The sequence below is a fragment of the Strix aluco genome, chromosome 2 (genome assembly GCF_031877795.1).
Source record: "Strix aluco isolate bStrAlu1 chromosome 2, bStrAlu1.hap1, whole genome shotgun sequence".
NCBI lineage: Eukaryota > Metazoa > Chordata > Aves > Strigiformes > Strigidae > Strix > Strix aluco.
In genome coordinates this window covers 120503371-120647549 of record NC_133932.1, presented here as the reverse complement: position 1 = coordinate 120647549, position 144179 = coordinate 120503371, and the positions used below count along the sequence as shown (strand labels likewise).

Genomic DNA, 144179 nt, shown 5'->3' with positions numbered 1-144179 from the left:
CCATAGCCACACTTAGATGAATGCTCAATGTAAGCACACTTACTAACCGTGTTTCCTAAGTCAGGAGCTCAGGTATGAGCTAACAGATTGCTTGTAAAAGACATGTACAAGTCTTGAGGTAATTAAAGTTAGGAGTGGGCAATGACATCAAACCTTTGACACTTCTCATGAGTACACCCAAATTTCTATTTCACCCCATTTAGCTCTCATATTGATCAGTTTCTCTTTGGTCAGAAAACTCAAGTAGACTCACATTAATACGTATTCTTCCCTGTCTGTCATGTCAACAGGTCAAATATTCTTTCAAACAAGGGAAAAAAGGACAGAGCAAACCTGAAAGAAACTCACCAATCAGAGGAAAAATGTTGAGAAATCTGTTTCTCAGCTCTGAGCAATTGTCAGAGATTGGGCATTTTCACAGTGATTTACCAGCAGTTACATGATGTGATGATTCTTGTGAACATAGTACACTTCAGTAACTATGAGAACCTATGCTAACATAGTAGTGGCTGTAAAGGACATCATCATCTAAGGCATTGGCCAGTATTGCAAGATGGAAGCAGTCAAAATGTCACAGGCATGTCCCAGTATAAAGCTGAAACTAAGCTTTACTGATGTTTCATTTGGTGTGGGATATGACATGTGTAGGCAGTGATGAAAATGGAGCAAGTGCTCATTTACAGCAGAAGAACTTCACATTGTTGAGTGTTGTGGCATCCTAAAGCCCCTGTGGAGGCGCTACCTTGGTCTGGCCACCCAGCTGGAAAGCAGCTTGGAAGAAAAGAACCTGGAGATCCTGGTGGACACCAGGTGGACACCATTGAGCCACCAATGCACATTTGTGGCAAAGAAGGCAAATGGAATCCTGGGCTGCATCAGGCAAAGCCTTGCCAGCAGGGCAGGGCAGGCATTCCTTCCCAATTTACTCAGCCTTGGTGAGGCAACACCTGAAGTACTGTGTCTAGTTCTGGGACCTTCAGTCCAAAAGACACATGGACAAACTAGAGAGAGTCCAGTGAAGGGTCATGAAGATGATTAAGAAGAGACTAGAACATCTCTTCTATGAAGAAAGCCCAAGAGAGCTGGGGCTGTTTAGCCTGGAGAAGAGAAGGCCCAGAGGGGATCTTATCAATGTCTATAAATACCTGAAGGAAGGGTGCAAAGAGGGCACAGAGCCAGGCTCTTTTCAGTGGTGCCCAGAGACAGGACCAGAGGCAATGGGCACAAACTGAAGCACAGGATGTTCCCTCTGAACATCAGGAAATGCTTTTTTGTAGTAAGGATGACTGAACACTGGCATGGTTTCCCAGAGAGGTTGTGGAGTCTCCATCCCTGAAGATATTCAAAAGCCATCTAGACAGAGCAATGAGCTCTAGGTGGCCCTGCTTGAGCAAGCGGTTGGACCAGATGATCTCCAGAGGTCCCTTCAACCTCAAACTCTGGCTCTGTGATTCTGTGAACTGGAAGAGACAAGTCGACAGGAGAAACAAGGCAAGATAAATTCCCATGAAGATAATCTCAGTGATGTGTTTTGAGTGAGCTGTGGGAAAGGTTGGAGGCAACAAGTGCCCAGGAACTCAATAAAAGAGTGGATGTAGACCGCATCCACCAAAGAAGAAGTCAGTAAGTACAGAGGGATGGTTTTAGCTGAATGACTGTGTGTTTCTCTGTGCTCTGGGCTGTTTTATACTCCTCCCACTCTGTTACCAAGATACTGGTTGTCATCCATCAGCTCTCAGTAGCCATGTCCATCAGCAGCTCTAATGTCCAAAGTGGCCAATATAATTAGGTATAAATCAGGTGCAAATCACACACTCTGGCTTTGTCAAACCTCCCTCACATGCATCTTGGGGTGAAGATGAGACACTCCACAGGTAACTGCATCCTGCAAAAGAACACACTACCCCATGGGAAGAGTACATCAACAAACCCAGAAATCACACTTATTGCCAAAGAAACATGAAAGGGCAATAAAGAATCTATTCTATTCTATGAAAGTACAAATAAGCAAACGGTTGCATTATTTAGAAATAAGAGCTGGGATTCTGAATTAACAAAGACATCTACAGTGCAGATGTCTCCATCTGAAATAATCACCATGGGCTCCCTTTATAGCTGCTGAGACAATATGACGACAATAGAGAGAAACAGATACCTTCACATGAACTTCTCCCTAAAAATACCCATTCATCTCTGCTGACTACAGAGAGGCTTGATCCCCATCTGGACTAGTCTTATAACCTCAGTCTCTTTTTAGGATTTGGTAGGCTAAAACCAGTAGTGCTGAATTAGAATTAGTTTTCGGTAATATGGGCAAATGTTTAAGAGGACATGAGTAATCAAATTATGTGCTGTCTGGTCTCATTTTCTCATTTGCTAAATTGATTCAGATTAATAGAAAATAGAATAGCAGGAAAAATGCAAGTGAGAGACGTCAGAAGTGAGACAAGAGCCAGATTTTCTAGATGCATGAGCAGAGAAAGAAGCTTTACAGCAAACAACAGACTAAGTATAGCTATTTCTCAGATGTAGAAGGAGACAGCTTTGCATTAGTGATGGGATGCAAAGACCTCCATTCCGAGGTGGTGTTCCTTTTGTGAGCTTGTTTTCTGGCAGTTTCACACCCACCCATGAACTCCAGATTTCATATAAAACTTTTTCCTTGGAAACTTAGACAATTTAGTTATCTTCTAGACTGAGCATCCATTAGTGTTTTTGAACACAGAAATTACAATCTTTGCAGTTTCTCACATTATTATTTCTGTATTATCAATAGTACTAACTTCCTTCATCAATCCAATCAATTATGTGTGTCTTCTTTCTATAGCCTTATTCTTTATTTGCTCATTGTAATTTTTGTTTACAATGACTAATACTGTTTTAACACATTCTTGTGAAAGCCTAATTGTCCTGCAGTGGGAGTTCTCAATTTCTTTTGGTTCCTGATTTCTGTCTGGGAGCCAGCATGCCAAAACTGTTTATTTTTGCCATAGAGTGCAACAGAACAATCCTCTCTATAAATGAATCCAAGATAGAGAACCTGAAAAAACGTAACAAGACAGCTCATCCATGTCTGCAGCCCTGAGGCAGGATCAGTTCACACCTAAGTGATCCCAAAGGATGAAGGACATTTGTCCAACCCGTGCTTAAAAACTTTCAGTGATAAACACGCAGCAGATCCCTTAAGCAAGACAGTCTAGTTCTCAGGTGTCCTTACTGTTGGACTGACTCTGATAATGTCTGCTGAAATGTAAGACTACTGTTTTTTCTTGTTCATAATAGCAAGTTTATTTGATTCTTCTCGTCACAAACATTTACACACATGAAGACTATTTTCACATCCCTCTTCAGTCTTGTCTTCCTACTAAATAATCTGTTATTTCAGTCTTATTTTTTTATATAATTTTCTAGATCTGATGTTCGTGGGGTTGGTTTGGGGATTTTTTTTTTTTTTTGCTCTCGTCTATTGACAGGTCTACAGCTTTCTTAAATTTCATCATCCAGAACTGTACCCAATATCCCAGCCAAGATGAATCAAAATTCCAAGGATTATTCAGCATGGTTGGAAGGTTGCACTTTTGTTTAAACATTCTAATATAATTCCTGTTATTTTCACAGCAGTGTGATATTGTTGTCTCATGTTCAGGTTATGATCCACCACACTCAGAATTGCTACAGAGGATCCCTGCCCTTTTCCTTCATACTAAATTAATTTCAGTACTACTTGCTGTCTATCATGCCCACACAAGAACAGAAAACACATAAAGGGCCCACTTGTCATTGAGATCTCATTATGATTTCCACCTGCATAGGATGGCCAGCAAGCAAATCAGATATCCTTAAGAAACCTGTTGAGTAGGAAGAATGGAGAGACCATGGCCAGTAATGAAGAAATTCTATTGCTCATGTCTCATGGCTGTTTACACTTTTTGCACTGGGACATTCACTTCTTCTTCTCAAGGCTGTGTTAGGGACCAGAATTGTCAGGAAAGGAGGTTTACAAATAAGGACCAGAGAATAATGGCTAAAAAACAGTAGGAGTGTATGCTCAGTTAGGATTGTATAATGGCAGCCAAGGATGGAGAGGGGTGTTCTCTGACTGCAGCCTGGGTGTGCTGGAAGGATGTGGAAGTAAGCTGCGAAGAAAACAGCTGGGACCTGGAGATAAAGCCAGAGCAGAAAACTCAGTCCATCTCTACCCATAGTAGAGGACACCATCGACTGACAGCAGAAACAAAGGCTTGTTTTTTGTTTGGTACTGACACTTGAATCTTTCTGAAGTTTTAATCCTGCATACACTGTTTTCTAGACCTCTCATCATTTTTGCTGAACTCTTCTGGACTGTACTCAGCTGCTCATACTGATTTTGAACAGCATTTCAACAGAGACCTTGCCATTGTAGCATGATACTTGAAAGGTAGAAGCTTTCTACTTGCTTATTTAGTTAAAATGCCTAATTATATGGCAAGGGTGGAACCAACACCTCTCTTCCTCTAGAACTTCTGGCCCACCAGTCACTCTCTCTCAACTCTATTTGAATGTGGCTATTCTCATGTCAGTGTAATACTTTGCACCTGTGCTTATTTTGAATTCTGTCCCCATACTCTTGTGTCTTCAGCACCTCCCAGGATGATGCCATCTATAAATTTAATAAGCAAACTCTCTATTCTACCATGCGAGTCATTAATAAAAATACCGAGTAATTCCAGGCCCAGAACAGTCTCCCATGGAACATGGCTCAATATATGTTTCTACAATTGGATGAGGCTTTTGACATATTTTACCATTGATTCAAATTGCTAATTAACAAAAAAAGACAGACCCTCCTGTAGTGCAGATTTACTGACAGCCAGAGACCAAATGTCAATTTACACCCACTACAAATCTATGACTATATCTTCAACTAAAGATCTCTTCACATATGAAAACTCTAGCAACTTATTCTGATAATGTAATGGGAAAAGTTCTAAGGATTAGCCTTAACTACAGCTGCAAGGGTGTTCAGTCCCCTGAAAATGAGTGCTGTGGTGTATCTAATATGTTCAAAGGGATCCATCCCCTGGCTCCATGTCAGGGTCCTACTCCCCTGGCTTTATATACTGTGTATATGCTAGCATGGGTTTTCTTCTCCAGTAAACCAAATGGTTCCCTTGGTGGAAACAGGCTGCCACCAGCTACAGCACATTCTGCGTTGGAATGCAGATTGATCAGCACTATGGAGGCAAGCCAGTCCCTGCCACTTGGCTGTGGAAAGCTGTCTGGTGCTAACAGCAATTGTCAGTAAGGGTACTTCAGTCCCAGAGTGTCCCCTGCAGAGAGCTGGGACCTCCAAACTGCTCTTGTCACTGATGTCACCTTCCCCAAGCTCCTACTGGTGGATCTTGACCATTCCCCTCGATTTCTTTCCTCCCCCTTTAACCGCCCTGTGGATAAAGGCAGCATGTGCTGTGGCTGGGTTTTGGCCATGCAGTGGCAGGATGGCTATACATGCTAGCTTGGTAATGCCAAGCCAAAAAGAGCAGATTGAGGTCTGCTCAGGGTTGGGGGAGGGAGGGAGGAGGAACGGAAAGAAAGAAACTGTGCACAAAGCTCTTAAAAGAAAATTGAAAATTTATAGATTATTTTGATAAATACCAGATCATTCAAAGTATAGCTTTATTTAAAAAAAGGACTTTATTAGCAGATCCTAACACAGGTTAAGGGGCGGAGGAAAAGAAAAGAGAGGGCATGTCCTTGACATCAAAGTGTCTAAAAGTGTTTAATATATGTAGAGACCTTTTTCTTATATCAGAATTTTGTATCTCCTAAGGTGATTCCGGTGTTAGTTGAAAATACTTTACCCACCACTCTGAGATGCATGCTCATAAACAGAGCAGCCTGCACCCTGAACTATGCCCAGAGCCAGGCAATGCAATGGTCTCTACTATACTGCATGTTTTGACAAAGAGCCTTGAGGCCATCACCCTAAGGTGAAGACTCATGGGAGAGAGTCCATGTTCTTACAGGAAACCCACATGTGGAATTACAGTCCCCTTCCACTCTGGAGCAGGGCAGAAATACTTCATGGTCATTTGGAATTACCATGGGCAATTACTGCTGGCCACTGCAGTGTGAACACTTGCCCTGATGGGACAACTCAAACAAAAGTCTTCTTTCTCTCAAGAGCTCTTCACGGGCAGCCATGCTGATCCAGAGAATTTACTGTGAAATAGACCCTGTCCTCTACAGTTAACCATCCACCTCTGGAATTGATGCTGCAAGGTATATTGATCCAGCAAAGCCTTTAAGCACAACATTAATCTTCTGGACTTCATTTATATTCATCAAGTTCAGCAAGTGTTAAAGAGTTTTGCTGTACTTGAGCTTGCAGCACCTTAAAAGCTTGGTCCTTCAATTAGCAGCCTTCAAACGCAGGTCCCAAATCGCAAATCAATGACCAGTGGACCGTTGATCCGGGAGCCAGCCCTGATCCTGACACTGCTTCAGTTCTCTTTCATGATGAAATGGCGTCAACCGCAATGGTCTGGACCCAACAGCTTTGCTTGGGGATCTGGACTCACATCATGTGGGAGCCTCTGGACTAACCAGAAGGTAAATCATGCATGATCAGCAACTGTGCTGATGAGTTACTCTGGGGCCTCTGTCAGGAACAGATGACTATAGGAGAAATGCTGGTTAGGCAGATTAACCCAAAATATCCTATATCTGAGTGTAGTTCAGAGTGAAAACATGAAGGCTGTTCCTTCTGAGTTATGAACAGGTATTTCTTCTGTGTTTTTGACGCTGCTATCTGCTTGGCTTCAACTCCTGCAAACATATTTGATCCAAACCTCCGTCTCTTGCCTCACCTCTGTCATAAACGTCAAGAGCAAGAATTGGTCACAACCTGCAAACAATGGTAGCTGTCCAGGGCATGATCTATTTATTATTTACACTATGTTAAAACCCTGCTCTGGAAAGATCCAGTTATTTGCTTTGGGAGTTTCCATAGTGTTCTTCACTGAGGTATCCAAAGGCTCCACAAACATGAGTTTCTCTTGTGAAATGAGGGAGTGACATTTCTCCATGTATTAGTCCAGTCACCAGGGTGCATGGACTAAAGACAAAAGAACTCATTCACTCTGAGTGCCAGATTTCCTTGACTAGATTTCAAAGTTTCGGGTATTACATACAATATAATACATTCAAGGTGGAGCTACAACTGCTTGTAGAAAACTCCATTTTGCAGCTGAGATCTCCGTACAAACAACTCAGAAAACAACCAATGATTAGGAATCCATCTATGAATGACTGAAGTGATCTACTTTGAACCACCAAGGGAGGCATGACAGAAGTACCCTAGGCAGCATTCACACTCAGTCAGTGCTCAGGATCCAGTCCCCAAGCCCACTCTTGCCACCCAGTCATCCCAGACTCACTATATCCAGATTCTGGCTCCCTGCACGTGACCCTGGTGCCAAGATCCAGACCCCATTGCAACATTTGCTGCTTTGTCCCTTGCCCAAAGACTTGGAAAGGAAAGGAAAAGAGGAACAACGACCCCAGCATCATTAAAAGTGTAGCACTAAATGGGGGCATATGTGCCACATCCCACTAGTTCCTGCTGTCATGGGTGATGTTGAGAACTGCAGGGAGCAGGAAAGTCCTGAGGAAGTAGAAAGAGTAGTGGAGAGGCAAACAGAGAAGGTGAATGTCTCTCCTTGCACCTATGTACTGACCATTAACACAGACAGAAGCAAGGGGAGGCCAGCACAGCCACAGGTAGAAAGCAGGGGAGCCACTGCCAGCCTGGGAGAGGGTAGGATCCACCTGCCCACAGAGCTCTGGCAGCCACAGGACCCTCTCCCACCTCCTCCCCAACTCGTGCATTCATGTAAGCCCACCTGGAGAAGGCAATGCCAGCTGGGACAGTGGGACCAAAGCACTTGCTGGTAAGAGGAAACTTCTTTTCTGATGACTTCCTGTAGCTCCCATGTCTTCTAACCTGGGGTGCTCACTTGCAGGCAACCGTTGGGAAGGAAAGAGGATTGCTGTGGAAGAGATGTTGGACATGAAGGAATCCTGCATCCTAGAAAAGGCAATGGCTTTTCCTCACCCCAGCTCCTACCTCCAGTTTCAGACCATTTATGCCTATTTTTTCCACATTTCCCACATCTGGTTTCTGGCCCCTCTTTATTTGATTTGGGAATTTCTGATACTATGCTGTCTGTGTACTGACTTCAGGAAGAGGTGGGGCTGTGTGTCTGCTTTCTGTCCAGCAGAGATAGAATAACCAGTCCACTTAATGCAATTGCTGCCAAGACTCATCTGCATAGGTGCAAAATGCATTTTTTTGTTACATGATGGATATTTTGCCAGACTTCACATTGTTCCAACACTACATGTTGCTGAAATTCTGACTTTTTACAACAGTACAAAATGATATATTTTTTCCTAGCCTCCTTCTCAGAAATGCTTGAACCTGAAGTTTTACAGACAAGTACACAGCAGAAGTTTCACCACAAGCCTTTTTGATGCAGCAAAGCTACAGCCAACTGAAAATCATTGGAAAGGAAGACTTGAGCAACCTAGTCAGGACAGCTGTTCTTCCTCTCCTGCAGTTTCCTCTGAGTCCTCTACTGCTTCTGTAAGTTTCAGATGATCTTTCTGTTTTACCAGAAGCCACTTACCCACATCCCTACCCACTATATGTTGCACTGGACCAGTGCTGGTTTGTATCACTCTCCTCCTGGCTGAAGCCAATGGGCACAAGCTTCCTAATCCCCTCCTCTCTGGAGTCACTATAGAGCAGAGGCATGTCCCACACTGATGGAAACTGCTGGTCTCTGAATAGAATTAAATTTCTGTGTGGGTATGAATAAAAATCACCTGCCCTGAGAACATCTCACAGAGAGGCTAGGTGCATGTGAGTGACATCTCGTCTTTATATATGACTGTAAATTTATATGCATGTATTGAAAAAGGCTTAAATGCTCCAGCAGGTATAAGTTTCTTTAGTCCCCACCAAAGTCTGCCACTCTAGCTGCCAGTGAAGCATTAACAGAGAACTGGTCATCTGAACAGGGTCTTGCCCACAGCATGTCTCCTAGAGCAGCCCTACAGGAAGCCCACTTAACTCTTTCCATTTGCTGCCACATGCAGGTTTTCAGACAGCTCCAAGAGTTTCTTCTCATGAAAGACTCATCGTGACTGTGCCAGGCTCTGCTTATTTATCTCACTGCTCTAACCTGAAAGAGTCTGTCTATATGTACTTGCCAGTCACGCTGCTCTTGGCATGTCCTTGAAACCTTGACACTACTGTTTCCATTCCTTCCCCCAGTGTTCAACCCTCATAACGTACTCACACTAGACATTGGAGAGACCCTCATGTCAGTGCAGGGACAAAGGGGATACCAGGGACAGTGCCTGTAGGGTGGTCACTGCCACCATGCAGGAGCAGCCACATAGCTGTAGGGGAAAGGATCTCAGGAACAGCAGAGAGAGAGAAGAAAGCAGACACCTTTTTTCTTTTTACGGCATCACCTCCAGGTCAAAGCCCTTTCTCAGTGACTCTCTTCACTGCAGGTTTGTGTGGGCTGCAGCCAAAGGGCAGGTCTGGGTGTCCCCACCTGCCACTGTGTCATTCTGCCTGGGCAAACACACCTGGCCCTTCAGTTACTCTTGGATAAGAAATCTTGCTTGATTTCTTATTTCAGGGAAAAAAGATGAGTGCCTTGGTGAAAAATCTCCCTTTCTCAGCTATTCTCTACACTGTGGTCCCTTCTTTTTTTTTCACTCAGATAAAACTCCCATGTACCAGGTCCTTTTGGAGTGGGTCTTTGTGTCTCAGTCTTGCCACCCTTGGTCCCTTCAAAAAACATTTTCTTATACCACTTTGCTGAGTCCGTCTTGCCCTCAGTATTAAATTAATTACATAAAAACACTGAATCAAATTAATAATTGATTACTTATGCTACACTAGTTCTCGAGTTTCCAATTTACCTCTTAGAGTGTCTAATTTTCTAAGTAATTTTAAAAAGGAGCTAAAGTACCCAAGCAGTGCACACTGTGACATTGGTAGAATTGAAATTTGCAAATTCATGTCACAGAACTCCACTATCTGAGTGGGGATCACTAGTGTAGAAGCAAGTTGTCATTTTTAGTACATAAGTTTTTCTGTCCATCTCTCTTAAGCCATAGCCTTATCATCATTCCAGAAAACTGTACTGAAAAACTTTTACATTGAGTCAGGCACTGCAACCACAGATGGAAAATTTCAGCACAAATAGTTATAGACTGGAAAAGCTACAAGCAACTGAAATCAGTCTTAGAGAAGCAAACAGTAGGAAATCTCAACAGGCATTGCTAGTGAGCCTGGTAACAACACCAACGCACATAACTCTTCCTAGAAGAAAATGTTAGCATCATGCTGAGTCCAAATATCTTGCAATTCCTCTTAAAAATTGAAATTTATTTCAGGTGGAACCACAGAAGAGAATTTTGGAAAAAAAAAAAAAAAAGTAACGCGTTTAATGAGGCCTCTAACAGGCTTTATTGTGCACACAAACACTCAGGCTTTGCATGTAACAAGAGAAAAACCATGAGAAAAATAGGAAAGATAAATACACTCTATAAATGAATAACTAAAGCCCATAAGTCTTAATGTATCTTTGAGCAGCACCATTATTCTGTCCAATGGCAGAATTAGAGTGAGGTTAGGTTTAGGGTCAGGGTCCCAAGGTTGTCAGGGCTGGAAGTCCCCCAGTATGGTGGAAGAGTTCAAAAGAGATAAAACACTCTGGTCTGGATAACCGATGCCTGGAGAGAAAATGGAATAACTATCTGCAAAGATCTAATAGTGGCGAATAATTAGGAGCAATATTAGAATGGGAAGTTGAAAACTAAGAAAATATTTGCCCAGAATAAGCCTTAAGTGCCAGGCAAGATCAGAAAATTTAGCCACTGCATGTCCTCTACCAACACTAGGAGAGGTACGTCTGTGCTGGCAAAAGGTAGATATGATTTGGGAAAAAAAGTGCTGTCACAAGGACTGCTTATTTCCTCAATAGAAGAAAAATGCAGATATGCACTGCTTGCTGTGAAACTGTTTGCCCTGCCACCAGGACCTGCTTATGTGCACCACTTCAGGGTTTGCATCCACAGAGGCATTCCTTGGCAGAAGGATTCATTCACCACATACTTAATTCTCTGTTCATTTGAGGGCACCCTGGCTTTCAGTCCTCTCTTCAGAACTGCAGGAGGCCCACCCCCAGGTCTACTCACTGGGGCTGCAGGGCCGTGGGGTCAGCAGAGACAGACTGCTAATGGAAAATGCTGATATACAAACTGCCCATCCTTCCACAGCCTCGTGTCACAGTGACAGCCAGGACAGGTCACTGAAGACCTGCTCAGGCCATGTGTCAAGGAACAATGACTGTGCTGTCACCAGGCCAGAGCTAAAACCCAGATACTCACCAGGTCCCTCAGCCAGGGGCTTGGTCTCCTTTTCTCCTGCTGCTTCCAGGGAACAAGTGCAGAGCAGCACATTTTTGCCCTCCCTATTCCTAATGAGGAGGTTCTTGGGGCAACTGTGGGAATCCACACTATCGCTTTAGTGTATACGGCATTGGCTTTGCACTGAAAGTAGAAGTCTTCTCCACTCCCAGTAGTGTTCTATGCCAGCTACCTGCATGTCATTAACTCCCTCTGAAAACCCTCCTTGATCCCAGAACATGATTTTCCACAAGTACCACCATCTGCAGAGACAACAGCAGTTCAGAGTTTCCCAGGTTGCATACCAAAAACTCTCTCATATCTAGATGTCCTTCTGCATGTCCAGTTTTTCAGTAATTTTATGCAACTGGAATATGGATTTTCTCCATTTCTTGGAAATTTATGGACATTTCCCCAGAAAATCTTTCACAAAAATAGGGTAATCCTATCCATGAAGGCATGAAACCTCTTAACTTCTCATACAAATGCCCTAGTTGTTGGCCTCTCAAAAGCTCTCTTCCCCTCATCTTTACCTATTCCTCAAAGTACAGTTGCACTTGGTCTTTGAAGTGCTTTGAAGGCTACCAATGGTATCTACACAGTTCACTTGTATAACACTTGTTTTGGGGAATTTCTTCAGTGCTTTGATCCCTTTGTCCCTTCCTCACCCATTGCCAGGTATAGAAAGGCAAAGCACCTGAGTTTTTGAAATACAGGAATACAGGTCCAAAGAGCTTGGCCATATTAGCTTCACCAGTGAGGCTGAGGTCTTCATTTTAACTGTATGCCTACATGAGATGCAGTTATACAAGCCAAAAAAAAAAAAAAAAAAAAAAAAAGAGACAGTTTATTTTTCTCTCCAAACTGGGACAAGCCACTGTGGAAAAATACTCTATTAACAGCGTGTGTCTCTTCTATGGACACATCTGCACAATTTTATCATGTAATTAGACCTTGGCTTCTGCCAATGAGGGATCTATTAGCTAAAAGCTCCTCAGACAAAGGAAGCCTTAGTGCATAAATTAATGCAAATCAAGCCTGGGCTCTCCCCTCCTATGCTGCTTGGAGCTGTTATGATCTCTGTGTTACTGCAAGAAGTGAATGTACTGCTGGAGCCTGGGGAAAACAAGCTGATGAGAAGACAGACAAGGGCAAGGCAGCCCCCTCATTTTTTCCAGACAAGGTCCAGGACCTCAGCTTTACAGCCTGGATGAGAAAGAAATACTCAGGAAACAGTCGCCTTTTTGGATCAGTATTGAAACCATGTGGTGCGTCAACTTCAGTTTTAATGGAATTTTTTTAAGAGACCCTTGTAAATCAAAAGATGCACAGAATTTTACTGAACCCCTGAATAAAGCTGAGGTTTACTTTTTCTTGTCTTCCAGTCTTTTTTCCTGTCTCTAGATCTTTGCTTCCTCCCAGGTGGAGTCTGCCAAAGGTAGAGGTGATGACACAGCTCTGAATAGCACCTGTCTTTACTGCACAGGTATCAAAGTCATTGAGTCATTGCTATGAGTCGCAATTTGGTTTTTTCTCTCCTGCCATGGAGCAGCTCAAACACAGTCACTGGCACTTATAAGTAAGTGGTGCACTTTCTCTGCAAAGGTGGACAGCCCTCCCCTCTCCAGAGGAGGAATGGAGGTTGAGTTCTTCAGGGAAGCAGTGGGAGGTAAAGCAATAAGAGAGTTTACACCAGCAAAGAAGCAGACTGGGTTACCAGGAGGACAAGGAAAGCACTTGGGGAGGGTGCTATAGGAGTGCAAGAGAGAGGAACATGGGAAAAGGTACCTAGCACAGTTCTGTGCCCCTGGGGTAAGTGGTGTTTGCATGACAGTGCTGCCTCTCTTTTATTGTTTTCATCTCCAGCCCAAGAGGTTCTCACACCACCAAAATTTATCCAAGGAGGAGGTTGGTGTCTCAACATGGAAGAACACAGCTACCAATGCAGAGCTGTCAATGCACTTGGCATTGGATGGATCTCAGGGAAAACGACAGCTGAAGAGGCTCAGCAGAACACCTCTCCCAGGAGGTGAGTAACGGCTGGCTGAGACCATCTCAGGATGGCTGCAGTGCCAGAGGAGATGGGAAAGATGGAAGCAGTGACTGCAGAAAGACCTTCCCCCAGCAGTAGCCACCATCCAGCCATCCCACTCTTCCCTCTGCAACAACTACAGTGCTCCAAGCCTGGCTTTCCAGCCTGGGGTCACAGCCATTTTGCCCATCTTGGCTCTTGATAATGGCTTATTTTACTTTTGCCTGACATGTCCTGCAACCAGTTCCTGTGAAGGTAGCTGTGGGTGGCAAACTATCCTACAGTGCTCAGAGTACTAGCAGACCCCTTCTTCTTCCCTACAAGGACTGAAGAAGCTTTCCCTCATCATCTCTCTAGATTTAGAGCAGCCTCACAAAATGTACAGGTCCTTGCAGCTGGTGGCAGCAGAATAATTTCCCAGGACGATTGTTATTACTTAGTACTTATCTCACACAGTCCTAACCAGAAAATACATCACCTCTGCAGAGGAGAGCAGTGGTGATGAGTCAGTCAGCCACTGCCATGACTGCTGAAGCATTGGAGATTTGCTGCCCCTGCTCCCACATCAGGTTTTCACTGCTGCTGCACCACCAGAGACCCCAGAGTGGGGAGGCTTTCCAGTCCCACAGAAGCGTTGCACAAAAGTGAACATTTTCCAGGACATATAAACAGTTCAAGTCCCGCTCCTTCACTTAAATTACTCCAGGTTTGGCAATGGCAGAGAAACTCAGCCCAAATAAACCACTATTTCTACTCTGTTTCCTTTCCCCTCTTTGACCCCAAAATGTCCTTTTACCTCCCAACTCTACCTTAAAAAGACCTGATGCCAGTCTGAGAAGGTGTTTCTTAATCGCAGTCTAGGCCAGACCTGTGCCAGAGCTCAGGCAGTCACACTTGGGCTCACCCAGCTTCATGAACAATGCTGTAACTAGAGGGAAGTGTCAAGTATCCCCAGAAAACAGGCTCTGTGGTATTTCTTGCATGTTGCTGCTAGGCAGGATTTATTTCCTTGTTTGTTTTCTTCACTGTTGCTTGGGGGATATTTACCCTTTGCTAGGCTCAGATTACTGGTCAGGAAAAGGACTCCCCAGGTAGCAGGAATATGATGTCCAACAGTTTCTTATCTGCAACTCTAGTCCATCTTGTATTAATAAAGGATCAAGATTATTTAGTACTTCCATTCTGCTGGCCACTTGCAAAGGAGCTGGGAAATTCAGTACAGGCTCACAATCACAGTAAAACATAATGCATGTAATAATATGTGATTTAATAAATATTTTCATATACTTAATCTAATAAATGCAGCACATGCTGTAGTGTATGTATGACCCTGGTTACTTACATTCTCCATCAATGGTTTGTGTAAAGTGTTAGATCCCAGCTGTCCAACTGCCTTTGCTCATATTCTCATTTTCCCAATTTTACCCTGTAAATACAAAGAAAATAAACACATTGTAATGATGCTTTTGGCAGCAGCTTTCACCCATTTGCTCATGTGAAGCTCCTGTAAAGGCCTGTCACTTGCCATTTCACACTCCCCTCTTTGCAGCACTGACAGAGGCTTTACTGCCTGGGAGCACAGCGGTGCGGGGGCTGAGGCAAGCAGCCAGGCAAGGCCTCAGGGAAAGCTGTCCCCAGTGAGCTTACAGACATATATGACATGATTGTGCATGGCTGAGGGGGAGAAGTGACATCTCCCTCCCACCCCAATCCATTCACTCACACCTCCAGCAACTGATGCTTCAGCAAAGAGCCTCTTGCTGCAGCATCCCTGTGGCGAGCACTGACAGCAGATAGGGTCTGCGAGCAGAGCTGTGCCCATGATAGCTGCACTGCTCCCCACAAGGCTCTTCCCTCATGCTGTTCCCACCTGGGTCCCCATCAGCCCCAGGTGCAGCTACATGCCCAGTGAGTCTCCAGAGGAGAAAGTAGCTCCTGAGGGCTCTGCCCCTCCTTACCAGCTGAAGGTCAGGGTGGGCTCCTTATTTTGAGCCATTTGGCTTGCACAAAGAATCATTCAATTAGAGCAAACAGGTCTGGAAGGATGTTCAGGAGGTCTTCTAGTGCATGTCTATTCCAAAGCAATCATTGCACACTTATCACTCCTGATGCATGTCTGCTCAAACTTTGCCAAAAATCCCCCAGTGATGGAGATCTCATAACCTCCCTAGGCATACCTATTGTTATCAAGTGCACCCCAGTGTCCAATCTCAGCCTGCTGCAATGCTCACCCCTTACTCTTTGTCTCAGCCAGACAGAGACAGGGTCATTCCCTTCCTCTTTGCAGCAATATTTTGTACCGTTGCAGGCTCTTATCCTGCCACCCCGCAGCGGCCGTGAGCTGTTCATAATGCCAGGCACAGGACCTGCTGATCTTCTCATTCCCTGCAGTTCCCAGGTGACAGCACTCCTACTGTGACATGGTTTCTCAGTCTCTGAAGCAATGCCTGCCTCCCCAACGTACTCCTTACATGTCCCCCTTGAACAGGGGTTCCTGTAGAGCCACCAGATCCACCCCCTACCCCCCTCACAGACCACCTTACAGCTGCTGCCCAGCCTGGCTCTATATGGCAAGGAGGCAGCCTCATGAAGAAGGAGACAGGAAAACCTGGGGTGGATTTCCTCCCCTGTGCTCCCTGCGTTGCCCTCCTCACATCCTCCCACAGCAGCACTAGCTGCAGACCCCTAATTGAACTGCTCTTCCCATGACTCCCTTTTCCCAGTCCTCCTGCCTCTTGATTATATGGTCCTGGCTTTTCCTCACAGGTCATCTTTTCCAGATTGCTGACCATTTTTGTTGCTTTCCATTGAACTCTGTCCAACTGGGCCACATCCTTCTGGAAGTTCAGTGCCCTTAGCTGAGCAGAGCATCCCTGCCAGGGGCTCACACATGCTGAGAAGAAAAATCACTCCATTTGTCTTGCAGGCTGTAATTTGGTTCATATATCTCAGCATGGAGACAACCTGACGTCGCTGACTCATGCTTTGCCTTTGATCCGTTATGACCCCCAGACCCTTCTCTGCAGAGTGATGTTAATGCAGGCATTTTTCCTCATGCAGCTGCTTATTTCTGTGTAAGGTGGGAGCTCGCACTTGTCCCTGAAGAACTGCATCTTATTTTTCTCAAACTATTTCTCCAGTTTGACAAGACCATTTGTCAAGCTCAAGCTGTGCCCTCCAAAGTACTTGCAGGCTATTCCAGCTTGCTGTGGTCTGCAAAGTTAATAAGCTTATTATTTATTTTATAGGAAACCATTAATAATGACCTGGCCTGGCATTTCCCTGCTACTGATTTTCTCTCCAGAAGCCACCTTGTTCATTCTTCATGAAGCTTTTCTGTGGAAATTGGATTTGGTCAAGGGAGGAGGATTCATGATAAGAACAGAATACAAAGGGCCTGATAAGAAACAAGACAAAGCAAGAGATACAAAGCAATAAAGCTAAATTCAGGTTATTACCTGTTTCCCATCTGAGAACAAAAAAAAAAAAAAAAAAGTAACACACAATACACACCTTCTGCTTCATCTTAGTAGTCTTAGCCAACAGCAAGTCAGAAATGTGTGTCCTTATGCCACGGGCATGTCACATAGCCACTCAATTAAGATCACCTCCCATATGCCAGCATGTCCCAGTGAGGAGCTGAAAGATGGAAGGGGTTGGTGCATGCAGTGGCTGGGGCATAGATTATCAGGAAGCCTGGTGAGCCCACAGAAGGGGATACTGCTGACATTGGAGATCAATAGGAAAGAGATATCAGTCCTGTAAATGGAACTGTGAAAAGAGAAAAACTATCTGGCTGCACCTTTGCTTCGCCAGCTGAGGATGTACTTTACACTAACATCCACTTCTCCTATCAATGAACTTCAAGGAGTTGCTCAGCTGTCCCAGCTCACTCTCAGCAACTGTGGCCAGTTTTCCTATCTTGCTGTTGTACTGAGCAGTGGCTCTCCTCAACCTGACATCTGCTCTCAGATGACACAGGAGCAGATAGCAGCAGTGGTTATAAAGGTGGGATCACCCGATGTTGCTGGAGTATAAATTCCCCCATTTCCAAATCTGGGAGCTACCCAGGAAGTGCTCTTCCAGTAGGCTTGAGATGAATGGTCATCATGCAACCCTGCTGCAGCTGCTCTCTGCCTACCTGCTCTTTTCCTGCCATGCTCAGGACAAAAGAGCTCAAGAGCACAGCTCTGTTCCTGCTGTGCCCATGGAGGCTCCTGGGGTAACAAACTGATTATGCATTTTTCCTCCTGTGGGTATACCAAAGGATTTGCATTGACAGTAAAAAACCTCTTCTTTTCCATGATCTCCCTTCTGCCCTTGTACTTTCAATATCCAGTCTCATAAGGAGAATTTCTTTGTGCTGGAAGTATTTTCATTGTGGGTTTTTTTTTTCTTGGTTTCAAATTAGCAAACAGGCCCTTGATGTATATTACCTTAAAGAATATCTGAAACTCAGATTTGAGACTGGAGGAATTTAATTAAAGAAGAATTTAGAGTTATGGGGGTTTAACTCTTCAAATGTTGAAAGTTCCCAGACAACACAGGAAATATCAGAAGGAAGTGCAAAGGAAGAGCTCAAAAGGATAAATCTGTGTGCCTTAGAAAAGGGAAGGGATGAGATAGTGTCTGGAAATTGATGAAAGTAGAGAAGTGACTGTGTAAACTGGAAGGAAGAGCATAAATCAGGAAGGAAATGTGTTCAGAATTAACTCAGAGGACAAGTCGAGAGAAGAGTTTTGCCTACAGAGTTGTGTCAGTAACACTGTGATATATCTAGTTTTATACCAGTTCAGTCCCAAACAACATCTCAGCAGATGTGGCTTTTCACAGAACCTGAGTACCCTGCTCAAAGGAAGGCCAACTTCAAAGAATGATCATGTTTCTCAGGGTCATGTCCAGTCAAGTTTTGAAGGGTTTTTTACCCAGGAAAAATTCTTTTGTCAAATTTGTTTTCATTCTTCAAAGTAAGCAAGAGCTGGCAGCAATACGTTGTGCCAGGATAGCTATGGCTTTGCTTGGTATGAAATACCAGCAGAAGTCTGCTAGTGATAAAGTCCCCAGGGCTGACCACCTGCAAGGAATTTCTTAGCAGACTTCATACACAAAGAGAAGTACTTAATTCTCAGTGAATCTCAATTCACTTTGGCACCTCCCCTCTCTTCAGATCTTCAGAGAAACCCTCCAAGTAAACTCTCCATGGGGGCTGAGGGGCAGCATCAACCCCTCACTCCCTTTCCCAGCTGCAGCCAGGATTTCTGTTCATTGATCGGGTGGGAACAAGTCAGGCAACAGGCAGGCAAGTCCCTGGGAAAGGCTGCTGACATGTCTTCCAGCTTCCTCGGGCAACAGCTGTAATTTGTGTTATGATGTTCCTCAGTGGCATTTTATTCCTTAAAAACACTCTGACTAATCTAATAAAAAGTAGTAGAGACTGTTGTTGGCATGGAGCATGCTCACCGCTGCAGGATGCCCGTCTCTCTGTTTGCCATCTCCAACTAAGGCCCTGCTGCAGGTCTCTGTCACCAAGTCCTCAGGAGTGCTCAGAGTAGCTCCTGGCTCTCTTGCTCATAGACAAACCATGGACACAGACCCTGCAGGGGGTCATTCTCCATTCTTCCTGCCAAAAGACAGTCTGCAAAGGAAACCTTAGAGCTTGAAGGCAGACTGACAGCAGGAGCGGTCTAAAGGTTATGGTGGAAATACAGGACTAAGGCACACAACTTATTAACAAGGACATGAGAAAGGGTACAAGGAAATAGACAGTGTTAAACCATAAGGTAAGGGAAACTGAGGGGAAACAGTGAAAGCTAAAGTTGTGGTCGAATGGAAAAAATAGAAGTAATGTATCTGGTGGCAGATTGCATGTAAAAGCACAGCAGACAAAAAATGCGCTTTGAGGAACAAATGGCAAAGGGAATTAGCACTAATAATGTTCCTTCAGATCAAAGATTCAGGAGCCTGTCAGAAAATCTGTAGGACCAGCTGACAGTATAAAATATCACAACAGATATGGTTATTTTTAAATTATCTATTTGCATTAGTGCTCATAGTGAAAGAAGCTTTGTGTTCAGATGGTTCCAACCACTCTTGGGAGTTAGGGATTTTAGAAAAGATTAGGTAGAAATTAAAATTGCTTTGGAAGAGAGATGAAAAACATTCACAGAGTGAATAGCAACAAATAAATAGAACTGATAATAAGTACTCAAGAGGTCCAAGATGTCTCTAAACTGGAGCATCTAAGGTCATAGCAGTCATGAATAACGTGTAATTTAAAATTACCGGAAGGCTCTACAGGGGCAAACATGAGGTCAGTTTTTAAAAATTGTTCCAAGGGTGATCTGAGTAACTACAGACCTCTTATTCCAGCTTATATACTACAGTGGGGTCTGCCAGTGTGTACTGGATTTACAAGGCAAGGTCTTTGTAGTGAAGGGACTGCAGAGGTGGCTTCTGTCAGAAGACACCAGGAGCTGCTCCCATGTCAGACAGAGCCAGTGCCAGCGAGCTCCAAGGTGGATTCACAACTGGCCAAAACTGAGCCCATCGGGGACACTGGTGGCACCTCTGTTATCACGTATTTAAGAAAGAGCAAAAATGCTGCACAGCAGCTGAGAGACAGGAGTGAGAAAATGTGAGAGAGACAGCCCTGCAGACACCAAGGTCAGTGAAGAAGGAGGGAGAGGAGGTGCTACTGGCACTGGAGCAGAGATTCCCCTGCAGCCCGTGGTGCAGACCATGATGAGGCAGGCTGTGCCCCTGCACCCATGGAGGTCCACAGTGGAACAAATAGCCACACTGCAGCTTGTGGAGTATCCCACACCAGCACAGGTGGACGTGCCCTGAAGGAAGCTGCAGCCTGTGGAGAGCCTGTGCTGGAGCAGGCTCCTGGCAGGACCCGTGAAACCCATGCTGGAACAGGTTTTCTTTCAGGACCTATGATCCCATGGGGGACCCATGCTGGAGCAGTCTGTTCCTGAAGGACTGCACACTGTGGAAAGCACCCACACTGGAGAAGTTTGTGATGAACTGCAGCCCATGGGAAGGACCCATGCTGGAGAAGTTCATGGAGGACTGTCTCCTGTGGGTGGGACTCCACACTGAAGCAAAGGAAGTGTGTGAGGAGGAACAGAGAGACAAAGTGTTATGAACTGACCACAACCCTCATTCCCCACCCCCCTGTGCCACTTTTGGGGGAAGGAGGTAAAAAGTCAGAAGTTAAGTTGAGCTCGGAAAGAAGAGAGGGATGCAGGGAAAGTGTTTTGGGTTTTCTTATTTCTCACTATCCTACTCTGTTATTAATTGGCAATAAATTGAATTAACCTTCCTCAAGTCAAATCTGTTTTGCCCCTGACAGTAACTGGTGAGTGATCTCCCTGTTCTTATCTTGAGCCATGAACTTTTCATCTTGTTTTCTCCCTCTGTCCTGCTGAGGAGGGGGAGAGAGAGCAGCTGGGTGAGTACCTGACAGCCAGCCAAGGTTAACCCACTACACAGTGTGATAAGCTTGCTATCTATTTCACATGCAACTTTTAATAATTACTGTAACCACTGCCAACACTTCCCTATTACAGATTCTCTCCAGAAACAACCTTCTCTGTCCTCATGAAGACTCTCCATAGAAATTGGATTCAGCTGAGACAAAAAGATCCATGAGAAATTATTATCATAAAATATGAAAGACATAACCATAGGAAAAAAAAAAAAAAGTAGAGGGAAACATAGGGTAGACCCCAGTTTCTTACTACCAGGCCTAAAAAAACCTGTGCACCTTCTGGCTTGGTAAGCAGAAGCAAGATGGGATGCCCTAGGGAGTCTCCAGTGGCACTTGACACCTACCCCTGGGTAGTTGAATCAGCTCCATAAAGACTGTTCAATGGATTCAATTTCTAGACTTCACTGAGACTGTGCATCCCCACTGGCTGTAGCAACAGCTTAGACACAAACATCACAGGTGTCTTGTATAGACAAACAAATGGAGGTGTCACAACTTAGATGAATCTGAACCAAAGCTCTGGTGGCCTCACCAGTCAATAGAAAAGAGCAAGTAGCAGCAGAAATTATAAAGAAAGAAAATGCGAAGGAGGAAGATGTCTTTGCCTCTACCTTTGCCTCAGAGAGCTAATTCTCAGCATTAGCTGCTCTGCACTGAGAGTGGTGAGAAGTCATGGAATCTGCCTCAGTCTAATGACTTTGTGTTATTAAGGGTGTATCTAAGAGGGGGAAACATCACTTTTCTCATGTAGGGAGTTACAGGTGTCACACCTCACCACTGTTATGCTGTAGGCAAGTAGTGCTGTCCCTCACCCAGCTGGCAATGTGCCTGTGTATCTGGTCTAGGTGCACCAACAGTGTCAGCCACAGCCTGTTCCTTGGCCCTCAAAGAACACCATTAGTAGCATAGAAAGTTTTCAGCCTCTGCATCTGATTTTAAACCGACATGACAGCGGCAGGAGTGCTACATGCTTCAAAGGCTGACTGGCCCCTTGGCAGCACCAAAGAATGCTTGAAACTAGGTCTTTTATCCAAAAACTATCTTTAGTTTCCAGATGTGGGAACAATTTAACTGGCCTTATCTCCAACAACATTACAAAGTCTATTGTAAGAATATTTTCAGTCCACATACAGTTAAAGTAACTTTTTCTCATCTTCATCTAAGAAGGTTTATGTTGCTAGAGAAGGCAGCTATCTGAGAACACATCTCCTGTGCCTTCCCTGGAGAGCCCCACCATCTTGTACATGGGCAGTAAATAACAAAATACCTTCTGGCCCACAGAAAGTGGGATTCACCTAACCTATTCTTAAGTATCTACAATGAAAATGTATCTATGCAATGTCAACAAGGCTACTGCAAGCACTTCACTCTTTTATCTTGATATTTTGGCTCTGTGAGTACCTTTTTCTATTCTGCTGATTTCTGATTATTTTGAGCACCTGCACAGTTTTCAAAGATTTTGTTTTCGTTGTAAGTCTCAGTTCTTTTTTATCATAACAAGTAGGACTTCAGTTGTCCAAAAAATAAGAAACATTTCTTTTTGGTTTATATGTTTCTAAAAATACAGAACTGGTCTTTGTTCTACACCAGCCAGTGTCTAATTTATCCTGCCTTCCAATAATTTGGCTAAATAAAAGAAGATACGTCATATAACATGACCCTACAACTAGCTGCCAAAGCTAACCAGAAAAGAAGTTGTCAGACTCACTGAGAAGTTCAAACTCCAGCTTTCCAGTCTAACATAATGAAAAATCCATCCATCCTGGGCTTGCAAGCTGGTACATTCCCTACCTGATTGGAGGACTGCAGGTTAACAGAAGAGAAAAGGAAGCAAGGTGAGAAGAAAAAGAGTTTCCCCAGATGAGAAAATGTTCATTCGCAGGGATGTTGGAGACATCACTGGTTGCTCAGGGAAGTTTATGTATGAGCAGATTTATCCAAAAGTATTCATTGGCCCTGCACCCCAGCAGCACAAATTCAACTGTTCATACTGAACCCAGCATTTTAATTCCAGTCCATGTCTTACTCCTGGAGCTGGAAAGGTTTTCTGTAGAGGGGAAAAAGAAAAAAAAAAAAGGGTTCGTTGACTCAAGAAGGAGGTTCATCACTCTGGAAGGGTTAAAAATTAATGAGAGACAAGAGAGGGAAACATAAAGCTGAGATTAGTTCCTGGTTTGTTTTCTAGCTCCCCACTCTAAAGTTACAGAAACACACATGGTACCTGCTTTCTCCCACAGGCAGAGTTAATTACTAGTGTGAATTGTTTCCACTGCTTCCTGCTGGAATATCACAGAACCACTGACCCGGTGCCACTGCCTCTGCTGCCTCCTCCCCAGGCAGCGAAAAAGGAGCAACAAAAAAATCAGCAAAGATGTTGAACAGGGTCTTTTCCCAGCCAGGATTCCCCTCTCCTACATGCAGTGTTAGGACCACTGGGGCTGGAGCTCAGACTGATAGAGAGGAAACAGGAGTTGTGTGAAAGTGGAAGGCAAAGAAAACAGATCCTCTCAATAAGAGGAACTCAAATGGGCCAAGATTCAGCTCTGTGGATATAACTACAGACTGTAAAACATCTCTTTTGACACCTTTTTGGCGTCAGCCTGTTCGGGACCTCCTCCCCAACTAGCTCCTCTTTACTGCTTCTCTTTAAGATCCTATTACAGTTCTAGGTGCCTCTGTCACTACTCCATCCTAAAGCCATAAATTTCCACATACCCTGAAAGCCTCATCATGCAGCCAGCATGGTTAACGAAGAGGGTTGATCATATCACTTATTCACAGCTCTTTACTGGGTATGGTACCTGTCAATGGCCCATTGCTCTTGCTGTGGTTGCTGCCACTGTTATGAGGAAATCCAGTTGACACCTCAAGATCAGAAAATCCTATCTCACCAGGACTGGCGAAGTATCTATGAGCTATCCATTCTCCCAATCAGGACCCTGACCATACAGCCCTTCATCCCTGTTGTCTTCCTCCTGCTGGGTTCCTGCTGCCTATGAGATACAATGATACAATAAGATATTTTTGTCCCCACTGTCTCCCATGGGGTGCTGTGAGTAACTGAGAAAATTTACAGTTTTACCCAAGGGGTAACATCAGGGGATTTTAGCTGAAAGCAACACTTCCTCCTTCACCTGTACAAAATGGTTATTATAGAAGGAGGATATTCCATTCTTCAGTAACTGAAGCCTGGAATAACTCCTTCTCCCTATTTTGGCTGTGTTTATAGTGTAGGATATACTGCTGGTATATCCTCACAGGACAACTCTCCCAGGTGGCATCACTCTTCAATGGGACCATGAGCAGCTTATCCTCCTACTCAGCAGCTTACCTCCTACTCAGCAGCTTATCCTCTTACTCTGCAGCTACTCACAGGATACCCTTGAATACTGCTGTCAGCAGAGGTTTCTCCTCTGGCTAGTCCCTCTGAAGGAATAAGGCATGCAACAGAAACTCACATCTGAGAGTGGAACAACAGCAGAAGTAGGGTCCCCTACCCTCTCTGTATGCTCACACCTCCTACAGATACACCTGAGCAGCTGGGAGCTGTGTCTGCACAAGTCCGTGGGATGATGGGACTGCATGCAGTTTTGCTTCCATTCCCCTGCCCGCAGTACAAGACAGACATAAATAAACTGGAGTGAGTTCAGCAAAGGCCACACGAGATGGTTGGCAACTGGAGCACTTGCCCCGTGACAAAGGGTTGCCACCCTTTACACTTAATACATGTCCCAGAGAAAAATGTAATGGCTTCCAGTGCAGGTACTTCCCACAACCCCAGTGGGATAGTGAGGAGAGAAGGAAAGAAAGGAAGAGGAAGCAAGTGAGAACTTCCACAGAATGAAGGACCCTGAGACACCTCCACCTCCATTTTGCCTCAGCCCCTTCAGAGGTTTCTTCACCTTCCAGTCCAGCACTTCTCCTCCCATCTTACTCTCCAATACCCTCCTTGCATCATTGCCAGGACCCTTCTGCAAATCACAGCACCCCCGTAGGGAATGGTCCCAGCTCTGTTCCCCTTCCCTTCCCTCCCCTCACATGCACAAGTTTTCTCAGCACTGCAAGCTTCCCAGCCAGTGCATACCAGTGACAGCCCTTCTGCCTAGCAAGGGTGACCCCACCACTGAGGGAGAGGCAGTCAACAGGAGCAGTGCATAGCAACAACTAGCACTCCCCATGGGGTTTGTTGACACACCCCAAGGATTCCCACCCACTCTTCTGTCTCATAAATTCCCCCATGCCATCACCTCTGTGCAGCGAGGCACTGAGCAGGTCCCCCATGATGCAGCTGCTCACTCCAGCCATCCTCTGCCTGCTGGGCTCCTGCTGCCTCTGGGGCACGGAGGCACGGGAATATGAGTCCATCCTCATGGTTCCCAATGGAGGCCCCTGGGGCTCTTGGGGACACCAACAATTTTGCCCCAGCGGCTACGCTAAGGGATTTGAAGTGAAGGTAAGGTTTCACTCCTTCTTTGGGGTGGGAAAAACCCTGCTGTGAAATGATGTTATTTTGCTCTGGTCTCAGCATGGCTGGCCACAACACTTTGTCCCATTGCAGCAGTTTGCATTGTATCTGCATCACTCACGCACGCTTATCAATAAGAAATCTCTAGTGTAGAGTAACTCTCCGGGCTCCCTGCCAGTGAGCGATTTCTTAACAGAGGAGTCCATGGAGTAAGAAAAGACCTGGGGTTGGTACTTCAGAGCCCATTCCCAAGGGGCTGGAACAATTCCCACCTGCCAGCACTCCAGCTCTGAGTGTCACAGTACACGGCGAGAGGGTGGGCATGACCCGGGACAGCAGCCACCGAGTGTTGCTCTGTCCAGAGCCTCTCTGCGCTGCAATTTGAAGAAAAAGCAGAGGTGGGCAACAGCAAAAAGGGCTCCCTGAGAAATGCCACGGAGCTGCCTCACAGCCCTGCTCAGCAACACTACCTGTGTCTGGCTCTGTCCCTGGACCCTCCTACCACCCCTCATCATGAGGGCTCACCTCATCTCTTCTTCTAAATCGGGGATGTGCTAACCTTTCCCATTTTCTTCTCCTCTTCTAAGGTGGAGCACTACCGGGGATTTTGGATGTTTGGGGATGACACAGCTCTGAACGGCATCCGCCTGCTCTGCACGGATGGCACAGTCATTGAGTCCTCTGTGGGGTGGTGAGTAGTCCTTTCTTGTCCTCCAGGTCAGCAGCTTCTGGGGGCCATGAAGGAAAACAGCGCAGTGGTTTCTCCATTGGCAACCACACCTCCTGAGAAGGTGGCTCCCCGCCTGACTTGAGGAGGTGGGTGAGGTCCCACTGGCCATAAAGTGAAGGTCTCAAGGTAGAGATCTGGTCCCAGGGAAGGGAACAGTACTCTGAAGAGTTCAAGAAATGCAGATCTTAAACCTGTTCTTTCTACTTTTCCTCAAATACTTACTTTGAAAAGAACATTGATATCAAGTAACAGTGACAAAGCAAGCAGCTGAAATTCCCAATGGGTTCTGCAGCAACAAGGCAGCCCAGGACTGATGGTGGCAAGACATCTAGGGGGTGAAGGGGAAACAGAGTGAAACAGGTGCTCGTAGAAACCCACCATCCCTGTGTAGGTCCCTTGCCCCAGGACTACCAGGATCCCAGGCATGTTGCAGTGTTGACTGCAGCATAGCAGAGGCTGAACACATCTAGGCAAGTTGTTTCCTTCTCTGGCAGGTGGGGAAACTGGACCAAGGCCCAGATCTGCCCCAGCAACAAGCTGGTTTCCTTCTCGCTGCGTGTGGAAGAGAGGCAGCACCTGCGTGACGACACGGCAGCCAACAATGTGAGATTCACCTGCTCAGACGGGACAAAACTGGAGGGCTGGGGACTTTCAGGGGGTTACTTCGGCCCATGGAGCCGCAGCTGCACTTCTGGGGCCATCTGTGGGCTCCAGACAAAGGTGGAGGAGCCCCAGGGAAAGGGGGATGACACAGCTCTCAATGACATGAGATTCTTCTGCTGTGAATAAGTCTAACTCCCCACCCCATGTCAGCATCTGCAAAGTAGTTCACCATTAAACCTTGAACGTGTCCTTGCATAAAGAGCAGTGTGCATTTTTCTCCATCATGTTTTGTCAAGGGTACAGATCCCATGGCTACAGAACCCTGGGGGTATCCTCCTGCCCCTGTCCAGCTGATGCAAGGTTGCTGCAGCTCCTTGCTCCCAGGTCCAGCCCGCAGCAAGGCTGAAGACATGTTACCAGGAGATGCACATGTGCACATGCATGCACACACACACACATGATCAGCCACTGATGAACACAGAGAGCAGTGCCTTTACACTGTGCCTAAACCCACATAGATTCACACACACACACACACACACAGAGCTCACATACACGTGAACAGCACAGGTACCAGATATTGTTCCTCTCTGGCTGATCAATATTGATGTCCACTAATGAAATATGTACTCACACATAGGAAATGGGTCTCTCCAGTAGCTGGCATTAGCAAGTCATTCTGCCCCAGACCTGGCCTCAGGCCCCGGTTTCCCCAGGTGCTGGCACCGGCACCCTCCAGGCTCTGAGGTTCATGGTCCCGTTCTAGTTGCTGGCACTTGGATCTCATGTTGCTGCCCACTAGTCTGGCTTGAAGGTTGCTGGTGGTCCCTCACAGGGCTCAGAATAGAGGGTGTGCCCACACAGAAGGTGGATGGAAAGAATGTAAAAGTAATTAGTATTAGTAGTCGTAATAAATAATTATTCTTATTATGTAAGAATATTTAGTAAGACAGTAGGACAGACTGTGGTGATCAGGTGCAGGGCTTGGTCAGACAATCATACTGACCAGCCAGCTGTAACCCAGGGCCAGCCCCTTTTATCCCTTTTTCTCTCACACTGGTTCCCCCCACAGAACCACCTTTGACTCTTCCCCTAAATAGCCAGTAATAATTCTTGCACATTCCCACAACCCCAAACACCTCATGAGAAGTTGTACAACATCCCCAAATGCTTTTCCCCTGCAGCTCACTGTGAGTCCCATGCCCCTGTAGGTGCTCATCCCCGCCAGCCTGCAGGGCCTTCAGGGGAGGGGGTAGCCCCACTGACTCTTCAGTGGGGTTCACCAGGAACCTTGGACTGATCGCTCTCCTCCAACAATCAGAGGGAGCAGATCTGGAGCGCTGTTGGCACTGCTGAGGTAACTGGTTTCTCCACCTTGTGTCGACACTGATTCTCTCTGGGTCTTTGTGTTCATTGTGGTTAGGCTTTATAATAAATTTATAACCTAACAAATTCCTGGGAGTGAGCACAGAGCATCCCCACACCTGTAGGTATGGCAGGAGGCAGGACTATATGGGCTAGACAGTGAAGGAGGAGAAGAGGGATCATCTGCCCTGACAGAAACCATGGCAACAAAGGAGAGGAAGGGGAACTCTTCACCCTCTCTCCATTATAATGCTTAGGATGTGGAGGGATGACTATCATACATTCATTCATCCATGAACAGGTTCAAATACACCACATCTCTCCTGGCCCCAGCTCCATGCCTCTCCTTCCAGCCTGCTCAGCACAGCATCTCAACATTTCCAGGTGCCTGGTGCAAATAAGGCACCTTGAGGATTTTTGTTTCCAAGACTGCAGTAATTCACATGTAGTGAAGTCAGAAATGTGCTATCATATATGTACTTTTCCTGAAACCACCACCCTCTCCTTCCACATCAAGACCCACTGCTCAGCTCTTCTCTGGAGTTCATATTTTGTCCTGCTTTGTGGGGCTGTAGGCAATACGTGAGGACTCTGACCATAATAACAAGTATGTGACAGGGAGTAGTCACAAACCCCCACCTCACAGGGTACTACACAGGAACAAGTTGGTTGGCGAGTCACATGTGTAGGAAGGACTCAAGAAGGAAAAGAACAAGCAGCAAGGATGAGGAGAGTTCCCGAGTGAATTGCAAAGATTTCAACAACAAACCCTTTCCTCGGTACCAAGAGTACCAAGAGGAAGCAGAAATCTAAGAAATATATAGGAGGGAAGAATATCTTTAAATTTGCAAAGGTCATAGACATTTCCCACACTCACATATTTGAAATTTGCTTGCTATGGTATTCTCTCTGATAAGTAACTCTTGCTTAGAAAGATTGTGAATGGTCCTCAGTAACACCTGTGAGCTGAGACTTTCTGTGCACACGCTGTATATCAGAACACACAGACGCAGCCAATTCATTGTTACCTTTGTTTAATCCCTGCTGGGAGTCTAGATGTTCCAGACATTTCTGAAGCATTAACTATGCCATCACTTGCCCTTATACATCCAAACAGACTACCTGCCGCTTGGCATGCAGCCAGGACAAGCCTCACAACAGGTATATTTACAAGCATATTTAACCCTTTCCATCAAGTCTTTGAAAACAGGGTTTTGAAACTCATAGAATCATAGAATGGTTTGGGTTGGAAAGGACCGTAAAGATCATCTAGTTCCAACCCCCTGCCATGGGCAGGGACACCTTCCACTAGACCAGGTTGCTCAAAGCCCCGTCCAACCTGGCCTTGAACACTGCCAGGGAGGGGGAAGCCACTGCTTCTCTGGGTGACTTGTTCCAATGTCTCACCATCCTCACAGGAAAAAAATTCTTCCTTATATCTGATCTAAATCTACCCTCTTTTAGTTTAAAACTGCTATCCCTCATCCTACCACTACACTCCCTGATAAAGAGTCCCTCCCCACCGTTCCTGAAGGCCCCCTTTAAGTACTGGAAAGCTGCTCTAAGGTCTCCCCAGACTGGGGCTGGAGACTCCAAGTGGTTATATTTTTATTGCCCATTTGGTTGGTTACCACATATTTATCTTATTCCATACCTATACTGGTAAGCCCCACAGAGCCATCTATTATCTCAGGAGAGCACCACATCTAAAATCAAAAGAGAATCACTGAGTACATGAGCGGGCAGCAAGGTCACAGATCCTCATGGGTGGGTATCCAGTTTAAAGAGACAAAAGCACTCTTCAGGCAGTTCAATTTTTTGTTATGGGAATCTGTTTACAAAACAGAGAAAATTCATGTCAGCTTTTCTCCTGAAAAAGAGATTCCCCTAGGGCACTCTGAAATACTCTGAGACAAAAAGATGGGATTCTTGTCATGAATGTCTCTAGAGGTTTTTATATTATCTTTGTATTATTATATCACTTTCATATTCCTCATTCAGTTAAGCGAGTTGCTGTACACAGCACTTTACATGGCATTAAACATGAAAGAGACTTTCTGTCTACACATGTGGTTCCTGCAAGAGAACTAGTCTTAGAAGTCATTCCATGGTCTTCCCACTCAGCTCTTGGCCCTCTCCATTATAACAAAAATGCTTGATTGGGCTGAATCCAAATGCAATGGCAGGTCCTCTTGAATAATAAATATCCCATTTTCAGGGCTGAGAAGATCTAACAGTAAAATGCTGGAGGAAAAATCCACGTTCATTACCCCTTCAAATCCATTATTTGTTTAATGTCGGATTCTGTACTGTGTATGCTACTACTCTACAACAGTGAACCCCATGTCTTGCCACAGTTCACCACAAAGTGACAAGGCTCATGTTAAGCATTCACTTTCTGTCCATTCACAGCAGCATGTGGCCCCTCTCATGTCAGGAAAACCTGAATGAAATACCAGATGGAAACCCAAGGCTTTTCAATAGTGCTTCTACTTCTTGTTCAGTTATTTACCTTGATGTGCAAGGGCTGGTTGAGACGTTTAGTCTTATGCCACTCGCTTCATGCCTATTTTACCTTTAGGCACCTTTGATGTAAAATAGCCAGCAGAATCTACTCTTCCCCCATTTACTCCCCCCCATTTACTGGGCAGAACATGCACGGTTCTCAAAATTTTATGTGAAGATATTCACAGCAACACTTCCTCAAAATATGTAGGTTATGTGCCACAACCATTAATGAAGTAATGATGTCAGTTATTCACATCTATATGGTTTTGAGCATTTGGAGGATGGGGACTAGCTCTGAAATAACACCCAGGGTTCACCTTATAAATAGTTCGTTGTATCTGTGGAGGAATGATGCCCTTGTCCTACCCAAGCAACCAACTTTCCTCCTCAGAAAGTCCTAGTTACTTGCCCAGTATGGACTGATTCAGCCGAAGTGCAAGTGCCAGTGGAGTTACACTACAGTAAAGAAATGTAACGGTGGATATTCTCAAGCTAAATTTTTTGTTAAGGGAACAGGTAGTAAAGGCAATTCAATTATGTCATTTACACTCCAGTGAGTGAAGTACAAACCATGAAGGTCTCTACACAGCTTAGACATGCACCCAATGGGAACATTGCCTTGAGTGTACTGGCATGTTGTCCATAGACAGCCAGCAGTGAGTTAGCTCTGTCACTGTAATTAACAGGGCATTGAGCCTGCAGCCACAGCCATCACCTCCCAGCAGTGTTGCCAGTCCAGCACCATGCCCATCATAGCTATCCAGTACCCAGGCCAGAGCAGAGGCAGCACTATGTTCATATCTGTTCAGAACAAGTCTGCAAAGAGAGAGACCTACTTTTGTACTCAGTCCTCTCACGCCAGGGCTCAGCACTGATTTCCCACTGCTCCCACACTTCCTTCTACACCACATTTTTGTGCAGAACTTTCTGCTTGATCCTCTGTCTGTGCTAGATGCAGAGTAATGCCTACTTTCTCTCAGACCTCTCTTCTCATTCACCAAACGCAGGGCCGTGTGGAGAACAGGAGCATTGCTGTGACAGCTGCTGAGAGCAGCATTCACATTTTATTATTTGCATCTGATGATAGCCCGTGTACTATCAAGAGAAGCTCTGTCTCATTTTAACTGTCTATTCTGGTGACAGACCTAGTACGTAAAAAACCCCAGTAATGGACCAGGACCCCTGTGGCACTTGACACTGTGCAACCAAGGAGCAGAAGGATGGTCCATGCTCTAATCTTTGTTACAATTTGAGCACACACATTTACAGGCATCCTCTTCACATGCTAAGTGAGGTGACAGTGCACTTCACAGAAGTCATAGGCCTGTCCCCCAGCTGTCACAACACCTGGGACACCCTTCCTGGGGCGAGAGAATAAATATGAGTAATAAAATAAAGTAGGATGGAAAACACCTTGGAAATTTTCCTAGTGTTTCTCCCAAGAGTACTGAAGGAAGACAGAGAACATTTTGATCTTCCTCATTTTCATTCCAAGGTTTGGTTCCCCTGGTGCATTAGCAGCCTTTGGCCATTGCTGCCACTTGATGCCTGTGGTACAAGCTCCTTTGCAGACTCTGAAATGAGTGGGTTTAAATCTGCCTAAGCTTTGCAAACATGTTCATGTCAGACAACATGAACTTACCTCTAGGCACTGGGCATTTTAAATTAACTACCTCCAGCAGTCAGCCCCAGAACTGCCCCAGAAAGTTTCTTGTTTCCTCCTTAAAAGCAGCAAGTGCTGGACTCCAGTCTAAACTGGAAAATAAACTGCACTGGAAGACATTGTAGCCTAGAAGCTCTCTTGCGCTTATCAACATTCTCATGCTCTGAGCCCACCACATTCCCTTCAGAAAAAATATAATACATCTCCAGTGCTGCAAAGTTTGAACTTGGCTCACATTGAGCAAATGTCCCCAAAGTTCAGAGCTCTTCCAAGCCAGCTTATTTCCTCTGACAAGATCTTTAATGAAGTACTTATTTATATTTTCCTTGAAGTAGAAATACTGTATCTGATGTTATCTGTTATTTTTTATTTTAGTAGGAGATTTGTTTTTGCTTCCACAAGTGTGTCTTTGACCTGTAATAAAATCCATACTGAAGTAATGGCTAATTCTGAACAAGCAGGTTATTATTCCAGTAAATCCAAGGGAGGGTACAAATAGCTACATCCCTCTGACCTTTCTATGCCCCTTTTTAGAAACGAACATGTACTTTGAGCAATAGAACAGAATTTCTTTAGTTGTGGTTCTGCTGGGTCATAGCAGAGTGCTGCCTATATCCATGTAATTAGAAGGGAGGTTAATGAATTGCTAAAGCACATGTTTCCAGTGGATAAGGCAGACAGAAAGCATATTTAAGTGGGCTGAACAGTTTATTATATGAGATTTAAATAGATACTTTGCCCCTTGTCAAGTGTCGTTTCAAGACAAATTGATGTAATACTTTACCTCAGGAAAGTCCATTAGTTAAAAAAGAGCTGTAATCTCTAACAATGCAAACCAATGTCATCCCTTATTTCTTTTGGCCAGAATATTTTCTCCTTTTTTTTTTTTTTCTTCCTCTCTGTTAACCTTACATATCTTCCTCTTGATTTTCTAGCAAAAACAGAGATCAGCCTCAGCCGTGACTTCAGATACATGCTTTCTAGCACTCATCACTGTACTGGAGATTTCTTTCTTTTGTCCAGCTTCACCATAGTGTTTGCAGGGGCATTTCCTTGGAGTGCAGCTGCCTTCCCTATGCAGGATTCAGAAGCTGATTTAGGAATAATCAGTCCCTTACGTAGATTTCAGATGCTGCTGTGCCTAGGAAAGAGGAGTGGAGGGACACCACACCACCCATGCCAGTTTGCGAATACCTGGAGCAGGTTCCACTGTATGTCCATGAAGGAGCTGATCCCTCACCGAGCTCTGGAGGTGGCCTTGCTGAAGAAGAGGAAAGAACACATTTCTAGGGAGGCTACCCGCTCACTGGCCTGCAGAGGGATCAGCTGAGACACTGCTGTGTTTTACAGCCACCTGGAGCTTCCATAACTGTTTCAGTAACACACTTTAACCAGAATGTTTTAGCAAAGAAGGTTAGAGTTTTTCTGTCTAAGCTGTGATATCTATGCACTTGGTTTTCCTGGGGGAGGATGGGGTTTCCTCTTTCCGTTTCAGGGGATAAGGATATCTTTTGAAAGCTTCCCAGTATCAATCTGCAGTGGTGAAACTGTTGGGCAGGAGTCTTAATAGAACGAAATAACATCACCTCTCTGTCATGATTTTGAAATATATTTAAATACAAAAAAATAGAAAACTGGTTGTACCAAGAAAGCAGACAGCTCATTGTGCTTCCAAGCCCCAAATTTGTAGAAGTAACATGGGGTTTTACAAGAACAAGATGCCAAGAAAGTACCACAATTTCATCACCTTGCTAAAACCTGTGTCTTGTTTGCAGTTGTAGTACATATTCCAAAGTCTCATTATGCAGCTACTTTTTCTCCCAGTTCATCACAAAGGCCTGTCAAAAAACAACTACTATCTAAGCACCCAATTCCTCTTCTTCTCTAAATATTGCTTGTCTGCTTATACAGATTTGTCTAAATGCACCTCTATCATTTCTAATAAGGTAATAGGCCTAAAAATTACTTAGTGTCATCTTGCATCTTCCACTCAGGTACAGAGGATGTTTTAGACCTAAATTGATGCCTTTATTACACCTCTTTCTTTCTGCTCCTCGTAGCACTTTCAGATATCAACTGCAAACCAGTAACTGCAACAGGGAGAAAGCACATAAAACCTTTCTGATGTTAAGAGTTATTTTCTTGGGCTGAAAAATCCCAGTGCAACGTTCAAGTTCAATATCTCTACCTAATTTGTCATTTGTATTTGCTATATTAATTAAATAACCCATAGAAATTCCACACGGTGCTGTCTGGTAGGAGCTCGTGTTCAGGCTGGATTGTCTGGAGCCCAGGTAATGAAGCAGCCCTGCTGGCATGACACGTTCATTAACAGCTTGTGTGCTGAAGCTAAGTGGGGGGGGGGGGGGGGGAAACAAAACCATGGCCTGACAGGAAAGGAAAGCAGGACAAATTACCAGTATCTGTATTACTGACTCAACACTTTGCCCTGAGCAAGACAGGCAAGGTACCCTGTGCTGCTCTGGTGGGGCCAGCCAGGGTCCTCTTGCAGCTGCCCAGTGCTGACAAGCCTCTCCTGTGCTCTTCCCCCAGCACTTCTCTGCTCATATGCATTTGAATACAATATCCCTAGAGACATTTCCTTTTGCTTATCTAGAGCAACTTCCTAGCAAACTGTGAGGTTCCCTATTCCAATGCACTTATCATCTGTCCCACCTCAGACCATACTGCCAGGCTGTTTTTCATGTAAACTGACTTTGACTTACTTATGTCAGCTTTATATACATCCTAAAAGATCCAGAATGCAGACTGATTTTGCTGCCCAACAAGTGTGAAACACCAAGTCAGCTTACTAAGTGTATTTCTTATGGATAAACTCAGTTTACAGAAAAAAAACCCCCTAAACACCTGTTCACTATTCAGTTACCTCAAATTGTGCTAGCCCTGCTTAAACCTGTTAGGACAACCTATACCAAGCCTTTCTTGTCATGGGGATTAAGGACCATTAGTTCACTATTTGTACACTGACAGAATGATCACAAAAAGAAAAAAGCACCTGGATTTGCTTCAGGTTATCAAGAACAATTCTGCAGTTGGACAGAGAGGTTTTGACTGGTACCCACAAAATCCAGTTTTCCCTGACCTCTTCCATCAGTCTGTGCCTCCCTTTCTTTGGGTTGTAAAGTGTTCAGGCCAGAAACAATCATATGTATATAGGGTGTCTAGTGCAGGATGTTACCTAGAGCCTCAAACTACATTGAACAGCTGTGGAGTTTCTGCTCTTGTCTCCCTCCCCAAGGCTTTTCATGTGAACTCTGATAGATCTGAAAAATAGAAATTTTATATCTCAGGACAGCTTATGTTTGACTAAGGCATCTGCATCTTTTTTAACTCCTGGATAATTTTTCTAACCAACATCCTGAATGTTGAACGTTAGGTTGATTGAATTTTCAATGAGTGAGTTGGAAATACTTCAAAAATACAAGATTTATAATGGGAGTGAGCCAAAGACCTCAAAATGGCTGCAAAGCAGCCATTATGGAGTCATATGCCTCCAGCATTATTTTTCATGCAAAGTGAGTAATATATTTTAAGACAGTCACAACAGCTACAAGAACCTGAGTCATTCCTTTGCACAGGAGGAATATATTATGTTAGGGATCAAAATGTGCTGAGGCTTCTTAATATAAAAACATAATTGATAGATGAGCACAAGTCCTTGTTAGGTGATGCTGTCCTGAACAGCACAGAAAAAGCAAGTTAAGAGTTGGTATCGTCTATGGACTTGCCACGAAATCTTTACTGCTAGGCTGCAGCCTATGCGTTGGCCAACCCACAATGGCTTCGTTAAAAGGGTGGTACAAAAGAGGCATCTCCACCTCCTCACGTTGAACGTGTGTCAGTTATTTCTTTCTGCAGTCTTTACTGAAGTATCTAAAGAAACTCCTCTTAGTACAGTTTCACAAAGAATGATTGTCCAAATTAAGATTTAAAAAAAAAATGAGGTTTGATTTTCTTTCAGAAAATCACTTTGAAAGAAGTTAGAGTATATCCCATGCCAGGGAAAGGCAGCCTTTGTTGCACCTAACCACACTGTTAAAATCACTAATTAATGGAGAAAAAATATTTCGAGACACTATGATCTGTAATTCTGGATTAATCAGGATACCACTTTAATTATTCAGTGGTAATACATGCCACCTTTGAAACCAAAATCATCAAAAGTGGGTGTTTGCAAGCTCAGCAACTACCCCAAACACATTTCCTTCTGCTTATATTAAGGCAGCAAGTAGAATTAATGCAATTGTGATTTTCTGTGCAAGGCCTAAAGCCACCTCAGTTAGAAAGACTGACTCCCAGAAGCATATCCTGAAGAGGAGAGAGGACTCTGCAGAAGAATATTTCATCCCCAAATTAGAAGAGATGACTCAGACACGTTCAAAACTCTTTTGTCTCTACGTCTGGTTTGAGTCCAGAGGGCAACTGAGCACCACACAGCCATTCACTCACCCCTTCCCTGCCAGTGCTGGGAAGGAAAAAAATTAATCAAAAGTCTCAGGAATGGAGATAAGGACAGAGAGGGGTAGCTCACCCATTATGGTCACAGGCAAAAGACAGGCATGTCAGGGGAAATAAAAAAAGACATCACTTTAATTCAAAACACTAGCAACAACACTTAACAGACAGAATGGAACAGTGAGAAGTGTTACCAAACACTTTCCCTCACCCCTCCTTTCTTCCCAGGCTCAGTTTTGTTCCCAATATCTCTACCTCCTTCCCAGCAATGCAGGGGCAGGGGACGGGGGATGCAGTCAGTCTGCCACTTCTTCCTGCAAAGGGGAGGGAAGCACTCTTTCACATTCTTCCCCCTGCTCCATGTGGGTCCCTCTCACAGGAGACAGTCCTCCACAAACTTTCTCTGTCATGAGTCCTCCCCACAGGATGCATTCTTCTTGAGATGCTCCAGCACGGGTCACCTCCATGTGCTGCAGTGCTCCCAGCACTGAGCTACAACAGGGGGGCAGCTTCTTCCCACAGAGTCCCGGGGGTCCTCCACAGGCTGCAGGCAAATCTCTGCTCCTCCAGTGACCTTCATGGGTGGCAGGGGGGTGGCCCTGCCGTCTCACCACGGGATACAGGGAGGCTCTCTGCTCCAGTGCACCTCCCCCTCTTCCTCCTTCCTTCCACTGACCTCAATGTTCGATGTTTGCAGAGGTGTCCTTTTGGTAACGCTTCCTCACAAGTCCCCCAACCCCCTCTCCTGTTCCCCTTCTTAAATACGTTATCACAGAGGCACAGCCACCGTTGTTAATTGGCTCAGCCTTGGACCAGAGGTGGGTCTGACCTGGAGCCGGGGGAGCTTTTGAGAAACTTCTCACAGGGGACCATTGCTGTAACCCCCACCTCCACTATCAGAAACCCCACCACACAAACCCAGCACACTCTCCTAATCTTTGTGATGATCAGGGGGGAAACTAAGAGGGAAAGTGTTCACTCTCAGCCTGTTCTCTCAATTGCTCTTCCAATTTTTCCTTCTTTTTTTCAAACACCATTTTTGTACTTTCTCTGAGCAGCCTCAGCAAGTTCACAGAGCATATTTCCGGGCCATCAGAGCTCCTCCTTCATCCCCTCTAATCAAGTTTCCCTGCACTCCTAGAGCAGCTTCACCTTTTGTGCCATGCCTCTCTTTTTGGATTAGTTTCTATTCAGGTTGGCAGGACCTCCTATCACAGAAGTGATTTCACCACCAAAACTATTAATCATGGTTCTGCCACAGGTAGGAGCACACATCAGGCTGTAACTAGAGGCAATCAGAAAAACAAGGTTGTTCTATTAGCAAGTTTCAGCTACAGGCTGGACATCACTTGACTGGATAATTACAACAATTCCTTCTGACTTCCAAATTATACAGAATAAAACAGCATTATTTTCAAGAATCTGTGTCCAGTAGCACTGTGGAAAGTGCATGATGATGGAATGAATACCTGAGAGTGGTCTTTTGCTTTACGTGGTGCTGGCTGTACCACAACATACATTATCTAGTTCTGCCTTAAACCTTATGGGTTTATTGCTTCTTCTGCTTGGCACATACTGCAGTTTCCCCAGAATTTTCCACCCATTTTCTCCTCAGCTATGACTCAGTAGGTGCTGGAGATTTCCATCACTGGAAACCCGCAAGGTACGTTTTGCCCTCAGCCTAATCCCATGCTTGGGCCTAAAAGTGCCATGGAGCAGAGTCATTATGAAAGTGATGCCAGCGAGATCTGTTGTCATAAAATTGAGACCCCCGCATAGGAGCTTTGTAATTAAGGAATAAACAGAGGTTTTGCACAGCGCATTTGGTGCTGTGGGAGTTTTAGGAAAGCATGTTTTCTGTAACTCATGGAAATAACACATGACCTTTGACATGACTTGGTTTTTATCTTTTATTATTAACAGATGTCGTTGCAGTCAAGGGAAGCAGGATACCATATGGCCACTGTTTTAAGAGAGTCATTTAATTAAGTCCTTGCCTTTGATACCATATACTTAGAGCCTTCAGGAATGCCAGTCAACTACAAAGTAGTCTTCAAATATCTCAGATGCTTGCAGGTTCACACAGTAGCAGGGCTGAGAGGGTATCCCAGACATGCACACACACAGAGGACACTGACATAGACTGTCAGGCAGACTGCCACAGCCTTTGTCAGCATCCCCACAAACACCAACATTGCTCATATACAGGCACTGATTGCTCAGTCCAATCCCTCCTCTCCAGCTGGTCAGGACTGAAGCCCACTAGTGAGAACACACATGCGTTCGCTCTCCAGGTTCGCAAGCACATCCACATTCACAGATCCCTCAGACATCAGCACAGCCCCTGAGTCCACCTAATGCCCATGCCTGAACCTGGTCCCCCTTACCCCATACATGGGTCACTTCCTACCCATCGGCTTGCCCAGCTTGATGCTCACTAGAGAAACATGCACACACTCACACGCTCATCTCACAGGCACCCCACACCCACCGACCCCTCATATATCCATACAGGCTCTCAGTCCACCTAACATCCATGCCCTGACCCCAGGAACCTTACCCAGCCACCAACTCGGACCTCGAGTCTTTCTGGAGGCACGTCTCCTCCAGCTAGCCCAGTTCAAAGTTTGCTGACAAACATATGCATGTATTCACACAGGATTAAATTCACCACTCAGGTTTCTCCAGTTGCTGGCATTTAGGTCTCTCATATACAAGCTGGGTTCTCAAGTTGCTGACAGCTAGACCCCCAGGCCCTGGGACCCACAGCTCCTTCTCCAGCTGCTGGCACTTAGACATTGCAGCTCTCACACACAGCATAGCAAGATTACAAAGAAGGAATGGTTCAGAAAAGGATTTAATAAGATAGGATGGCTGTGGTGGTCAGGCACAGGCCTCAGTCCAGGCAGACCTTTTTATCCTTCTTTCTCTCCACTGCCTCATGCTTGTTCTTCACTCATCCACCCTGATCCATACCCTTCCACTAAACTTCCTGTAATTTTACATAATTCTCCAAACCCCTCCTGATATCCCACAATAAGCTTCTCATAGGCCCATAAGCCTCATTCAGATATCCAACACCACTCACAATAATCATGTTTTCCCTCTTTATCAGTGACAAAGCTGAGGCTGATGTCTTTAAGGCTGCACCTGAGTAGGTGATTGGATTGGCTTAGATTCCAACAGCTGTCTCTGTCTCACCAAAGGAGGGACCATAGTTTTTAAGTATAAAGCTTTTGGTTCAGGTAGTTGAAAGGTGTTCTGTACATGACAATACTTCTCATGCTCAAATCTGAAAGAATCGAACACTCACAACAATCATGTTAAATAACACAATTACCCATAATCACAGTTGTAGCATAACAGGAAAAGTTATCTTTTTGTACTTCAGTTTCCCACTGCTATATAAGAAGCTAATAGTCCATCCTTTCCCACAGATGATGATGTTTTTGGGACAGAAACTGCTCTCGTTCTGTATATTCGCAGCGTTTCTTGTCTGATACTGTTGGAGACCTGAGTAGTAATAAAATAATATTGGGGTTTTTTATTCTGATCTTCAAAATCACTTTTGTTTCATCAAAGAAATAACTATTAGACAATAAAATCATCATGCTAACAGAAAACTGAATTAGTAGTTTGAAATCTATATAATCAGGAATGAACAAACCACAACAGAGCTATCACTGCATATCATTTCCAAAGTCCTGAGCACCTCCACCAGAATAAAGTTCTTCAAAAAACAAAAACAAAGCAACAAAAACCCAGGATATGTAAACATTCTTCTGCCATAATTGCAATCATAGTGGCAGTCAAGATTCATATAACCATATTATCTTCTCAAATTTAGGGAAATATCTTGGCTACTTCTTGCTTGGGGAACTTTGGAGGATAGATGCCACATCCTGGGCTGTTCAGCCTGGAGCCAGGGGCTCTTCTCAGTTCTTTGAACAACGGTTAAAAAGAAGAGGGACTTTTTTGCAAATGTGGGTAGTTATGAATCCATAACCAAACTCCTGGCCTCTACAGCTGTATGTTATTTTTAAAAAAATCTTCTATTTCTTGCTGTATTTTTATATAGTATTAATCTGCTGAAATTGGTATACTAAAAACATCTTCTGAAAGTGTTTATTTTTATTTATTATGTTTTGTTTCTTGCAGTGCATCCAGAAATACAAGCCATGAGGAACACTAGATCCTCTAACAATACATATCCTATCTGAAATAATACGTCCACTGTCAGCATAAGAGTCCAGACCTCCACACCAGCAACTCTTCTTCTCAGCTGTGCTCAGCACGAGTACAGAGCCTGGAGCTACCCTGCCCCTGGGATTCCTGCCAGTATCTGATGACATTGCTGAAAATACTGTATTACCCACAATGGTATGAAGCAAGAGATTTCATGTATTCAGAGGCTGTATCAGGGAAAGCAACAAATGTCCACCTGAAGTCATTAAATAAAAAGGTTAGTAAAAGTCAGCAAGGATTAAAGACAGGGGGGCTTAATCAGTCAGACAAAGAGGCTACTGATGTAACCTAGGCAATACGCAGCACAATTTGCACAAGAAGCATGTGAGAACTGGATCTCAGCAGAACACAACCAAAATCTTACAATTTGGCCTAAGGGGAGCGGGGGGGGGGGGGGGGCACAAAAAGGTATGTTGCTCTTCCCATGTTCTTTTCATTAAGGGCAGGAGGACAAGAAGAGGGATGTGACTGCTTCTGTCCAACTGCATCTTTCATTCTTTTCTATCACCTCTGGTATGTCACCATCTTGTTTTTATGTGAAAGACAGCAGAACTACACTCCAGTACCATCACGTGTTGCTACACACAGTGCCTCCTCCCATCTTGAGCAAAATGGTCTTTTGAGGTTTTCTTTCTGCCAAAATTACCTCCTTGCTGTTCTTCAAATTTTCAGGGTTGTGCTAAGGCTTTACAAACCATATATACTAAACCTAACAATGACATAACACTTAACAGCACTGTAGGAATCATCTGGATCCTAGTGCTATATAAGACCAAAGAGATGGATTGAATAGTGGGATGAGCCAACATTTTCAGGGTTTCATTATCCTCATAGGTTGCTTATGAAGGTATCACACACAAGTTACAAGATCATTCAATTTCCACATATATCTATTGCCTTCTCTGTAGGCCATTTAAAGAAAAAATAGTCTTGAGAAATTTTCAAAATCCTTTTTTTCTTTTTTTTTTTACCCTTGTATATCACCCTTAGATGCTTACATGCTTTCTTCCAGTTCCAAGGTACGGCTTAGAAGAGTATAGGTCCCTGAGTTCTCTTTAGTCTGCCTTTTGAAACATGTTTTTCTTCTGCAAGTCCTCAGGGATGTTGCCCAATGCCTTTGACTTCTGAAATATGACCACTAGTTTATGTGAAAACTTACCCTCAGTTTTTAGGGGCTGGCCTCAGTTAAGATCCTGTGCCTTCAGAAAGAAGAGTCCTCAGTTCTCCTCGCAGTCCCCGTCTCTCGTTAGAACATTAAATGATATTAACAAGCATTAAATATTCAATGTATGAAACATAATATTAATGTTTCTCATCTTTCATAAGACACAGTTTGGCTAATATCTTAGAACAAGAAAATTCAATACTATTCTGATGGCTGTTGCTAGACTCACAGTAGAAAAGTTACATTCTGTAGGATTTAACTCCTATATAGAAGAAAAAAAATCATGACTATAATTTTCTGCATAGAGATACAGGCTACAATCCAGCCTTCCTGGATTTGAGTTTCTACAATGCAGGTGTCTACATGTGAGTCAGGTGTCCAAGCTGCCATCACAGCCCATGGAGAGCCAGTCAGGACACAGCTTGGAGTCCACTGGCTTATCCCAAAAACTCAGCCACACTCAACAGGCTGAATCACTCTCTCGACTCTGCTCGCTGTACTGACTGTAAGAGGAGTGTAGACACCTTCCCTATACTAGTGCTAAATCACCCCCCCTAAATTTAAGGTGAGATATATCCTACTCCTTGCATCTCACCACTAAGTAGTGAAAAGCCTATATTTTTTGATACATTTCTTAGTGAAACTGCAGAATTCATTTCCAAGCAAATGCTGAAGGTTATCGAAGAAGTGAATGCTGAGGGTTACTTGCCAGCATGAGTAATGCTGTTTCCAGTGGCTTTGTAGAGGAGGAAAGGTAAATTGTTCAATGGAAAAACTGGACTCGAGAGATATAAGGGGTCTTGGTTAAAATGCATCTACAATCCACAGAGGATGCTGATAGACATTTGAAAGAAGTTTCTTTCCACATATGGACACTGCATGTACAAAGTTTCAAGCAGTTCTGTGATTTACTTGGGAACAAACATAGACAACTACTGAGGTATTCAGACCTTTGCTACCTCCCATTGATGCCTGCCTTTGAAAGAATACATAGATTTTTTCAGTACTGGAGCATTTCTCCTCTCAGAGGGTTTGTCCCAACAGAGGAACAAAGATGTTTGAAGATGCAGACACAGACCTGCAGCTCATTTTCTTAATTCCCAAGGGCCATTTTTCTGTGATACTACAAAGCTTGTCAAAGGTGACAAGAAAGTACTGTAGGACTCCTGTCTGCCTACGGTAGCTATCAAGCATAAACTGTCACAGGTGAGATTTTTTTATTATTATTTATTTTTTCAACAGTGGCAGAGCACTGTGGAAAGAAAGAGAAAAATTTTGTAAAAATGCAGAATCATTTAAATATATCCTTTTGGAAACAGATGTGGATTATTTGATTATAGGGAGAGGGCATACACATGACTTTCAGGATCTGAACATTTTGCTTCTTGCAGCAATGTTTTATCTACTTCAGGGAATTTGGGACTGAAAAAGGAGCCTCATGGCCACAAGAGGGTGCAAAATCACCCAGCACAAAGAGCAGGTTTTGTGCAATTCAAAACAACCTTTCTGCTGCAAAATCACCAAGAGGATAGTGAAAATTATACTTTCTCGGCAGTAAAGCTCCGTCTTGAAAGAGCTTTTTCACAGATGAATTTTATTTGGACTGCATAATGACAGAAAACTCAAAGTAAGTACTGCAAGCTTTGCTCAGGTAACTTTTTAAGGAACCATGAAGATTACTATGGAGAGAATGTAAAACCTTTTATACTTCTTGAAAGTTTGCTTATTTTCTTTTTTTAAAAAACTAACAAAAGGAACAAAGCTATGGGCCATAGGTCTAGTCAATTTTACACATCCTGTAACATTATACTATATTGAAAGTCTCTGTAAATATTTGTCTGCAGTAATAGTATTTTCAAATCTCCCCCAAATACTCCAAACCTTTCAGATAGTTTCTTGCTGATTTTTCAGAGATTGACATGCATGCAAGTTTTTGAACATTTTGTTCTACCTCTTCTTTCCTTATTCCTGACGATTATTTTCTCCTTTGAAAACTTAATTGAGTTTAGCATCTGGTCAAAATTAATCTTTTTTACAAAGTTAGAAGCCAAAATTACTTCATCTATCTTGTGCACCATCAGTTATTTCCTGTTCTTCTATCTCCTGTTCATCAACAAATGATGACATGGTTTCACTGCCACCTTCTTAGCATAAGTGTGGAAAATTCTCTCCTTGTCTTTTATGACCCTACAAGTCACTAGATCCACTTCACATCTTAGCCCTTCTGATTTATCCCCTACACATTCCTATTATGTTCTTACATAGATGTCTAATAATTTTCCTTTCCATAATACAGAAGTGGCTTATCATTCCCCCCATTAAATGTTGCCCTGTGCTGACCACATCTGAGCAGGAGGAACTGCACAGTGTTAAGTGGAAACCCCCACAAGCTCTAATCTTTCTGTGAGTCATTCCTTGTTAGCAAATGGAAGTGAAAAATATTAATTTTCCTCTGCTCTGAGGTTTTTTTGTCTAGAGCTTGAACTCTTTAGATGGGTGGCCTAGTTATGTGACTGGACAACGGCCAGCACAACAGCCGATTTGGTCTGCAGCATGCTGATAGCAATACAATATTCATAAATTCTCAACCATAATGTATTTTTTGTATTTGAGAAACCGTTTCAAAATGCCAATGCTAATACTATTCCTTTCCCATTATAATGAGTAGAAAAACACAGCAAAGAGAGACCTATGACAGTATTTTCCTGTTAACAGTTCTCAGTCTTCACTACAGACTGCAGATACCCAACTTTTCTAAGCAAATAAACACTCCGAAGTTCAAACACTATGAATATTTGCTAACTTTAAACTTCAAGGCCAGCTTGTTCAAACCTAAAAAATTGTTTCCCATCTCCAAACTCTGTCTACGTATTTTTGTATTCCCTGTTTTAAACAACAATCGATCAGGAAGACATCCTTCGTGAGGATCAGCCCCCTCTTTATGACTATTAGTTGCACTGGCCATTCGTGGCTGCTGGAGAGAAATACAGTCAACTTCAGGCCAATACAAGCAATAAGCTGGACGGAGGTCTTCAAATATAAGCAGACCAGGGATCTGTGCCCCAGCATGGCAGAAAGAAGGATTTTACCCAGAAGCGTGACTGCTCATTACCTTTGCCACAAGAGATCTCTCCAGCTTCAAAGAGCTGGAGAGAGAATGAATCCCACCAGTGACTATCAGTGGGAACTATGAATCAGTGGTAGAGTCAGACCTTGATATCTCCAAACAAAATAAACCTCTGAATTAATTAATTTCTTTAATCAAATAATTGAAAGGAATGGAAATTTTCTGCCAGGCATGCTGTCAAACTGACAAAGTGACTCAGCAAGCAAAATAATTGGTCTGTAATGTGATTATATTTGGGGATTCAGGTTGGGGTTTAGACATGCTGTTAATGACTAAACTGAAATAACAGATTTAACACCAAGTTGTCAGGCCTGTAGTTTTAAAAGGTCCTGCTGTCTGCCATTAAGCAAGCAGGAACTCGGTGCAAAAAATAATTGGCTGCTGTGTCATTACACTAGGGCTTCATCAGTAAATATCCTTAATAAGCTGATCCAGATGCGGAACATGCTCCCTGAGAAGGTGAGAGTGATCACGTTTAGATTACTTCCCAAGACCTGTCCTCTTGCATGACTCTCTTCCTTCAGCAGAGGGAGATGATCAGTAATCACACACCCCATCTCCAATGAACAGACCCTGTCTCAAAGACACCCACCTATTAGGAAAGGGAACAGCACAGGTCTCCAAGGTCTCCCCAGGATCAGACAGTGCCAGATGATTTAACTAAGAGGAATTAACACAGAGAGATGCTAAGCATGATACCATGCAGGAGAAGCGTTCTTGCTGGCACCCTCAAATTAGTGGACATACTGCAGGCAGCGTGTTACGGGGGGGGGGGGGGAACAAAAAAACACACAAAAAAACCACACAATGAAAACTGCATAGCCAGAAATCTTCTGTGAGTCTAAAATACATTAACAAGAAGTTGTACAAAGGTGACCATGTTACTCAAGTAACACGTATAGGCTAATTTAAGAAAATGAAACCCCACAATTCTATTGCCCTAAATAATGCAGCCATATGTGCAAAACACAAGAGTGGTAGTGACAGAACTGAGGAATCACCTGATTATAAAAGCAACGGAAACTATATGAGCAGCAGAGATTTCTTTTAACACAAGCATTTATTTAGAAAAGTTGTATTGTTACTAGCAAAATACTTGTTAATGAAATGGTCTTTCATGCAGGGGACCTTAAGCTAGAGTTTTCCAGTCAAAAGAAATTCATTACTGGATGTTTAAGGTTGATGACATTTTTTTCCCCAAAGTAATCATACTGAATTTGGCCTCCTTTGGTGTAAAACTGATTCCTGGATTATTTCTTCTCTTTCTTGTGAAACACCAAAGCAAGGCTACAGGAAGGGAGCGAATGTTCTGTATCTCTAAGTGACACTGGAAACCCTTACAGATGTTTTTTTTGCCCCCACACTCATGGCTGGCTGTTGCCTGACTTCCTGCCTCTTTGCATCATGAGTCATACTCTGTTCCCAAGCAGCATCAGTTCCTGCTACTGAAAAAGAAAAACAAAAACAAAACCAAAACAAAACCTTGATGTCACTTTATCTTGCTTGTTTCCTGTAAAACTGCAATTGTTCATAGCCTTTCTAGATCTCTGCTAATCACTTTTTGTTTAGACTTACAAATCTGCATAAGTGGCTTGTAATATGGACAGTCAAGACCAATGCTTGTGGATTGGTCCCCTGAGTTCAGTGACAAAAATATCCCTTTCCTAATCCTATGCTCCTGTGACAAAATAACTGAACTGTCAAGCAAAGGAGGTGTACAAGTTCCCTAGAAACTACAGGCCATGGGCAACAATGGACTCAGGTTGTTTCAGTGCACTCCACTGCTCCAAAACGGAGTCACTGCACCCATGCCATTCCCAAAAAATGCTCTTCAGCCTGTTCTCAAAACCTCCAGATCCCAGAGCTGTGGAGCCCAGAGCAGGGTATGCTACTCCAGTTCAGGCAGTGCCACCGCTGGCTGGAGAAGACACGTCACACACATTCACATATGCTAGTATAACATACACTGAGCAAGTGAAGGAAGCTGCAACTATTGTCAGCGTTACCTGTCTCAGTTATAACAGGCCATGTATTTGCAACATGGATGTGTTTTGCTCATCTTTCAGCATCTTGCTTTCAGACCTTCTGGACTTTTCCCAAGAAAAAAAAAAAAAAAATCTCTATTTCAGAGTCCCGAGTCTCCTTGAATGTAAATATGTCCCACATTAATTACATTCCCTTTGTGCTTTTTGCACTTCTCCCTGTAGCCTTTGCAGCCCTTGTAGCCCCCTGTAGCCCCTGTAGAGTCCTTGCAGGTACCAGTGGGAAGACAATGTTGCCACTGATGTCTGGTCTCCAGCACAAATAAAGCCAGGACTCTGCCACCAGATGGCCAAACACCTTGGAAACCAGCCCCTTCCTTCTAGAAGAAACCCTTATCATCACCTTATATTTTCGCATCTCTGATACTTTGAAAATAAGTATTGATGTTTAAATCATAGCAATTCATAGAAACCAAATATGATAAAGAGGCTTGAAGAAGGGTGGGAGAAACGAGCATCCTCACTGCACAGCAAACTCACTTCCTATGAATGCTGTGCAACTCTCCTGTGAATCAAGAGAAGAAAATGGTGGAGTCCTCACAACCCACTTGCGTGTCCTCTCCTCCCATGATTAAAAGATAATCCAGGCTTTCTAGCACTGCTGTTTTGTTAGGCAGGGACTCATTGACCTTTTAAAAGTTAATTATTTAATATGCCAGAATCATATTACTGTTCTCAGCTACCTGTATTCCTGTTTGATTTGTATAAAAGTGTACAAAGGAAGACAACTGCACTGTTTAACTGCAAGACTGAACTTGTTTTTCATTAGCAGAGAGGAAGACAACAAAATTATCACAGACAGCGGTTCCCATCAAGATTTGATTTGGAAGCTTTGCACAGAAGATAAAAAGACTGCAGTCATAAATCATTTAAAATAGTGTTCACGGACAAGAAGCCCTTCAAGGAGGATGTGATCAACTGAAGTGAATCGGATCTCAGGGGTGCACAAGGAGCTGGGATCTGAGATGACCTTCTGGGCCCTCTCAGCAACCCAAAGCCCAAGCGCTGGGTTGGGACAGGGGATGTGCAGAGGCATGGGGGCAAATTCACTTGGTCCAAAGGGACAGCAGTTTCATTGGAGCTATGTTGGTCAAAGCCTTCAGATATATGAAGTTAATGTTTGTAAAGAGCTGTGAAGATAAAAGTCCTGGGGATTAAGATTTTCTTGGAGGGCTTCACTCTTTTTTTCAGTTTTTAAAAGGTTTCGTATTCTGTAGGAAACACAAGATGCTATTTATCCACACAGTCTTCCAGACAGATATATACAAAGACAAGAACTACTCACACAAATGTGAGATGAATTCCATATCATCTGTTTCTGTTGATACTGGCCAAAATATTTTTGCTCTAAAGAGAAAATAACCCAAAGGCTTCTCAGAAAAGACTACACATCAGAAAAAGTGGAGAGCTGGTACACAGAAATTTAAGAAGTATGTGCTGTTTGTAAAAGGAGATAATAGCCAAATTCTCTGTCCATTGTCTGCCTTCAAAAGCGTATTGTTTAGAGCTTTGAAAATCCTGAATCTATGTTGTAATTACAGGTAACATTTTCCCCAGAGCTGTCAGGAATGGCCAGCAGTATATGCTTTTAAATTCAACCAACCTGTCTGGTTGAAACCTCACTGCAAGTACTCATGGCACATAATTTCAACAAAGTCTCTCAAAACTTCTGCTGGGTGGGGTCCTCTCGCTATCTGCCAACAGCAAAGGACAAAGAAAGTAGATGATTTCCCCCGCAACCAGTACGTGCTGAACTAGGACCCAACCTCAAGCTTTCCAGATCTTTCCACTCACTCTAAATGCAGTTGGCTAAAAATACTAAATATGGGAATACCACATTAATTTTCAACACATAATAAACAAGAGAGCACTGCTGAGAACATCAGCCACGAAGTTTAATTCAATACGTTGTTTCAATAAAACTGAGCCATTTCAGTGAAATGCATTGATTTCTTTGCTGACAGACTAAGGTTCAGCGCACAATTCTGATTAAAGACATAAAAAATGAAGCAAAAGAAATCTCCATTTTCTGACTGCAAAATCACTATTCAACATAGAGGCACCTTGCAACATTTGAAAGATTCCTTGTATCCACATGGAACAAAGACAAATGCTATACAGGAATAGCCATACTGATGGCTAAACCTCCATCAAGCACTTCTCTTGGCTAAGAGAGACAGAGACATTTGCCAAATATAGACTGCTTTTACATAATAAAATTAGTAATAGCAGGTATTGGTCCCTAACCAACACAGTCACTAGAGCCTAGTGAATGATTCAATTAACCCATCAGGTCACCTACAGTAGTGTAAGAGGAATCACCCTCCAACGCTCCATTAACTTTATTGACTAGGCCAACACTGAGTATTATGTGAATTTAGACATGCAGTTCACAGCTGGACACATAAAAGCGTTTTCACGTTGTGCTGAATCCCACCTGCAGTGTCTACAAAAAGATTTCTTCCCATTTCAATAATATTCATGAACAGCAATAGCTGGAAATGGAAGAAATGTTGCTTTGAAGCAAAAGGACACTTGCTTAAATCTGAGATAGAGAATCTAGCACATCCTAAACCTGCTGAAATGTAGTGACAGTCTTTAAAGGGAGAAAAACAGCTCAGTAATTAGAGATTTGCCACCTTATTTTCTGATCTTATACAATTACCAGATAGTCAAACTATGTACAAGTCTGAGTAGAACCTGACATTCATTCTTCTCCTGTATCGTATTGGTTTTGGCTGGGATGGAGTTACTTTTCTTCATAGCAGCTCTTATGGTGCTGTGGTTTAGATTTGTGACCAAAACAGTGCTGATAATGTTTCAGCTATTGCTGAGCAGTGTTTGCACAGCGTCAAGGCCTTCTGTTTCTCCCTTTGCCCCCACAGTGAATAGACTGGGGATGCACAAAAGGTTGGGAGGGGACACAGCCAGGCAGATGACCTGAATGGGAAGGGTGTACAGGAATGTCTGATTTTCAGCCCACTTTTCCCATGGAAACACAGAATATAATCCTGGAGTTCATTTTCAGCTCACCTCTCCCAGATGATACGGGTTTCTGAATCTTCTACAGCCACCCTTCCTACTGCTTTTGCTACTTGTGATGCCCACAGCATCCACACCTACAGCAAGAATAACGTTATCAGAAGTTGCAGCAAGTCCATCAGCAACAATAAAAGTGATAGCAGGGAAACAGTTTAGCCAGTGCCCACAATTATTGCTGCGCACACATGGATGTGGCATCAATTTCTAGTTGCTGCAATACAGTATTGCTGCTTAATTTTGTAGATGACTCAAGTGGCTGTAAAAAAAAAAAAATCATTTAAAAGAAGAAGTAGAATCCAAAATTATCTCTCTATGAAAAGGAAACAAAGACAACAAATATAAGAGCAAGAACCTAGACTTGGGCAAAAATTATCCAGCTATAATAGCAAACTGCTGACTTGGGAGCAGGAGAGGATCTGAAGATTGCAGGGAGTCATGAGCTTCATTATGTCATAGCCTTGCGAAAAAGGCAAACACTGCATTGAGAGGGGGAATGAATAGGAGGATATTCCACCAAGAATGGCAGTAGCCCTTTCACATCAGACACACTTCACTGAGGTATCATATCCACTCGAGACTTCCATCACATGACATCTTTATGAGCCAGAGAGACTCCAGAGCACAAGAGAATGATAATAGAAAAAACAACCTACAAAATGACAGTGAAAGAATACACACAGTTTAATCTGTTTAATCTGAAGCCTAGAATTTGGAAAGACAATTTAATGCAGTCTTCAAACATGGAAAAGGAACCTCCAAACAACAAAGTGTTTCACACATTTGTAACAGACGAGACAACAAATACCAGACTTGAATCATGGACAATTCAGATTAAAGAGTAGGAAGACAAGTGCTTCATGATGAAAAGAGTGAATACTAGAATAGGTTGTCCAGGAAGGCTGTGGATTTTCCCTCCTCAGAGATCTCATAGAGAAAACAGATCTAGGAATGCCGCAAACGTACCTGATCTTGTCTTGGGATCAACTAGATAATTTTATCTCCTGTCCTCCTCCTCTGATTCTATGGATGCCACAAACTGCTTATAAAAGGCTTAAGGTTTACTTAATACTTTTCATAAATACAGTGTTAGCAGATTAAGTACATGAACAACTAAAGTTGTAATTCCTTTCACATACTTAAAAGCACCTCCTCCTCATGATAAGGGACATATTTTGACATTTTTAATGGTGTAAAGCCCAGTGTAACTTTAGTGAAATCATATACAGTTTCAGCAGTTGTTCTGTAAATGTAATTAATACATATCTTAATACACACAGTCACATGGAGAACCAGCATGCTGCTACTCTAACGAACGGTAGACGTGCCACTTTTTGTACCTTTTTACTACATAACAGTAGCAAGCCCTCACTGTCATCCATGGGAGAGAGCGATTCAGGCAAAGACCCAATATTTTAGTACAGACTGGTCAATCTTAGTGGCTGACTGGCTGAACTGGCCAGTCCTAGCAAATACTTGCTAAGTCTTAGCCAGTCTTGCCAAGATGATCTACCTAACGAAAGAACAGCTTCGATAAGACAATGAAAACCTAATTCCTGCAATAGCAGTCACAAAAGAAGAGAGACTGAAAGAGCACAAGGTCACCATTTCTGATTGAATTTGCTTGTGTTAAGTCTAAACTAAGAGCCTACATATTCAGTTCCAGTTGGAGATGCCATCATCCATAAAGGCACTATTACTGTCATCTTCCACCTCACAGTCAAGTACTTGGACCTACTGAACTGGGGTCAAACATTCAAATAGTTGTTCTGCATTAAAAGGGAGAATGTTGGAAGAGCTGGAAGAGTTTGTTGCTTTCCAACAGCTACAAAGCACACACCTGGACTTGCCTATAAAAAGCATCTAGAGACATGAGAGATCAGTTGGCATCCCCAAATGAAGCCTTGTAAACCTGTGACAACAGCAATGGGGAAGCTGTACAGTGATAACTGTGTATTTATGCCACATTAAATACATGTCAGCTGTTAGCTGTTCATATCTTGTCTTACAAGTGCTACTCCAAGCCATTTTCACATAAAATATCAGAATTAAATAAGATCTTAAAATCACAGCCAAAAGAGCTGGGACTTTGAAGTCACCTCATCCTGTCTCAAGACCAAACTCTACCTAGCTATCATTCCAGATAAACTCATTAAATTGACTCATTTTGTGTTGTGTGATGTTGCTCTGGGCTCTCTGTGCTTAGGTCAGTGCTTAGGTCACACCTAGGAGGCAGAACACCAGGGAGGGTAAGGATGCTTGTAGTTAAAGATATCCTGTAATTATGCAGTCCTTTTAAAATAAAGTTTTAATACTTCACAGACACTTTATCATAAGCCTCAGAATAAAAAGAGATAGCAGGGCAGTCATGCAAGATTCATCACTGAGCAGGATACAGTGTTTAAAATTAAAAATTCATATATTTATACAACTGTAGGTAACTTTTTTCCAAAGATTTCCCTGGGACAATCCTGGGAGTGTATTATTAACTTTGAAATCTGGGACCCGAGGAAAGCTTAAATGTTCTTTTAGAACCACCTTCCAGTGGTTAACCTGAGGGGTAAAATTTACACCAACTTCCCTGTAGAGGGTGTAGCAGCATGACTTTCTTGAAGGAAGCACGTTACCCCTTCCTTCTCACTTTTAACAACATAAACAAATGCAACATCTAGAAAAGTAATGTTAGCACACAGCTACATCAATATGCACACAAGAATATGATGTTAGCAAGCCTGGATTTCTAAAGTTTGTTCTTTCATACTGGATTAGATTGTTTTGATTTGTGAGGGCTAAAAATTGGCACTTTTAGCTTGGATATTAAGGACCTTGTGTCCAAAACAGCTATGCTTAAAGTAAGAGTATAGCAGCCTCTGTCTCCACATCTTTCTAATTCCAGCTGGACTGCTGGATGAAAAGAGAAAACATGCTTTAATGATAAAAGTACAGGTGCAGAAGACAGGAAATGCTGAACAAATTTTGAAGAAGACAGAACCCTTAAGGGACCCATCAAAATGTTTTTTTCATAGATTGCAAGAGATCTGTGATCTCTTGCCATGAGAATTACTGTTTAACATGTTATTTTCCAATCAGATCTTGTATGAAATTTAAAACAAGTTAGTTGAATTCAATATGTAAAATCCCACTAAAACACATTTGATTATGACTACGGAAATAACTCATTGTTTGGATTTATGAACAAACTGAAAAAAATCAGCCCAAATAGACCTAAGATTGAATGTTGCTATATTGATTTTCTAGCAAAGCAACAAAAATCCACATTGTTTTCTTCCAGGTATTTTAACAAGTACAAAGCAACAATCCACCACTGTTACACCAAAACTGCACTTGCCTTGCTTTCCATTTTAGCTGAGTTTACCTCAGCTTACATCAACCTCATTTTACATTACCTGAGTTTACATCAACAGATGACTTCAGGCAATCACCTTGACATCAACCAACCACTGGTTATAGATAAGAATAACGATACCATGGCAGCTTTTGCACTTCATTTTGTAGCTAATGGTGTGGTACAAATTCATGGTGCCTTCCTCCAATCTGAGCAAAAATAAAAACCTCAAAATGTGGGTCCTTAATATGAAGACAACTGCCTCATGCTTCAGGAAGCTTTCTACAGCAACCGCATGGGCCAGGGGAATACCAGGTTGAATATGAGTCTCTTTAATCAAGTAACAAGCAATAGGACAAGAGGGAATGGCCTCAAGTTGCGCCAGGGAAGGTTTAGACTAGATATTAGGAAGTATTTCTTTACAGAACAGGTTGTTAGGCGTTGGAATGGGCTGCCCAGGGAGGTGGTGGAGTCCCCATCCCTGGAGGTGTTTAAGAGTCGGGTCGACATAGCGCTGAGAGATATGGTGTAGATGGGAACTGTCAGTGTTAGGTTAATGGTTGGACTAGATGATCTTCAAGGTCTTTTCCAACCTAGATGATTCTGTGATTCTGTGAATAGTACAGCCTAAGAAAATGCAAAGAAGAAAGGGAACACCTCACAGGAGCCTGTTTAGCCCATTTTCCCCAAGACAGACCCAGGCTAGGAATCTTCAAAGTATCAAGGCCTGGGGCAGATGATGTTCTTGACTATAGCATCCATCCTGGTTCTCTCTCAAGGACTTTGTGACAAACAGAATTGAATAAAAAGCTCTGGACTCAGGCTCAAACTTCACCCAGGGCTTGACTGAGCAGCAGTAATGGTGCAGTGCTGGTGCAGCATGCCTTCCCTGAAACCACTGAAATACCTGGAATACAGGTGAGAGGCACAATTCCTTCAGCATAGCAAGGAAATACAAAGGAGGGGAGTACTCCAAGTTGGAAAAAGCTGACTTAATAGCAGAGAAATATTGCATTTTATGCCAAGCACTAAGCAGAAGAGTAGCAGCACATATTATGTGTAACAATCATCCTGTCTGACAGGGCGGGACATGGATATGTTCTAACACCTGATAAATCACACACACAGATTCAATTGGAGAGCAAACTCCCTTTTTCTCCCTGGTTACATAAAAGAGTACATAGGAGCACATTTATAGCAATGTAAGAGATCCAACTTCCGATCCCTGTTCTCCCTAAAGACATCTGAATTTACATTTTTCACCTCTTAGTGCCAAACAATTTAGGTATTGGGTGTTCTTTCTCATGAAGGAGGTCTATTTAAAATATTTTAGTATTTGTAAGACTAAGGACTGAAGACTAAGCGTACCATGCCTTCCACATAAGTTCCCTAGCAAGCTGTGTTCACTCTCACGGCCTCACAAATTTAGAGATACTTATGAAGAGGAACAGCTTAACCTGAAGATACACATATCTGGTCTGAGACCAATTAAAAGATACTACTCTCAGTGTATGTGGTAACCAGAGTCTCCCATTCTGAAAACTTCTAATAGGATAAGACACATTTCCTGTACCACTAGCTTGAGATTGTTAGCCTTACTCCATATTTCAGAGTCCTTTATGGTCCAAAGAATATCAGTAGTTTTGCTGAAACCAGAATAATAAAATATGCGTAGACCATGAGTCAGAGAGAAAGACTTTTGTACATACAAATTAGATATCCTTTGTGAAACACAGCACTTCCCTTGAGAAATATGAATTGAGAGAAGTGATACCATTTAGAAAAATTGCATCTCCAGCACAGCATTGGATAAAGACTTTTCCGTGGCCTTAAAAGACAGTCACCTCTGTTCCTTCCCAGATACCCTCCAGGGGGGCAGATGAGACCAGAGGCAACATATGCTTTCAGAGAAAACAAATTTTAGTCATGCTTTACACCACCAAAGACTGCAGTTTACCTAAATCTGCTTCAGTGTTACCATATTCTAAGCAACTACTAGCAGCTACTATGTCATGTCCTATTTGCTTTGTATCTCCCCAGCAGCCTAACGAAGATCAAAACTTACTGGAGAACAGTAGAACTGGCCCTTCTATCCATGGCTAGCTGGTGAAAAATAGTATAAATCAGACATTAAATCACTAAAATTATCATGACAGTTTAAGTTATTTCTCTTGCAGTGACACAAATTTACAAAGATCCTACAGAAAATAATTCACACCACAGTAGATTTCTACCTCTGCCAGACTTATTTGCCAAAATGGGGGGGGGGGGGGGTGGGACGGGGAGTACTAGCTCTTCAGGAAAGTTGCAAAAGACCACCAAGGGACTAGAAATGAACACTTATTCAACCCTGTAATATTTACTGATTAATTTCTTAATTTCACAATACTTAACGAAGCTGTACAGGGCAATGGTTCAGCAGGAAAAGAACAGGAAGCATGTTGAGACACTTACACAGTGCTCAACCTCTCCTATGCTCAGGACCTTCCACTTGTCATTTGGAGCCTTTCCCTGTAGCACTGCAGTCTTGTGTTTGCAAGTCTGCACCCTTTCCCTTATACACTGGGAGGACGCTGTGGCGATGTTTTTATCCGTGTCCTTCTGTCCTTGTCTTCTCCCAGCTCTGTATCTGCTAAGCCTGAGCCTGCTGTCAGGTTTCTCACGGAAAGTGATTGACACTGATGCAAGAATCATTCTTTTTTCCCCTCACGCTTTCTAATCCCCCTTTTGTAACTTTTACACGAAAGAAAAAAACAAAACCTAGTGAGTGACACAGTAGACAGTAGTCCTTTAAATAGTGTTACGGAGGCTCCCAAATGAGCAACCAACCACCAAAAATAAAAAATTAATTATTAATACAGTTAACTAGCTCTCCGTAATTTACAGGTTCGAATGTCTGTGAGAGGAGAACAGAACAACTTTCTAGGGTTTAAGGGCAACCCAAAACGCATAACAAAGAACTCTATGGAGTTTAACGGCAACCCAAAACACAGAACAAAGCCCCACTCCCTAGGGTTTAACGGCAACCCAAAATGCTTTATCACTCACCTGACAAGTGAGGGCTCTCAACCTCAAGGACCTGCTCAGGGCAGCGTCCTGACCCAAGGCACCTCGAGGAGTTTCCTTGGGCAGCATCCTGACCCAAGGGGAGAGTCCTCGACCGCAGCGTGCTGCTCCAGGGGACGAGCTCAAAATGGCTCCCCCAGGGGACTCCATTTATACCCAGGCCGAATCTGACCTGTAGTCAATAGCGGCTCCCATTGGCCAAAGGCCCCAATTACCGCGAAGCCCTGAGAACAAAGGCAGCCAGGAGCTGCTGCACTTCAGCAGCCAAGAAGCTCTGCTTTCATTGGGCAGATGCACCTGCCACAAATAGCAGACAGGCATTTCCCAGTGACATCCACGTACAAAGCTTAACAATCAATTAATGTGCAACTCTTGCCTCTGATCAGAGCACGCTCCAATCAGCACTAACAGCATCACAAGCAGGAACAGCCAGCAGGGAGTTTTGAGCAGGTCCCGCTGAAAACTATACAGTTATTATCAGAAAAGTATTATGACGGACCATCTGCCGCACTAGATGGGATGCCCAGGACAGGGGAGATCCCTGTGATGATTTTCTTTGCTGGCCACCGGAGAGTGTTTTTCCTTAAGGCTCTTTCACCCTCCTCTTTTTCTTGTTTTTTATTGTCATAAAAATTAACTGTTACCATTAAAGCTGTCATTTACCACCAGCTGTGGACTGTCTCATCATCCTCTGTGCAACAGGTCAGCTTGAAAAATACTACTTCATGTGGAAAGTATAAAAAATTGCATTGATTCTTGTGCAGGGTGGGCAGCAGCAGGTTTATCAATCACATCCTATGTGAATGTTTGTATTACTGCAATGACTTCAACTTAAAGAACACAAGGACTCAAAATCAGAAAATTATTTTCTGTACAGCTTCCTTCTGCAACAATGTATTTGTATTCATCAAAATGTTCTTAAAATGTACACCATTTTCTTAAAAAAAAATGGTAATTAAGCACTAGCTCTGGCTAAATACAATATAAAAAAAAATCAGTTGCCTCAAAGATTACAAGAACTCCAAAAGCAGAAGCTACATTTTGAAGAACGCCAATGGCCACATGGATATTATTCTTTTGGTTCGGCTAAAAAATTAAAACCTAAAACCACTGTAGAGCTCTGGTTTGTGAGGCTTGCAGGTTCGTGTGATCCACACTGTCCAAACCAGAAACAGGTAATCAGCAATTAAACAATATTCTTGTTTTTAAAATATATTAACAATACAAAACACACTGGTGTTATCCTTAACATATGAAATATCCTTTCATATAATTTATGGCTTATATAGTCCTCGACTGCAGGATGTACTCATTCTTTCTTTTTGGTAAAGTCATACGGTTTCCACCACTGTGCAAACTGCAACACCTTCTTCCTTTGATCCTCAAAGTTCTGTCTGATTCCTTTTCTCCAGAGTCGCGGTTCCAAGTCCAGCATGCCACCAATAATTTCCTTTGCAAGTAGAAGAAAGATATTGATAAATGTAAAATTACTATATTACTTAACACTATTTTACCACAGAATAAAGAAATATCTATTTTCAAATGAGATTATTTGTCACTCTTTTCTTCAACTGCTAGTTACTAAAACTTGAAATTCTGAAAAATATATCGGTTCAAAAATTAGAACCGTAGTTGTTAGATAGTTGCCTCGGCAAAATTATTTTAAGTACAGAATAGCGATGCACTGCATAAATATCCTAACATTGCAAGATTGTTAATGTATTAGTACATTTGTGACTAAGAAAAGTTCAGAAAAAAGAACGCTGCCCACTTTGCTCTTAACTCCTTCTGAAGTTATATTTCTCCCCAATCACTCTTAACGTTTTTGCAATATTGACTCTTTCAATAAATGATTGCTGTGACATAACAAAGAAAGGAATCATTTATTGCAGCTCTTCCTGCATATACTATACTCTCTATATCACATGGAGTAATTTAACCTCACAAGTATTTTACCAGGAGTTGTCTGTGAGTCTGTGTGTGTATGCACCCTAACTGATACAGTTAACAGAAGTGAGTGCACCTATATGAGAATACTATGGCCATGAAAACTGAAATAGATGCAAGTATTTTCCATCTACTAGATTATATGTCAAAAATCTAGAGTTCCCATTAATACAAAAGAAACATGGATCTACAACCATATTCTGAGCATCAGCCAGTGAAGAAATCACTGAAGAAACTACTACTTTATTCAACAAGCCAAGTTATAACAACTCACCAAGAAAAGCCAGCTATTAAACTGGGATAAGGTACAAAGTGACTGTTCTGGCAGCATCTGTTTTGATTATTTAAATTTTACAAAACAGAGTATAATTGGTAAATTGACCTTTTACATGACAATACCTTTCCAAAGTAACGAGGGAACTCGTATTGATCTTCAATGACATGAGCAAATCCTCCTTGAAGGCCAAAGTCCACAGAAAAGTATGGTAATCCTTTAGGAACCTATACACGCAGAAACACATTTTGGGATGTTTAACAGACTGTAGGCATTTACTTAACCTCCCCACAACTTAATGAATTTGAAAGTGGTTTTACAGTTGATAGTATCACATTTTATTTTAAACCACCTCTCAAACCAAGTACATGTAGCATAAAATTTCAACAGAGAAACAGTAAAACAAACAGGTAAGGCAAAAGAACAACACAACAGCTAGATTAAAAAAAAAACAAAACCTAAAACCTGAAAACTGAAAAGGTGATTACTGGGTGGCAGAACCTCCAGAGGCAACCACTGTAGCACCAGGTAAGAGATGGGGAAGGACCAGGCAGCAGCATGCACATTAAGCAAATGCATTCCTGACTCCACACCTCTGAATTACATGGGTTGAGTAGAAACTTTAAGACAACCACCAGCAAGTTGTATTTATTAAAAATAAGGTGTTGTGTGATAACAGGAAATATTTACCCAGTGGAAACACTACACTCAGAAGGAAGGGGAAACACCTCTACAGAGAATACACTACCAGAAGACCCCACTACATGACTGGAAGTTATCATTAAATTGCTGAATCGGATAATTTAATAATTCAGACAGCCTACAGAGGAGACACTGGTTATCCTGCCACAAAGAAAGACCCTTCAGTCTGACAGACAAGCGGATTAATTTATTGCTACAGTATTGCAAGTAATTCCTGCTGTTTCACTGCAACAAGTCATTTTCCGCTCTTTTAATTGTTGAGGATGTTCCTGTACAGATAAGATTTACAAAGCCTCAAATTCATAAGCATTTCCTCTGCTACAGTCCAAATAACTGTGCAATGTTCACAAGACATGTTCCATATATTGCTTGAAAGTTCACTCTAAAAATAATTAAGATTTAATACAGAGGGGCAATATAGCATAGCAAGAAACATAAAACATTTTAAATGAGCTAAAAAAAAAATCATTAAATAAGGAAAAAATGGTTTGGCAGGTGACACCTTAAGGAAAATGTCAGCTTTATTTCATTTGTGTCTACCAATGTTATTGAACGGAGTTCATTTTGGTCACAGCAGCCCATATGGTGCTGAGTTTCGGACTGGTTACTAAACCAGTGTTGATAACATGCCAATGTTTTGGCTATTGCTGAAAAGTGCTTGCTGCCGGGTCAGCTTACCTGGCCGTGTCCCCTCCCAGCCCATTGCCCACTCCCAGCTCGCTCGCTGCGGGGAGCAGAGGGAGAAGCAGAGAAGGCCTTGATGCTATCCAAGGACTAGATGCTCGGACTCTGTCTCTGGACACCACAGTCCCAATTTCAGCATGCAATCCGCCTATTAGATGCTGTCTCAGCCATGTCTGACCCTTCTTCCAGGCACCACCATCTCCTAATACAACTCTCCAACTTCCCAAACCTCAGCTCAGTCTCTAAACTATACTCCCATATCTTTCTGAAGGCCAAAGGCATTTCTTTTACTCTAAAATAATGTTAAAATCACACAACTGTGTAACCAGTTACACTCAGATGCACTATATTAATTTAAAGAAGTGTTATGATTTAATCTGAAGAATCCTACCTTCAAGGAAGGCCTACCTTCAAATAGGTATATAATAGTCACACAAATGTATGTCTAAGAAGATTCTTAAAGAAATCAAATGTCTGGATGCCCTACCATGTGTCAAGAAAATTATAGTTCATTTATTTGTGACAAATGTTGGCTTTCCCTCTTTTGAAACACTGATGAGCAGAAGATATCCAAAACATGCCTATTTTGTTTTCTGTTTACACCCACCTTAAGTTTAAAGTCTTCCCTAAGTCCTTCCTACAAATTAATCAAATTCCTTATCTGCACCCATTAGTGATAGCAAACAACAAAGTATTATCTTCTTTAAAATAATCTCCTATATACAGAAAACTACCATTACATGCCATTTCAGTCTTTTCTTTCCTAGACTGCATAACTCCTGAACCAGTTTCTATAGTTAAGTTTTCTAATCTATGCTCTTCTCTTCTGTAATTGTCTTAAAACACTGTTGCCAAAACCTGACCCAATTTTCCAGGTGAAGCCTCGCCACTTCGAATAAGGTGACCCATAACTGACTCCCATTCCATTTACATGACATTTCAGCTTACGCGGCAGAATAAATATTGACTTTTTGCTACATTTGCTACCACTGTTGGTTTAGTTCAAGAGTCATCACAATATACCAAAGCTCTCCTACTACACCAAATCCCTTACTCTTTTACATTTCTGCGCTCTTCTGCATCTCCCTCTTTGTCATATCAGGCTTCATGTCTCATTATTAAAACCCATCTCCTCTTTTTCCTAAACTAGGATTTTTTTAGCGCAAGGGCGCTATATTTACTAAAAGACGTTTTCAGAAATTAAGTATTATTACTACATAGTAGTAAACTACTTGTGGTAAAGTCTATATACCACACATCTTTCACTTTAATATTAAAAAGACGGAAAAATCTTTGAACCCAACAGTTTCAGCATTATTCCTTTAAGATCTATATATACAAAGATGTTCCAGTTTAGTATCCAGGAGCCAAATAGAGTACTGTTCCCTTATTTTATAAAAGAATACACAATGCTATTCATATTTTCGCTTCATAAACTTAGCAACACAAAAGGCTGTTCTAGGTCAATGAAAAAGACACCTCATTTTTTTTTCCCAGAAAGTAATTTGCAAATCTTTGATCTACCTTAATTCTTAAAGCTAATCAAGAAAATTATGCCAGTGCATGTCCTCAAACTGCCAGCTTTGTTCTCAACCAATGCTTCCAGCTCAGTCCACCAAGTGTTGAAATAAATAGGAATCTGTTCCCTAATGTCAGTTAGGAGTTCAGTCAGACTCTTAATTCTCATCATACCTATGCCATCTCCTGATGTACTAATTTAATTGTGTTCCCTTTCTTCTCTCTTTGAAACAGTTAATAATGAAAAAAAGATAAGAAGAATTTGCTGAGAAATTCAGTGTTCAGTATATCTCATTACTTACAGATTTCCGAACATCTTTTGAGGAAAGATCAATTAACTTCTTGTTCATGGACCACTCTTCATCAGACTCCATTATAGCTTTCTGTAAAATCATTTTATCTACATATGAAAATAGTCCTTCATACAGCAAGCAAAGAACTAACTTTTCAATGTAGTGAAGTACATTCCACCACAAGTACCATTTCTTAACAAAGTAACTTTATTTTTGGCAACCTTTCTGATTTCCACAACTTACTTTATAAAGGCATTGTATAGTATCTTCAAACTCACTTGATTCTGTTCCTCTTTTTTTTTTTTTAAATTTAACTTTTGCCTGACACAAATTATCTCTAACAAGTTTCAACTTTTCACCAAGCTCATACAAAACCTCTCATGAACTCATTATACTGTATTAGCCTTTTTTCTTTTTTAAACACTAAGAGGAGAATCCAGCTTAGAAGACTGATTGTGCTTAAAAACCTTTAAGAGTGCCTCTGTATCCTCTACAGTATGGCAGTGAATATAGTGAACTGTAAGTTCCTTTAAAATTTCATTTGCTGTGTATTTTAATGGCAGAAACTTCTGAAAGGTTTTATGCAAATTACATGATATTAAATTTTGTACTTCATCTTTTCTTTAGTATTCAGACAAAACACAAGTTTTACCAGCACTTGAAGCATAGCAATGAAATCAACCAGGTGGAGAGTTTCAAATGTGGTAAAAGCTACTGCATTGTTGTTCATCATACTGACTGCTCCACTTCATCAGAATCCAATCACATTATTTCCAGACAACAAAAATAATATTTCAAAGAACAAACAAAATAAATTAGTTATAAAAGGCAAATCATGACCCAGTTGCTGAAAGCTGAAAGGCCTCAGTTCCAGGCAAAAGCTTCAGTGAGTCTCTCCTTACACAGTCAGGGGAAAGAGACCAGAAAAGCTATAGAAGAAATATCTATCATGCTGTCTTAATGTTCATTGGAGACCTAAGACACATGTAAAATTCGGGCTTAGTGAAATAAAATGAGGATGAAACATTATATATTCTTATTTCTTAAAACAGTTGACATTACTTTCTCATTTTATGCTTGCCAAGGTGCATGTACGGGGTTTTAAGTTTATACTACAGGACTTAAGTGAGAAGTACTGAAATCCTCACAGCACTTCAAGAAACTACAATTCTCTCTTCTTCTTCCAGTATTTGTTAGTGCAGTCAGAGTCGAGGCATCTTCACAGTGACATACAGCTCTTCCACTGATTACTTGAAAAACAGAATTACCTCCCAGGGCTTGTTTTAATATCAAGGAATATGATCAAAGAATGGATCAAGAAGTAGGATCAAAGAACCCATCCTTTCAAAAATAGTACTTGAATATCAAAAAACGTTTTCCCAGAAATAGATGAATTATGAATCATTCGAGTGAGTTAAGAAAAAAATCCATTTTCATGTACCTTAAAGTAGATTGGAGCCATATCTCCTACTTCTTTTGGAAGAGGAATGCATTCATATACCATGTGATACCGTTTCTTCATACCCATGTTTGTTTCTAGGAACACACAGTCCAAGTCTTTAGCTTCAAACATTTTCACCAACACATTTCGGAACATCTGTTTAAAGAAAAAAAAAAGTAATGTATAATTTGAATTAACTTTTCAAAACTTTCAGATATAATAATGTATATTATTTCACTAACATTAGATTCATAATAAATTCATAATAAAATGGATAACAGCAGAAAACATACTAGGAAAATTCTGTATTACTCAACAATTTAATATGAACTATATTTCCTATGATACAAACATAGGAAGTCTAAAAAACTATTGTGAAATGCACATTATAATTAACACTACGAACTCAGTTTTAGTAAATACCACATATTCTTACAGTTGAAATTAAAACTATGTTGAACTTCATAACTGTGATCCTCCATAAAGCAACATGGCTTTAACCATAGGTCCCAAGCTTGCAATATTTAAGAAGGTAATGTCTTGGCTTGTACTGACTACAGATACCATTATCCTTTCACTACTCCTTCCCATTACACAGTTTCAAAAAAAAAAAAAAAAGAAAAAAAAAAAAAAGACATTTCCACTAGGCATGCTTGACCTTTAAGGAAAATATTAACATTGCCTCAAAAGAAAGCCATGGCTATAACCTCCATCTTCACTGTATGGAAGTTAACCAAATGTAATATTTAATACATCTGGCCTCAACGTACACTTACCCATTCCCATTCATAGGGATCAGGTGCTGAATCTGTTCAAAGCGTATTTCAATTTCTAATTCTGCTAGCTCCAGTGTCAGGGCCCTGCACACACTCAACAGCCTCTCCTGCCTGCTGGGGCTCTGGCTGCCCATGCAGAAGGGCAGCTCTAACATGCTGCAGCTGTAAATTGGGATCAGATGCAGCAAAAAGAGTTGTGAAAAGAAGAGCTGTGAGAAGTGAGGGCCTGCGCCCCGTCACTGAGGAGCTGCAATTACGTTCAGGCCCTCACTTTTGGTCCTCCCTGAGCTAAGTTTCAGGGATGCCTGTGCCCAGCTGTGTACCTGGCACATCTTGGCCTTGACTTGCTGACTTGACCTTGAACCTAAGACATCACTGCAGACTTGTCTGACCATCACTGGGCCACAGATGACCCTGTCTACCATCATGGGACCTGTCCTCTTCTCTGGGCTTGGGTAACATGGGACTGACTCTTGTCAGTGAAGTGACTTCCCCCACCTGCCTTGTCCACCACCTTCCACCCTTGACTTATCTTCCTGTGGAGCAGCCTGCCCTTGCTGCTCCCTGACTCTTGGCAGTTGGTATTGGCATCTAAGATATGCAAAAGCATCATTCTATAGCTTACAATGTAGAGGCTGAACTAAATTATCAAGCACAAGGGATGATTTCTGAGACTCACTCAGACTCATTTTCAAATGCACAAAAGATCTGACTTTGTGGCAGGGTGAATTGTTTCCAAAAGTGTCTCAAGATCTTGAAAACTGCTTTTTAAAAAATTAAATGTTCCCTGTATCATTTCCACAGTGTAAGTCAAGAAATCATTGAAACTGTATGAGCATCACAGACCACAGGTACCAAAGCTCTACAACTCACATAAATAGTAGGTTGTCCTAATGCTCAGAAGCACAAACACCACAATTAAAAGGCTAATCCCATCTAAAGGTTTAAGATTCCCTATTTTAATGTAAACAGAGAGTTGATGAATCAAACAAGCAAATACACACAACCATCAGCAAGTACTGAAGTAAACCAGATGGAAAACAAATCACTATCAGGCTTTCAATGCAACAGGACTAGAAATTGAGCTCTCTTCTCCCCAGCCCTTTGTCATCTTGCACAGCATGAATCAAACTAAAAGTCTAAGGAACTTGGTCAAATATAATCTTATCCAGGTATTTAAGCTCTCAAAGCAGGCCCTTGTGCCCTGAATTTCTCCTCACAAATAAACTGCTCCATGCTATGACAAGAAAACACTACCACCACCCCCCTAACACAACCAATGAAACACAGCTAGAAGATATTGCCCAGTGAATAGATCATTGTACCAGGACTGATACCAGACTTGATTGCACAGCGTGACAGGCAACTCTGAATTAACAGCTTGTTGTCTTCTCCCCCTCACCCTGGCCCACAGACCTATACCTCTGAAATACACCAAAGCAAGCTACTGTGTACCCTGCAGTATCAACTGAAATACAAATCCACTGAAAAGCCTAGAATATCTGCAGATGTTAGCTAATGTTTCCCAGACTGCATTTTCTTGGTTTTAAATACATTGCACTTTTCCTCCAAATTCTGAGCAGGCCAAAACATCAAGTATAATTAGCACTGGTAAGGACAAAACCATTCATAAGGGCAAATAAGAGGACTTGGCTTATGCTCAGAAGCACAAGGCATTGATACATGTAACAATTCAGTCAATCCTGAACATGTAAAGATCTGCATCTTTTCATATTAAAAAAAAGTACATGCATATTTACTTTGGCAAGTGAGCACATCACTCTAAAGCACACAATATGTTAAATTCAAGTGCTTGAAGGCATACAGTATAAAAGAACCCTTCTTGCTTTATCCAGCATATCTTAAAAAAAAAAAATCCCAGAAAAAATAGTTAGCTAAAACATGTGCTTAATATAGCATTTCATGAATATTTAAAGTGTGATTATTTTTCTCCCCTCAACAGCAATATAAAATATGGCTCTGACATCAGAAAGTTAGTTTAGTCACTGAGTAAGTGTATACTTATACTCCTGCTAAAGCCCTCCAGACTCCTACTGAATTACACAGAAGCTGAAAAATAAAAAATAAATTAAAACAACCCATCTGTGTCCATCACCTCCCAGAGTGCTTTGTTGCAAATAAATGTTTAAACTGTCTATGAATATATTCACAGGGTCAACGGATAATGGTTTTACCAACTAGTTGTATTTTCTAGCAAGGAAAAGACTAGCATTGAATACAGGAACTGCATTTGATTATCTTTTCTTTATCCTATTTTCCTTCTCATATAAATTTAGAAAAATTATCATCTATTTAGTTAAAAGAGGTTAGGATAAATAGATATAGATTAAACATATTTATCACTTTTCCCCATGCTCTGTTGTTCCTCCTGATCTTACTTGTGCTTATTTGCTTCTTATCCAGTTTCTTAGGCATTTCTGTCATATACAAAAGAACTCCTTTTCCTTCCTGCTTTGGGGGAGCATAATTTACTAGGAAACACTGTATAAAAATTACATCAGCCATAAGAATCAATGTAGGAAGCAAATCTGGAAAGTCAGAGAATCCATCTGCCAGGCTTGAGGCAAGTACAATTTTACTTAAACCGTTTCAAACTCATGAATTAACCTGTTTTTAAATCTCAGCAATTGCAAGCAACAGAGGCTTTCCTGTAGTCTGAAACAGTCTCCAATATTTTTTTTTTATGTAAGAGGTTGCAAGTTGTTTTTCCCTTCTAATAATCCTGATGGCAGGGAGGGGGGATTAACAATCACAGTCAATCTCTTAGGGAAGAGCTTGTTCCATTCCTCCCTTGATTTTCCTTTTCCAAAGAAAACAGAACTCAAAACCTTCAAAACATCTTCATAAGAAAGTTGGAAAGCATGACCCATCATGCTTGGAACTTTATTCTAACAATTCTTTTTAAAAACAGTAGGAAATAGGATTCTAACAGGGACCTCACTGATTTGAAAAAGAATGAGAGTTCTCTCTCAATTGACATCCACCCAAAACCCCAGATTAGCTTTAAAAATCTGATGATATGTAAACAACATATCTTCAGCTTGTATTCCATTATAAGTGATTTTTCTGCCCTCATAATCTTTTTCTTTTTCTTGGCACTCCCAAGGAAATCCTAACTATGAAGCCAGTTATTCCACTTTCTGTAAGGGATCAGTTGTACCTGCATCATCCCTGATAGATGTTCCTCTAAGCTGGTTTCAGAGACCTCCCATGACAGAGGTTCTGCAGCATTCCAGGCAACTTTTTCTAGTGCTTATAGATGGGAACTTTTCTTCAGTGTTTACCCTGCATCTCCCTTTTTCAATATCTGACCACTAATTTTCATCCATAATGTAAGAATATTCTGCCCCTTAGTGAAATCAGAAAAGAGCTGCCAGGCTGAAAATTATGAAAATAGGTACTTATCACAAGTATATTATTATTCAAAACAACATTATTTTACAACAGTGTAAAACATGAGACAGTTTCTCAACTGACCTGGATTTCTTCCCAGATGTCTTCATCCAACAGAGTGGCTGCAGTATGGTGCTGTAGAGGAGCTATCAGGCAGTGACCTTCAGTAAGGGACTGGGTGCTTGGTAGAGACAAGTATACCTATAAGAAGCAAACAAAAACTGAAGTGCCCATTTTCCTAACATTAAAAACCGCCCCATTTCTGAGGTTAAGAAATACATTGTTTGCTAATTCAAAGCAATAGAAGCCATTACCTTCTAATTACAGCAAGGTATTAGCAATTTGAGTGTTTTTAGAAGGTCCCATTATCCATCAGTAGGTCCAATGAATAAGTAGTATGCAGAGAGCAGTTACACCAACAAGGCAGTAATATCAGCCTTATAGACCAGCTGGTATCCTAACTATTATGCAATCACACTGTTTAGTCCACTACAATACATTTTCTTAATATAGATACATATCTGTATGGTTTTTTAATAAAATTTTATATATATATATAAAATGCATACAGATATACCTCTGTATATACTATCTATTAGATATATAAACACACGATATATACAGATTCAATGGCTCGATGTCCAACTGGAGACCAGTGATGAGTGATGTTCCTCAGGGGTCAGTATTTTTAACCCATGTTTATTTTACCAGTGCTGTTTAACATCTTTGTCGGCGACATGGACAGCAGGATTGAGTGCACCCTCAGCAACTCTGCCAGTGACACCGAGCTGTGGTGTGGTCAACATGCTGGAGGGAAGGGATGTCATTCAGAAGGACCTTGACAGGCTTGAGAGGTGGGCCCGTGCAAACCTCATGAAGTTCAAAAAGGCCAAGTGCAAGGTCCTGCACATGGGTCAAGGCAATCCCAAACACAAATACAGGCTGGGCCATGAGTGATTGAGAGCAGCCCTGAGGAGAAGGGCTTGGGGCTGTTGGTTGATGAGAAGCTCAACATGACCTGGCAATGTGCACTTGCAGCCCAGAAAGCCATGTCCTGGGCTGCACCAAAAGAAGTGTGGCCAGCAGGTCGAGGAAGGTGATTCTTCCCCTCTACTCCACTCTTGTAAGATCCCACCTGGAGTACTGTGTTCAGCTCTGGGGGCCCAACATACAAAAGACATGTCCCTGTTGGAGCGAGTCCAGAGAAGGGCCACGAAGATGATCAGGGAGCTGGAGCACCTCCTTTATAATGACAGGCTGAGAGAGTTGGGGTTGTTCAGCCTGGAGAAGAGAAGGTACCAGGGAGGCCTTATAGTGGCCTTCCAGTACTTAAAGGGGGCCTACAGAAAAGATGGGGAGGGACTCTTTACAAGGGCATGAAATGATAGGACAAGGGGTAATGGCTTTAAACTGAAAGAGGATAGATTTATATTAGATGTAATGAAGAAGTTCTTCACTATGAGGGTGGTGAGACACTGGAACAAGCTGCCCAGAGAGGTTGTGCATGTCCCCTCCCTGGCAGTGTTCAAGGCCAGGTTGGACGGGGCTTTGAGCAACCCGGTCTAGCAGAAGGTGTCCCTGCCCATGGCAGGGGGGTTGGAACTAGATGATCTTTGAGGTCCCTTTCAACCCAAAGCATTCTATGATTCTATACAGATACATGCACAAGATACATGTCTGTTTGCATTTTTATATATATATATAAAATATATATATAAAATCTACCTATATAAAAAAATAAATGCAATGTACCATAACGCATATCTGTGCACTTAATTCCTTGGTCTATAAAAAGTTTCAAATCAAACTAAAAACATCAATAATAAATGAAAACTTTGAGACAGAATGACAAAATAGCATATACTGAAGCATTTCAGATGTTATAAATCCAACTATTTACGCAACTTTCAGAAGCCATAACAGAAATGGGAAAAGTTCCCCAAACCAAACTTCTGTCTATTTCAAAGTATTTTAGGTTTTAAAATTGAATTCTCCACTTAATTTTCTTTGATATCATCAACATACAGCTCTTTACCATTTCAAATTTCCTCCAGTGCAGTGTGATTTAGTCTTCCACAAACCAACCTCTGCATCAGATCTTTCATTATTGCTCTCGTCTTCCACAAATCCATAAACGTGAAGTTCTGATACCAAAGATTAGCTTTAAAATTCATGACAGATTTATATCTTTTTCTGCCTCACCCTTGAGGAATTTGTGAAATCAATTGGAAGAGCAAGGAAAATAAGATGCAGAACAATAAATCATTTCACAGAAGCAATTCATTCTTAATCTTAGACACTCTAACATCAACACTGCTTTCCTTTATTTCTTTTTTATTTTTACATTTATGTTAAATTGTTATTTTCTTACCTTGGTGCCAATTGCAATAATAAGATGTTTAGAAAGTTCACTGCTATCAAAGCAGTATGGGCACTTTTCCATGCGTGCAGCAAGTTGTTGGTGCTCACGTATTGCTTTTCTTCTTTGTATTTCTTCCTCTTCCCCACTGCGCGCTCTTTTGGCTGCTTTGGAAACAAACATGTCATCCAGTGTGTAGTATTCTCTGTCAGTTTTTTCCATGAGCTGAAAAGATATACAGAAAAAAATGCGTGCATGTATAAATAAGCAAGAAAAAATACTTAGCTCTTTGTAGTATCCTTTATTGAGGAAAGTATAAAGTACATAAGCAGTAGCACTGTCTCCTTCCATACGGCGTCTGCAGCACATGCAATCACCAGGTACATCTCTTAAGAGCATAGGTATTAAAATACAGATGTGTGACACCAGTGAGAGCAGTATATTACTATATTACATCTTAAGTTAAGGGCTAGGTATTTCAGTATTATCTCGATATAACCACAGCTTTAAATAGATGCACAATTTTTTATATCATATATATTTTATTTGTCTTCCCTCTCCTCCTCTCCTGTTACAACTCTCACTATCCATTAACTCATCTCTTGTGAAATAACTAGACCACAACTCTGCACTTCATATTCTGTGAAAACATGTCAACAGTTATTCTTACCAAGAGAAGAGTACTAAGCCATTTTGTGAAGAAAACAGTCTTTGTCTTCAATTTTAACCTTTCTTGAGTATACCTGTTGCTAGATATGGATAACAAACACAACTAGCACATTACCATAAACAAGGCTGAATGATCCACAGGTATTTTGTTTGATCATTAATTACTACATATTAGTTACATGTGCCACATTTAAAAGGAAACTCTGACAATATTAAATTTGTTATGAAGACATGCTTGAGGGTCAGTGGTGTGTTACAGGGTCTTAACAGTGGAAACCCACACAAACTGGATACATGTCACCTAGACGATATTTAGGAGGAATGGAGTCTGTAGATAAGAACTGGAGGAACTGAAGGTGACACAAGGTGACAGAGGACATGGTAAGAAGGTGGACTTATGGCAATAGCAGTAAAAGACAAAGGATGGAAAGGAAAGCAAGGAAAATATGGAGGTCATGGGACTCAAACCCACATGTCACTAGATTTCACTAAGCTTCGTAACTCACAGAACACTTTATATATAGAGATACAGATAGATAGATAGATATCATTAGGCGTTATCAATCTTTTTTTATTTTGATGATAAACAAATCCCATGACATCTTGCCTAAATCAAGACTTAGCAAGTCTTGATTGTAAAGATTAACTTTTTAAAGGACTTAGGAAAGTATTTCTCCATTTTCTACTTTGGCCATTCTACACGACTTTAAAATTATGTGCTATTAATACCCTGTCCTGGTTTCAGCTGGGATAGAGTTAATTTTCTTCCTAGTAGCTGGTACAGTGCTGTGTTTTGGATTCAGTATGAGAATAATGTTGATGACACACTGATATTTTAGTTATTGCTAGGTAGTGCTTATCCTAAGTCAAAGATTTTTCAGTTTCCCACGCTCTGCCAGCAAGCAGTGCACAAGAAGCTGGGAGAGAGCATGGCCAGGACAGCTGACCCAAACTAGCTAAAGGGATATTCTATACCATAGAACGTCATGCTCAGTATATAAACTGGGGGGAGTTGGCCAGGAGGGGTGGATCACTGCTTGGGGACTGGCTGGGCATCCGTCAGCAGGTGGTGAGGAACTGCATTGTACATCACTTGTTTTTCTTGGGCTTTATTTCTCTCTCTTTTTGATATCTCCCTTTTCATTACAATTATTATTACTATTATTATTACTGTTCTTACTATTCTTGATATTATAATATTTTATTTTATTTCAATTATTAAACTGTTCTTATCTCAACCCACAAGTTTTACTTTTTCTCCAGTTCGTCTCCTCAACCCACCAGGGCAGGGAGGACTGAGTGAGCAGCTGCATGGTGCTTAGTCGCTGGCTCAGGTTAAACCACACATACCCTAAACATTCAACACCTATAGCTAAAGGAAATGTAAAAAGCATTCACAAGAATTTTTTCAAGTTTTTCTCTTTAAATGAAATCCCAGTGCTGCAATACTTCTATGCTCTACTTGACTGTAATTTTACCTTGAATAGTTTCAGTAATCTCCTTATCAAAATGGCAGGGAGAAGAAAAAACAGTACACTATACAGATTTCTTGATATTGGAGGTGCTGGTCCTTCAGAGTCTTGGCAGATTTATGTATGAGTAGTTTTGCTCCAAGAATTGCTAAGGAAATGGTAGAAGTGTCTTCACAACAAATCCTAATATATATTTAGAATACTGACTGGGATAGCTCTAGCAAAGGACTAATGTTAGCCAAAGGCATTTGGAAAGGCATACTATCATAATTGAAGCACAGTCTCCAAATAAAATCTTCCAAATATCCCAGGTGTAGTTTGTGTAGATAATCTGATATTTTAAAAAATTAAGACTTTATTTTGTAGGGTAGATAAGTAACATCCCCCCAAAAAAATCAGACAGCTTTTCCTGAATACTGCAATTCTCTATCACAGACCCATAGCTTATTTTGAATATGCTCAGTACTTTCATTACCAAACAACTGAGAAGCAGCCTCCTTAATATTACTTATTTTTTTAACCTTTAATTCATTTAACTGTTTATGTGCATTTCCTCCTGGAAGCCACTGAATACTAAAATCAACAGTTTAATAGTCCAACTCCATTCTTGTTCTGTTTTACTGCAATGTTGTAATTCTATATACAAAAGAACAGGACATTCCTGAGCTTTAGAAAAATATTGAGTGGTTTGGGTGTCAAAAATCAAGTCTCTGTTATTCTGTCATATAAGTGTAAAAAAGGTAAAATTAGAGCTTCGGTAGAAGAAACACCAAAAAGCACTACCTACAGAACGGCACCGTTTTGTTATTACCAAAAGTAAAGGTTTACTATTTTCTTCAGAGTTTTTTAATATAAAAAAATCTGCCATGAGAATGCAAATACACATGAAACAAGACAGCTGGCAGACTACAAAGAAAAGGAAGACTGGAAATCAGAACACCTTGGCTATCAAGAGTATCACATGCAGCACAATACCTTTACTATTTTGCTCTGCTTGTGCATAGTAGTAGTCATGCAAATTCCTGGTTTCTTATGCATGATCTCTTTGAAATAACAGTACTTTTCAAAACACCTTAAAAATACTCTACAGATCCTCCTGTGATGAAATAAATACTCATCTTATTAAACAGGCTGGATGATGCCTTTCTTCAACAGTGGGTAAAGTGTTGTATACAATGAGACATCTGGTACCCAAAACAGAATGCTCACCTAAAAAGCAGTAAACTTTATTAAAGTAAGTGCTGTCTAAAGACCAGATTTGGTTTCTCCTGGTACAGTCACGACCAACAGAAGATCACTACACTTCAAATGGTAATTCAGTAAGACCAAAAAGAAATGATGGTTCTGTTCTTCAAGAATTGTACCTTTCTGCATCATGTTTGATGCAATATGAAAAAATATTCAGAATTCAGTGACTCAAGCCTAAGAGTAGGTCTGAAGCAATATAAAGTCCAATACATGACCTTAAGTGGAGTCAATGAAAGCAAGCACAATTCAGGAGACTTAAAAAACGAACTATAAATGCAACAAAAAAAAAAAAAAAAGAAAAGTAAAAAACAAGCAACCAACTATCCATTGGCAAAAGCGAGAGTCACCCAAAAGAATGGTGAGAAAGATTCTCCAGTTGCACCAGAGAGTTCTCCTATTGCTTCCTGGAAATCCAACAGTAGTATTTCAGGATTCAAAACTAAGCCCTCAAAGTCAAGGGAAACAGTGGAAAGGATTAAATAATACCTTCACTTATAACATTACTAAACAAGCTATATATGTAAGTGGAATCGTGTGCATACATCACCCATTCAATGTAAGCTCCTAGTGCAGCCTGGATCCCACCCAAGGTCTATGCATCAGGCTAGAGTAAGTCAGTGGAGAGTCTTAAACAAAACTTTTGATTTTTCCTGGAAGTAAAAAGATGTGTAGGAGAGGTCTCCATACAGCTAGAGGCCATGGGAGCCAGACAAAACTGCACTTCTGGTTTAAAATGCAATATATGTTGGTCAACAGAATTAGATGAAGTACATTCGGGAATGTAAATGTAAGATTACTTTGGAGAAGTAAAGGAACAAGAAAAGGTAGGTAGCAATGCAGCATTTTGGGGGGAGAAGTCATAGTAAAGGGATAGAGGAGTATTCACAGATGAGGTTCAGACTACCTCTACCACAGAGTTTCTACCAGCAACAAAATTGCAGATCCCATTGCAATACTAACGAATAACAGAAATTAACAAGGAATGCAAGGCAGTTCAAGAAACCAACGCTCCAGCTTCAAAGGCATTAAATAAGTGCTTGAAATAAGCAGGATCTAAGAAAAAAGTTATTTTAAACATTTCAACCTGCTTGTGCAATAAACAAAGCCTAGTCATTAATAATTCATGCCCAATTCGATGCTGTTCAAGCACTATACCCTTCCCTTGCGGAATTAAAACAGACGAGGACAAAGTAGAAAGATGAGGTGTTGTTTTTTTCCCCCTTTTTCATACCTTTAAGTAGAAGTTTATGAGACCTTTATTCAAGTCATAAGTCTAGCACATCAATGCAAGTGCCATTATATTGCAGTTCTGAGACAGAGACCAAGTTACAGATGGTCACCCTGCCCCTGAATCTTCATTTCCTGCCCTGTTTTATCACATCCTTTAGATGACTTCAAAAGAGTGTTAAAAGGGGATATTTTCACCTCTAAAAACAAAAGCCATGAAAGGAATAAGAATTTCTTTGCAACTCCCCTACTACCATAGTGTCCTTCCAACATACCTAAAAAAACTGCGGGAAGAAACAAAAACAGGCAGAAATATCATCCAGCAAGAATTGTGTAGACCTACTGACATAAGGTATGATACAAATGTAAATGGGAAAATCCATTTAGCAATGTTTTCTGCCTTAAACAAAAAAACACTAATGACATTTAGTCTGCAATATTGGAGTAGTAGCAATGAACATTACTAACACATTCCTTGCCCATAGCAATGAAAAAAAATGTATGTATTTTTTAAGGGCATAATTCCTTAAATATGATTATTCCTCAAATCCTGCAAATGCCAAACATCAGTGTGTCAGAACTGAAATAAAATAAAATGTAGCTGCTACCATGGCAGACTAGAGAGTACTCTTCATCTGCTACTCCAAATATTGGCTTTTTGAAAAGTTATTTGGGAAAAAAAATGGAAATTCTCTTTTAAAAAATTTATACTCTTACAATAAGGTGCCCAGTGTGTTCTGCCAATTGCATTATTTGGCTATAATGAAATCTCTCAAAAAAAGTTAAAGGGGAATTGAATAAAAAGGAGGAAAGTGTTCTCCCAAATGCCAGAAGGAAAGCAAGTAATCATTTAAAAACTGATTTCTTTCATACATATCTTCTTCCATACAAAAGACAAAGCTAGTACAAATCCAAATGAGGAACTATGCTGATGTATTAGAGTTGCTAGAGAGCTGCTGTTCTGCATCAGCTGAAGCATCACACCTGTTAAACATGAAAGTCAGTGCATTCTGGAGTTGTGTATTTAGTGCCCTCACCATTCTTGATTCTGCTTTATAACGCCCTTGCTGTGTTTCAGGCACTGCACAGAGATCAGAAAGAGGTAGGAAGTCACTTCGATATATCACTGCCTAAAGTTAACATATGAAATTCAGATATCTATAAAGGCAGTGCACCTCAAGTCCTTGTTTCTACCAGGCACTGGCCAAAACCAAGAGCTGTCCTAAACTGACGTGCTCATAAGACAGATCATCTCCACAGTCCCTTGTCTTTTCTTTCCCATTTCACTTTTGTGTTACGGGCTATTCTGCCACATTCTTCCTTTGTATGCACCCTCTATTTTCCAACTTTCCTTTGTCTTTTGGCAAGCACCAATTAACCAGAGAACACACAGGCAGCTTTAGAACTCTTAGCACCGGCAAAATGACATAGCCTCCTACATCTCATAGCATAATTATGCAACTGTGCAATTTCTACCATCCATCTGACAGGGGATCTACCTTCCACAACCAGGATGCAGTTTTGGTTTAACCAACAGAGACGCCATCACAATTTTGCTTGTTCTGGCCAAGAAAGGCCTGTAATACACAAACATTGAAACAGCAGTCAGGGAAGACATCCAAACTTCTCTCAGGAGCAGATAAAAATCACCCTCTGGGCTCTCATTTGGACAGCTCAAATACAGTGCAAATGTGGCCAAAACCCAAGAAAAGGCGAGATATCTCTAACCATTCAGCACAGGAATTCAGAAAGGGATCAGCATCTGACTATGCATAAATGAGAATGATTTGAAAGAGGGAAAAATTACAATGTTGTATTTGCTGATGAAATCCTTAACATGATAATTACTATGAATAATCTGAATATATTACATGAATAATTTCATTATATAAAATGCTGTTCATAAAACAATTGATGTCTTTTTTCATTTTTTACGTTACTGAAGCCATCAGGCACCTTGGCACCTCCTAAAGTAACTGTTGCAGATCTGTGCAAGGTACACTCCAGGGTCAGCCTCATTTTTCTGCCAACATGTGTTCAGATCACTGAAACTGTATCTCATCACTTAATTTTAAACTGATTCTGTTTTTCTTATTCAAAAACCCCTGGAGTCTTATACACTGCTGGCTGCCTACACACTCTACCTGAAGTGTGCTGGGTGTTTGGTGTCTCATCTCTCCCTCTACTGCTATAGCTTGTTGCTCTTTGGGTGCACCCTTTCAAAAGAAAGCCCTAGTACAGAATTTAATATCATTGTGATATTGAAAGGAAGCCTCAAGAGACAGAACTCCTAATCATCAGGGATTATTTCCATATAATACCCTGAGTACACTTCTTTCCCCTCTTCAAATTGCCTCTGAAATTTGGGGAGGAAACAAGAAATTCCATTAAACTCAATTAACATGGTAACAAAAATATACCTGCATCTTTCTAGTGTGGGTTATTTTCAGCTTTTATGTACGCTTATTTTTCTGCTTATTTTCTTGTTCTACTTTGTATGCAAACTATTGAACTTCTGATTATCCTCTTTTCTCGCTAACGCAATCATAGTTAAAGTTACTTCCATATAAGCCAATAAAAGTGCATCTGCTCAGAAAATTTGTGAAAAGTGTCTATAGATTGTATAAAACGTATCAGTTTGGTTTTAAATTGTCATAGCAACACTGACGTCTTCAACTTTAAATGACAGAGTTAATATTCGTGGAATGTTGTACTCATAATATATTTTGGGAAGCTGCAGTAAAGAAGAATAAACTATTACTTTAGAATATAAACCTGAGTGACATATGAATACATCTCATCACATTTAAATTTATTCAGCATTTAGCACGTATTGCTTACCACAAAATCACCTCGGAAAACAGTTTTTCTGATCTCAAACAGCATTTGCTTAAACCAAATCAAAGCAGAATTTTATCATGTTGACTTTATTACAACTCCAATCTCCCTACAAGCAGAGACATCTGAATTTGTAGGTTTAATTCAACATATAATTCAGCACACAGGCATTTCCCAAACCTATCATTACAGTGAAATAAATAATATTTTAAACAATTAGTATCAAAGGATTTTAAGTTATCAGTTTTTTTGAGGCCTATGTCACTGACAGGAAAATATTGTAAATCAAGTTGATGAGCAAGGTAGTCCAGGCCTACCTTTGAGCAGCAAAAGTCAAGCAATAGACAGCAGAATACTGCTCCATGGTTAGGGACCACGCTCCTTTTTGTTTCAGTTACTTGAAAGGAAAACTGTAGATTTTGCTATAATTAGTTATTAGGACTGATAAAACTTTATATGCACGTCAATAAAATGAAATGTAAGCCAAACAAAATACCTTCAGCCACAGAATTCTGCTATTAAAAGCATAATTGGCAATTAACTTTACAGTTATCCCTGGCCAGACCCAGTACACCTAGAAAAGACTGTCTTGCACAAGTCTTCATTTGCAGCATATTTTTTAACATAATTCAGGAAGAACACCAAATGCTTACGCAGCCATTTAATATGGGCTGCATCTGCACAGTTTCTCCTGTCTTTCCTAATCCAGCTGTCACTGCTGTTGATTTGTTTCTGCACGCAGGAACAGCTTTAACTTTGCATCCACACAATATACACAGAAAGTTGTTCAGTGCATTGAACTGAAGTGTACCAGAACACAGAACAAGGTGTCTGAAATTATTTTCTCCTGGGTTTTCACATTAATTTTTTTACAGCAAACCATGCACATGCTCAGATCTTTTAAGTAAATGTAAAAAGCAACAGTGCACCAGAGCTTTGTTAGAGTTCTATCATCTCTATTAAATACTGTGCTAGAATGGCTTCACCATGTGAAGAAAGAGAAGAAGAAGGTTTATTACATAATAGTAGCAGCAGCAACATTCTGCATTTTTCACTTTAGCTTTTAAAGTGTTTCTAGACTATTATTTTGGTTTATGGTGATGCAAACGCAAAGATGTGCAACAGGAGGGTTTGCACAGCAAGTAAAAACGATAAGGATGAAAGCAATTTTCCATTTTACAGACTTCAGATCCAAGGAAAGGCAACATGCAAATTCCCTTTTTGCAAACATAATACCAGCATATCTCTTTACTAAATCCATAAATGAAGGTCAGCATTACTAACATAGTTCTGTATTTTTCACTGCTTAAATTCGTGTTATGGATTACTGCAGAGATTTTGAAATAAAACGAGTTTATGACCAAAATTTAAATGGTCTGATAAACAGTGTAACTTAATCTTTCTCTCTTTCTTTTAGCAAAAAGTAATCAAAAAGAAAAAAAATGCCTTAGTAGAATTTATGTGTACAAATAGAATGTAATTTCTATTGAGGTAATGTTCTAGAAATCATTATTGAGGTAATGTTCTAGAAATCAGTCTCTATACACCCACAAGCATCTATTGACATCTATTAGTGAAAGGATTACATAAGTCTTAACAGCATGAATTTGGGAAAACTGAACTACTTAAAACAGTCAAGGGCAGAAGGAACTACAGACAGGGTACTTCACGTTATCAGTAGTGAAAACCTAAGACTTCACACATATTTTGTACTCTAAAACTGAGGGGAAAAAAAAAATCATTTTTGAAATATTTTTTTGACTTTTTTGTATCCTATAGTCATGCTTCTGTAGCAGTGAGAACCCAATCTGCTTTCCAAGCTGAAGACAGTAAAAAGTAGAAATACAGTAACTTCAAACAGGTTTTTTTTCCTTTAGGCGTAACAGTGAAATATGAAAGAATCAGACTTTAAGGTCTGCATTTTTCTATATATCAGAAAGCTTACTGTTGGGTTTTTAATTGTTTTTAAAAAGCTTTTTCACCACTGAAAATTAAAATTTGAAGCTTTTTCGTTATATTCATAAATTTGACATAATAGTATGCATGGGACAGCTGTGGGAGAGGATGTATTTCAAATTGTCCAAGATAATTGACATCCACATCAACCTGCTTCAAACAGAAGCCAAAAGGTAACAGGAGGTAAGAGCCTCAAGTACAATAGGGTTGTATTAGAACCCCAACTAGAAAAAGAAGAATGGGCAAGAGAAAAATGGTAAATCAGAATTTGCTTTTCATCTAAATTTAAAACATAGGCTCAAGAGGCAAATAAACAGCAACAAGATGGCATATTCCCTCCCTCTGATCTCATAGAGCTCTTGAGAAAAGGAAACTTTACAGGTGGGAAAAAGACTTACAAGGACAAGTATGGCTTGACCACAACAGATGTTTAGTCTATGAATCTGAGTGGGAGTCACACATGAGATAACGCTATATAGACCTTCCCTTGCCAATAGGATTAAACAGAGGTTTCATGGATAGAGATTTTGAGTCTATGTACTGACATTTCTTCCAAGTCTCATTTAAGAAAGTAAATCCTTCTATGAATTATATCTATTTCAACATCTCCATATCCCTTCATAAAACTGCAATTATGTCATTATCTTCAGAGATTCATAACAACTAACCTGTATATCATTTGAAATACCATTAAACCACTAAATATCAGGAAAGTAATATTCATGTGGAGCAGAGCATTCAGCTGTGTAAAAGCCAGAAAACATGCTGGTCTATCTTTCTCATTCCATCCCCATTTCCTCTGTCCTCAACAGCCACATGGCTGGAATTTTCTTTTTGGCACAGTGATAAAAGCCCTGGGAAAATCCATGAAGGAAATAATAGTGCTGTAGTCTATATGCTTAGTGGTAACCACGGCTGGCCACAGCCACAATTGTATGGGGAATTACACTGCTGGCTGGTCCAACATGTCACAGGAGTAGGAGCAAACACACTGCACAAGACAGAGGTGATGAAGACCAGGAGTGTTTAGGCTCCTCTGTTCACATTGGATTAAAGGTGGCAATAAGGGTCATCATACTCCATAATCAATGAGTTGTAAGAACTGGAGAGCCACCTTGCTGCCAGACACTGAACATTCACTGCACTGAACAAGATATAGACAATATGGAAAAATATAGTATGACCATAAGATAGAAGATCTAAAACAAAAAAACAAAACAAAAAAAAACCACACACACAAAAAAAAACAAACAAAAAACCCAAAAAACACCACCACAGACATATTTGGCTATATTATGGTAGAAGAAGGTTCTTAAATTTGTAATTTAACTTTTCTTTTTACTTGGCTGAGGAGCCAGCAATTTTAATTGAAAAAAATAATTTTGGTAATTCAAACAAATCTTGGTTTGTTTTCCATTCAGCCGAAAAGAAGCATCCAACTGAACCTAAGGATGAGCCACTCAAACATCTGTTTTCCTGCAAATTATGTTGGCATCAGATCTGACATTAGAATTTATGGAAGCTAAAACACCACTGTAATAAGAAGCAGTTGTGCAGTAGAGATCCTTACAGGAAGTTTGTGGTAAAAATATACGCTGTATTCTTCAAAAGCAATTGCCTTGTCTGCAGTGGATAACTTCTTCTATCCCAAATAGCCACTCCTAGAAAATCACAACAATCACTCAACAAAAGCAGTTCAGACTGATTAGATGAATGAAGTTATTCAACAGAAGTTAAGGGATAGGATCTCCCTTCTCCCATCCTAGGTAGGATAAAATGTACAGACTTTCAGCAGTTTCCTCCCACCACTCTTCCGAAAGGTGACAGATTCAAATACCTTCAAAACCTAAACGTGACTTGCATGGGACTGGAGGACTTACAGTACCATGAATTAAAATTTGGACAACTCAAAATCCATTGCAACAGTAATTGACAAAAACATCTACTTTAAGCACATGCTCCAGCACACTTAGCTAGTAAATAATTAATATGGCTCAATCTTAAAATATTCGTCAAGAGCTAGCTCTTCATTCAAGAAGTTTGTTCTAATAAAATAATGTGATGGAGTTTATCTTTGCCTAATAACAAAAGAAACACAGTACATAGCATCTGACCTAAAGCTTACTGAATCCAGTAGGAACTTCAGAGACTTCCCAAACTAAAATAAAGCAGTTGCATAAGCCAGGAAACACAATACATTCTTGTAACATTATTAAAAACAAAACAAAAACTACAAAAAAAAAAAAAAAAAACAAAAAAACAACAAAACAACAAAAGGAAAGAAGTCTTTAGAATGAAACATACTAAACTCAGCTCCTTGCTCTAACCCAGTGTGATCATTTTATGTTGAATAATCAATCTCCAGCAATGGCTAAAACATATGGAGAAAAGCATAAACAAAGCACGTAGAACTGTCACTTCTGCTACACACTTGCAGCATTTCACTGTGGAAATCCTGAGCCAAAAGCCTATCTAGATCTCCCTATTTAATATTTACCAGTGAAACTGTACTTCACAAAGTTGCTGTATCTTTTTTCCTCCCACTCACAATTAAGGCCTCCACAGCATCTCATGCTCTATAGCACAAGTTCTACAATTTCCCTCTTCACTGGAAAAAAAAAAAAAAGCCAAAACCCTCCTTCATGTTAAATTCTGCTCTGTGACCACTTCACATATAAGAAACAAAAATACTTGTTTTCTATTAAACTTTTATGCTAATTGTGTGTTCTAGTCTACCAGCTGCCTCCCCCCCCCACTCCCAGGCTGAAGAAATACTGCTTACTTGGGTCTTCTTCAAATGCTCACCACTCTGTGCCTTTGACCACAGGATATGCTTTATGAGCTTGGGTAGCATTCAAGCTATGGGTGCACTATACTAGCCTTATATGTTTTCAATTGGTCCTAAATTCCCTTTTTCACAATCTCCAAAATTCTGCTTCTCTTTTTAATCACACCAGCACTGAGACAATGTTTGCAGACTCTCAATGACTCTCAAATCAAGCAGTAACAGCCTCTTGTGGTATATGCACAGTTATGGCTTCACCCAGCTTCGCGATTACTGTCATTTTGCATTCATCAACCCTGACTTTCATCTGAATTTATTGCCTCGATACCTGTGGTGGGATCTCTTTCTCCTTATTTGAAAGGTCTACAGCATAATCTCCTGTGTCTGAGCTAGACATCATAATTTCTTTTATACCCATAATGTCTTTCAGACAGCATTCAAAATAGGACAGATGATTCACACCCCTCTCTCCAGCAACACGCTAAAGTGAATCTTAAGAATCAGTTCAGATACAAGTTTCACAATGTTAGAAAAATCCCAGCTTTGTATTTTAAAATTCTATAATTTACAATTTACAGTGCCCTCCATTTTTGACAGTCCTGAATAACTATGTAACAATAACAAATTGTCAGGTCATCAAGTGTCCCTTCCTCCAGATGGTTTATGTATGTGTTGAACAGAAGAGATTCCTGATGAATCCACTGGTAGCCTCCTTTTGTAATAAAAAATAACCGTTTACTTCTGCCCTCTGTTTTCTTTTTAAAGATTGCCATTATACTTGTCATCTTCCACTCCTCAGGATGAATAAAGATTACACTCAGTAGTTCATAGTTCTGCATGTCACACCTGACTTCTTTCAGACCACTTAAGTGAGGACCATTCACTTTTAGTAATTTGTTATTATTCATCTCAAATACAAGTTTCTTTTTAAAATAATCCATTTCTATAAATTTGAGCTAAAATTCATTTTACTGACACTGTTAACTTCAGAGTTTTTCACTTGTTCCCTGTAAATAATGGCTCAGGCAAACGAATCACTCTGACCTCATTTATAGACAATATTAATCCAATTAGTTTATTAGTTCTTCTGGTATGCTCTTACCTTTCCTAAATGCTCTAATTACACCTTGATCAGGTTTTTTCAACACCACTTTTCTTCAGGCTTCTTGCTTCCAATGAGTTTAACTCCTAGTTTTATGCTTTTAGCAAACTCAAAATAATTACTTAAAGTAATTCCCTCAAGATAATTTCTCAATCTTTCTTATCAAAGTTTATTTCTAAGCCTGCTAGGCTCACACTCTTCTCCATTCTCCTTACTTGGACATGACAAGTACTTTTTAAGTAACAGTTGGATTCTGGATTTGATTTTTCTTTTAAACTCCAGAAGCTCTTTATTCTTCTGTTCACCCACCCTTGGATTTATTTTTAAATAAAAACAATTAAATAAATTTTTATCCCATTTTGGGAGGGTGTTCACACCCTTAGAACGTTTTCACCAGTGGCAGACATGTGCAGTTAGCACTGAGTACTAGAGTCCCCCATAACCTGTAAGCATTTCCTTTTTCCATATTCATTTTAAACTTCCACTAAATAGACTCCACACTTCTATAAAGAGGCAATTATGAAGAAGTTAAACACTAAAGTTAAAAGTTAAACACTATATTGCATTTTCCTCTACTACGTGGATGCAGAAGTTCAGTTTCCAAAGTCCACCCTCATTTGTACAGAACCTTTATTTTTAAAATGAGCCAGGCTATTTCTGCATCATTCCTAAATGGATCAAATTTCTCCATTGTCCCAGAAATCCTTACAGTGCAATTAACTAAAATCTTTGAGGAACCGGCTGCAGGTATGAGAATGCTAACCAAAGATGTTATGCATATAAGATTTGGTTTTCTGTTTTCTTCAAATTCAGTAATTATAGCTCATGCCTTTTAGCAATAGGTACAGATGATAAAATGGGAGATGAGGAGCCACAGAAAGGAAGTAACAGGGGGCATTCAGTCCAATTCCCAACTAACATAACTATCAATAAACCAAAAGCCAAGAGAAACACCAGGTAAGGCGGTACCATAAAAACTTCCAAATTGCTGAAGGCAGGGAAAGTACATAAAGGCTGCATCATTGGAAATGCGGCCTGTTCTTATACTCTTTCTCCTAAGCAGTCACTGTTGGACACAGAATAGTGGGCTGAATGAATCTCTTGCATAGCTGCTCTTGCATTAAGTGTCTCGGTCATCAAGAACTTGGAAAATTCACAGCATTTCAAAATTGAATTAAAAAAAAGAACAGAACAAAAAATACAAAGAAAAAAATATCAGAATTTTCCCTTTGAAGACTTATGAAAGTAAGTAATATAGAAATCTTTGATCTCCCTTTAAGTTTGCTAGTCTCCCTTGCATTAATAATTTCTTAATATAATGTCAAAAATACAAAAACTAAACCAAGGACAACTCAACAATGCTCTAAGAGTCAAACGTTATTTCCAGTTTAAGTGAACAAACTTGGAATCGATAAATATATGAATACACAAACAATACTTTTCAGAAAGTTCAGAAAATTCAGGGGCTAATGACAATTACATAACTGTATAAATGGACACATGTTTCTCAGAAAAGTCAAAATGGCTTTTCATTTGAGTTTGGAAAAATCCAAGCAAAAAAAGTATTTCTCTTTTTGAGAGCACTCCCTCCTAAGCCTTCACAGGGGCACTGCAAACATTTGCTGTTACCAAACTCAGGAAGCTCGAAAATTAGCCTGCTTTTATTTTCACATCTCTGAAAAGAATCAAAGCACAAAAAGCAATCCTGTAAACAGTTCCGTGGAAGCAGTCACATGAAAACATCAGACTAAAGCCAGGACAAGTTGAGCACATTAATAATAATTTCAGAAAGACATGTTAATATTGATTTACAAACTCACCTTTGATGCCCAGATTTTAAAGATTTTTTTTAAATTCCATTCCACTTATGTTTTAATATAGACATTCATACACGCATACCCCAACCACCATTTTTCACAAAAGTTATCTCTTCTAAAGGAAATACTTAATGGAGACAAGACAACACAAGATGAATAAGGTCCTTGAGAAAATGGCAACCATTTCTATTTGTCATGCTTATTATCGTATGATATGGATAGTACAAAGTTTTATTTTGTCCTTACATTTTCATTTACTTGTAAATGTTTCAATGACAGATATGCTGCTTAATTACAGTTAATAGCTTGCACTATTACACAGGTTTTGAAGTAAAGTTTTATGTGTCCAGGGCTTTTTTTTGGAAGGAAAGGTAAAGAAGGAAGTCAAATACTGGCAACAAGACGTGTTTATTTAACTGGACTTCAAGGGCATCATTTTTTTGAGTATGCCAGTGTGCCAGAAAATGAGAACTTTCTACCAGAAGCAGCTGAATGAGAAGATGCATAAACCACACTAAGTTCTGATAATCTCTCCAGAAGAACTTCCCAAATGGTTTATAGCATCAGGTTAAATATTTTCTACTGGGCACTATCATGGCTTTTCCGATTCTTTTCACAGAATCATCTAGGTTGGAAAAGACCTTGAAGATCATCCAGTCCAACCATTAACCTAGCACTGACAGTTTCCAACTACACCATATCCCTCAGCGCTATGTCGACCGACTCTTAAACACCTCCAGGGATGGGGACTCTACCACCTCCCTGGGCAGCCCATTCCAACACCTAACAACCCATTCTGTAAAGAAATTCTTCCTAATATCTAGTCTAAACCTTCCCTGGCGCAACTTGAGGCCATTACCTCTTGTCCTATTGCTTGTTACTTTGTTAAAGAGACTCATCCCCAGCTCTCTGCAACCTCCTTTCAGGTAGTTGTAGAGGGCGATGAGGTCTCCCCTCAGCCTCCTTTTCTCCAGACTAAACACCCCCAGTTCCCTCAGCCGCTCCTCGTACGACATGTGCTCCAGACCCTGCACCAGCTTCGTTGCCCTTCTCTGGACACGCTCGAGTCATTCAATGTCCTTTTTGTAGTGAGGGGCCCAAAACTGAACACAGTAATCGAGGTGCGGCCTCACCAGTGCCGAGTACAGGGGTAAGATCACTTCCCTGTCCCTGATGGCCACGCTATTTCTGATACAAGCCAGGATGCCATTGGCCTTCTTGGACACCTGGGCACACTGCTGACTCATTTTTAAGTATTGCCTGAAGAAGGAGAATTTTAGAAAGAAAAAAAACCAAACAAAACCAAACCTACTCTCCAGGACCTAGATTTTGTCTGCCTTCTAGACAAATGGAAAAACAAATTTTGTCTGTGATGATACTAATTCCATGCTAACAAGCTTCTTCAAAACTTGCTCGGTGGTGCACAAAATACTGAAGCAGTAACCTAGTAAAATTTGAAGCATGCTAAAGAAACTGTATATTGTAGCTATTGGAAATCATCTCTGTCAAACACTTCCACGTCAAGCACAGAAAGTATTCAACTTGGATGACAGAAATTAATCTTTCCATTTGCACTGCAGTATCTGTCTGTGAGTTGGCCACTCTTTTAAGTGGAATCACTCATGGAACTATAATGTATAAATCTGTGTAGCCTGTGAGCATAAATTATCTCATTATCCAGGACATATTGGTGACATTTCAGGTAGTCTGCTTCAAATCACATTGATTCTTGTAACTTCTAGATGGAAGACACATTCTAAACACTAAGAAAATGCTGGTTTTATTCGTCACAAATTTGGGGAAACTCTGCTTTGTTGGGGATAAGTAACCTATTAATGTACAACATACTCTAAAAGTGTTCACCTCAAAAACGTCAAATTCTACAGGCAGAGAAACAGCAGAATCGTCTCTATGAAGGAACTGAATGCACACATTTCCTGCATGCATGCAGGTTTCCATGACTTTGATAACATGTACCAGGACCATCTTACAGCAGACTACTTTATTCAAGACAATCAGAATTTTCAACAAAAGCAAGATACCTAGAGCACAGAGGCCTCACAACCTCCCTGATATACCAAAAAAATGCTTATTTAAAAAGCCATACACACAACACCTTACCTTTGATGCCATACGCATGAACAGCGAGTTTTGATCCTCTGCTGTTCTCATCTTCTCATTTTTGACCAAATCCTTGAGGTTCATACGATCATCATCCTGAAAATACCTTACTCTTTCTTTATCTATATGAGTAGGGACCTGGAAACAAACATATTGAAAATAAATATTAACCTAGTGACAAGATCAACTATAAAATTCAGATCCCAATAATTTCAAAAAGTTTAAAGAATCATGAATCAAGCTAAGCACATCTGAAACAGGCTTGTTGCTTCATTTGACCTAAGGAAAATAACATCTTCCCCTTTCTTCAACTTCATCAGTACATCTAAATAAAAATATAGCCTCTTCCTACAATCGCTAAACCCTTTATATCCTTAAGCTATCAGAGCTACAACATTACGACTCCAGAAAGATGTACAGTAATTCACTGGAATGGTTAATCAGCTCACAAAAATGGAATATTCCAGAGAATAATCTATTATTTACAGAAGCTTTTGAATTGCCAAGTCACAGACACTACCGAAACACAGCAATCACAGACGGTACTGAAAACTTGTTTAAATGTGGTACCTCTGCTGGGAAATGTTGCTATCTTAGAGTGCACAAGAGAACAGTTTGTTCTTTAGGGCAGGATTAAACTAAATCCTGAAGGAGCACAGGGAATCGTCATTAACATAAAGCAAGATGGCAGCTTCCAAAATGGAAACAACAGGAGGATGACAATCAATTCCTCACCCTCTTGTGCCTTTCACTCCTCCATAGCAGTGTTACAAACTGATCTGTCCTACTAATCAAGAACACGCCTGCTAGAAATACAAGGTATTGTCACCTCCTCTTATCCCAAGAAGATCGAAATATTAGTTTATTTACTGTTGTAAGCAATTATCCCAGGAATAAAACACTGCTCCAGCGTCCAAGCTTCTCACTGTTCCCCAAAGCACTTGTACAAAGAGTAGGTCATAATTTTTATTATCAGCAGTAGCAGTATTTTTGATCAGAAGAAAAGGAAAATCAGCCCCTGAGACCTGAATATCTCAGTAAAATCTTTCTTATTTTGGAAGTATTCACCTCTGCTAATCTTCATTATTTACATAACCTTATGTAATATAAACTACTTGGCTAAAAGACTGTGATAACTTGAAAAACTTACTTTTCCTTGAATGTGCATTTAAATAAGCCCTAAAGTGATCCCTAGGGAAATGCAGTCTCAAAATAAACTTAATATATGCTTAATAAATATGTACTCTAACACTTAATTACAATCATCTTCTGAAAGGAACTTTTTAACTACCTATTGACATTCTGATAAGACACTCATATTATGGCATCATAAAAATAAAACTACAGAATCATTTCAGAATTACACTTTAATACTCACATTTGTGAAACTTACCATCTGTCGCTTTCTACGTCCTCCTTTTGGCTCCGGTGGTTCAGCTGGTGCTGTCACAGGCCATGCCCTTCCACTTTGATCGGTTCTGACAAGGACCACTTGTTCATCTTCTTGACGGCTTGAAGCCTGTGTCAGGTTTTAAGATATATTTTAAAACAGATGATACAGACAAAACCTAAAGAAACACCTAATCACACTAAATAAATATTTAAAAACCTAAAGATGAAATAACAGATTATTTACGTTTTGTGTGTTCATTATAATTCAAAGCAGACAGTATTACCTTACACAAGGTATTCTTTTCCACCTTTCAAAAGAACAGAGTATTAAAAATATGTTCAGCTAGTTAAGTGCAGAGTTAAAAAATCCTTTACAAAAAAGAACCAAGTTTGTATTCTTGGATCTTTCTCAAAAAGCTTCATCCCCAGAAGAAATACAATGTTTCTGAACACATAAATAGACAATACTGAATTAATATACATCATCACCATTATAACAGTGTATTCCTGAAAACCATCTGAAAAGCTGCAGCATGTTACCACTTCTGGGCTTTTTGTGGATTGGGGGTGTTGGGAGGTTTTTTGTGTTTGTTTAGTGTATTTTTTTCCATTCAAAACTTGTCTAACAAACTAGCCAAAACATTAGCTATTGCTTTTCAACACATTCCATTAGATCAGACTTTTGTTTCCTACACTGCACCTACCACCAGTACAGATCACTTTTATCACACTGCAATACTGATTTTCTTTTTAGTTTTGACTCTAAGATATGCAGAATAGGAAATACAAGCAACTCAACACAAGTATCTCTCTCTATGATGAAAAAGAAATAGATGAGTAGATGTACTTTGATTATTTAGGTCAAATTAAATTTTAGACTGAGGCAGAAATCACAACATTTAAATCATATGTTTGTGTGCCAAAATATATGGAAACATGAACAAGCATTTACCTGATATATGCCAAATAAATCATTTGCCTTTGGATGGCAAATACATTCAGTCTCACATAAACTACACTTGTACTTAATTACTGCTTCTACATACCAAAAGAAATTTGGGAATCATGAGAAGGGTATCTTCTAAACCTGACTAAGCCAAGCTCTTGAGGTGCTGGAGATGTGAGGTGAGAGGCACACACAGAACAGGGCACAAAGGGAAGCTTTCACACACTTACTCTTGGTCCTCATGGTGGAGTAAAATCACCAGTGCATTTGCTGGAAGAGTAACATAGTAGGGCACAACCAATCCAGATTTTACATGCACTGAGAAAAAGTTTTGACACAAATGCTGAACAAACTGATTAGGAATGTGGCTCTACTGGATCTTCCACTCATAAATTTTAAAAAATAGCCTAGTCAGGGATGTGAAAGTCAGCAGCTGTCTTGGCTGTAGACAGTAGAGATTAAGCTTCTAGAGGAAGTGAGGAAGGCAAGTAACAGAACAAAGAAAAAACCCTGGATTATAGGAAAATGGACTGCAGCTTATTCAAGGATCTGCTTGACTGGATCTCATGGGAAATGGTCATGAATGACAAAGGTGCCCAAAAGAGTTGGTTGATCTTCAAGGACAACCTCCACAGAGGATGAGAAGGGTCCATTTGATCTGCTATTTGGCTAAATGGGGAAGCTCAAAAACAAAAAGGAAGTTTACAGAAGGTGGAACCTGAGACAAGCTAGCGCAGGAGGACCACAGAAGCATTTTCCAGGCATGCAGTGATAGAACTAAGTAAACCACAGCTGAAGTTGAAACTAGCAAGAGATGCAAATAACAGAAAGAAGGGATTCTATGAGCATACTGGATATCCTTCTACAAGCAAGGACAACACAGGTCTGCTGCTGAGAGGAAAGACCTAGTGACAAAGAACATGAAAGAGGCTAAGACACTCAGTACCTTACCAGTCTTTACCAGCAAGGTCTGCTCTTGGGCTTCTCAGGCCCCAGTGCCTAGTGGTAGAGTTTGGAGGACAGGAGTACTACTTCAGGAAAGAAGTATCAACTTAAGGACCACTTAAGCAAATGGGAAATATGCTAGTTTATGGATTTAGATGGGATGCATATATTATGCTGGACAAGAGGTCTCTTCCTATCACATCTGAAGGGTAGTGGTGATTGGTGGATACCCCCGGAAAAAGATAAATGTATACAGTCACCTTCAAAAAAATGAAGCAGCAGCATCTGGGGAACAACAGGATGACCACCCTCACCTCAGTCCCCAAAAAATTACACAAGTCCTCATGAAAGCCCCTTCCAAGCACTAGAACAGCAGCAAGGTGACTGGGAACAGCCAACACGCATCTGCAAATGGCAAATGATGCCTGATAAATCTGCCCTCTGTGGTGAAATGACTGGTTCAGTGCACAAGGAAAATACCAGAGATGTTTACCTTGAAGTTTGCAAGGTTTTCAATGCAGTCTCATAGTATTTTTGTGGCCAAATTGGAGGGATGTGTAAACTGCAAGATGGATTACCAGGCTCGAAGAGTAGTTGTCAATACTTCAAAGTCTAACTGGCACTTCTCATAGTTTAACTAGCACATTGTTACAGGTGCCATTCCTCAGGGGTTGATCTCTATCAATACAACTTAACTTCAACACCCTGGACAGTGGAACAGAATGTGCTCTCGCTCTCCAGATAGGTGGGATGGGAACATGGCTGATAGACTTGAGGGTTGGGTTGACATTCAGAGGGAGCTCAACAACCTGAAAGATTAGGCTGACAAGAACCTCAAACAAATGCTAAGTCTTGCACCTGGGGACAAACTCATGCACTGGCAAAGGTTAAAGACAGACTAGGGGGCAAATCTACAGAAAAGAGACTTGGGATCCTTCATTGACAGCATGTCAAAACATGAGTTTGAGTGCCAGATAATCACATCCTGAGCTGCATTTTCCATCTTATTGATTATACAAAGTAATGATAATTCCAGAGGCCAAAATGCTATCCTTAATCATGCATATGCAATTTATGACACCAACTTACTACCCATAGGAGAATTGCAAAAAAAGTAACTTTCAAAAGATCCCGTAAACTAGTATGATTACAGAGAGAAACAGGCAACTTAAACAAGCCTAAAGCATTCATTCTCCCAAAACTGCTCTAGCTCTGGACAAAATACAGTTTAAAAAAATAAGTTATTTCAGAACGTTTTTCATGATATAACTATGTAGCCTTGAAACATGGTTGCGTGAAATAATCTGTTTTGTCAAATATTAAAATATATATATATAGTTATCATTTTCCCCTCAGTAAAACTACATAGAAATTAATTTCTTGTACATATATTTTCAGATTAACATCTTTTGTACTGTTAGAAGTTTTTGAGCAATTTTCTACTCTATATTTTAATATTTAACATTGTTACAGATACAAAACCATCTAAGCAGACTTTGTGTTCTTTATATAGAACATAATACAACCACTTATTTACAAAGGATGTAGAGCTTTGCAAGTCTCCACATTGCCTTTGCTTTCCTTGTAATCAACAGATATCAGTAAAAAAATCTTTTCTTCTTAGCAAAAAACTGTTTGCTTACTGTTATTATTGCAGTCAACAAATTCTAACCTGTTCTCCTTAATGAGACAAACAGTGCTAAATGCACATCTTAAGAGCTATTTCAGAATTCTATCACCTGACAAAGCACAGACACCTTATTATGACTTATGGGCAAAGAAAAAAAAAAAAAAAAGGAGCGGTCCTTACAATTAGACATAGATACAGAAGCTTTATATGGAAACTACTGGTAAAGTTGATTTTTCTTTACCAGACACAAGAAGTAAGCTGCGAATTGCTTGGCTTCAGTTCAGTCTGTCAGCCAGTGGACAGGTGAACTGATAGTAAAATCACTATCACTCATATGAGCACAGAGGAGATTCCTCAATTTCCTTGTACAATAGGAACATTTTGCCAGATAGTATAAATCCTTATATACTAGACATCTTCAAAACTGTAAGACCAGAAGTAAACACCTGCATCAAAGAATTACCTACAAGTGAGGTCATCTTAGTCTGAATAGAAAACTGTAATCCCTGAACTCCTACTCTACCCTTCAGCACCTAAGATCTTATGGGCACCTAAGTTTTTCTCAGTGGAGTTCTAGAGCCATATTGAGTTATGTTTCCAAGCATGCCCAAAACTGTTCCCATTTTGTCAGAGATGGATGGCTTAACATCTATTCCACATCAAAACCCTATCAGAATGCCGGCACTAAGCACCCTTATCCCTAAATTTTATCCTTGGTTGACTCAGTTCAGAGCCAGTGCCCATTAACACTCTTGAGTTCATTAAAAAGGGCTGCAGTCACAGATTTAATTCAGAAAAATATACTCTCTTGTAAAAATATTCTGGAGGAATATCATTCACTCATTTAACTTCAAAGAAGATCAGGAAGATTACAAATCTATCTCCCGTGACTTCTCTACCCACCAAGCAGAGAGAGAAGGAAGATGAGAAGGAGGCTTGGAATACCTGTACAGCAGGAGTGAAGAATAGACATGGAGGACTCATTTAGCCAGACAGAATTTATCAGCATGGATGAAAGTGGAGCATTACCATACATCTCAGTGATGAAGGCACTCCCATGGATTCCAGTCCTTCAGACAAAATACCAGGGGAACAGAATGAATATATCCATTTCGTAAATGACTGCTTAAGTACTTCATTACACCTCACCTATTGCAAACTCCATTTCTAGGTACTTACACTTGCAGCTTACACTATTGTTACCAGCTGCCTACAAGTAAAGCACAGGAGTGCTGAGAGCTGTTCCACATCACTACCTTTATGTGCCCAGACCTCAGTCTTCCCACACACTCATCTGCTCACGCCAACCACCTTCTTGTTTGGAATGGAAGTTACTGCTTTTTCAGCCAATGGATGCGTGTTCAGATGATGGATGGCCTGTCAAGAGCCAGGTCAGCTCAGCTCCCTCCAAAACAAGGACAACAGTACATTCCCAATTCATAGGGTTGTTCTCAGACTTAAATAAAGATAGGTAGATAGATATACACACACATATATAAAAAAAAAAAAAAAAAAGGCAGAAATTCTTCACCAGAAAAGTATTTAAATTTCTGAAAAGATTAAGAATAAAAAAAAATTTTTTTAAGTTTGAGAGCTTCTTGATTACACTACAAAGGTGTTTAAACCAGTTGATTAAATTAGAGCAAATAATGGGGACATCACTAAACCTGGTGATGTCAAATATTTGTCAAATCTTATAAACAACTTTATTAATCTCAATCTGAAGCTATTTTCCACCAAACAACTGATGCTTGCTTTACATCTGCCATCCTTGACTAATGAAAGCTTGTCCCAGAAACCTCAATAAAGTCTGAAAATTTTGTAGATACTGAAATATGATAGCTTTCACAGCTTAACCATATATTTCCAAGAAAAGTCACATGAAGGTAGAAGTTATGGACTAAAAAGCTGTGTAGGTAAACCACACTTCTCTCTTCTGTATCACCAAAGGCAAATGTCATTTTGTAAAGTAAACCAAGATGTCCAACACTGGTCTGGCTCCAATAATAATAATGATATATTTCAGAGAATATACATACAACACTACTTATTTCCAGCATCAGCCAGATAGATGCCTCAGCTGTTACTTTTTCACAAGAAAAGGTGTTTTCTCTCTATTGGGAGGGGGAGACAAGGCGATTCATCACAATAGAAGAAAAAGGCCGTGTCCCTCCACCCCACTCTTGCCAGACAGAGACAACTGGGGTGAGGCAGAGGGAACAGGGGGATGGAGAGCCATAACAACACAGGTGGGGACAGGACACGGACAGACAGACTGTGTTTTCACTATGCTGTTCAGACAGATGCGAGACCTAGTTACCATTACAGCATTCAAATCACTACTAATTTGAAAACATAAGAACAACAACAACAAAAAAAAATTAGCATTAGATGAGCAAAGACAAAGGACAACAGAGTGGAAAAAGAATACAACATGAGCAAAAAGCAGCAGGATGTATGCCACACTTTTAAATGGGTTATAAATGAAAATGGAGTATTCTGGATACAATAAGGAAGAGGTAACTGATGGAAGTTGCTAGGGTGTTGGTCATTTCTTTCTGCGTGTAAAAAAAACCCAAACAAAATAGGTAGACATTTGTGAATATTGTAATGCCTAAAAAAACCCTATGACTTAGCAAGGCTTAGTACTTTGACAGGCAGTAGCAACCATTTTAACAGTTGAAGGAGCTGGGGAAGAGGAAAGTCAAAGAAAAAGCAATGTTTTAAAAAACAGAAGGGGGGGGAATGAGTACTTCACTTGACAACAAGAAACTCACCCATCGGCATCATCTGGTTGAAATAAGCACAAAATTTTGTTTGAAATGGTGGAAAAGACAAATATACTCACAGGCTAAATATTTTAGACTTAACACAAAATAATCATGTAGAGGAAAATCATAAGAGCAGCAGTATGAAAAGGTAGAAAGGAGAAACACAGAATAATTTTAGAATGTATACACAACAAATAGGAAAAGCAAAGATGAAGTTAACCCCCAACAGAACATATCACAGTAAACGTGACAAATGCCCTAGTTCTTTAAAGACTTGGATAACTCTACAAGTTCAGAAACTGAAGTTATAACCACAGATGTTGCAGTGAAAATTCAAAAATCCAGAGCACTGCTAATCTGTCTGAAATGAAACAGACCTTTGTAGAAGAAAAAAGCCACCTTGTCCCAAACCTACCAAACCCACGTGGCCAAGCAGGGATATGGCAGCTCTCCCAATAGGACTAGTTGAATTCACACGCAGAAGGGGCAGCAAGTAGCAGGAACTGAATGAGTGGAAAGACGCACGTGACTGAGGATTTCACATGAATAAGACCCTTCAGAAATGGTTACTTGTTAGATTATTCACTGAAAACTGTGAAGGGGCCTGCTGCCCCTAGGGGGTCTCCAAAAAGATGCTGACTTCAGGTGAATCAGGTCCCTTCTTCCCCACATCTTTGTGTTGCTGAGAGAAGAAAAGGGATGGAAATTTTCCACAAGGAATGGCTGAAACTTCTCCATTCCCAGTCTCTAATTTTCATCTCATTGTAAACATGACTTTTCAAAAAGTTAAATCACTAAAAACAATAGACATCACAACAGCAATACTGCAGCAACTGCACAGAATAGTAAACATCAGATTCTTACATCAACTTACAAGCATCTAATTCTTTTTAAAAACATCCATCCCAAGATTTAATTATCTTCACTAAAATTTTTAAAATACAAACACTTCAAAAAGGATGCCATTGTTGAGCAGTTTATTATTTTCCCAGAATGAATGGAATTCACAAGGTGTTCTACATATCAGAAAAACAGAGTTTGCGTGCCTTTGAAGGCTCCAAAATGTTAGATCCTAAAAACTGTTGCACTTTCTTTTTTCTTCTCATTTCTGCATGCCATACAGGCAAGTGGAAGAGTATCTTCTGGATCTGAACCATGGAATAAGTTGGGGTGGGGGGGAACTCAATAAAAGAGAGCTGCCTCTGTGCCTACTCAAACGTTTGTCCTTTCTCTTAATGCATCTGATAATCAAATTCTACACCAAGTCTCCATCCTCAGAAGGGTCAACTGTTTCACTTCATATATTACACTCCCCGTAGGCTGCTACCAAACTTAAAACATCTGGCTGAAGATCAAGCAAAAATACAACATAGTAATCAAACACCTGAATCCAAATTTTTTGCAAAAAGCTGTTTATAGACTGAGAGAAGAAAAATCACCAAATCTGCCCATAAACAATGAGTAACTTCAGACTTATAAGTATGATTTTGGACATGCTTCTGGAATGTTTAATGATCATCCAGACAAATAGGCATATGTTTCCTTCCCACCTTTTTACTGTTTAAAAGGTGCTCTAGTTCTGCCTCAAAAATCACTTTCTCAGCTTCCTGATAAATATTGTCCCATGAGGTCCTTCAAAGTTATCTATTTATTCTAGCAATAAGCAATTCACAACTGAACATAGCAACAGAACATCTTTTTATTTTAGCATGATATAAAACTCAGCTGCCACCAAACACTAAGTCACTGTTAAGCTTCTATTTTTAGAAGTAGTCCTCTCGAGATAGGATCTTTTCATGTGAACGCTGTGATCCTGGAGATGCAGAATGGTTCACAAACCAAGTAAATTTATGTTTTGTGGAAAAAAATAAGCATTATACTGGAACATACACAATATATATACCAGTATAAGCTGACTTATGTGGGAATACTTCTATTTTTCCACATGCAAGACTTCAGATGGCCTTACAAACTATTTGGGACATTACACTTCAAGAAAGATGCAAAGTTAACAGGAGAGAAACTGGAAAAAAGCAAGAAGAATGACTAGAGGACAAGAAAAAGTTTTTTTTTAAAAAAAAAAAAAGAGTTGGAAGAGAAGGAGGACAAAATTAGGGAACACAAGCTAGTAGGTTGCAAAAACTCAAAATATTTTGGCAAACAATATGTGATGAAAAAGAGGAAAACAAAAAGGTTTAAATTGGAGAAGAAATGGAAGTTAGGCATTAGAAAGATTCTTCTAATATTAAGGACTGCAGAACAACAGTACAGTTGCCTAAGAAGAATATGGAATCATCACGAGGTTTTCTTTTTTTTGAAAAACAAAGGGCTTGAAAACCACAAAGAACTATAGATGTGTACAATGAAACTAGAGAGAAAGACAGTAAGGCATTAGTAAGTTCTAATGAGAGATTTCAGCAGGCTCTCATTTACACAACATGAAGTGATGCAGAGGATAAACATTTAGATGTAACACATACTGAAGTCTTTGAGTCAGAACCTTACAAGCTGGCAGGTTTTTGTGAGCTTTGTGAGTGTTGGGGTTTTCTTTCCTAATTTCAAATAGTCCAGAGTCCTGACACAACACATATGAGACTGATCACAGCATATTTAGATTTAATATTCCAGAGAAAAGGAAAAAATAAAAATAGTAATACTTAGCTTTAGAAGACAAAGTACAAAAAAAGAAGTGTCCCATCAAAGAGAAATTAAAGGAGCAGATAAAAGGATAAAATAATTATGGACAGCATGAAGACTAATGTGAGGCCATGTTAAAGGCTAAAAGTAAATGCATATTATGAACCAAGATGAATCCATTGGATCAAACATGCCAGGCATGATTATTCAGAAGATTAAAGATGTTATTAGAGGTAAAGGCATCTTTCAGAAGTCAAAATCCTGTCTAAATAGAACTGAATTAAAAACACAGCATAAATATAGAAAGTTAATTGTATTACCATAAAACGGCAAGGCAAAAGTTGATTTTGAGGAGGATCTTACTAACATAGCACAACAATGGACTAACTACTTTCTTTCCTACTAACAAACTGTGAAATCATCCAGGAGACCTTACAAATATTCCCAGAAACCATAACCATCTTTTATAAAAAAGGCAATAATTATCTTTTTGTGCTTTACATAGAGATTCACTCGAGTCTGGCTTTTTGATTCTGTTTTAACTTGCTTTTAGTATCTGGAGAGTGTATTATTTCTTCATGCAGTGGCATGGCATTACATAGCCTACTTTAAAAACCTCTCAGGTTTCTGAATTAGATTTATTAAAGAAAAATTATTAAATATAAAATATCTTAAGCTATATTATAAACAGAAATGTTGGTGACACTAGTATCATCATCAGATAAATATGATCTATATATAAGTAAAATATGTGTTTAAAAATATATATTAAAGTACTTTAAATATGATACATATTATTAAATGTTAAAGTTGAAACTGGAGAAGAGGCTCAGTCTCTATCCCTGAATCTTGTGATGACTGCTACACAAACAATATAATTTACAGTCTGAAATGAACAAAGATAGTGTGTATTTACAGAATGAGAGTGGAATTGTTTGTTGCCATTAATTAAGGAACATGAATTTTTACTTCAGGCTAGTTAAATATGCAAAGTACACAGTTGTTCTCACCAAACGTACAAATCGCTATACAGCTATTAACACCCAACGGAACAAAACAAAGCAGACAAGTCTGGTTTTGAAAGATAACTGCTTTAAATTAAATACATGAATAAATAAAATGCAGTTCTGAAAAAGATTTTTGAACTCTCCAGAGATGATGCCTGTTCCACAATCCAGCAGGAGGAAATGGAAAAGCTCTACCACCAGGTGCACAGCTTAATTTGAAGAACAGACACTGGAGTGGCTGAACAAAGGCAGTAAGCAGGCCAAAGCATCTGAGATGGGATCTGATCAGTTGGAACTGGTTTTCAGTGTTAAATAGCTAAAGAGAATAAAATATATTTTAAGAGTCAGTATATTGCGGGATAGGGAGCAAATAGAGCTTGGAAAAACAAACATGTTTGTTTTAATTACTGAGCCAATAAAAAGCTGCATGCTGTGTGAGTTGAAAGCTGTCTGCAAACGTTTACCAAGAGCCTCACTAAAGTGGTACAAACACAGTGTAAAAAAGGAATAACAAAGCTCAGCAACAGTCGTCAGCAAGAAACAAACCCCTACAACCAAACGGCAGCTATGGACAAATTAGATGCTGGACTAAGCATACAACCAGTTCCCTTTCTCTTACAATCTATGGCCAATGGAAATGCTTTGAATACTTATTCCTCTATTGGAAAAAGTCTATCCTTATATTATAATATCAAATAAGTGTCTAGAAGACATCTAGCACTTCTCAGAGTGCTGGACTTAGCTATTTCTTCCATCCACTGTCTCCTGTTCTCTTCCATTAGTCTTTCTTCTCCCATGTCAGTTATGCTTCTGTTAGGTTCTCAGGTTGCTTTTACACACGATCACCACAGTTATCAGAAGGATGACTCAATCCCATTTAGAAGGAGCAGTCTGCCTCCTTCAGTGATGGCTATTTGTAAGGTCACATGACATCATTGAGGAGTCAGTGTAGTCAACACCTGCAGTCCCCACATAACCTAGGTTTCAAAGCATCTAAGCTACCCTTCAGGCTCTGCCATTTGTTGTGAATAATGGAACTGTCAACTTTAAGGTAATGCTTTATAAAATCAGTACGTAGACCATTCTCCATAGCATGACCAAGGTTTGGATCTCACAGCAAGATAAAATTAAAATGGTCACAGGTCTGTAACAGCAGTCCACTGTATAAAACTTGTATCCTTGATTTCGGTTTCTTACAGCAGAAAACAATATGATTAAGAGAAATAGCAGCATGAGGAAGGGAAACAAGAGCAAACTTCTACCTAGGTTAAAAATTTAGTATTTCAAAAATGACTCAGTAAACATAGTAATAAGCATCACTATTACAACTTCAAAAGGTATTAAACTATTATAGAAATGGGGTTAAAAAACAGTTTTACGAGATCAGAAATTTGGTCTGCCATAATCAGGACCTTGGTGCTTAACAGTGAGGAGAAGCATTGGAAAATCTAATGCAGGCTGTAACACAGAAATTAACTAGTCTACCTAAGAGTATTTTCATCAGGTAGTGTTAGGTTTATGTATAAAGAATGAGACTAAAAAAACCAAAAAAAAACCCACAAATGAAAAAAGACTCAGCCAAACAAAAACTCCAAACCATAGCTCCTGTTTATAAGTGAAAACATTAATATTAGAAAACGATCAGGTACTTAGATAACTTCTAATTGTTTGGTCTCTATCCTTTCTTTCCCCCAGTCAGTGAGTGAGCAGATTAATAACACGTTATGTAAAAAACTTAATTTCATCTCATTGATATAAAATCAGTTTCCCTTTAAATTCAACAATTCTTTGGTCTTATATTATGAAAAGGGTTATTTTAGCCAAACTATTTATTACTCAGTATAAGTAACATGACCTTCTTACTCATCTTCTCTTTATATTGAATGCCTTCAATCATCCCTGTATTCAAAAGTCTTTCTGTTTGCTCTCAGTACTTATTGTCTTAGATAGGGTGATCAGAATAGCATCTCGTGAATAGAACGGACACGCACACAAACCTCAAATTAAATTCAGTAAGAGCTGCACTGCCAGCCTGTGGAAGCAAGATTGGAACTAGTAATGTGTAACTTAAAGCAGTTGGTACTGTGTCCAGTGATGTGCCTAGTTATGGGCCAACTAAAGCAATTAAGTCTAACTTAATAATATTGGTTGTCAGGAAGCCACATAACCTTGCAAACACAACTTTAAAAAAAGGTCTAAAGATGCAGTTTGATATTTTAAATTGTTAGCTACACTTTGAAATGGTTAGTCACTTAATCATACAATCAATGAGCCACCGCAGGCATGAGATGTAAGAAAATTTTTTTAAAAAGTAATGACTACATGGTTTGTTTCTATAGCAAGAACATCTGATACAAGACATATATACTTAGACCATAAAAAAAGAAAAGTATTACAACATGTTGGTTCTTAAGTCCACAAATTGATGTTTCATCTTATCAGAGACAGAAATGTAATATACAACTGAAAAGGTGATAAGAAGTTTGGCATATGTTAATAAAATAACATTTACTTAATAACATTTAGTAACAAGTAAATAAAGAATTCCAGTAAAAGTACTGCAAGAAGTTTCAAAAATATTCAGGCCTCAATACTCACTATTTAGAAAAGAGATTTACCCTAGCTCTGTGTTGTGATTTATTATTAAACGAATACATGTAGAAAAGAGCCTTCAAAAAAAAAAACAAAAAAACAAAGGAAGAATGTGGACGATTAGATGTTGCAGAACAAAGATTCAGCTCTGCATCCTTTTAAGCTTCTAATCATGTATATCCATACCCTCAAGCCATTATCACTGCTGTTATTTTGCGAGACATCAGAACAAAGCCAAAGACTTGAAAAAGCAAGGAGCCTAGAACATCTTCTTACCTAGACAGGCAGAACAGGATGGTAAACCTAATACTGACATTGGTAGTGGCACTTCCATTCCAGACACCAGTGGAGAGCCCCACTCTCCACAGCCATCAGTGCAGCACCCATGAAGAATCTCTGTAAAAATCTCATGTGCACAACTTTGCAAGCCATGCTGCGAGCTGGAAGTATCTTGTTATCCAGATGTACTGTTCCAAAGCCAAATGTCCAAATGTCTTCATTCCTTTTAGAAGGATGGGTGCATAGTTTAACTGCTCCTCTTAAACAGCCTACTCCTATAAAATGTTTCTGCTTTATATGGGTAGCAATGGCTAATGAGACCTTACATGTAACTACACTAAAGACCAGGTGGTCCCAACAGTCATTGGTTGATGGAATTCTCCTTTCAAAATCTCATTTTGAACAAAATAATTGTATTTCATTGCTTAAACATACAAAATATATTGTTAATTTATGGTTCACACTTTTATAAATGGTTTTACGTGTAAATTATTTTAAGTCCAAAAAGGTTTAATACCATTTATCAAGGCTGTGCGAGGACAAAGAGAAGCATCAGTGAGGTTCTACCTTTCCATTTCAGATTGGAAATATCTACTGTACCAGAAAGGCTTTTCAGGAATGTTTTTGCTTTTGTTTTTTCTTGAGGTTGGGGGGTGTCAAATTTGTTAAGAAAACCAGAACGTACTCTGAAGAAACACAGTGAAAGGATAGGTACAGCAGTATAAATATGCAGAAATTCAACACAGTATTAGGAGAAAAACAGAGCTAGAAAAAATGGCACCATCAGCACAAGTGCTGCACGGCACTTGGATACAGCTTTTGCTTCTAGTGTCAAAGCATACTCCAAAACTTTTGTATTATCTGTTTGAACTCCAAGTAGTTTTATCTACTCTGCCCTTTTATACTTGTTACATGTACTGAAGCCAGTAAGATATTTCACATCATTTAGTTACTGATACAATTTCTTCAGTACTTTTTAATTGCAAAAACCAATTTCCTATAAATTATATTAAGACAAAGTGGCTTAAGTTCCTGAATATGTTTTTGTCTTGTAAATAATTGTGTAATCTTCTCTTACTGACATCAACAAGAGTGTTCAGGAAATACACTCACCAGAAGCTGCATATACTTATTATTTTTAAAAAATATGCACTAACGATATTAAAGCTGTTCTGCAAAAGTGTGCCCACTTTATTATTCCCTGTTCCAGTCAGAGATAGTCAACTCTGTATGGAAAACACAAACTTTTGCCGAAGAAAGAATAGCACAGCCATACTGCAGACCCAGTTCACATGTGATGGAACAGCAGGAATTAGAAATTATGATGAGCTGAAAACAACTGAGAGTAAACAGGCCAAGAGCCATCTGTTGCTGTATCTCCCCACCATCTGAAGTTCCAAATGAAATCACAGATTTTTATTGTGCATTTAGTGATGATCATTAATCCCCAGCATTCTCGTTTTTATACAAATCTCAGCTATATTTTTCTGAGAAGAAGTTTTAAATCACAGAATCACACAGAATCGTCTAGGTTGGAAAAGACCTTGAAGATCATCCAGTCCAACCATTAACCTAACACTGACAGTTCCCAAATAATTCTTTCAGTGATTCTTTATATATCGTAAGTCTAAAAGCATTACTACAACTCTATTATAAAGTTTTGCATTGGGTATGTCACAATGAAAGGCCACTCAATGATGTGTTATTAAAACATATTACAGACAAATTTTGACAACCAAATATTTTTATTGCAGAAAAATACCTGCATTTATAGTTTTGATTCCCAAATCTAAAATTAAACATGCTGGCACACCTGCAATTTTTAATGTTAATTTTCAGTGTAATTTCTTTTTTGGTTTGGGGGGTTTCTTGTTTGGTGATGGGTTTGGGTTTTCTTAAAGAAAAAAAAAGCACACATCAGAAGCCCTGATTATTTTTCTTCTTTCTCTTAGGAGATTTTTTTCCTGAGTTTTTTTGCTCTACCTTGAGGAATATATAGATCTTGTGGAAAATATATATATATTTACATATATTTTTGTGTGTGGTATATATATCTATCTATATTTGTCTCAATCTCTGTTCTATTCCTTAGGCTTTAAATGTACTTATTAAATGAATCACACTAGACTGAAGGCTGATGTACTTCCACAGAAAATTCAGTTATTCAAATGAAGATTTGCTATGTTGAAATCATTTGTGTTTTCCTTACAATTTCTCAAATGCATGACAGAAAAGCCTGTATGTTTCTCTTTACTTTTTCAGAACTTCACACTTCTTTTAAATACTCTCTGATAGCATATCCTCTATCATGTAATTTTGCTTAAAGTACCACCTTTCATTCAATTTTATATTGATTTTGTATTTTAAACACAATTCATCATTATTAAGAACTGCCTCTAGCAATTCCTCAGCAGAGACTACTTTGTTTCCTGCATACTGATCAAGTGTTACGGAACACAGTTAACAGGCTGAGAGTTGAGAAGCTTTTTTACATATAGGCCATACATCATTTGGAATTGAAAACAGTTTTAAAAGATACATACACTTCATTCATCCACCACCATGAACTGAGTCTAGATTTACCTAATTTTGTATCATGTCAATATACTTCCTGATTAAAAAAATAAACACAATTAAGTCAGTTTGTAGCAACACAAAAACAAACTGTTCTTCATTTAGCAGATTTGACTAATTCTTATGCAGGGACCATATTGAAGGAAGCATGAGAAAAGATGGAAAAAATTCTGAAGAAAAAATTGAAAAGGGAAAGCACACAAATAATGCACAAATTATTTAGATTCATCACAAAGAACACTTTCTACATGCAGATTAAAACATAAAAGCAGCTATATTGGATCAAACCAAAGCCCAATGTGCCTTCTCCAGCAGTAACCAAAAGTGAATGCCTAATGAAGAGTACAAAAAGAAAGGATGCCTCCAAGCATTTGTGACTCAGCAATTAAGAGCCAGACATCATTTCTATACAATCCTCAAATGATTTATTTTTCATGAACGTGTCCAGTCTCTCCCTGAATCTACTTAAGCTCTCAGCATCCACAACACCCTGGAGCAACCATTCCACCAAGAGTCACATTTTTTCCCACTTGTTTTCGATCTGCCTTTTCAATTTGGACTAGATGATTGTTGTTGGACTAGATCATTGCAGGTCCCTTCCAAATGAAATATTCTATATTCTGCCTCTTGCTCATTTAAATTTTACCTCCCAATTTTTGTACCACCAAAAACCACTACAAATGATGTGCCTCAAAGTAGTGCTAATGTTCCACATATATTTTGTGAAGTAAAAATACAGAATCAAAGCATAGTACTCAAAGTACTAAAACATAGTACATCGTCAAAGTACTGACAATGGCAGGAGTAACAGTCTCATAACTAATGCACTCGAATCAAGAGTTGTGTAGCACTTTCAGGTAACAGAAATACAAACTGTACTTAGAGGCAGAAGTTATTTTTTAAATGCTGAAGTCTCCATGGTTTTTTGCTGTGTCCTTACATTCAATAAGTACTGATTTTCATCCCCTATCCTAACTCAGAAACCCTATGGTACAACAGCCTTTTCTTACACAGTTTCACTAGGGCTGAAAGTGCAATTTTGCTTTTCTCAGAATGCCCGTGACAAATCAGACATAAGCAGCTGTACATAAGCATAATTTAATTCTATCACAAATGAAATTAAAACATTTAATTCAGGTTTAGTCTCTTCATACAGCCCAAATTCCTCTTTTACATATTCACCCAGTTTTTTGATTTCCATAGACTCTGAAGGTTGCCTCCTGCTCAAGACAAAACAAGCACAATCTACATTTAAATTCATCCTTTTAAAAAGGGTCTTTGCATGTGTATTCATTGTAGTTGTATACACATGACTCACGTATTTAAGTACAATAACCATTAAGGCCCCAAATTTCACTTAACAGATAGTTCAACCATAATCCTACTAAAATTTATAAGACTACATGCTTAAGGTAACCTGCAGTGAAGAACAGAAGGGCTCTACCCAAGCTGAGACATCCACGCACCGTGCAGCAGACACACCACACAGGTAACTTCCGTCTACAGTCTTTCAGGATGCTGCATTCAGACATGTCAATGTCTCTCACTGGAGCTGAGCACACAAAACCAGTTGAGACACGTATGCATTTTGCACTTAGTGCTTTTAGTCACAGACTTTCCATTTACAACAGACACACACAGAGTCTCTACCCCATGAGAGCTACCCAATCCAATGTGCCCTAAGTCAGGTTTGTTAAGCGTCTAGAGTGCTTCACGTTTCATACTAGACCTGTTAGGATCAGAACGTTTCTTTAATGTTACTAATACAGAAAATAACCTATGATGCACTTAAGGATATCAGATACTGACATATTTAGAGGTGCAAAGAGAAGAAATACTAATAAATCTACCTTTTACCTCCAATTATCTTCCTGTCTAGTCTGGTGTTCTGTTTCACAAAGACTTGTTACTGAGGAGCTTTCCCAACTTACAGCAGCCTGATACACCACGGTGTCCTCTCACAGTCCTTCTGCTTACTGTACAGCAGAAGACATATCTTCTTAACTGCATATTCAGGCATTAAGCCTGATAATAGCAATGCTTCTTAGCTCTCCTAGCACAACTAACTAGGAAAATACTTACAGTAGCACACCAGTTCAGAGGCTAGTAAAAAAAATTTACCCTCTATTTAGGTTTCATATACATATGTGTGTGTATATATATATATATGTATTTATTTATAGATATTTATAGATATTTTATCAAATAAAATTAGTTACAGGAAAGAAGTAGGAAAAAGTACAATTGAGAAATTAAATATTTAAGATGATGTGGAAATTATGTAGGAAAAAAATAATGGGGAAAAAAATTAAACAACTTCAGTGAACTAATATCCCCAAATAACATTCCCTAGCCTTTTTCTTGAAGTACCAAAAAATCAAAATAACAGCTATTCATATGCCTTCAAGAAGAATATATATAAAAACCTACCTCTTCAAATATATATAAAAACTAACCTCTTCAAAAAAACACACAAATTTTATTGAAAAATTCATATCTCAATTCAGGCAAAATAATTCCATTTATAAAGCTACTCAAAAGCCATAAACAATTTAAGAACAACTCAACTAATAAATTTTCATCTTTTCAGCACTTTGGACACATGGAAGGCTAGCAATTGAAAACAAATCAAATGTTAGACTGGCAAAATGAGGACTGCTAGTGCATAAAAGAAACGCTTCAATACTGTTGAAAAATGGTTTAAGACAAAGTTAGTATCTTTTTTTTTTAATATCAGGAGAAGCCAAACATGGTTCAGCCTATATTGAATTTTAATCTGGGATACCTTCATACACAGAAAACCTACAACGTTAATATTTGTGGGCGTTCACTTCATTAATAGAAACATCACACTAACTACCAAGGACAACAAAAAATAAAAAATAAAAAAGAAAACATTAACAGCAATCCTCTTCCTCAAGGTAAATTTTTGCTATAAAATTACCCAAGTGGGCTTACTCAGGATGCAGCTATGGACTTCTCTTTTGCTTCAGTATCTTCTACAATTTTCTTGCTATTCTAGGTTCAGAAAGATGTATACATTCATGCTTTTTAGCAGGAAATGTCTACTTGCAACATCTAAATGCACCACAAACAGCAGGTCTTAAAAGTACAGATGGTTTTGGCCAAAACAAAAACTAGTAATAAAATGGTCTTACAAGGATCTGTACACTTGGTGAAATACATCGGCTGATAAATGTACGTTTTTTAAACACCAAACATCAGTACTTGAAAACTGTACTTCAAAACCACATTTTTGGGGTTGCTTGGGGTAGAATTCTTGTCTAAATCAAACTATAAAAGCTAGATTTGCCTCTATTCGCACTTAGAAACAAATAAATAAATAAAACCGGTATTTAAGCTTCCACTTTACAGTCCCTTCAGCCTGTAGTTTCTTGATCACTTTAAGGCAGAATAAACCAGCACCACTGTCAAAAGAATTGATCCTGTCCTTTATACAAACCCCACCCGCCCATGCACACCCCCAAGTCTTCATTCAGTCACACAGTGAACTGAATTGGGAAATTGATCCAGGTTCAATTAATCAAGAAGAAAAAAACTTTCCTAGGGAGATGCATTCAGAATTGCCTTCACTGCTTCTGGATTTATCTCCCCATTTCTCCCAACTGAGTGAAAATAAGGCAAAGCCACGTTTCCGGACCTTTCAGCATGAAATTGGCCATGCTGCTCCAAGGAACCAGAGACAGACCTGCCTGAAGCAAAATGCTTTGTGTTTGTTATTGGTAGCAGAGGCAAAGCTAACTTTGGGATCAGTGGGACATCCATTTGGAAAATGACTTCTGTGGAAACTGCTTCAGGTATCTTACTTGAGATTAACCTGGCTGAACTGCCTGAGGCTATCACTTGGGTGGTCAATGTTATAAAAAGACTGAACAGTATCAAATACAGCTTCACAAATCAGTCTCTCATGTGTGATAAGATGGTTTCTGAACATCTGGGCTGTTTAAACACACAGTGTGATACAGCTGGCCCTTGGTACACAGGAGTACCCAACACATTCTGCTTGTGTCCCAGTAGTCCAAAATCAGTTTGAAGCCATAAAGCCAGTAAGACTATTCTGGCAACTATGACACAGATAGGACTTAGGACAAAGCAACTGTCAGCTTTGCTGGACTGCTCACACTCAGAAGCCACGTAATACAGGCTAGAAGTAGCCATGAAACAAGCACAGTCAAGGCATATTCATAAAGACAAGACAGCAAACCTCTAATATGTACAGGAAGACCTTCACCCTCTGGAACACAAGCCCTGGCAGTAATTAAAACCTGAATGACTTCAAAAAAACATCAAGGTTTTCACCGTGTTTTGGGGAGTCTGCCAATTTACCACAAGTCTAAGAAGTTGAGCAACTTTACAGCAAGTCGTAAAGAGGTTGATCCTGTTCTGGTATGGTGCAGCTCAAAAGCTCACCTTTGCAGAATTACAAACATCAACCCTGTTGTATCTGTAAGGGACTATTTGCACTGGCAAACCATGGAAAGTTCAAAACAGCTGGACTGTCAACAGTCCTGGTTCCCACAAAATAAAGATCATTTCTGCAAGACAAATGGACTGTAACACAAAAATAAGCAGCCTAAAAGCCAAGCTACTACATCTGGAATTATGTTAGAAGCTGATCCTGAGCTTCAGAGAAAGCCAACATGGAACTCACAAGGGTAGTCATTTTGCATCCAATATACTTCAAAGAGGAAATTTTAAATCCCTTCAATCATCCAAAGAAGCTTATACCAGTCACAACACTAAGGTGGTCAACGGGGGCTTAGCCAAGCTCCCACAGGAGAGGAAGAAAAAGAGGCAGCACACTAGAGGTATTCACAACCTTTTTCTCCATGTTTAAGGGAATGCAGGACAAGGAGTGGACATGCCCTGTAAGTCCCCAGACCCAGCTTGAGTAAATAAGCACACAAGAGTACAAAACTGAATATGGACAGGCACACAAAAGATAAAAGAAACATCATAGTTGTCTTATAGCATATTCATGAATAGAAATTACTAAGTCAATCCCTTTGAGGCTTTAGGACAGCAAGATAGTATTTTCTGATTTAGCCAAGTCTATAATACACCTTTCTTTTTCACTAAGGCTCCTCCTGGACTACTCATACATTTTTCAGATGCCAGTCCAGAGATAGACTGGGACCCAGGTCAGGCCAGAAGGATGCAGACTATTTTGGTCAGTTTATCCTTCTGAATCCTCAAATTCTTGCCTTGCTGAGCTTGGCATTTCTACATGTAGGGAGGAATCTCCCTGTTGCAGAGCAGCCTATCACTTGGTAAAAGCACAAGCTGTGAGAATAAATTGAAGAGAGAATAGATTGAAGAGAACAGATGAAGATAGCTAGAAAGAGAGGCCTCATGCTAAATATGTTTTCACTTGTTTTTTTTAAATTATTTTTCCTTTCTGAAAATTCAAATAGCATTTACATTTGGTACTCCTGCAATGACTACATGCTGTTAGTTTTAAACATTAAGATAAAAATCAGACTACAGTTAAGACTAAGGCTGACAAAAATTGTTATTCATGACTCAATTTTTAAGCAACGGGTCTTTACCAACATTTCTGAGGACCACCCATAACGTGCCCTCTACTTTCCAATCTTAAAATCCGAGTGGATTTTTTCCTGTGTAATACACAACTCCAATCTGCTTTATTGGTTTTCTGTATATACACAAAAAATATGCCTAAGAATTGCACTGCAACAAAGCAGAGTCTACCTACACAGAGCTTTTGTAATCTTAAATTCTTGTGAATTCGAGGTCTGAGGCTTTATACTTTATACTGCTGTCACAACATAGTCAGCAAGAGGCCACATATTAACTTCCAGTTCAGTCTGTCTTCTAAAGACTGCAGGAATACTAGCCAATGTATGAGGTCTAAGATTAAGCCTTTTAGACAAAAAAATATTAGGGGCTTTTCAAACTCACACTGACTTGCAGCTGAATTTTCACTTGTGGAATTGGGGTCAAATCGAACAAGAACATGAGTTTTTGTCTAAAAGTCTCCTCTCTATCGTGAGGACAGAGCTCATAACTGAAAATATTGACCCTGTTTCCTTGTAGCTATATCAAAGTTGGTATGGAAAAATATTACTATCCATTTCTTGAATACCACCTTTCAAAAAGAACATTTAAGTGCCAGCTTCTTCAGAGACATCAGAGTTATGTAACAACCAGCACAGTCAACAACATGACACATATCACTTTTATTTTTAATGGAAGATAGATATCATTGCTGAGAAAATATTACCAGCAAAAAAATCCTATGGAACTTGCTGAACTACAGTGGAGGAAGCTTTGTTTACCACCAAAAAGTACAATTCAATTTGAACAGTAACTCAGCTAAAGTTACACCTTTTAATTTTCCTAAGTACATTTCATGTTCTCTATAATTCAGCTGCTACCTGCATTAGCACACTGTGTTAGCACAAAGAAAAGAAGAATATTTTCCCCTTACCTCTCTGCCAGACTTTGATGGAATCTGCCCTTGACTCTCCCTCAATTTGCGAGCGTTCTCAAGTTCTGCTTGAAGTTTTGAAGCTAACTCCTTCAAAGAAAGTGGTAATACTCCGTTAGTTTAACCATTTGAAAGTTTTAGAGATCATTATATCAGAATTAACTATTCATTCAATTTCTTCATGTTTTAATTTTTTTTTTAAACTCTAATGACACAAAAGACTAAAGAAAATACGTCAATATAATTCACGCAAACCTTTACTGGAGATAAAATTTTAAAAAATTGCTCAGAACAGAGGCATCTAAAGTATAAGCATATATACTGTCATAAAAACACCAGGAAAAATTATGCTTAAACATTATTCAGTTATACTAATAAATGCTTCGTGTAGCTAAGCATAGATACTACTTTATGTATAGGAAGCTAAATAAAGAGGCCTGAACACATCAAGTGTATAACCTTTCCAGGTTATGCTACATATCCTTTTATTATGCTCTCTCATCCATCTGTTTATTTAATAAATACAAGCATTTTAGAATATCTTGGTTTGCTAAGAATTGCCAGGTGACAACCCATTAACCTATAAGAAATACAAGAATTTATACTGACCACTTTGCCAGTTTCATCGATTGGACTCAAACAATCATGCCTATACTTGCTTCCCCAAAATTAAGTCATTTGATCAACACCAAGCAGCAAGTCAATAACAAAAATAGATTCAGAATTCCTTTGTCCCACATGGTCAACCTTGAGCTCTGGCCACCAGGACATGCTGTTACATAGCCATCTGTTCTGGTGTGTGGGGATGAACTTGTTTAAACAAGCTGCATTTTCAATCTTACCAGAGAAAGTACATGAAAAAAATAGTTAAACGAGGCAAAGATTAGTTATTTTATTATGTATGCTGTGGTTGTTTTGGGGATTTTTTAACTAGGCTAATTTCAGAGTGCATATGTAGAAAAATGTATATATAAAATTAACAGTAAAATTGTAATGTTAGCTTCTGCTACATTATTTTAGTCAAAACAAAACAGTAGAATAATACAAGAATCACACTCTCCCCACAGAACACCTGTATATATTTATTCAAATTACTCTTATTTGGTTACTGTAAGGTTGAAAAGAAAAAAACCCAAACTTGTGCCCAAACTTTTATTTGTACAATGCTATTGAAGCTGAGCAGTAGGAAGAAAAAAGTTCACAAATTTCTGGTGCTCTCCATGAGAGTCTTTGGAAAACTTTCCCCTCCCCAGTTCTTTATAGCAACTAATGCATAGATAGCTCCAATCATTTTCCCCTGTAGGAAAATATCTTAAAATAGTATCTTAAGTGACTAACACCAGTCCCTCACAAACCTATCATATAATTACATTCACGAACATACTTTTTCCTCCCTAGTGTATTTTTTTGTATATTAACTAGGAAAACTACAAATTAAAACATGGAGGCCAGCTGTTTAAATCATTAACAGTCATTATATCTTAGAAAATACACTACATGAAGTTACTTTTAATTCACTTTTGAAGTTGGTAAGATTTCAAATGGACAGGATTTCTAGAAAAAGTGTATTTGTTGAAATTTTGTAACGCTACATACACACATCTGTCTAAAGTCTTGGAAAAATAATTTTTAATATAAAATCGGTTTGCAAAGAAAATATTTATAAAACAGACACCTAACAAAATTTCAATTATGTGATAGGGGCTTTGACAAAGACCAACACCATGTCCAAATCCAGCAGTAAATTCATATGCCAAACATGCTAAAACTTCCCATAAATCAAAGAATCAATAGGTATCAGGAAGTATTAATTTGGCAGTTGAAGTCATAAGATGTCTTATCTATTACTTCTTAGTGATGCAGATTTTGGGTGTAAATACTCTGTCACAAGAGGCAAGGTAAACAGGTGCACTAAAAATCTTTAAAAATAAAATACAAAGGCACATATTGATAGCATTCACTTGTAAAAAATGTTATTTAATTATATCCTTCAAAAAATTCCATCAATACTTCCTTAAGAGCAGCTACTCAGAGCAAGCACTTGTAAAACATAACTTAAAAACTAACAGACTGTGAGCTTGTTATAACAGAAACTCCGAGGCAGCACTACTGAATGCAATTGACTCACTATAGCCATACTTATATGTAATAAAAAAAAAAAAATACACTTCCCAAGTTTAGAGTGTTCCAAAAGAGTGAAATTCTTGATCCTTCAGGTTGCCTCCTAAAGCAGCATTAAACGTGCAGCTGTTTATCTCAGCTCCATGGACCAAGTCAGGGCAGACATCTTGTAGAGCTGACCACAAAGCATTACATAGTTGTTCTCACTGCAGAGCTGCATGCAATGGCCAATGCAGCTCCTTTCAGTTTTAAATTTCCGTATCATAATTAATGAGTATGCTTATACAGCAGAGCTATGGACCACAAGCATCTACTTGTGACAAAGTTGATGAAATAACAAAAGCTCCAGACACTGTCTACCTTGTAACAGACGAGGAGCTTTGTAGTTTTTACCTGCTCCCTGCTTAATAAAAAGGCATTAAAACCTATACAAAAGCCAGAGAACTGGTTTTGGATATGCTGCCTAGCCTACAAAACCTGGGGACCTGAATCCTCTACTCTAGTCTATGAACCACTGCATTTAAAGCAGAAGTTACAATAAAAGCAGTATCTTCAAATCCTACCTGATCAAATTTTGCAGGACTGTATTTGCTTGAATCAATACCTTTTTTTAAACAACTGAATCACTGTGAGCTTTAAAGAAAAATTGCAGTAAATCATGACAATTTTTCCAAAACATTACCATGTCTCCCATGAGTTCTGCCTTCACAATCCTCGCTCCCAGTCTGTTCATCTCCTCTTCACTAAGGACCCGAGGAGGCTCATCCTTTGATGTATATCTGTAAAACACCAGAAGCACTAAACATAGAAAAACAATGTAGTATTCACCTATCTAATTGAGTATTATATGCCTGCTGTACTGGTACATATGCTCCTATTGTCAAAATAATTTATAACAACATTATTACAAAAATATATTTACAGTCAGAAGTTGCCAAGGACCATGAAACCAAAAAGCTTGAACAAAATTTCAATGAGGTATGTTTCCTTTTACTTTTGAGATCAGTTAAAAGGAAAAGTACCACCTATGAACATTTTTTCAGCATCAAAAAACAGTCAAGAGCTAGTAGCAGGTATAAGCAGACAACAAGCAAGGAAAAGAGGAGCAGAAAGAGTAATTTAAACCCACTCTGTAATTCTCCTTTCTGGCTTTGGTCATGTTTTTACTTCTGAGCTCCAGCCAAGTTATTTATTTCCCAGTTGTTCTTCTGTACGCCAAATGGACTTCCATCTCTTGAAAACTACTTATATACCCATACTTACCTTCTCACGGTACAATCTTTGCTTCTAAAGACATTATGGCTGATATGGTGGAGTTTCCATGAAAAATTAAATGGTACAGTTCTTAAAATATGAAGTGTCCCTAGAGAAGCCACAGCTAGTAATATAGTATTGTATCTTAATTTTAATATTAAAAAGTCAGTGTATGCGTTCTTATGATAATAAATAAGGTCTCTAAGAATTACTGCAAAGAGGCATCAAACAAGTTTGGCTCTTTTTCTCTACTAAAGAGACTAAATACTAAAACCAACTAATTCTAAAAGTAAAATATGTAACACAAAAGAGACATAAGAATACAGTTATGATATTGGTTGCTGCTGTTAAAAGAGAGAGAGAATTCACTCAGTACTCAGCATGGTTAAACCCTGTAGGATCTGAAGAATGGGAGAACTTTGAAGATGTAGTCTTCATCTGTTTTGAAGATGCCCAATCCAAAACCCAAAAACTCAGCAGAAACATTTACATTAACTTCACCAGAAACAGAACCCTCAAAGGCGAAGTTCTCACTTCTCCTTAACCTACATTTTTCAAAACAAGGCAGATTATTTCAGTAACGGGAGCAAGAGGTGTTTATTAATTTATACATGCTTTTTTTAAGCAGTGCTACTGCTTGAATCATCGTCTGAACTTTCCGAGACTTGAGACATTGTTTTGCTTTGCTTTTTATCTTGTCTCAAATTAAACTCTGAAGCAGTCACATTATGAAGTGTGATTTTCAGCAAACACTAGTTGGATGGACTCTTCCCTCTGGGGAGATCCCTTGGATATCCAATCAGCACTTTTAATTAACCTGTGTCATAACTGTCCAAAACACTTTGATTTATAGGCTGAAGAAACCCTGTGTTTTAGAAGGGATAAAACTTAAAAGGTACACTGTCAGCCTGAGAGATGAGGAACTGAAGCTGAAATAACACCTATTAATCCAAGCCTTCACATCAATGAAGATTTTTTTGTGACTGACTGACAACATCACTGAAAGAGTACATGTATTACAAGACTTGAAACTTTAAGAAGAAAAAGAAGCAGCATCTTATAAATTATTCCCAACAGATAACTACCCCACACATCCAAACCTGAAATTTTCTACAAAATTCTACAAAAAAAAAAGACAACTCTCACTGAAGGAAACAGGAAGACAGGTCATACACTATCTTAAAACACACACAAGCTTAGGAGTTAAGAGTCAGCTTAAAAGAACCTGGAAATAAGTAAGTCAATAAGCAGAGACTATATGGTTTTCCAGGCCTAAGTAATCTCCACTTCACTAATAAATCAGCTCAGTAATTGTATTGGCTAAGAAATAGAATTAAAATATCAAAGATGATGCATAATTGGGTTTAACAGTACCAAAACAGAAAACACAGGCAAAAGAAAGTATCAGCTAAATAGTTTCTATGCTTAGTTCTCTTCTGTGAGGAAAAGAATTATCTTTTCTATCATAATAATTAGATTCTTTGAACTTGAATAAGCAAACCACTTCCGTACACAATCTAGTTTCCCAAAATGTGCAGCTCTGTCTACTTACAATTAGCATTGCACTTACTACATGTGGTAACCAAAAGCTAAAACGTACAGGTTTTGTACTTGCAATAAAAAAACCCAAGTGAATCCCTCTTATTTCACACACAAAAAAAAAAAAAAACACCAAAAAAAAAAAAAGACTATAAAGGACTATTCGCTTTTTTTAAGATAATAAAAATGAGACAATGGTATCACTAACTTCTACTCAGTAATTACATGCTCTGCTAGGTCTGGCTGGGATGCAGTTTATGGTCTTCATAGCAGCCCGTATGGTGCTGTGCTTTGGACTTTAACTGGTGACAGCACTGATAACACACCAGTGTTTTGGCTGTGGCTGAACAGTGCTTACACAGCCTCAAGGATTTCTCTGTTTCTCACTCTGCACCCCCAGCAACTAGGGTGGGGTGGGCAAGAGGCTGGGAAGGGGCGCAGCCAGGACAGCCGACCTAAACTGGCCAAAGGGCTGTTCCATGCCACGTAACATCATGCTCAGCAATACAAGCTGGGGACTGCAGTCTTCCCTAAGTAGCTGCTGCTTAGATACTGGTTGGGCATCAGTGTGCTTGTGGGAGGTGGTGAGTGACTGCCTTTGCTTCGTTTGGTTTTGTCTCTTTCCTTCACTTGTTAATCTGTCTTTATCTGATACATGATTTTTTTTCCCGTTTGCTCTTCTGGTTCCCTCTGCAGGAGGGAGCATGAGCAAGCTGCTGGGAGCACGATCAGCTGCTTGCTGGGGTCAACACACCACACAGGCAAAGCAACACCCAGCTCCACACCTTGCCCCCCACAAAAACAACCAACCAAAAAAACCCAATTAAAAAAAACCTCAAGGTGCAGGGTCTCTCTCACTCAGTCTCTGAATTTTGGACAAGCCCCCATCCAAACCAGTAGTTCACTACAGTTAAATAACGTCTACTGGATATCAGGACTCCTGTTTACCATCAGCTGTACAACAGAGCTGTTAGGTCTTGCTTTCTCCTTCTGGAAGTCATGGAGGAAACAAAACTGAGAATGAAGGTAGACTTACTAAAGGATTATATATCATTTACACAGATTATTTGCTGCTAATCAGTGAAGTATTTGGGTTTTTTTTTAAAAGTGCATGATATTTAAGATGAAAGATAAGACTCTAACTACGCATAATCATGCCTTTTTATGTGCACAAAAAAGAAGCTTAACAGGGTGGGTTTTTTCCAGACACATAGTTCTGAGAGTATATTTTCATTTTCATGGAGTCTGTGCCTGAACTGCAGTGCAGATGCAATCTCCCAGCTCACCACAGCATCCCTCCTTACATGAATACCTACATTTCCTTATGGAAAACAGCACACTACCCAAGGCAGGCAGAAAACAACTGTGGATTGTGCAGACCTTGTACCTGAACAAAGTCATGAACAAACCAGGATTCAAGAGCTGAGGAAGTCTCATAGGCTCCAGCTCAGACACACTGTGAATCATTCTAATCAGAAGTTTACAAAGTGCATATAAGTGTTAAACCCCAGGCACTTCAGGGCAGTAACTATTTGGGCAATATCTAGCAAAACAAAGAGGATGACTAAATTCCAATGTCTAATAATGTCTCATACATCACAGACTTAGTGCTACAAGATCTTCTTTTCAGAGTAACTAAAAAAACTATATAGTTCTCATTTTCCAGCAAAATAACACCTAGGCAAATACTAAAATAAACAATAAAACAAAACATGACAAACATTTATGAGTGAGACTTCCCACAGTGCATACAAAGTCTTCATGCCAGAACTGGGAACTACTAGTGCCATGATGTATATTCAAACTCACGCTTTTTCAAATAAATAAATAAATAAGATTAAGTGAGCATCATGCAATTTATCTTCCTGCTATCAAAGGAAATGTAAATTTCATTGGCTCCTATCAAAGTAGAAAATATAGCAAGTAAAATCTGGAAAAAATACCCGATCTGTACAATATAAAGAATTGTGTAGACTAAGCTGCCTGTTTCTGGTTAGTCATGTAGTACTCATTTAGTGTACAAATTTTCTTTGCAAATACACAGTGAGGTATCTGCAAGTACTACACATAGGAACAGTTTTTGAGGTATTGTCTTGCTATCAGACTACTTTTAATGTTTAATTGTTGGAAATTCATAACCCTGCTATAAGAAGTTTTTTTATGTAAATAACTGACATAAGCATATAAGAAAGAATTACACTTGATCATATTTCATCAAATGCTGTTTCCAACTAAATCATGTCACCCTTCTTACATACTTCAACCAAGAATATTTACTTGTTCAGCTTTCCCAAGCAATTCAGTAACACCATCCTGACTCTAAAAATACTTTTGCATGTGTCTACTTATTAGTAGGAAGATCTGAAGGAAAGCGTTCACAGTAATAACCACACTACTCATATCTCTGGAAGAGCCAGCAAGCTGATAATACTGGAGAACAGGTAGCCTGGAGTAGTGCTAAAGCTCAGCTGTCTACAACTAACTTATCTGACCACTTCTCCTTACAACTCTCTGTTGTCTTCCTCTAAAGCAAGTCAGACAAACTGAAATTCCTACCACGTATTAGTTTGCATTTCCCTTCCCACTCCTATTCATTTTTCCTATTTTCCACAGACAATGCACTTTTCTAATCAGTAACTTCTATTATTTTTCATATTCTACTACTTTAGCATATGAGTTCATCTCACAGGTGGCAAACCTATCCCTGCTGTATTAATTATTTCCGTTTTTAGTCAGCATTTTCTAACATTTGAAGTTTGTCTTTTATGAATTCAACAACAGTTAAGATACCATTTTGCAGGTTTTTCGCCTAAGAGGCCAATTTTACTGCAGTGTGAACTAACATTAGAAAGAAGCAGAAAATAATGTATCATTAGCAATTCTCAAATATGCTGAGGAGACAGGACAAGTAGGGGGTTACTTCTACAGTGGTCTGTTTTAGCTACTAAACAGATCTGATATGTTCAGATCTAATACTGTCATAAAGAAGATAAATGTTTCCAGTATACTTTGCCATGAAAAATACAGTAAATAAAAGACAAGTAAAGATGTTTGCAAAATACCTAGAACACGATGTTTTACTGTCGGATAACATTTGTTTCTTCTCAGGAATATCACTTGGGTAATCCTGTTGTGACTTCACTTTTTCATCACTTGGAGTCCTTCCCCAGCTACTGTCATCTATTTGTTTCCTAGTACCTGATGATTTTTGATCAGACATTAATTTCTCCTTGTCTTCTGTGTGTGTTTCAGTCCACAATGCAGTATCCTCACTAGGTTTTTGGAAGCGGCTGCTCAAAGAGCTATGAACCAGCAGTTTGGAAGAGGATTGCTGTGACTTGTAGTCTCTAGGTGCACTGTAAGATAAGTCATCTTCAACGGGTTTCAGAAATTTGTGTTTCATGTTGCTTAGAGATGAACTCTTTTCCTGACTTCGTTTTTCATTGGAGTGTTTTTCTGCTTTGGAGCTGTAGCCTCTCAATACTGAGTCCGTGCTACTGTGTCCACGTTCTTGGTCTTCTCTTGATGTCTCTCTTTTGTAACCTTTGTCTTCCTGCGCCCATCCCTTGCCAGACTTCTCCCTAGTATAGTCCCCAAACATGTTCCTGTTCCTATCATCTTCATCTCGTGTCTCTTTTTTCATACGCTGATCGTTCTTCTCTTTCTCACTTTCTGAATAGTCAGTTTCCTTCCCTCTTCCACTTCTATAATAATTTTCCTTTCTGGATGCAACTTTTTCAGCTTCTTCTAATCGAGACTGAAATATCTCCATTGACTATAAGAAATAAAAAAAAAGTCATACTGCTTTTAAGATCATGGGATGTTGTGAAGCTCCTGCAAAGTATTACAAGAAAGGCACCATTCTGTGAAAGTGAGTCACTGTGCAAAGGGCAAGCCATGAGCTATGGAGTAGAAAGGAAGACAGTACAAAAAAGGGAACTTCCAGACTTGTGTCTAAGATGATCTGTTGGGAAGGCTTTCTGATCCCTTCTCTTGGACTATTTCTAACTTTCATCCTGTGGCTCTAGGTGCTAAAGTACTTCTGGTAACAGGAACCAGAGACTCAGAACTGTCTTCTCCTGGCAACCTGGAGATTAGGGGCTTGAGCTAGGGAGAAAGGCTTCCTCTTTTACTTATGAACTTTGCATTTATGCTCACCAGAGGCTCATCTTCTATAGAACCAATGGATGTTCCCAATAAATCATTTTACAGTCTAGTTAAATTCTTAAAACACAGGAGATTGGGTTCAAAATCTTTAGCTTGAAACAGGCTTTGAACCCCTGTCTCTGGCTTTCTTGACAAATACTCTATCCATTAGGCAATTATGCAAAATGTGCACTGTTCCTCCTCCCTCTTTTGAGATGAATTAAAAGCCACCAATTACTTTTTTTTTTTTTTTGCTCAAAACATTACATACTGCAGCAAATCAGATAGGGGTCCCTTTCAATCACTATCCAGTACTTCAACAGCCAGAGTGGTTCATGCTGTTTGAACTCTAGTTTCTTGAGGAAGATTCTTAAAATAATATTCTTTACAATCACTGGCTATGAATAATTTCTACCAGCTCTCACCACGTTGGTTTCATCATTCAAGAGTGACTACAAGTCAGTTCAAAGACAACAGTATGAAGTCATACTATCTTATCCAAGATTTCCACAACCAAACCAGCCTAATCAAAAAACCCACAGAAAACTCAAATGTAACACTATGGCCAAGATTCATCTTGCCATACCTTTGACCAATGCTTTTAAAGACAATAATATAATAAGTAGGGGGAGCAGGCTTTCAAGTGTTAATATTGTTATGGTAGACTGTTTTATTAAAAATAAATTTTGAAGACTTTTAAACCGTTCAGAAACAAGTAGTTTTCTCAACGTATCTGGACTGAGCACATCACAAGTGTCCAGAAGATTCATATTTGGTAAAACTTGACACAGCTCTCCAAATTATCTTGGCATTATTATTATCCACAATGTGCATTATTATCCGCTCCACGGAGGAGAACAAAATGTTTTATCTAGTATACATCATAATTTTGGAAGCACTCGGGTACTTTGTAACTGATCATTTGAACCTCCTGATGTAGAAGATAAGTATTTTAAATTTGCTATAGGATCCCACATATTAAAAAATATTTAACAAAGAACATGGGTAAGAGTGGGTAGCTTTAAAAGCTTAAAAAGCTTTAAGCTTTAGCTTTTAAAGCTTAAAAAGACTGGGTAGCTTTAAACTTTTCATCACTTGAGAGAAGCTTCAGAGGCTGTTTTTTCCTGCTTCTTTCCTTATGTCTCACACTACACATTAGGTATTTGTTCCTTTACATGCAAGTAACCTTTTCCAAACATCTATTAGTATGAAAAAAATTCCTTACCCCATATCTCTCAGCTACAATTTCCTCAAAATTTCGTTTCTCTCTCTCAGCCTGCTCCTTCATCCTTTGGTATGATTTTCGTAACCAACTTAATCCAGCATCTTCTACCGCTGTACCTAAAGAACAAAACAGTGAGAGGTCGTATTTTATATCTCAGCAGTTACTACTATTTAACCTTACTCTGTATGTGACATTAAACCTTCACCTAAACTTAATGTAAAAATTGACAGGGTGCAAAATAAAAATAGAAAGATATAATAATACAATTATATGGTTTTGTAAGTTAATGCTGAATATACCTCAGTAATAACACTGACATTAGTAAGTTTCTCCATTTTATCACAGAACACAACAAGCAGTTTCCAAGACAGGAGTGGCATATGAGAAGTTGTGGGGTTTTTTATGAAACTAAAGAACCTTCTTATTATTTCCACTTTCTGTGTCCATTCTTTGGCATACCCCTTACATACAAACAAGTGCATTCCCCTTCTCAGAAAATTAATGAGTAACCCATTGCTTTCCATTTCAGAAGCTAGCAGAGGTCTTAACATTCAGGACACATACTCACTGATGCCTGTCACCTCTTACAGATGGCTGATCTCTGTGACTCCTAGAAGTGGGAATGAGGCTAATGGTTTGCAGGACAGACTGTCCACAGGGAAAGGCTCCCAAAGAGAAAAGCCAGGGACCCTACTGTTCCCTGTTGACAGAATACAAGGACCCTTCTTATCACATAATAAACGCTTCATGACATTATGAAAAACATTTTTCTAACTGCTCTTGCTGGAAATAGGCAGGATAACCCTAGGGTAATGAAAGAAGTGAAAAGGTTACAGAAATATTTTTCACAAACTGCATCTGTAAAGCACATCATTTTCATATGACTCAGACTTCTGTAGTTGAATATTTTAAAACCATAATTTGTGTAATGGAAGGAAAGGAACCAAATGAGATAACAACAGCTTTATCTTGTCTTGGTTAAATCATGCTTTCCTTTAATTAGTTCAAAATGGAGAATTTCTGTAAAGACATTGAAGGTCAAACCCAGCGAAGAGAAATTCTGCTAAACAACATACTACGATACTAACCCAATATTCAGTACTGAATTTTCATGCAAATTTTACTTTATTACATGTTATTCATAATCCCTTTACATCAACATTAGTAGTAACTTGTTAGCAACAGAGATCAGAGACTGGAGACAGAAATTTAAGATTAAGATTGTTACTAAATTGCTGTTTACCTTTCTTAACTGAAGCTGTTTCATCCTTCTCTGGTGGCAAACCTGTACCACCATCTTTCCAATAAGGATTGAGTTCTCTCTCAGACAGCATGGCCTAAAACAGAACTAATTTTAATGTGTGCATAGCATATGGTTTGTATTTTCTAGAATATCTGATAAATTTTGTGAGACTTGTGTGGGAATAGAACAGCTTACTCATAACTTGTGCTGTCTATAGACAGGTAGAAATAAAAGTAACTCTTCATCCTGAGTCAAAGCCCTCAAACACGTGCTTAGTTGGCACCCTTATTACCCAGAAGCAGTTTTACTGTTTGACTGCACTGGCAGTGTAGCAGTAGTAGGCACTTGCTGTTATGGGGGCTCTTAGTTTTACCTCAGGTAAATGCTTTTCACCATCAAACTAGATTGCTTATTCTGATTCTGTCAACTGACTTCTCTGGAAGCAGGCAAGGAAGTCCACTGGAGAAGAGGGTTGATTAGACCTTCCGGCACTGATAAAATTTCGAATTTGTCTATGTTATATGTCAACATCGCCACCACTGGTATGCTGTATGCATCTGTTGTACACATTGGTTTGGGTATCAAAGCACAGACAGACATTCTTGTGTAGGAAACACAAAAGTATAAACCTGCATGGACAGCAAGTGGTTGGGTGGGACACTACAAAAACCATATTCTTCTAGGATCAAAAATACATATAAATTGTCATTGGCTATATAATACATGCTGACATTCTGGTGATTTAAGATCTTCACATTAAATGATCCTTCAACAGTTCATAAAAAACATTCAGCAAAAAATTATGTGGGGAAAATGCAAAAATATTAATCCCTTCTCAAAAGAAAATAAACAAAGTGTCACATACTACACAATCAATCTGGTCAATCTGGTTGCTAGCCACAACACAACTAATCGGAAAACCGAACATCAACAAATGGCCTACTGTGAGATGTGAGGACAAGGAGATATTAGATAGTGATCAGCAACTATGTTTTCAGATCAGACTACATTGCATTTAAGGAGCTGAATGAACTGCGGCATAAAAGTAACAGCAACTGCTCTGAATTCGTTCTTCAGGAAAAAACAAGCCTCAGCACCCTGTGCTTGAACAGAGTAACTTAGGTAAGCTTTTATCATACAAAACAATGGTGCTCCTTTCACAGACACCATGGGGAAGAAGGCCCCATTGTTACTGTTATTAAGTAAAACATCTCAGAAGCACTTCTAATATCACAGAACTTAGTTCTAACAAAATTGGCCTTCTCCTTACCTAGAAGATAGGTTAAAGGCATTTCTTCACAAGATAAGCCTGCTGTATGAACCCTTCCCCTCCCCAACAGAACAAATAACTCACCAATTTAATTAAAATCACTATCTCACAACATATCAGGCATTAGTTCAAAAACTATACAAAGACTTACGTACTTGAACTAATTCATTGGTTCATTCATCACAGAAAATTTAGTAAGATGCAAAAAAAAGTTCATATATTAATTCCTCCTACCTGCTCAAGTTCTCGAGCTTTCTGTCGTTCCAGTATTTTTTCTTTGTGTCTTTCACCTCTGACAGCTGCTGCTGACGTGGTTTTCAATGACATGAAGTCTAAATTCATCCATTCTTCTCTCTTTAAAGTAAACACAGTGTCAGTGTTCATACTTCCAACAAAAACATGGCTTGGGTACAAATCAAACCAGTGCAACTACTGACAAATGTTACAGCATATAGGTTTTACAAACACGTATGAAATACTTGTATCCCAATCTTTCAATTTTTTAATATTCACTTACACAAATAAATTTCATAAATGTCCTTCTGTAATTTGAAATACATCTTCACAAGCTATTTAAAACACTAGCAAACACTCGAAATGTACAGACTGCTTATTATTTGCTTAAATGAACACTGTACATCTAATTCCTTTTCATCTTGCGAATTCTGACTTCATGACCTCTTAATCTCTTCTAGCGTATACAAAATCTGCAGTCAGTAACTGAGCATAGTTCATAGCTTGGATATACAGGCATTAACTGCACCCTCAAATGAAACAGTTACATACCTAAATTCTGTTAACTGTACAATAACAAGTAGAAAACTGCATTTATAAAACCTAAGCTGGACCAAAGACATTTTAAAAATGAGGACTCCTCTCTGAAGAAAAGCAGCATATAAAAAGTCTAGATATACCTATTACCTTTATACACACAAAACCCGAAGCCTCAAAAGAAAGCAGTGACATACACATTATAAACAACTACTCTACAAAAACAAGTACTTGGAACACTTCTGTGAGTAAACAATGAAAATAACAAGATTACACCTATTTTAAAACATGTCCTTGCAGAAAGAGTCTTCATATCTTCAGTAGAGTCCAAGTCTGGGTTGTCAATCTGAATAGATGCCATATGTCACACTTCCTCTGTTATTTAAAAACTGCATTAGGCAACAAACCAGAGTTTCAGAGGTGAAACACAACATTCCACTTCTCAGATCTCCTCTAAGAAAGAGAAGGAACTGATAAATAATCTAGCATCAAGTGATTCAATAGTTTCTATGCCCACATTAGCAAGCAACATGGATCAACAGAAGTGGATGTGCATGAGACCTCTGGAGGTCATCTGGTCCAATCCCCATTCTCAAAGAGGGCCACCTAGAGCCAGTTGCTCAGGACCATGTCCAGACGGCTTGTAAATATCTCCAAGATGGAGATTTCACAACCTCTCCGGGTAACCTGTGCCAGTGTCACAGTAAAACACTGATTCCTGATGTTCAGACAAAAACTCCTTGTTTCAGTTTGAGCCCATTGCCTCTGTCTCATCACTGGGCTCCACTGAAAAAAGCCTGATTCTGTCTTCTATATAGGCTTCAGATATGCAGTTTGGGGATTTTTTCCTCTTTCTTTCCCCCCCCTCTTGTCTTCCCCCCCCCCCCCCCGCCCCTTGTCTCCCTCCCTCCTCCCTCCTTGTCTTCCCTCCCTCTTTTCTTCCCCCCCCTTCTCCCTCCCCCTTTTTTACAGTAAACCCTCTGGACTAGTTCAAGACTGGTCCCATGGTGCACTTTGAGAACATATCTTCTAATTTAGTTTAATCCAACAGGAAATGGATTTACATGCTCCAAGATTTCTTCATAATGTGAGCCAAAATACAAAAAGTTGGAATGACCAGGAGATTCCTTTCAAAAGCACACTTTTGGTCCAAAAACAGACAAGCCCAGGACACACATTATACAAGAAATGCTTGAAAAAAAACTGGTTTTGCAGTATAAATTATCATGACATACATAAGAATTTATATTTCATTACTTTATACTTTTCCAAGATAAATGTGATTCAAAGATCCTTTTTTATTTCTCTTAACAAGATGCACAAATTCAGAATGAGAAATACGGACTTTTTTCAGGAGTGGTATTAGACATTAAATTAAAAATCATCATTTTCACATATAAATATTGCTGCTGAAAGGTTCCACACTTCTCTTTCTTATACCTGTTTAACCACCACAGAAGCAAAAACTCATTCAACTGTAGAATAGGCACTGAAATTATGCAGAAAAAATAACATTTCTAGTCAAGTTTTTAAAACTGACCTCCAAGAAGATCAAGCTAAGTTGCTGGAGCCTGAAAACATCATGAAAGGAATTGGTGCTAGGCAACTTTAAGCATAGTGCCTTATTAAATACTAAGCAACTATTAGGTAGAGAATTCTTCCGATGAATGAAATGTAACATTTACCTAGCTAAATAAAGACATTTGTCTGTAAAATAGGTTTTGTGCAACATATTGCAAAAGAGCTGTCAAGAAACCTAAGCACGTTTCACATCTGGTCATGCTGAATTTATTTCTGAAGTAGTTATCAGACTGCTCACCTGCAGGGAGGGTTCTTTCCCAGCATCTGATTGCTTGTTGACCTTCCAAGCCTTTTCTGTGTTATCTGACTGTGACACATTTGACTCAACCCATTCAACTGAAGAATCCTAAAAATAGAGTTTAATGTAAAGAATAATAACACCTTAACATACTATTATATGTTGATAACATGCAGTACTTACCAAGAATATTGATAATCAAAATGGACCCTGACTAGCATTACTAATATAATAGTTTTTATTATTGTAAAATATTGATAATAAAAATAGAATATTGATATTCCCATAAGAGATTGTTCCTTCATGAGCAAAACATTCCACCATACTTCATGAGCACATCACAGAATGTAACACTAGTTCATACTGGAGGTTTATTAGCATTACACTGCTAAAGTTAAAACTGTCAGAATAAAAACAAAACCAAAACAAATTGGTTTTATGGCATGACAAAACCAAAATTTTTTAAAAAATCTATACTAATTCCTAAGTATGTTTTACATTAAAAAAGTAAAATCAGTAACAGTACAATATAAAGCACTATACAGGTTATCTCCTATTTTCATACCCAACTTCCTACACTTGCAGAGTACTGAGATTTTACACTTGAAGCAAATACAACTCCATTGAACAGAGTTCCTTTGCTATTTACACGAACATGTCATGGGAATAACAGATTTTGGATCGAAGGTATCAGCCAGGATTGTGTTGTATCCTAGGAATCACTGTTGTAATCTGAGGGGTTTTGATGACTCCCATGGGAAATGTGGGACATTTATGCCTTAGGTGACTTCCCACACTGAAAAGCACAGTTCACCTCTGATGTCAGTCCCTGGAAAATAAATCTCATTGTACTGCATGTTCCTTCACTCAATAAATGAGACTCTCTGAACAGAAAAAATCACAGCGCTATGTGAGTTGCACCAAAATGCTAGGAGGATGTTTTACACAATATGGCCAGAAAGCAGCACCCAGATTTCTCATGCAGTCTCTGTACTGTTTTGCCTTAATGTCAAGGCATTTATTTACAGATTGAAATGCACAAGTTTGAGCCTTCCTTCAGACCCACATACAACTCCCATGTTGTTGGAAGTTTCCATGGTTGAACATCCATGGAAAAAGGCAGTAGTAACTCATGCTTGAAATCAAAGTCAAGTCTTTGCAATTTTAGACACATTAATCTACATTATACCACTGACTACAGGGAACCTATGAATTTTTCCACCCCATGCTAGAATGAGGATTTTTTTCAATTCCTCTCTGCTGAAAAACTATAAATCCCTTAGGTCCAAATGAGTCAATTTGATATTATAAAAGCCACAAGCACTCACATCTTTTAAATTACATCTTTTAAATTGATGCTTTAAAAGCATCTTTTAAATTGATTAAATAGTATATTAAAAAGATAAACTTTACCACAGTTTTTTCAAACAGAAAATGGTAAGAATGAGTCTTAAATTTTACTAACCGTGTGTACCCACAGAGCCTAAGTGGTGCAGGCTTTAAAAATGTCACTTGAAGCATTTTAAAGTTTCTTACTTACTGAAGAACTGTCAAGTAAGTCATCCTTCTTTTCAGATTTTTGTTTTTTATTTTTCTTCTTTTCTTTCTTAGCTTTTTTTGAATGCTTATCCTTTTTCTTCTTTTTCTGCACAGAATGTTCCTACAAGTAAATTTTGTAAATGAGATCCAGTAAACCAAATCACCTACACACAAGAAAAACAATCACAACCTACTTACCAAACCACACTGAAAAAGGTAACACACACACAGCTGGACACAGCTACATTTTACTTCTACTACCCTCTCTCCCTTCCGTTGGGATGGGGGCAGGGAGGGCATGCCTTGCATCCATAATGAACTTTTCTTCCCCCTCCCAATATCTTCTTCACTGGAACTAAGGCAGTATAACTATACATAGAATGCCTTCTACACTACATTTATTTGGGTCAACTCTATTTCCTCGTGAATCACTGCATCATCAATACACACCTGTCCTTTGTTGAAATACCTGCACAGATTTCTACGCTAAAAGAACACAATATTCAGAGGTTCCATTAAGGCTTCTCCTGTGAATGACCACAAACAGGACTGCTACAAAGCCCTGGATCCTCCAGATTTATTCCCGTGGGACTATTCTTGTCTGGCAGTGCTTGCTCTTTTGCATTTGGTAGAAGTTAAAGCTGGCATTGAATGACAGAAATTTTTCCTCTTTGTGAGTAAAAGATTATTTCCACTTCAAAAAAGCTAATATCGAAGCATAAATTCAGAAATCGGGAGGTTTTTAAAGATCATCTTGAAGCTCTCAACGCCTTCTGTTCATACGAACATACTGTAAAGCTAACAACACAATTCAGTAATTTACAGTTCCGTCACCTTTTCCAGTTGTTCCACACGTTCATTCACATCATCAAGCATCCACGTATCTTCACCTCGTAGATGCTTTAACAGCTTGTGCCTCTGCTCCTTTTTATAACTAATTTTGGCCTAAGACAAAGAAAAAAAATAACCAGGAAGAGTTCAGAAGCATTTACTTACAGACACACCTTTAAGTCACACTGACACAACCATACACAATGTTGAGAACAGTTCTTGAGAACTTTTCTTTTTAGAGAACTGCAGTAAAAATACTTACAGATTACATGTCAAAGGTGAAATTCAGCTAACACATTATGCACCCTCCTTCATCAAGCTACAGCTTTGCAGCTCCTCTAGCACTGATTTCATCCTATCATCCTAAACAAGTGACACAAAGACATTCAACATCCATTCTTCATTGAGAAGTCTTCTGTTCTTACAACATTTATGAACTGCATATGATGGACGTCTGATTTTCTATTTCAAAATATTCTCTGGGCAATTACTCCACTACAAAGCACAACTCACTATTTGTTAACCTGAGAAGTTAGCAAGCCTATCTTTGTGCACATTCAGCTTTGAAAATACCTCAGCCAGGTGCAAAAGCTGGAACTGCAGAAGTCCATGCTCTCAAGGAGTATACAAGTGTTTAAAGATTAGCATTTTGGGCTGCAGAATGTTCTTCCCTTTCTGATTATGGTGATAAAACTAGAAATACTTTTACTACTACTTCTGAAAAAATAATAATCACTGAAGACAGTTTCAATTCCTGAAAAGGATTTTTACAAACTACATCAATAAAATAACATTTTCAGCCTCTGAAGTTCCCTCTATTACTTTCGGCAGAAACATGATTTTCACAAATAAGTTTACTTAAATATAACTTGCCATTAGAAAACCCTTTATCCCAAAGTGGAATATATCAAAACACCTGATTAAACAGAAGGGAAGTTATTTTGTATTATTACCACCCTAATTTTGTATGAGATAAAGTCTTGAAAGTTTGAGCTTGCTTTTGGTTTTTTGTTTGTGGGTTGTTTTTTTTTAAGTAACTAAAGTCAAACCAAACACTAAGGGTGGAATTTGGTTTTCATCCTGAAACACTGAGTTTTACCAGAAAGTGTTTTCAATCATAAACCAAGAGATTGCATGCAAGTTTAAAAGAGACCATATTTAAAAATATTGATATTTAAAAAAAAAAAAAAAAATCCTCAGGATATTAGACAACCAGTTGAAGTCTCATCTCCTGGTCAGCTATTAGTTCTCTGTAACAAACTCCAGATACAAGGTTGTGCACTACACAAGACAGTAACCTCCCTACCATGAGCCAGTTTCTCTTTTTTGATGCAGCCAAGAAGGAAATCTGCAGCTTTTGTACTGATAGACAACAAGGCTTGCAGGAGGATGACCAGTATACCATAAGGGTTCAATGAACAGAAATACATGCTGAAAATAAGATTAAAAGTTTTTTTTTTAAAAAAAAGCTAACTCATAAGGTAGGAGTACTGTTGTATTTTTTAACATTAGCAATATTGAAAATGGCACAAAGAACAAAAAAACCCAAATCAAAATACTACACATCTGTGCCCAAACACAGCTACCTTTTAAACCTTCCATCATCCACTTTCTTAGAAGCCCCAGGTGATACTTTCTAATAAACTTAAATGCAAGCAAAGCAAGGCCGCTACCCAGACTTCTTAATTTTAAAAGAAGGAACTTTGCAAAACCAAAAAAAAGTTTAAGTCAGCTCGAATCAAGAGGTCAAGACTGGGACTTCGACCTCTAGAATGACACCCACAGTCTACAAGGGTGAATGTTACATCTTAAAATTCAAAAGGCAGGGATAAAGAAAGAATGAGTTAAGAGCACATTGAGACATTTATTCCAATATCAAAACAGTTTTCCAGTTTATAAATAAAAAAGAACAATAAGCAGGACTATAATTCAGTAAGAGTGAAATAGCTGTTAAGCATAACATAGGGACATCAAAACCACCCAGGACTCCAAAAAATGCAGGTATGTTTCCTGCTACCTCTCTGTGATCCAGAGAGCTCACTGGCTAACCCTGGCCACCCCTGAGACATCTATCCATCTGGGAAAATACCCTTGAAAGTTAATGCAGAAATCACTGATTGATATTTTCTGTTCTAGTCCATACAGACAACAACGGCCCTTTGTCTTAAAAATATATTCATCTGACTAAAATAAAGTAAATAAGCATGCCACATTCATGGACAAGTGAAGGGTAATAACCTCAGCTATGCAACTCACAAACTGTCTACAAGCCACACATACTAAAAACTTAAGCTTATAACTGAACAGAGATGAAACAGTGGAGATAAAGGGAACTTGAATATAGTTCTAGATGTGAAAAACACAACAAAAACAGTCTCTAAACTTGTTTGCTCCACAAGTAAACATGAAACATGTTGCCAAGGTTTAAACTGGGAAAAGGATAGGCTTTCTGCATACTCCATTTCACTTTCGGTTGAGAAAGACCTGCTGCTAGAGTCAACAGTTCCCTTCCACCTCTTTAGCAGCTCTTGGGCATATAAATCTATGAACACCTCAAATTAAGGTCAATCAAGATCAGCTTGTCAACATGTCTTCATTTAATATACTCTCTGCCTGTCTAGGAAGATTTAGCCTCTTACCCTTCTCTATAATAACAGGTATATTTTAACTAAAATTTCCTTCATATTACTGAAGTTACAAATATACATTGCATAGAATGAAGTTAACATTATAAATAAGGTACTAAAGGACCTCTTATACTTTTTATTAGATCTAAGAACAAACAGAAAAAATACAGGCAAGTATTTAACTAATTGAGATACATGATCCTAATACAAGAGGTGGATCATCGTTTTGGCTAAAGTATACAAATATATATTCAGAACACAGAATGACTAGAAATCATCATCAAACTACAGACTGTTGTCTCCTGAATACTAAATGAAACAGGATTGGGCAAGATTAATGTGTAGTGGCAATATGACCAGACTTAAGAAGAGAGACAAACAAAAGCATCAGGTAAAAGTTTTTTTCTTCTTAGACGAAGATACAAAATATAGAAGATTCTCAACAATATCTGTATGTAAAATAAAAATGAGAAAGCTGCCTAGAAATCTAAAAAGATAAAAGAAGTTGCATTTTCACCTAAATTATCATTTTAACATTAGACTAGAAAGTTAAGAGCAATACCCTCTGCTCCTTTCTATCTCTAAAAACTATCTAGCTCCCTCTACCACCAAATTGCAATATTCATTTTTACTGTTGGTGAAGGCTTTCCCCTCACACAATTATTTCAAGTTGGGGGCAGGAGGAAAATCTGTCTACACTACTTTATTAGCTTCAAACCTTACCTTTGTAGTCTACTTATCTTTTATAATGATGTTGGGCTTACTAGCAGCTTATAAAACGTAGAAAAGGAAGAAAAGCTAGTTATTTCCCCCATCAGACTTACCGTTCTATGCTGTGAAAGCCAACTCTAATAGTGTCACATCTCTCAACCCACAGGAGTTCAAGCATTTAATTCACATTAAGGTTCATTAATACTTTATGATACCACAAAAATATCCCACAATTTATCCTTTCCCCTTTACAAATGAGTACTTAACATTAGGTACATTTTAGGTCACCACTGCAATATTTTTAAGTTTTTTTCTCCATAAATATACAAAGCTACATTTCTGAAATACCTCTATTTCAAAGTAATGCATTAATTATGCAAATGACAGTGCATGCTACACACAAACAGGGAGGTCCATTACAAGCAACAACCTGTCAAGAAGGGCAAGCATGATGCCACATTACATACTTCTGCGACACCCTAATAAAGTTGCTCATAGTCTCCTTTGCAACAAGCACAAGGTGAAGTACAGTGCTGGCAAAGCGCTCTGAAAGAGCTGCTGGTAAAGTGCTATAAAAACAATAATTACTCCACAGCACTACGTTAGCAATGTTTGCCAAGGAGAACAGAGACAACAAGCAGGCCAAAGGGTCTTAGATTTTACAGCCCCATCTGAATGAGGAAGGAAATCAAGGTCAGGGAAAGTGCTCTCTGGTTTTCATTAGGCAGATCATTAAGGTAAGCCTGCATGGTTGCTGACAACAGTATCTGTGAAATAAAGAATAAAACTTGCTCCAAACAGCCTGTAATATGCTGCAGACAAACACCAAAAGTTGTAAAAATTACACCATGCCACCCCAGGAAGAAGCAGAAAAGATGAAAGTCACTGCCAACAGTCAAGGTCTAGGTCGCACAGTAAATGGAGGTTGTTACACGACAGTGTCCCAAAGGTGTCCATAGGGGATGGAGGGATGTCACCTAGGGAGGGAGGCTAAAACACTTCCTCCCCAGCTCACAGAAACCCTGACCAACACTCTTTCTTGACCCCAAGTCTATTTATCATTTCAGCTCTCACCAAGGCCAGAGAAAATTTTCCATACTTCTAGAGACCATGCAATTTCCAATCTTTTAACTGTGGTCAACCTCTAGTTCTTTAGATGACCATCACCACCATTCAATAGCCAACTTCTCCATCCAAAAGAAGAAAAAATCCCTTTTTCTCCAACAAGCTACCAGATGAAACTTTACAGCACAACACCAGATCAATACAGTGTGACAAAAACATGCAACACAGAGCAACTGCTAAGCTGCTCTAATGGCTACCTGCCACTGCAGGGCAGGGCTCCATTCCCCTACCTGACCTCTCCACACTCCTCCTCGCATGTTCCACCAGCTTCCCTGCAGAGGCCTGTCCCTGCACTCCGGCCTCAGGGGAAGCCACTTCAAGGACCACCCTGACACAGAATGAATCCCACCAACAGCAGGGTGCAGCTTCCTGCAGATCAAGGTTCCGAGCTGCCCCTCTGGCAAAGCCATCAAGGCTACCAGTTTAAGCACATGGGAGGAGGGAAAAAATGTGCACTTTGGGGAGGGTGAAGTGTGGAAAATACTCCTTTCAGCAACAGCTTTCTGCTAGACAAGTTCAAAAGATCTAACAGTCCTTCAGACATCAACATAAGGCACCCAAAATCTAAACAATGATCTTTTCTTTCTAATTTCAGGACAACCTTGCATCCTGTCATACAAACTATTCCACTCATTTACCAGTTCTGATATTCAGCTATCACAAAAGGTTACTGTGGCCTGTATTACCCTGCCAGCTTCCATCACCCCAAAGCTCAGGGCTGGAGAGCCCTGGTTATATAAGTGCTTACCTTGAGGAAACCTGAACATACCCTTCCTTGCTGTTCTGATGCTCTATCTGAATAACACATTTATTTTCATGAATGCTTAGACTATTTTTCTACCCTCTGTTATAAGTAAATTCTCAAATTGATGTGAGACAGGGCCAATAAAAATTCCAATTGTTTATTTAGCAAGCGGCAACAAGCAAAACAGCGCTGAGCGGCCGGGGAGTTCAACTCCACCAACGGCGCGCACTTTCGAAGTTTTTTCGTCTTGCTTATGTGTTACAAAGTGATGTATATTAATGAAACTCTTATATATATTCATAATCTATCCCCGCCTACCCCCGCTTCATATTTTAATGATGTTTCCTCCTACTCGCGTCTGTGCAGTAAACTTCAACAGAACAGTTCTGGGCGGTGGTCGCAGAGTCCTGAGTAGTGGTCGATAGATGAAGTATCTCCTCTTCCTCACCACTGAACTTTTCACCCCAAGGTTCTGCGCAGCCTCCATAGTTCTCTGACATGTCTCTGCATGCCTCTTGTCTCTACATGTCTCTGTTAAAGCTCTGATAAGGATGCACCACTATATCTTCTACCTACCCCCTACACAGCCTTGATTTATTATGTTAGTTCAGCTAAGCGCTTGCTGTTAGTCGGTTAGTTTTATACAATGTAGCAATATTAGCTTTACATAGCTCATGTGGTGATTTACTTCTCCGTTGTTTTAACTGAATTTGATGAATAAATAGTTTACTATCTATCACACCCTCAATATTCCAATTATTGTTACAACCACAAAGCTTTCCCAAGAAGGACAGCAGCGGAAACACAAGAAGGGGCTCAGCTTCCACCCCGACTTGCCAAATCACAACTGAGTCAGAGTGCTGCCTGCACCTCCACCTCCTCCAGACACAGCCGCGCCAGCAGGAAATGTCACTGCTCTTTGTCATTTTCACCTGCCAAAAGGCATAGAAGACAGTCCACTGAAACGACCATCACTTAAATAATTTAAGCTTCTTGTGATCAATAACCATGACAGAACAGGCAGATGTGATTTAAAGAGCAGACTGTAGGTGGTGTCAACCTTCAGTCAGAAACATCTGGGAGGCAGTAACTGTTTCTGCTGGTACAGCTGCAGACACAACAGATAAACAGATGCACTACAGTAACTACTACTGCTAGGAAAGTGTGGGCAGATACTTCATGTTAATGTAGGACCTCTCCAATCCTGTGGCAGACCTAGCTCTAAAGGAAGGACTTGGAGAATATAGCAATGAAGACATGTGTCTTCATCACTCGCCTTCTAAAATGACCTGTTAAATCAAAGACATTGCTTGCAAAAATGCATATAGAGGTGCTTTGTCAAAAGTCTGAAAACGTTTTGTGAAAAGGCAGTATTCGTTTCTCAGTGCTGTTACTCTCCTAATATCACTCGAAGATTTGAGTATAGTAATACTGACATGCTTATTTCCTTCCACAGAGACAGTCAGGGATGTAACACTTCATAAAGGCTTTAAAAGGGAAAGAATAAAAAGGAGGTGCTTAGTATTACAGCACAGAAGCAACTTCCAACAAATAACAGCTCTATAACCCCTAACAGTTTTACATTTTGCTATTAATTTCTGTCTAAGGAGAAATTTCTATAATTTTCCACTGAAAACCGAAGTGTAAAATACTGCCAAAGCGTTCCATCACCTCAGGAAGTACTAACCACTGCAACAACCCAATGGTTAGACTTTAATGAGGAAATACCTGATCATACTTTACCAGGAAAACCTGCTGATTTCACAGCTTGTTTAGAGCCCACATACAGTGAACTCAGTGATATTGTTACACATTGGAGTTTTTTTAAGTTTTAGGTTGTATTATCAAAGAAAATAAATCAAAAAATGTAAAACAAAGGTAGAGGTCTATGTCAAAAGCATCAAACAAGATGCTTCCAAAAATAATGGCTTGCACATCTCAAATCAATTTTTTCAGAAACCTAAATAAGTAAAACTAAACACACAATTTTTAGTCTGTGCTATGAACCTGTTTCAAGGTATCATTTTATTTACATTGTTTCAAGAATATATCTTACTTGTTTGAAATACTGAGTGAGGTCTTACTTACCTACACTTAACTTTTTTTTTTAATCAATATGTACTGCTATCAAGAGAAACTTGTAATCTATCACTAATCCTTAACAATTAAAAGACAGGATTTTCTGCAGAAGCAATGGTCAAATCACATCACCCTCAGAGACCAAAGAGTGAAAGAACTCAAAGTACATGAAAAAAAACAAGTAACAGAAGAGCAACCCTGAAGTACAGAAATACCATGTCATAGGACAGATGCAAGAATAATTCAAAATTGAATTATTGCTAGTTTTTACAAAAAAAAAAAAAAAAGCAGCATTCATGTCTAGGAAAATTATACATCCCTGCACTTACCAAAACACCCATCAGATTATTTTCTCATTCTAAACTTGCAAGGTAAAACAGTAGTGTCATGAACTATCGCACTCATCAAAACAAGACGCTATTTCTGGAACTTAATAACAATTTGCACATCAACACTTAATTATTTGATTACTGATCATTATCATAAACATTACCAGCTGCCGGGTTTTACCAATGCACTTGGGAGGACAGACTACACAAATAAAAGAATACATGTCCGAAATTTAAAAGAGAAATCTCAATCAATGAGCTGGGTGGTATTTTAATTCTTCAAAAGAAGTGTAAGTTCATAACCGGCAAAACACATGAAACAGCAAATAAATTAACAAGAAGCAATGTCTTCTGTTCAGCTTCTTTTACAAGTTGCTAAAGAAATCTATAACTCTTTCAAAATCTAGTATATATTTAATCTCTTGATTATTGTGGATGTGGAATCTGCAACAGTGAACTAATACCAGATTCTTCTACTGAGCTGATTTGGGGAGAATTACCTCTGAAGAGATAGTGAAGGTTCTCTCAGACTCTTCACTGTCCTGACTATCAAGACCAGAGTTAAAGAGCTCCCTTTTTATCTTAGCCCCAACTACATACTCTATAGAACAGAAGACAGACTAATTTCCACTATTTTATAACTAAGAGCTCCTTAAGGTGAGTTGGTTGAACATCTCATCTTTCCAGAAACAGAAGTGCTGAAGTACAGTCATTTCTGCAGACTTCTTGGATTATCAGAAGCAAAGACCTACGCAGCTTCCCAAGTGTCTTTCCCAAAGCAAAAAGCAGGAGCTTCCAAGATCTTGATTAAGTTAGCCACAAGTGAAAAGTCCCTGTGCAACTCATTTTTTTTTTTTTTTTGCCTTTGCAAGCAAGACAGTCAAAATGCACTGAGATAAAGACTTGCAGTAGTTTTCTCCCAGTCCTCTTCCACCACTACAGCAGCATGCAGTCTAACCACAAAGTAACCTAAGCAGAGAAAATCAATACACATACATATTTTAATGAACAGATACATCTTTAGGAGTTCATAAATGTCAGAAATACTTCATTTTCTTCAAATGAGGACTGGTTTTCCTTCCCCAGTAAGAAGTAGTGTAGCAAAAAAACCCTACCAAATAATTTGCCATTTGCAACTTCTTTTCCTGCATAAAATTTCAGGCAGAGTACCCCCAAGGAGAGGTTAGTTTTTTCATTTGTCTGTCCTCTGCTTTATTCTTTTCCTGAACAGACAGAGGAAAAGAATGATTTTCACGCCTGCTCGTGACAAAACCTTTTTTTAACTGAATTCAAATAGTTTATTAAGAAAAGTTCAAAACATAGAAAACAAAAATGGAGTTCAAACTTAGCTAAGTACTGACTGTTGCTAGATGTGGGATACTTAATAAGGACAACATCAATTACTTAAGCTAAATATAGAAGATTTAGCCACTTTATCAAATGCTGTTTTAAATGGTACTACATCACCACATCTGAAGTACTACTACATATTACATATATATCTATATTCTATATAAATATATAGATCTCTAACTATATCCTATATAAAATATATATACACACACATATTCACCTCCAGGCTTTGTTCAAGTTGCAGTGTGGCTCAACTTCAAGGAAGACAGAACTGTTATTCTGTCAGCAAAAAAGTGGCAGCAAGTCAGTTCCACTTTTGAAAAGCAGACAGCAGAGCAGAGTACTGACATGGCAACTACGACATCCTCATCCTCATGCTTCCATGTCACAGAATGCTGAGTTGATTTTGCACAGAAATAACAGAGTAGCTACAAGAGAGGTCTTAAAAATGTTGCCATTTTACATAGATTAATGTTACCTTATTCAGTCCATAAACAGGAAGAGGAAACATGCAATGAGTTTTTTTTAAAAAGTTTCATTCCTGAATTTCTCTATCAGACAAAACAGGGATAAAGGAAACTCTATAGCCTCCTTTGTCCCACATCAACTTGAATAGGAAGGATAAAATGCTTATTATACCCTTTTGCTAACACATTCTAAAACTCTGGTGCAGAAACAGCAGGTGGGAGGGCAACTACCAACCTTCAGCATGTCCTCTCCTTACCTCAACTTTAGTTCTTACTGCAAGGAAGATAAATAGTTCAAGGACATACATATGAACACGGCAATTCCACAAGCAACAGCAACAAAAAACATCTGATCATTAATGTACATCTCAGCACTACCCAATGCACCCAAGAGAATCCCTGAAAGTCATGGAGTCTGACTTAGCTTTAGGTTGCTTGGAAGTGGAGAGGTAACACCACCAAAAAATAACAGACTTCAGAATGTGCACTTCCTGTAAGAAGCTGAAAAATCATAATGCAAAAGTTTCTCAATGGCCATATAGCGACCAAGCACCTCTAATGGTTAAATCCTGTAGAAAACAATGTCACTGTCTCAAGACCCTTCCCTACACTCCACAACAAAAGAGACTTGTAAAACCATAGTGCCTAGTATTTCACAAATTATACTCCATCCTGCTGCCCTGCATTGAATTTCTCAGCAGTCTATCATTCTCAAAACTGAGAATCTAAGCTAGTATCCCAACTGAAAAACATCCAGTAATGTCCAGGGAAGCTGATGAAAGTGGATACAGGGTTAAGCCCAAAGTAAGACATCTCCAAAATATTCCTGTATCCTCCAGCAATTTGAGGCAGCTTGTCAATCAATAACTTTCAACATATATTTTTGCTTTTAGGCCATTCTTGTCTGGGTAGAAGTGAGGTGTCAGTAATTGCAACATGCCATACAAGAGGCCCTACAAGTTCTCTGTGCATCATCTGAAAGTTCATTGCTTTTTTCTGCGCTGAGCTGGCTACCTGCATATCCCTTAATACAGCCTAGTTTTGTGTTGAAAGAAGCAGCAGATAGCAATTCTCTACTCCCTTCTCCATATCACTTATGATTTTACAGACCTCTCTCATCAACTTTTCTCAGCCTATTTTTCCCCATCTCAAAACCTTTAGTCTCCCCGGACAGTCTGTACCAAGATCATCTCTGACACCTTTCTTCCCACCTTCTCCAAGCCTATTCAGTTCTTCTTGAGATGCTGGGACCAGGACTGCATACACTATTCAATATTATACAGAAATCAGTAACATTTCTGTGTAATCATTTCTTTTGTTCGTTGTTCCTCTCCCAGTAACTTCTAGCTTTTGTCTCAGCAATGATGTAGCATCTCTATAGAGCTATTTACTCCCCAGTTGTTAGTCTTGAGTGGCAAAAAGGCAACTCTGAGCCCACTGTTGTATACAGAAAATTAGGGTTGCCTTCCCCCGGAAAATTAGGGTTGTGCACTTGGTTTTATTTAGTATTGCACAAAAGTTGCAGATATGTTTTTAAGATTTCCATCTAGGAGTAGTCTGTATTCATGGCATTCTAAAAACATGCTGAACAATGCAACGACGGTCTGTTTCTTGTTCAAAGCAAAGAAAAAAATTCACAAAATTCAACACAGATCCTATATACATACCTTATAATACAGCACATCTTATTGATAAGAAAACATAGCAGATTTAGTTTCATTCTAAAATCTCCAAACCAATTTTTCTAATCATCTTCAACAAGGCTGATGAACAGCATCTAAACCTACAAGAACATATTAACACTGAGAGTTAGGACCTGTGAAGCTACATTACCATCAAAGACCTCCTGAGACATATCCTAACAGTAAGAAGCCTTCACTCAAGATACCATGCTTTCTAGCACCAACTCAAACTCTGCTAAAACCAACCTTCGCCCCTTTTCCCCTCATATCCTCTGTCCAAGTAAGTGCTCTTATTCCCAACTTCAACCTTTTCTCTATCAGAATAGCTTTGGCTCATTGCTGTAACGTTTCTCCAACACTACAACAACTAAACCTCCTTTCTCAGCTTTACTGCCTCCCTGATTAAGACTTACCTAAACATGACGAGAAGTTTAATACAAAGTCATTGCCTTTTCTACAGATTGCAGCATATTTAATACCACAATCCATTTACTATAAAAACATCACAAAAGTGTTTAATGCTTCATCTCTTACTTCAAATTAACAGTATTTTAAAGATATTAACAAAAAAAGTAAAAACCATCCACGAATATTTGGAAAGAGGAAGTTATATCAAAATTTTTAAACACCACCCTCACAGAACACTTTTATTTCATGTTAAACTGTTGATGCAAATAGAAGCCAATAAGACAAGAGGAAAATTATTATTTAATAAACTACTGCAATAAAGCCTGACACTGTAAAAAGCTTTTACAAAAAGTAACCATTTATCAATGGTTTTAACTCAGGCTGGCAGCCTGTCACAAGTGCGGTCCCCCAGGATCAATACTGGGCCCCACACTACTCAACATCTTCATAAATATCTGGATGATGGGACCGAAAGCACCCTCCCAGGTTTGCTGATGATACCAAACTGGGTGGTCAGGCAGACATGTCAGAGGGCAAGACATCTTACAGAGACACGTGGAGAGGCTGGAACAGCAGGCCAGCAGGAACTGTATGAAGTTTAACAAAGACAGGTGCAAGGTCCTGCACCTGGGACAACATAACCCAAGAGCCCTGTACAGGTGTGGATCTGCGTGGCTGGGGAGCAGCCTTGCTGAAAGGGACCCGGGGGTCCTGGTGGACAACAAGCTGCACAGGGGTCAGCACTGCAGCAACAAAGGCAAATCGGATCCTGGGCTGCATCCACAGGGGCATTACTAGCAGAGATAGAGACATGATCATTCCACTCTACTCAGCGCGTGTCAGGCCATGCCTGCAGTACCACGTCCAGATCTGTTCCCCACAATTCAAGAAAGGCGCAGACAGACTGGAGAGGGTCCAAAGGAGAGCCACAAAGATGATCAAGGGGCTTGAGAACCTGCCCTATGAGGAAAGGCTGAAGGAGTTAGGTCTTTTCTCTCTGAGGAAGATACATCTAAGGGGCGACCTTGTCACAGTATTCCAGCATTTAAACGGCAGCTGTGAAGAGGACAGAGGCTCTCTCTTCACAAGGAGCCACATGGAAAGGACAAGGGGTAGAATTCCCATCACTGGAGATTTTCAAGATGTGACTGAACAGAGCACTAGATAATCTCATCTAGGCTCCCACAAAAGGTTGAACCAGGTGATCTTTCAAGGTCCTTCCAAGCAGGGCTGTTCTATGATTCTAAGAGAGTGGCATTGCCCCAGATATCTCGCTGAACAAGTGGCACCAACTGAGAAGGAAAGGTAAAGTAGGATAATGGTGTCCTACATAAATTTCGCTTCCAGTTAAAAGAGTATTTTCTGAACATTCAAGAGGTTGAACTAAGCAAAGGAGCACTCTTAAACATATCATACAGCAGTTCAAATAGAGCAAAAGACATCTTAATAACAAAAATAAACTTTTGCAGGATAGTATGATTCACTAAGTTAAAGGAATTTCCCTTCAACTGCTTGTCAAAAAGGGGGAAGCACACAGTGCAGCAGGATCACCTCACATTTGTAAAGTCACTGAAGGGAACTTCTATTGGCTAGAAATGATTCCGCACTGTGCAAGGGACTGTGCAAGGGAGACACCCACACAATACATTACCTGAAATCCTCTCTCTGTCTGCCTACTTTGCCCTGAGAAAAGACATCACTACCATGTAAGCCTCAGGCTATTCAGACCATTTTTCCATTATTTTTTTCTGAAAATATCTTTGCCCAGTAAGATTTGGTTGCTGCTTACTTTGGCCTTCCTTCTCACAAAAACACATCATCACAACCTCATACTTTTTCCATACTTTGTCCTCCTCTTACACTTTTCTTCCCATACTGTTATCCCCTATTCCTTAAACCTCAAGACAAGTCACATCATCTAGCTGATGTGCCATTTACTATTTTATCATTCACTGTACCTACAAGTTACAAGAAGAATCAGCAGCTTACTGCACAGGTACCAAACATAGCATATAGGGAGATTTAGAATAAGACCCATCAGGACTGGCACAGTCTCCCAGTCACAGCAACTCTACTAAAGTATCTGTGAGTGGAAGCCTTCTAATTCTTAGCTAAAACTACAGCAAGATATAACCAAGCAAGTAACATCCTGGCTTCACAAAAAAAGGCTGTCCCACTTCTGTTCAAGTTGTTATTACTCCATGACCAGAGTGTTATAATGGAGGGATACTGACTCTTTAGGAAAGACAGGCCAGGAAGACAAGGAGGATGAGTTGCCTTTTATGTCTTTTTTAGAGGAAACGCTGAGAGCTGGGACTGTTAGCCCAGTGAAGAGAAGGCCAGAGAGTGCAGGTGGTGTCATCTTATCAATGTATACAAATATCTGAAGAGAGGTTGTAAAGACTGACCCTGGCTCTTCCCAAAGGCGTAAGCACAGAAACACATAAGTGAAACACCAAGTGGTTCAATACCACTACAAGTGGCAAAACACATGAACTCACGTGGCTGTCACTCAAAACTAAGTTCCCGGTTGCTTTCTGGCACTCGGGGTATCGCAGCCCAGCTCCCCTCGGGGCAGAAGGGGCTCTCCCGAGGGCGTCCCCCTCCTTCAGCTGCCGCTGGCAGGCCTGCGGGCGGGAGGCCGCGGCCAGGGCCGCCCTCAGGAGCGCACCGACCCCGCGCAAGACGAGACCGCCCCAGCACCGGCCCGGGGGAAGGAGGAGGCTATGCGGTCCCCGGGGTAAGGCCGGACCGGGCCGGACACCCCACCTGCGCCAGCAGCTCCTCCCGCTGCCGCTGCCGCTGCTCCTTACGCGCCGCCAAGCTCCCTTCGCTCTCAAACCCGGACGCCATCGCCTGTGCCCGCCGGAAACCAACAGCCGTGCAAGCACCCCTGCCGTACAGCGAGGCCGGAACACTGTCGTAAACGGCGTCCCGGGCAACGGCGAGTGGGGCGGGGCGGGGCGGGGCGGAGGCCCCTCCTCCCGGCGGTGCTGCGGCGCCGAGGGGCGGAGCGCCGCGCCCCCTCCGCCGGGCCGGACCCGCCGGGGCCCCTGGGGCGAAGCAGCGCCCGCCTCCCGCCTACGCGGCGAGGCGCAGGCCCGCGGTCCTTCACTGGCGCCCTCTGGCCTCGCCAGTGTCCGGCCGTATCGCTCTCGGTCTCATGACAGAGTTTCCCCAACTCCTCTCATAGCTTCAAAATGAAAGCCGCCCTGTGGAAGGCTTCCCAGGGCCTCGCAGGTGAAGGTCACGGCAAGTATCGCGCCGTGGCACACGCAGCCTACGCTGTGCTGCGTGACCGACAGGACCACAAAGGCCCGGGGTGGGGACACTGACCTCCTGGGTCACCGCTCCCGCTGGGCTGGAATTGCCTTGCGTGAACCCGGCCTACGCGTCTGGACCAACATTCATGAGAAGTGACAAGGGAAACGTGGCCCAACTGACGCTGGCACGCTCCAGTGCCCCGGTGACCGCACTGCTACGACCCACCTGCAGACACTCCCCCAGCTGCTTTCTGCCCCGTTTGCAGCTGGGTCCGTGTGTCCGTGCTAGCCTGTGGCTTCTGTAACGGCAGGGATGTGCCTGGGTGGGAGGAGGGAAATTTAAAAAAAAAAAAAAAAATAAAAAAATATGCACGTTCAAGCACTTACAAGTTGCAGTTGGCCAACTCTTTGACAGGGCTGCTATATCTCAGGTGAAGCAAATGTTTATCTGAGACATAGTTTCTTTGGAATGAGATCAGAGCATTATTAATGTGTCTGACACCAAACGTGTTCACAGTTGCTAAGTAATAACATTATTTAAGTAAAGGTCTGAGCAAAGTGCTTGGGTAATTTGTTAGCTATTTGCATGGGACAGTATGTTTTCAAAGTGATAACAGTAATTTAATCATCATCTCCATGGTGGTATTAAATGTGTGAATTGCATTTCATCTTTATTCAATTTATGCTTTAACAGTTAACAACATCTCAAGAAAAAGCGGTTGTAGATCACCACTAGGTAGAGAATGGTAACTGATAGAGTTTCATAGGCATAGGCTGGAAAACCAGTATGTGAACCCCCTTCGGAGAGCCATTTACAAAACAAACGGATACAAAAGACGTTCCAGCAGGATTGACTGGTGCCGTGCTCAGTCCTTAGCTATCTGCAGCAAAGCACATTCATTGAG

The 144179-nt window shown here is 39.9% G+C and overlaps 2 protein-coding genes across 5 annotated transcripts; one reads left to right on the top strand and one right to left on the bottom strand.

Moving 5' to 3' along the window:
• Positions 1–25281: 25281 nt before the first annotated feature.
• On the top strand, positions 25282–26983 carry LOC141920296 (vitelline membrane outer layer protein 1-like). The gene is made up of 3 exons (XM_074816995.1): positions 25282–25452; positions 26052–26155; positions 26689–26983. Exons 1-3 carry the CDS (start codon positions 25282–25284, stop codon positions 26981–26983), a joined length of 570 nt encoding a protein of 189 aa, XP_074673096.1.
• A 24104-nt stretch (positions 26984–51087) lies between these two features.
• CWF19L2 (CWF19 like cell cycle control factor 2) lies at positions 51088–142901 on the bottom strand. Of its 4 annotated transcripts, XM_074816148.1 has the most exons (20): positions 142781–142859; positions 139589–139704; positions 128748–128848; positions 128489–128599; positions 127656–127775; positions 126116–126223; positions 123760–123879; positions 122256–122349; positions 121013–121128; positions 118704–119416; positions 113531–113627; positions 110728–110817; positions 88876–89001; positions 87483–87620; positions 70260–70472; positions 67973–68089; positions 63699–63854; positions 62267–62347; positions 59186–59287; positions 51088–58289 (listed from the first exon to the last, which is right to left on the bottom strand). In XM_074816148.1, the coding sequence occupies exons 4-20, from the start codon at positions 128528–128530 to the stop codon at positions 58149–58151; spliced, it is 2574 nt and encodes an 857-aa protein (XP_074672249.1). In that variant the 5' UTR covers positions 128531–128599; positions 128748–128848; positions 139589–139704; positions 142781–142859; the 3' UTR covers positions 51088–58148. The 4 variants fall into 4 exon arrangements, with proteins under 4 accessions (XP_074672249.1, XP_074672248.1, XP_074672246.1 ...); XM_074816147.1 differs by lacking the exon at positions 128748–128848; XM_074816145.1 differs by lacking the exons at positions 128748–128848; positions 139589–139704 and having other exon boundaries at positions 142781–142901.
• Between the last annotated feature and the right edge of the window lie 1278 nt (positions 142902–144179).

Coding starts and splice junctions, on each gene's coding strand:
- LOC141920296 (XM_074816995.1), top strand. CDS start 25,282: ATGCAGCTGCTCACTCCAGCCATCCTCTGCCTGCTGGGCTCCTGCTGC. Junction 25,453..26,051: donor CTAAGGGATTTGAAGTGAAG/GTAAGGTTTCAC, acceptor TCCTCTTCTAAG/GTGGAGCACTACCGGGGATT. Junction 26,156..26,688: donor ATTGAGTCCTCTGTGGGGTG/GTGAGTAGTCCT, acceptor CTTCTCTGGCAG/GTGGGGAAACTGGACCAAGG.
- CWF19L2 (XM_074816145.1), bottom strand. CDS start 142,864: ATGGCGTCCGGGTTTGAGAGCGAAGGGAGCTTGGCGGCGCGTAAGGAG. Junction 122,350..123,759: donor AAGCTCGAGAACTTGAGCAG/GTAGGAGGAATT, acceptor GTTCTGTTTTAG/GCCATGCTGTCTGAGAGAGA. Junction 68,090..70,259: donor TTATTGCAATTGGCACCAAG/GTAAGAAAATAA, acceptor TGCTTCTTATAG/GTATACTTGTCTCTACCAAG.